This window comes from Castor canadensis, chromosome 1 (assembly GCF_047511655.1).
Source record: "Castor canadensis chromosome 1, mCasCan1.hap1v2, whole genome shotgun sequence".
In the NCBI taxonomy this organism is placed as follows: domain Eukaryota; kingdom Metazoa; phylum Chordata; class Mammalia; order Rodentia; family Castoridae; genus Castor; species Castor canadensis.
Window position 1 is genome coordinate 181,361,486 of NC_133386.1, and position 142,636 is coordinate 181,504,121.

Consider the following 142,636-nt stretch of genomic DNA (forward strand, 5'->3'; position numbering starts at 1 on the left):
GGTTGTGAGTGTGTGTGCATGTGTGTGTGTTGTATGTGTGGTTGTGTGAGTGTGCGTGCATGTGTGTGTGTTGTATGTGTGGTTGAGTGTGTGTGCATGTGTGTGTGTTGTATGTGTGGTTGTGTGTGTGCATGTGTGTGTGTTGTATGTGTGGTTGTGTGCGTGCATGTGTGTGTGTTGTATGTGTGGTTGTGTGAGTGTGTGTGCATGTGTGTGTGTTGTATGTGTGGTTGTGTGTGTGTGCATGTGTGTGTTGTATGTGTGGTTGTGTGAGTGTGCGTGTGTGTGTGTTGTATGTGTGGTTGTGTGTGCGTGCATGTGTGTGCGTTGTATGTGTGGTTGTGTGTGTGTGCATGTGTGTGTTGTATGTGTGGTTGTGTGAGTGTGCGTGCATGTGTGTGTGTTGTATGTGTGGTTGTGTGTGTGCATGTGTGTGTGTTGTATGTGTGGTTGTGTGCGTGCATGTGTGTGTGTTGTATGTGTGGTTGTGTGAGTGTGTGTGCATGTGTGTGTGTTGTATGTGTGGTTGTGTGAGTGTGTGCATGTGTGTGTGCATGTATGTGTGGTTGTGTGTGTGCATGTGTGTGTTGTATGTGTGGTTGTGTGTGTGTGTGCATGTGTGTGTGTTGTATGTGTGGTTGTGTGTGTATGCATGTGTGTGTTGTATGTGTGGTTGTGTGAGTGTGCGTGCATGTGTGTGTGTTGTATGTGTGGTTGTGTGTGTGTGCATGTGTGTGTGTTGTATGTGTGGTTGTGTGAGTGTGTGTGCATATGTGTGTATTGTATGTGTGGTTGTGTGCGTGCATGTGTGTGTGTTGTATGTGTGGTTGTGTGTGTGCATGTGTGTTGTATGTGTGGTTGTGTGTGCGTGCATGTGTGTGTTGTATGTGTGGTTGTGTGAGTGTGCGTGTGTGTGTGTTGTATGTGTGGTTGTGTGTGCGTGCATGTGTGTGTTGTATGTGTGGTTGTGTGTGTGCATGTGTATGTGTTGTATGTGTGGTTGTGTGAGTGTGCGTGCATGTGTGTGTGTTGTATGTGTGGTTGTGTGTGTGCATGTGTGTGTGTTGTATGTGTGGGTGTGTGTGTGTGTGTGCGTGGGTGTGTTGTATGTGTGGTTGTGTGAGTGTGTGTGCATGTGTGTGTTGTATGTGTGGTTGTGTGTGCGTGCATGTGTGTGTGTTGTATGTGTGGTTGTGTGTGTGTGCATGTGTGTGTTGTATGTGTGGTTGTGTGAGTGTGCGTGCATGTGTGTGTGTTGTATGTGTGGTTGTGTGTGTGCATGTGTGTGTTGTATGTGTGGTTGTGTGAGTGTGCGTGCATGTGTGTGTGTTGTATGTGTGGTGTGTGCGTGCATGTGTGTGTGTTGTATGTGTGGTTGTGTGAGTGTGTGTGCATGTGTGTGTGTTGTATGTGTGGTTGTGTGAGTGTGTGCATGTGTGTGTGCATGTATGTGTGGTTGTGTGTGTGCATGTGTGTGTTGTATGTGTGGTTGTGTGTGTGCATGTGTGTGTGTTGTATGTGTGGTTGTGAGTGTGTGTGCATGTGTGTGTGTTGTATGTGTGGTTGTGTGAGTGTGCGTGCATGTGTGTGTGTTGTATGTGTGGTTGTGTGTGTGCATGTGTGTTGTATGTGTGGTTGTGTGTGCGTGCGTGTGTGTGTTGTATGTGTGGTTCTGTGTGTGCATGTGTGTGTGTTGTATGTGTATGTGTGTGTGCATGTGTGTGTGTTGTATGTGTGGTTGTGTGAGTGTGTGTGCAGGGTAATGGGAATATTCTTCCCCTGGCACTCTGCTCCTCTCTCTTCTGCTCACCTTGCCCCTTCCCCACAAAGGACTGTCCCCTACTATAAAGACAACCCCCAGGGAAGCCAGTGTAATGGAAAGTCCTAGGGCTCCCAACAAGCCCACCTTCATGACACCCCCCCGCCCTAGCCCCAGTGGTTGTCCCATTACCTCTCCCCTCCAAGCTTGGCTTCTCCCTCCTGCCCAGCTAATCCTTTCACTGTGAGGTCCTGTTGGCCCCTCTGGACACCCGTAAAGATGTGGCCAGCCAAGGCCAGGAGCAGAAGGGAGAAAGTCCCTCCCCTGTCCCACCACAGTCACTGTTAGAAACTACATCTGGATCATTGTTTTAATAGCTAATATTATTTTGTGCTAAGATTTACCTTAGAGGTCAAATAAAAATGACCGGATCATCTCAGGTGGAGTTCTGCCAAGCCGGCTCCATCCCCTACTCTGATCTCTTTCCTAGAGTCATTGATTTTTGGGATCTGAAAGCACCTGACTTTACATTGATTACTGTTAAATTTCTTCATGTTGATTTTGGCCCAGCAATTCTGCCTGGGAAGAGAGCTTTGGATCATCAATCAACTATATCAAAACAACTTGTGCTTTCGAGGTTTGGATGGACAAGTCTTTTGTGCCTTCATCCAAGTTTCTGGGAAAATTACTAGACAGGCTGGGCTAAGACAATAGTTTGCACTGGAAATTCATCTCCAAATCATTTCTTCCACACAAACTGCCCCATCTCCACCAATCTGAAAATATAGTCCTCCTGTCAAAAGGTGGGGAAGGAAGTTAATTAGAGGAAATGACCTTGGTGAGCCTGGGTGCACCCCCAGACCTTGGCACAATCATTTTCTACACACTTCTGGGATTTCTGTCTATCCAGACTTTCTGGCATGTTCCCTTTCCCGTTCTTTTTGGCAAAGAAAGAAGACTTTGCCCCACTCCCAGTCTCCTTGCATTTTCCTCCTCCATAATCCTTGGAAACCCCACAGGCTTTTAGAACTCCCTTCCATATAGAATAACTGTAATTTTTCAATCATAAAGGATAACTTCAAGAGTATATTGGTTATCAGTTGCTGTGTAACAAATTGTCCTTAAATTGGGCAGCTTTAAACAGCAAATCTTCCCCACCTCACAACTGCTGTGGGTGAGGAGTTGGCAGCGGCTTAGCTGGAAGGCTCTGGATCAGGGTTTCATGTAGTAACAGAGGAGACGCTGACCAGGGCTGTGGTGCCAGAAAGCTTGCCTGGGTCTGAAGGACCCATTTCCAAGATGGCAGACATGGCTGTTGGCAGGACACCTCAGCCTCTCACACAGAGGTTTGGGGCAGCAGGTCCTCCCCAGACGAGCAGGAGGCTGAGAGGACTCGCTGTCACTTCCTCCTCATTCCATTCATTTGAAGCAAGTGACTATATCTTAGCCCACACTCAGGGGACGGCAATAGGCCTCGCGTTTGAAGGAAAGAGTGTCCAGAAAGTGTAAGAATGTATTTTTAAATCACCACAGGGAGTGAAAAGAGATGGTGGTAGAACTCCAAGAGGACCCGTGGGATGTGAGCCAAGTCCGTCCTACCTAGAGAACATTTGGTCACCCAAGTGCTTCACGGCCCATCAGACATTCAGGACCAGCAGCCACGTTTGCAAGCCTGTTGTGACCCTCTGCGTGTCCACATGAGACCAAAACAAAAGCTCACAGTGCTTCGGCTTCACCATATGCAGAGGCATCCCAAATGTTCCATTCCATTCTATTTTCTTCTGTTCTACACAGTATGTTCTTAAAATATTGGTAGAACCAACTAAATTTATTTCACAGCTCACTAATGGTTAGCAACTCAGTTCGCAGAAACACACTGCTTTCCTGGGGTGTGCTTTCTGTGGGCACAGAAGCAACTTCTTTCACCATCTATTTCCAAGCTGTCCTTGGGTCAGGCCCAGGTTTCTTAACCCAGGTTTCTTCTCTCGTCCACCCTGTGCATGGGTACACCCAACCCTGAACTCTGCCAGGCCACTGAGTCATAGAATGTGTAAGAGACTAGGCTGGGAATGACACGTGTCTCCAGTACCGTGCCCTTTAGACTACTCAGTCATGGCTCTGTCCTATTAAGCGCCCTGTGGACCTCAGCATCCTTCTTAACCCAGTGTAAAACTCTAGGTCCCAGAGAGATAAAGTGGCTTTCCTGAGGTCACCCAGCTGGGCGGTTACGGGGAAGATACTGGAAGCCAGCCCCCCTGGCTCTCAGGCCACTGCTGTCTCTGCTAAGCCAGGGTGTTGTCAGCCTTGGGTGTTTCATTCATGGTATCCTAGACCTCGCTCTCCTGGGCAGGATTCCTCCCCAGCCCATTCCTCAATTGGCCTTGCTCCTTATCCACCACCCACATGACCACCAGGGAGTGAATGAGACCCCAGACTCTTTCTGGAGAGAACCTTACCTGGGGGCTGATTGTGGATCCAGCAGAGCTAAAGCCAGGACTGCTTCATGGCCTCCCAGGTGGCAGGGATGGGGGTGGGGAGTGCCAGCTCTTCCAGAAAGCCTGGCACTGTTCCTTGGGCTCCTGTCAGCCCCTCCCACACTGAGTCCTGTCACCCAAACTGGTCTATTTCTGGTCCATTGGGGTCAGTGGGCCTGGGGAGGCCAAGCCAGGTAAGGTTCCATATGGTATCCTGAGTGAGGCCTGCAACAGACCCAGGTCAGCCTCTGAGAGCCAGCTGAACTCAGAGTCCTCTCTCAGGGCACAGCAGCTGCAGGTGGCATCTAAGGTTGATACTTGGCAGGCATATGTCTCCTCTACCGGCAGAGCTCTTTTTTCCCCCTTTTTGTCTTGCCTGCATCTTTTTAAAATATCAGGCAGGGACTGGGCTGCAGTTCAATGGTAGAGTGTTTGTCTAGTGTGTGTGAGGCTCTGGATTTGAGCTCCAGCACTGGAAAATAAAATGCAGACCTGGGGTGAGATTGGACAGTGGTTTAGGGGGACCCAGGATCACCTGCCCTTTGTGTCCCAACAAGCCACATGCAATTCACAAAGGTCACACTGCAAAACCTGAGTTGCAGACAGGAAAGAGGTGCAGAACTCGGGATCTGAGGAAGACAGTTTCATTCCACCCCTTGTTAGCTATGTAGCCCAGGTCAGAAGGCCCCAGCTTTTCTACCTCAAAGGGGGATCCTGAAGCCTCTCTCAGATTCTCAGGCGGTGCCAGTCAAGCCCCCAGCATGGTGCCTGACTCAACATAGCCTGGATGCTGGTTACCTTCTATCCTGATGCTCTGGGCCCTGACTTAGCCAAACGATCTGGGTGAAGATTAAATGTCACCAAGCAGGCCTGACACAGATTCAGAGCAGTTGGGATACACCCTCTCCACATCTTGTTGGCACTTTCTGCCAAGGCCAATCTCATGTCTGCATTCACTAGTCCAAGAAAAGTCTCTCAGTCAAGTCCCAAGGTCCCGGCAAGTTCAGCTCACACCAGGTCCTGTAGCTGTTCTCGGTCCTCTTTGGGGGCCAGAGTCCCATCTCTGTACCGTATTGGGTGTTAATGGCTCCCAGGTGCCCCTTCTCTGAAGAATCTCTTCTTGAAGCTGGTAGAGTGGTTCAAGTGGTAGAGCACCTGCCTAGCAAGTGTAAGGCTCTGAGTTCAAACCCCAGTACCGCCAAAATAAATAAATAAAGTCCAAAGGAGCCAGTGGCTGAGGACGAATGAATGAGGTTTAATTTGTCCTGCTGAATCCCCTGGGGATGAGACTGCACCAAGTAACCTGCCCTGCCCTGTCTATCTCTTAACCCCTTTTCTGCCTTCTCAAAGATTTCCCATTCCCCAATCTTCACCACAGTCCACTCCCCACCCACACCCTCACTCTCTTCTCCTCCAGTGGACCCTGGACTCCTCTCTCTACCTCCTTCACCTCCACTCCATTGACCCTCACCCTCCCCACTCAACTTCCAGCAATGACCGTTACTTCCCACCAGCCAGCTCCCAAGTCCATGTGGCCACCATGTTGGCCTCCCTCCCATCCGGCCCTGTTTACTGTGCCAGCTCCTGCTGGGCATCTGCACATGGCTGTCTGGCACAGGTGACAGACTCTGACTCTAAAATCAAACTCTTTCCCCAAACCCAGCTCCCCTTCCTGGCCGCGGCTGCTGTAGACGACATTCCTGTCGCCAAGCTTGGCTGTGTCCTCCATGCTGCTTCTCTCCTGCTCTGCTGCCAGTCCTCACAGCTGTCCTTCACTCTCTTCTCAGAGCCGCCAGCCTCCTTCCCCTGCCTAGCTCATCTGTTTTGAAGCTATCTTGGCTGACTTTGCTAAGAACATGCGAGACACCGTTCTTCATGTCTACGGGTTCAGTTACTCAGCAGAACAACTTTTTGAGAGAGAATTATTAACATTTTATAGATGAGGAAACCAAGGCACAAACAGATGAAATAATTCACCAAAGCCCATAAAAAGTGGTGATTCCAAGGCCAGAGGTGGTGAGACAGGCATGTAATCCCAGTACTCAGACGCCGAGGAGAGAGAATCTAGAGTTCAAGGCCAGCTCCAGCTACGTAGTGAGACCCTGTGTCCAGAGAGACAGAAAGAAGGAACTCAGAACCACTCTGTCCATCCACAGCTGACACTGTTCCCAGGGCGCTAAGTCCCTGCGTTCCTGGTGCAGGTAGTGGGGCTTCAGGGACCTGAGAAAGTCCAAGCACTGCTGGTGCCATCCAATGCTAGGGTCAAGGGGACAGGTGCCAACAGCGCCCCCTACAGGGCTAGAACTAGAACTGAATCCCAGCAGTGCGTATCCAAGGTCCCCACCTTACCAGTGTGCTTTGCCAGTTCTGCTCACTCTGTCCATCGTGTCCTCTCTTGCCCTCACTTGGAGTCACTCCTCTGCTCCAGCACCCACAAGGGCTCCAGCTGTCGACCGGCTGAAGCTCCAAGGTTTATCCTGCAGTCAAGGATACCCCAGAATGACCTCCATTCTGACAAACACCGTGTCTTACCCTCCCGTCTCTATACTTCACTCCCGCTGCACCCCTGGTTGGGCTGTGTCTGTCCAGAACTGGCTGTTGGCCCTGTCCGGCTTGGTTCCAGTCCTTCCTGGGCTCCGCAGGCAGCAGGGAGCACTTGGAAAGTCACTACAGCTGCCCTAAGAGCACTCGCCTCTGCGGCTTATGCAAGGGTGCTGGCTAAGCCCTGGCCCCAGCCGCTGGTTCTCTGGGCATTGAACCCCCACCCTGCACCTGCTAGGCGACCTTGGGTGACTCTAAACCTCAACTTACTCATCCATGAAATGGAAAAATAACACTATTGCCGCCGAGTGGTTGCGGTGGGAATTACATGAGAAAACTCAGGTGAAGGGCTGAGAAAAGAACAGGATGTGTTCCCACGTTAAATGGTGACCATTTTAGGAGGGCAAGAACTGTCCCCTTGGCCAGGCCATGCACCCCATGACGGGGGGACACTGCCTATTGACTGGTCCTCCTTTAATCCTTGTTATAGCATTTTCATGAAGCTACAGATGAATCATATTAAAATGTCAATTACACCATACAAACTATCCCCTTCTCTTCCCCCTCCCCCAAAAAACCTCCCAGTATGTGTTCACTGCAACTAGGATAAACCCAGAGCTTCATGCTGTCCTGCAAGACCCAGCAAGCACCTCTCCACTTCACTCCTCACCCCTGCCCCATGGCTTCCTGCACAGTAGCCCCAGTCTCCTTACTGCTCCCAATCACCCAGGCTCCTACCACAGGGCCTTTGCATCTGCAGTTCCTTTGGCCTGGAGTGGGCTCCGGATGAACCATGACCTCTTCCCTGTGTATTCAGGTATGTGCCCTCATGTCACTGTGCAGGAAAGCCTCTGAATGCCCTGTCACACCAACTGCTCCCCACTGAGCCTTCTTTTGTTTGCCTAGAAATAGCACCTCCTCCTCTTCCTCCTCTTTCTCCTCCTCTTCCTCCTCTTTCACCTCCTCATCCTCCTCTTCCTCTTCCTCTTCCTCCTCTTTCTCCTCCTCTTCCTCCTCTTTCTCCTCCTCTTCCTCCTCTTTCTCCTCCTCTTCCTTCTCCTCCTTCCTACTACATTTTGCTTCCTGATATTTACCACTTAATGATATTTTATTTATTTCCTTTTTTGATTTGTTGGCTTTCTCTGCTGACAAAATTTAAACTCCCTAATGACAGAGATTCAAGATGGTTTTTCACTACTGCAAAACATGACAGGCCCACAAAAATATTGGCTGAATGAGTGAATGAAAGAATGAATGGATGAGTGAATTGAGCTAATGTTCAATGCACGTTCCTCACTACAAGGGCCTGAGTTCCCTCCTTCCTGGCCCAGGCTTTGGGAAGGCCGGGTGGGGTCATTTCTTCCCTGTGCCAACCTTGGCTTTGCTTCAGGGCCAGAGAGTCCTCCCTCACTGCCTGTCCCCTCCATGTCTACAGCCCACTTTCCAGGCCAGCACAAAGCCGTTCCTCTCTTCAATCCAAACAAGGCCCAGGAGGGCCGGAAGAAGACAGAAAAGTCTATCAAGTGTCTGGGGACTTAGACTGGCCACATCCACAACTGCCACCCCTTCTACATAGGCTGCTCCTCCTCCCCATCCTGCTCCAGTTTCTTCCAGGAAATTGGTAGTGGAGTCAGGATCCCAGGAGACTTGAGCTCCTGAGGGACACTTGTAGCAATAATTCCACCAGCCACAAAATTATTCCGTTAGCCCATTGTCCTCCATCCTTGGGGGGCTGGGAGCCAGGAAAGTGGAGAAAGGAGATGATGGGCAGGAATGACTCAGTGTCAGGGCCCCAGCGGAAATGGCAGCTGTTTGAGTAACTCAGCCAAGGCTGTGGGTTTCTGCTGAGGGCTGGTGTGGGTCAGGCTAGAGCTGATGGAGTGGGAGTTGGGGACCCATGACGCACACATAGGACAGCACCCGAGTGGACTCTGGCTCAGAGGAAAAATATCCAGGGATCAAGGATCAGTGAACTCCATCCACGTCTTTCTGTGTTCCTGGAGCCAGCTCCAAGGCAGTACAGGCAGGCTCAGGTTGGCTGTGTTGAGTTTTTGCAGACTGTGAGGTACAGGACTGTCCCCACTGACCGGGGATGATTGAGGCAGGTGATGTCTGAGCGCCTGCTAGAGGACTGGCTCGGATTTAGCTTGGGCTGGTTGGTTATGAGAAGTACAGAGTCAAGTTGCTTTAGTACCTCCAGGAGCCATCCACCCCGGGAGAGACAGTCTCCCCAGGCTCAGCCAGGCCTGTGTCAAGTGCAGGTCATCATCGGCCCTGACCCCTGGCCCAGAGTCAGTCCATACCGCAGGCCTGGCACCTGGGAGGTGCTTGGCACACACTGAATGGACAAGGATCCGCTGTGGTTCAAGCACTTGGGGACGCAGTGGTGGACTGGAAGGATAAGAGCCACGTTCACAGACACCAAGCCAGCAAACAACTCCTACACAGAGAATTTTAGTTCTGGAAAGTGCTCGGGCAGCAGCAGCATGCGGAGGTTTAATATCGTCAGGGTGGGATGGAGCGGACAGGACTCCAGCAGGAAAAGTGGCCATGGCTGCCTCCCTGAGGAGGTGACATTTGGGCAGAGACCCAAGTATTAAGGAATCAGCCATGCAAAAATTTCAGGGCAGAAAATCCCAGTGTCTCCAGCAGATGAGTGAATGAAGGATTGACCTTCCACTTCACCGAGGCTGGTGCATTTTAAGGCTTGAGTGCTCTGAGTGCCAGAGTCCCACGTATGAAGATCACCTTCTGTCATTCCCAGGAACATTCCAGAAGGTGACCTGGTCCTGTGAGCAGGCACTTCCAGGCGTCAAGGCAGCACATCATCCTCCCATTCACAATGGAACCAGCAATCTTCTTGTCAGTGTCTTGATGGTAATTAAAGGGTTATGGCCCAGGCAGTGGTGCTCTCACTCAGGGGGGGCAAAGGACAGCTCTTGTATGATATGCAAGATGGCAGCCTGGTCACTGAACATCAGGCAAAACCTCGTGGTCAATCCCTGACTGCCCAGCACCTTCCTGCAAGTCTCCTCAGGCAACAAGACTGGGACCTGAGCAGCAGGACAACAGCAGCAAGAGTCCCTTTGGGGTCCCTGTCCACCCCCTGGCTTCTCTGGGACAGCAGGCTGCCTGGACAAACCATCAGGACCCACCTGTGAAGGCGCAGGGATGCAAATGTGGTTGTGAGCGACAGAAGCGATTTTCATGCCCCTCGAGCTTTTGTGTGAGCATGATAACATTTTGAGATGTTCTCCTGCTGTTTGAGGGGTGATTTCAGTGCTGTCTGGGCTCCCCCACAGGTGGCAGGCTCCCCATGCTGTGTCCCCTGCTGGGAAGGCCCTGCAGCTGCCAGATTCCCTGGGGAGTCAAGAGCTGCTGCTTCCAGGGTTAGGGGAAGGACAGGAAGAGCCAAGTCTTTTTTCCTGCCTTCATTACATTCACTCATTCATTGCCCATACAGAGTGGGAAAGCCCAGATTCTGAGCAACCCTGGCTCCAATTTGGCTCCTCCACTCCTAGCCAAATAGACCAAAGGAAATTGTGTACTCATTAGTCAAGGATAATGACTTCTACACCTTGACATCCTCTTCCAGGGAACAGCACACATGCATATGGGTCATCTCAGCATACAGAAATGTACATGGATCACCTGTGCACATGAATGCATGTCGTTCACAACAGGCCCTCTCACCCATATCCAACACCACCTTGAGAACTGCAGAGCCAGGGACCAGGCACAGTGGCTCACACCTATAATCCCAGATACTCAAGAGGCAGAAATGGAGAGGATCAAGGTTTGAGGCCAGTCAGGCAACAAGTTAGTGAGCTCCCATCTCAATCAATAAGTCAGGCACGGTGACACCCCATGATCCCAACTATGCCATAGGTAGAGAATAGAGGTCTGAAGCTGGTCCCGTGCAAAAATGAAAAATAACTAAAGCAAAAACGGATGGGACTGGGGCTTCAGTAGTATAGTGCCTGCCTAACAATCGTGAGGCCCTAAGTTCAAACCACTACCAAAAAAATCACAGAGCCAGACTTGGCAATGCTCCTTCAATGCATTCACACCTGCTACTTCTGGGATGCCAGCAGGGGAAGTGCTATCTAGAAGCACAAGTGCCATGCCAACCAGGACAATTCCATGTGGTGTGAGGGGGGAGTAGGCACCCCCAGTGCCATAGAAAGAGAAGGGACCTCCGGGGAGGAGGACCACACCAACAGAGACTTGGAGACATGAAAGATATTTGAGGTCAGTGAATAAATAGTTCAATGTCACTTGAGCAAGGGGACCAAGGGAAGGATTGACAGGTTCCAGTAAGGGCTAGGGTAAAACTGCACCCTGACTGGCTTAGGTTGTCATGTGAAAGACTTGAGCCTGATTTTCTAGGCACAGAGATGGGGGTGCATAAATGCTTCCTTTTTCCCTGATTGGACTAAAACCCCATTCTCTGGCAAAGGCTTTAATGATAAATTTCCATTCAGTTAGTCAAAAATGAAAAAACACAGAACACAACAGACAACATCTTGGACCCTGGAAGCCAATGTAACATGGCTGGCTTTTTGAGAAAGGCTGACATAAGCAACCCAAGGTGTCACGAAGGACTTTCTGGGTCAGTGTGCAGACCCAGGGGGCTGAGGAGACCAGCTAGAGCAAACAGATCTAGAGACAAATTAGATAAATTTATTCAGCACTTATTATATGTCAAGCACTTCCCACCTCCGAGTTAGGTGCTGTGTCAATCAGTTTTCTGTTACTGTGACAAAATACCTGACCAAAGCAACTTAAAGATTTATTTTGACTGAAGGTTTTAGAGGTTTCATTCATGGTCACTCAGCTCCATTATTTTTGGACCATGGCAGGGAGACATGATGGAGAAAAGCTGCTTACCTCATGGCAGCTGGGACAGAGAGAGAGAGAAGAAGCAGCCAGGGACAACACAGAGCCCCCAAGGGTCTATTAGGTCCCACCTCTTAAGTTTCTGTCACCTCCCAGTAGCCCATCCAATTTCGAACCCATCAGTGGATTCATCTACAAACCTGATCAGCGCTCTCATGATCCAATCCTTCCCCAAGGCCCATCAGCTGGTAACTAAGCCTTTAGCACCTGGCCTTTAGGGGACAGTTTAGATACAAACCCTAGCAGGTGCTCTTGCTCTCATTCCACAGTTGGGGAAACTGAGGCACCAAGAGTTAAGTGGCTTGCTCAAGGGCACAGAGCCAGTGAGATGTGGGGCTGGGGTTCAGATCCTGCTCTGTCTGATACTTGCCACCTGGCCCAGAGGTGGTCTTGGGAGCAAGAGATGGGGTGGGAAGCCTAACAGATTTCCAGGATTCCCACCTTCCCTGGTTCCCCTGAACTAGCAACTTAAGCCTCGTGCCCCCATGCTGGGTCCTGGGAGGCCGACCGTATGAGTTGCTTCTGGAGGTCCCCATGACCTTGCTCTCCTGGCCAGTCTTGCAGGCATCCGCTTATAATGCTGTTCCCTAGCGTCAGGAGGTAGAATAGGCTTGCTTATACTGAAGATGGCACCCTAGAACCAAGCTGGGAGAATGTCTGACAATTAGGCACCAGAGGGCAGGGAGCCAGCGAGGGGCTGAGGCTGGGACTGGAGCCCCTGTTGGTAGTCATTACCCCCTGACTTTGCCCCTTTGTCAGGCTTGCCAGCCTCTGGAAAGAGTGCTCAGCTCTCTGGAGGAGAGCTCCACCAGCGTCTGTGTCAGTCCTCCCAGCCCTTGGGATTTCTCCCATTATGCCTTTGGTAGTCTGGGCTTTGTGCCTTGAGAGGGCACATGCCACCTCCAGGGTATGAGGAGAGCCTCCATCTGGGAACTGGGTGACCTTCATATTGAAAAGCTTCTTCCATCCCCAGAGTCCTGGTTGGCAGAGATCTCTGGAGCCAGCCTCTGGGAGGGGCACTGGTTTGTGAATAGTGACTTTTGGGGAGGCAGAACCCCACCTGCCCTGCATGGCTTGCCTCCAGCCCCTTTTGCTGTGCTGTGGAGAGGAACAATGATTCCAGCGACCGATTTACAGTCAGAGAAGGGACAGGAAGGGACCTGAGAATTTCATATGGACATTGATGCTGCAAAAATTGGTCTTTGAACAAAGGTGGATCCATTTAGATCCATCTGTCACAGATGGAGAAACTGAGGTCAGAGAGGGGAAATCACCTGGTCCATCGCAGACACTCACAGCACTGTCAGCTGCCCTTCCCGGGACCCTAATCTGGGAAAAGAATGGTTATTTCACACGAATCACTGTCCACACACCTGCAGCTGGTCCTGAGCTGGATTTATGAGCACCATTGTCCCCATCAGGGAAGCAGCTGGCTGCCCCTCGGCAGGGCTGCTTGAGTGTGAGACAACCATTTTTCTCAGGGCAGAAATAATCTCTGTTTGTTGAGGAGAGGTGTTTGTGAGAACTGAAATGCCAGCCAGCTAGGCACACCACGGAGCCCTGCCTGTCTGTGCTCCACAGCTCAGCCATACAGATGAGGGTGGGGAGGAAGGGACCCAGGGCTGGCAGAACGCACAGAAAGGGCCTTGGAGCATATGCAGGTGGAGAAACAGATGCCAAGAGGACAGGACAAAGACTTGTCCAAGTTCACGTGGTAAAAATAACACCTCCTCCATTGACTTCTCAGGCTCAGACTGCCTCTTCCCTCAGCATTTAAATTCAGGGCAGCAAAGGTCTGAGACAGCAATGACCAAAATGGGCCTCTCTCTATTTGTGAGCTCACGTTGGGGTCTTCCACCGAGTTTGGTTGCATTACAGTTAGCAAATATTCACTCGCCACTCTGCAGACTCTGGAAAGAAGAGGAAGTTGTGTTTGGTCAAGTGCGTTGCTTTGAACATGAGGTATTAACAAACATGACAGAGCAGAGGTCGATGTGTTTCTGTGGACTGACCTGCTTGTGAGGGTGACAAGAAGAGGTTCCCCTGAGCAGCCACTGGCTGATGGGTAGCTGGAGAGTGAACTGTATAGAGTGAATCTGAGTCAGCCTGCAGTCTGCAGCAGAGCCTCCCAGTTGAGCCCACCCAAACCAGAAGAAGCAGGGCCTGGCTACAGGTATGCAAGCATGAGAACAAGTGCTTGCCACTGTAAGCCCCTGAGTTTGGGGGCAATTTGTTTCACAGCATTATTTTGGCACTAGCTGACTGATGCACAGGCTCAGAGCTAGAGCCAGGGAAAGGGCTTGAGGTCTGAAATTTGGAGATGCAGTCTGCCTGTGTTCTCCCCTACTGTGGCCCTGTGTGGAAAAGGGAAGTCACCCTGTGCTCTGGGCACAGTGCTATGGAAGCCACTCCCAAAGAGTTTCTACCCCACTGAGACAATGTGGGTCACACTAGGAATCTGTAGGACCGGACAGGGCCCCAGGTGCTAACCTGGGATAAAGCTTCCACTCCCTCAGGACAAAAGGCCTGGCTGGGTCAGCCTGGTCCTTCGGGCTGTCTGGGGTCCTTACTCACTGGAGGTCAATAGCAGGAAGCGCCATGTCCAAGGCAGCTGGCAGAGAAGCAGAAGGTCTGTGCCCTGGACACCAGGGCAGTGTTCTGGGGTGCAGGCTCCGACCTGAGAGAACTGCATTCAGTTCCTAACTCTGGCCCTTCCTGGCTGTGTGACCTTGGACAGGGTGCTGCGTGTCTCTGGGCCTCCATTACATCATCTGCACAATGGGGCTCAATGCCCCTGTGTTGTGGGACGTCGTATGAAATCCGCAGAATGCAGGGAAAGACCCGGGCACAGAAGTGGGGACGCTGCTGGTGCTTTTAGGATATGACTCAAAATGGGTTTGAGTGCTCTGGGTCTCAGCTGCCCAGAGGCTGCAGTGGCCAGGTCCCATCTTCACTGGAGACTGCTGGCCCTTCCAGAATCCCCCCGGGAAGGGGGGTAGCCAGAAGAGTTTTTCTATCAGAAGAGACAAAATGCTTACTCTTTGTGCTCCAAGAGAGTCCCAGGAACACGGGGCCCATGACTTCTGCAAAGGTACCACGGTGAGTAGAGTGAAGACAGGACTTTAAGCTGTCCCTAGTGATGGAAACCAGGTCACAAGATTGGGCCACCTCAGGGCTTGTGCGGCCTGAGGAAGTGAGATGGAGCTACTGGGGTGGGTGCCCTGCTAGGGCCAGGGGTAGTTTCCAGCTCTGTCCCCAGCTCTCCACCCCCCCCCCACACACACACACTCCCCTGAGGACCGACCCTCTTGACAATCCAAGAGCATTTTCCTTGGGGGACCTCTGGGAGGACGGGCGCCTCTGTCACTCTCAAACTCACTGGGATGCACTGGGAGTCTGCACACAGGGCTATTCATCCGTCGGCCATTCTGAAGATGTTCAGTGGGCATCTACTACCTGCCAGGCCCTGTGTTGGGCCCTAGGATCCAGCAGAGACACTCAGACTGCCTGTCCTCAGAGAGCTTCCAATCCCAGGAAGGGAGGCAGGGTTTGCGGGAGCCAGCGCTCACACCCCATCCTTTTCACTCTAGTCCAGGTCTGGCCAAAGCAAGTCCTCTGGTCAATGTTAAGGTCATAAGGAGTGACCAGGGGGCCTGAAGTTCTGCTTTCCATCAATTTGCTGTGTCCTTTCATAAGTCACTTTCCTTCTCTGAGCCTGGATTCTTTGCTCTTTAAAGAGAGAGATACAAATGACCCTCACAGCCCTGTTCATTGGTGAGGTCCAGGAGCTGGTTCAGTCCAAGATATGATTGTTCCCGAGTAGGTCTTTGCTAAGCTTGCTCTGGCCACACACTGTGGCAGGGGTCACAATGAACAGGTCTGCTCCTCCTGTCTCCAGGGAGACCCTGATTTAAATGCTTATAAAGTAAACAACAAGAAAAGCCGTTTGGGACACCAGCAAGCTCAGTTCAAACAGTTTTCCTACTTACTGCTCCTTAATTCTCCTTTTTGCATAGTAATTAGAGACACCACTTGGTTTCAACCTGCTTGGCCGTGAGCTCCTGGGAGAAGGGTACCCAGACCTTGGCACAGCTTCCCAAGAGATAAGAAAATAATTGTTAATTACAAGATGAGTAGTTTGGGGAGCTCTGAGGAAAGTGGCTGCGATGAAGAGCAGAGGCTAAGAGCATGGACTCTGAAACCAGGCAGCTAGTTTCTTAACCTCTCTGTGCCTCAGTTTGCTCCTTTGTGAATAGGGGGTGATTAGTCTAGCCCTGGCCTACCTCAAAGAGCATTTGTGAAGATCAAATGAGCTACTGTTTGTGAAGTCCCTGAAAGCATTTGGGGGAGGGGAAGAACAGCCTTTCCCCTTCTTACCTGGCTCCAACCTGCAGAGCCCCCAGGACCTCCGCAGGCTGAAGGATGGAGAGTGGATGGGCCCAAGCCACACTTCCCCTGGCCGTCCCAGGACACTGGCCACTACAGAGGCAGGCGTGGCCAGGCCTTCCTGCTTCCTGCCTCTGCTTTCTTCCCAGCTTGGAGGTGACTGTGACTCTCCCCCACCCCCACCAGTTCCTTCTCCCCAGAGCTTCTTCTTCCTGTTGACAGATCACTGCCTTCCTCTGCCTGCAGTGGGGGACCACAACTCCGCCACAGGAAACTCTTTGACCTTCAAGTGCTTCCCTGTCCACATTGCTGCGGCCCTCCCAGGGAGGTGACCCAGCCTGAGGCCAGCCTTCCTGGTGCACAGGCCAGGGGCAGGCAGCACTGCTGGAATCAGCTTGCTCCCTCTTTCTTCCCCCAGTCCAGGAAGTGGAAGTGCTGACAGGAGCTGGGATCCAGCAAATACACAGAAGCTCAAAGTGGACCCCGAAGAGCGTTCTGACATGCAAAGTGCTATGCTAATTGACCTCCATCTGGTACTCAGTACTCAATACTGCAAGTGTTGTTCCATTTTACAGATGGTGAAACAGAGCCACAGAGAGGTGAAGTTGCTCTCCCAAGCTGACACAGAAAGCTACGCTGTAGGGATTTAAGCCAAGATCTGTCTGGGCTACTAAGCCAATTGTCCTTTCCTCATTGTCATGTCTGTCACTGGCAACTACATAGTAAGTTCATGGGTCCAGGGTCACCTACCAAGATCACTGCATTCCTCTTGCCACTGCTACCACCCAGAATAGCAAGCAATAGGGAGGGTCTCTGTGTATCAGCCATCCGTGCTTCATCTCCAGGCTCCATCTCTCTCCTGGTCTTTTCCAGAAGGGTTCACAGTCATCTTGAGCTGCCAGGGAAACTGAGGAAGCTATCACTCCCCGCCACCACCACCACTACCACCTCCAACACACACAGAGCTGGGCCTCCTTCTTATTCTCCCCCTCTCATAAGCACCCCTCGCCATCCCCACCTGTCAGAATCTGTCCCTTTGCAGGTAGACACTGGTTGGAATCCTTCAGCTGTGTGACCTTGGGCAATTGGCTCATGGATACCGAGCCTCAGTCTCCCCAATGCAAATGGAGTAACAATGCTGGCTTTAGGTGGTAGCTGGAGGATTGGATGAGCTTATGTGTTCGTTTCAGTCCAGTGGTTGTCGGCCCTGGGGACAGTAGCTGCTGCATTATGGTGGCTTTGGTGGCACAGCTAGGAGGGCAGTAACTGCTAATCAGACTGAGACCTTGGCAGAGGACAGGAGACGCTCTCAGTGGTGACCTGGTACATTCCAGCCAGTGGGCAATAGGAGGTGCCTAAGAACAGGCCGCTGAGGGAGAAGTTATTCCCCACTTCACAGATGAGGAAGTGAAGGCACAGCAAGGAAAACTAACTTCCAAGGTGGCCCAGCAGACAAGCAGCCAAGCCTCAGTTAGAACCCAAGTCAGTCTGGCTGTGAATACTGCCCTGCTAACCAAATACCCTTTACTCCAACAGCCATGGGTTTGAAAGGCTACCATGCTAAAATGGGCCCTGTCCTGGTCCCCAGCAGAGCCGGGGTGTGGATGGGCTCCAAGGGAAGCAGGAAGGCCAGGCAGGCAGAATGCCAACCAGGCTTCTTCCATGTCCGCCCCACTCAGCAGCCATGTTTCTCCTCCCCACACCCCTGTCCTGGAGCTGCCAGGAAAAAAAAAAATAACACCTGGCTCCAAAGACAAGTTTAACAATTAAAAATTAAATGAGAGGAAATCATTGTACACAAGCAGGAGGGGCCGCATGCCCTTGAACTTGCAGAGGTGGGGCTGGCTCTACACTCCAGCTCCCTTATTGAAAATAGGCAGTGGTGTGGGGCTTGTAAAGGGACTTGGGATGAAATCACTCAGTCAACCAGCAACACAACACATGGAGTCTAGGGCCCTGTCCAGGACGGTGACTCCAGACACAGTGACTTTCGCCAGCTGTCAGAAGCAGCCCACCATAGGAGGGGAAAGAACAGACTGGCTGCCTTCCCTTCCATTCTTTCCACAACAGGCCAAGGCCTTCCTGTTCCTTCCAGGGGGCTTGGCGACTGCTTACTGGACTGGACCCCAAGAGACCGCCACCCTTCTCCTGAGATGGTCCCAAACCCTTCTGTTTTGAGGCCCCAGCTCCAGGCTACTTTCTGGAGAACAGCCCTCTGCCTCACACGGGGCCTGCAGGCTGTGGTGGGGAAATCCCACAGAGGCAACTGTCCTGCCCTGTGTCCCTGCCTCCCCAGCCAGGCACTGTACTGTGCAAGTCCCCTCCATAGCATGGCGAGGGCCCTGGGGCTGTGCCATGTCACCCTTCTGCCCCTGGAGTTGAGGCCTGAGAGGCAGGGAAGAGGATGATGAGAGAGTTGGGGAGAAAAGGGCCAGGACAGGCAGATGGTTCTGGGTGTCACCCGACACACGTGTGGCAGTCCCTGGCTGAGGGCCTCCCATGCTCTTAAGCTGGGGCAGAGAGACTGAGTCCTCCTTCCCCTGCAGCAATGAAACCAAGCAACTCTACTTCCTTTCCTTCCCTGTGACCTGACATTGCTGCTCGCTGGACTCAGTCCCTCAAGTGGCAAGTGCAGCCCTCAATCTCCACTGAGGCAGCCCCAGGGCTTAAAGGTTTGGGTCTAAGTGCCTCAGTGTGTCTGTCTGTAAAATGGGGTGACCACAGCTATAGGGAAAAGCACAGAGGCTCTTCAAAATGTTAGAACTAGAAAAGCCACACAACCCAGCAGCCTCACTTCTGGGGATACATCTAGAAGATCAAAGTCAGGCTCTCAACAGGACACTTGCACTCCTGTATTCCATGCAGCATTAGTCACTGTAGTAAAGGTATGGAAGCAATCCAAAGACCCATCACAGATGAATGAGTAAAGAAAATGTGGCACAAACACACAGTGGAATAGTATTCAGTCGTGAAAAGGAGGGAATCCTGCCCTGTGAGACAGCACGGGTGGACCCGGCGGACATTGTGCTGAGTGGAAGCCAGTTCCAAGATGGATTCTTCAGGATTCCCCTTGGACGGGAACAAGGTGTTTAGAATGATCATCCTCATAGAAGCAGAGGAACATGGCGGCTGCCAGGAGCTGGCTGGGAGGAGGAACAGGAGGGGTCCATGGCAGAGTTTTTGTTACTCAGATAAATACTTCTTGAAGACCTCTGTCTGCTGCATCATCGTGCCTACAGGCAGCAATGCTGTCCTGTGCCCTCAAGACATCTGTCACGAGGGTAACTTTCACACTGTATTCCCACCACGAAAACAAACAGCAAAGTGGGGGCCACAGGAAGCTTCTGCCAACAACGGGCGTGTGTATCACCCACCCGTGGAAATGTTCAGGGCTTGCCCTATGTGCAGTCAAATCACACACACTGTGTCACTGTGTTTGCATAGCAACTACATCTTGGTAAAGATGTAAAAAGCAGGGAGACCCTAGAGATTATGGATGTGGGTGGGCGCCCTGTGCAGACGGTAAGAACAAAACATTTTCTCAGCCCTGGAGGGGACTATTCTGTTCTCCACTCAGCAAATGGGGAAGCTGAGGCATGAGCAGAGTCAGGATTAAACCCCATCACAAGCTTTACCCCTGGGCTCTTTTGCCTCTCCCAATAATCAAAGCTGGTGGGCACTTGCACCACCCGGCCACTGCACTGGCCAGTGTAGAGAGAGGGTAGAAGTAACCTGGCGTCAGCCTCTCCACCAACCACTACCCAAGAGCTGAGAGTTTCATTCCATGAGACAAACAGAAGCAGGAAGTCATGGCCAGCAGGGTCCTGTCACCCCAGAGAGACTCTTTAGGGGAGGGCGGGACCCATCCATGCCCTTGGCCCCTCCCCCTACTGTGCCTCAACCCTCCTTCCTCCCATTGCAAAGAAGCCCTGCCCAGTCCTCTCTGCTGATCTCCTGCCCTCTCTTTCCCCTCCCGCCAAGGATTTATGGTTTAATAATGCACGCTTCTCTGGTAGCCTTCCTTGCTGTTTAGTCCCCTCTAAAGATCCTTAAAATTAAAACACTAATCAGGAGTTTATTTTTTCATCAATCCTGCCCTTCAGGTTATGAGGCCCCAAGTGTTTTCCCAACCTCCTGGCTGGCTGTGGGGAGACCAGCCAGATGCAGAGCTGGGCACAGGGGACAGAGATCCTGACAAAATGGAGAGGAGACAGAGAGGGACACAGAGACAGTCAGAAAGGAGGGGCAATGTGCAGAGACAATGCCCAGAGAGATCAGCCTGGGGGAGGGGGGTCAGAGATGGAAGCAGAGACAGGTAGAAAGCAGGACAGGAGCCAGGAGACAGAAACCCAGAGAGATAAAGCAGAATGGAGGGACTGAAGAGAAAGCAGAAAGCAAGCAAGCAAGAAGGTGGACAAGCAAGCAAGGAGGAGGGGCAGGGGCATCAGCAGACAAAGCACCAGCCAGGGGAGATGGTTGTGTCGCTCCTGGGAGGGAGCTGCACCCCTGCAAGTTTGCATCTTGTGTGGGATCAAGTGCCATGCAGGTCCTCTGCTCCAGACCTCCATGAGAGCAAGGCCCCCAAATGTCCCTGTGTAGCTGCAGGAATGGATGGGGCTAGCTGATCTATGGGCTATGAGTCTGAAATCCTAGCCTACCAGGCACTCAGGAGAAGCTGGTGGGGTTCCCACCCGTGGTCCCCACCCTCTCCCCTTGCAGTCCAGGCAGCAGCTGACAAGACGGCACCTGGCTGCCCTGCCAAAGGGGCTGTTGTACGGCGTGGATCTCATGCCCAGCATCCCTGTCACCTGTGCATTCATCAAGTCACCCTGAGCACTGAGAACGGTGTCTGCACCCACTTTCCCCCTTACCAGCTGTGAGATCAAGGGCAGGCCTCTGCCCCGGGTTTCTTCACCTGTTTAACATGGAAAGAGGTGATCTCTATGGGCCCTTTCAGCCCCCAGGGTAGTCTTTGATCTGGACCTTTCCCATCCAACCCAAACTAAACGGACATACAGAAAACCCTGTACTCTGTTCATTTACTTGTTTGACTGAGGGCCTGCTAACGAGGGAGAGGCTGGGCCAGGCACTGGGGAATCATCATAGAGGGCTGAGGTCAGACTCTCTGACCTTGGTCTGCGGTGAAATCACCCTCCCAGGCCTCCACTTGCCTGTCTGTACAACGGGAGTGTGACTGTTCAGGACAGGGCTTTGTAAACCCTATAGGCATCAGAAAAGGACAGACTTGTCCTCAGAAAGAAGTGGCCCTACAGTCCTGGGTCTCCCAGGCCCAGCATGGACTTTCAGTCGAGCTCAGGTTTCACAGATGCCACAGGCCTTAAACTCATGGCGTTCCAGGGCTGGAGTCTCTGAAGGAGCAGCGGCCAGGCCTCAGTTCAAGTCCTGCAATGAGGAGGTTGGTGGCCTTGGTAGCCTTGGGTAAGTCACTTCCCCTCCAGTGACCCCAAACTCCTGTTTCTAAGGGGATAAATGGCCCTGTCTCACTGGGAAGGAGAAGTGAGGCTTTAACAGGTAGCTCGGATGTTTGAAAAATTCTACTCAGGGCACAGGCAAGCCAGATGATCCCCCAGGAAGTGGCAGACAAGAATGCAGGATATCATGTCACCCACACAAGAGTGATCTGGGATAGTGGCCACAGCCACCACAGAGAGGCCGGTGTTCCAGCCTCCAGCTACATAAGGTTTTTCCTGACTGGTGTTAGCACTCCCACAATGATTCAGCAGAGCGGGGTTGGGGGTGTCAGCCAGGCCTCCCCTTTGTGCTGAGTGGCTTGTTCAAGCCACAGCCCAGCTTGTCTGCCTGATAGGAAATCAATTTGCTTCTGATTCAGGGCCTCGTGCCCAAAAACAGGAGCGAATGACTGCTCTTCTCAGGTCTGGACGGCAGTGTGCACAGTCTACGGATTTTCTTCACTGGGCTCCTTCCTAGCCCAGAAATCCCCAAGTCCTGGAGAGCTGGTCAGGAGAACCACCGGCCCTTTATCGCCCCATCCGCGGGGGGCCGGTTCCCGGTCTGTGCAATCCTGTAACCTGACTGGCTGGGTCTTTAAGCCCTCTGCGATCCTGAAAAAGAAAAAAGACTATTTCATAAAAATAGAGTCACTTATACTCCTGTGAGAAATGATATATGGCCCGAGGGAAAAGGTAGATTTTGCTGGAGAGACAAGATAACTGTGCTCTAATTACGTCCTGTGTATACTGCAGCCACACACTCAGGACGGCACCTGAGACTGCTAGATGGAGTGACGCAAGATTCACAGGCAAATCTAATCTAATATTGTAAAGCTAATGGGACTTGTAATCATGATGCTTATGACGAGAGTTTTGGGGAGAGTGAATTAAAACCCCTTCGGGTGTTATGCCTCTGCAGCAGAACTGGCCTGGGGGAGACTTGAATTGAGTTCATCGTAAATTGATTACAGGTCTTACTCATTCAACAAATGTGTGCCTTTCAGAGCAGATAGCTGAGACAGGGAGGCCACAGAACTGTTCAGTTAGCACAAAAATATGAGAGTTTGGGAGGGTGTAGCTGTCTGTTTAAATCTGGACAAACCTCTCCCTGGCTACTATAAATTCAAGGGATTTACGTGAATGTTTTCATTACTGTCACACCAAGGATGATTGTTTCACTTCACACAAAGGTCTTTCCCGGGGGGCACTGGGGTGGATGGTGCTGTGAACTGTTTGGCCAAGGTCCCTCTGTGGCTCTGACTCCTAGTCAGGGCATGAAACCTCTTAGATAGCAGCGTGGCACTGCAGTCAGAGGCTAGGGGAGTCTGGGAGCAGCTTGCTACCAGCTCGCTAGCATTGTTTATGGGTAACATAAGAGGGATGTCTTGCGCTCCTGCAGTTGAGGCTGGCGAGGTAGCAGGATGAGCCTATGTAAGCAGCGAGACATGAGCACCCCTAAACTGAAAGTTCTCCCCAGTTCCAGGGTGTTTGTGTGGGGGCAGGAGCCGCACCTGGCTCACCAGACAGGCGAGTCAGCCTCTGTTTCGATGCACAGTCAGACTTACAGCTGTTGCTATGTCATATGCTTTTCCTGAAGAAACTAAGGGCCCATAAGCATTGTTATTTGGGGACCTACACGTCCTCTATAACAGTTGAAACTGACTTAACTACTACTATTAAAGTCTGTCTTCTGGATTTTATGGATGGAGCCACTGCCTATAACACAGAGGGAAAATGACCTGCCCACAGTCACACAGCAGGCTAGCGGTAGATACAGCCCAGGTGAGACTGGGCTCGACCAGACCAAAGTCCAGAGCATTCAGTGGGGTTTCCCCACCTTGTGGACTGACCCTCCTTCTCACAGTCAGATGGTGCAGAAGGGTCCCGAGCCAGCCCACAGCTTTGTGCTTCTCTGACCTCCACCCCCACCCCACGAGTCCTTCTGCCATCTGCACTTCAACACAGTTCCACTCTGATACGAACTGAGCCACAACCAAAAACAGATGGCCAGTTCTAGGACGGCAAGGCCCCTCTCAACTCAAGAGTCTGAACCCCCATCCCATGCCCACCGAGCTGCATCTCAGTAGGCACCAGATCACTTGCCCATCATACCTGTGTCCGTCAGCTTTCTATCACAGTGACAGAAAGAACTTAGAGGAGGGAAGGTAATTCTGGCTCATGGTTTCAGTCCAAATCAGCTGGCTCCACTGTGGCAAGACAGAACGTCTTGGTGGAAGGTCGTGGTCACGAGGTGAGGGGGCTTCAGGGCAGCCAGGAAACAGAGAAACAGAGAGAGAGAGAGAGAGAGAGAGAAACAGAGAGACAGAGAGAGGGGAGACAGAAAGAGGAAAGTGTTAAGGGCAGTGTAGTCTCCAAGGCACACCCCCAAGGACCCACTCTTTTCAACTAGGTCTCACCTTCTGGAGTTTCTGACACCTCCTAATTGGCCATCAAATTGTGCAACCATCAGTGGATTGATCCATGGATAAGGTCAGAGTCCTCATGATCCAATCTCTTCTCCCAAGCCCTGCCCCAGTCATCACTGCATTGCGGACCAAGCCTTTGATACGTGAGATTTTGGGGGACAGTTCCTGTCCAAAGCACACTGCACCTTTTGAACAAATGCCAGCAAGATAAGAACTAAGAGTCTTCTTCCCCAGGTGGGCCATTCTCCCACTTCAAAACACTGTCCTCATGTAAAGGACCTGTTGGAAGTTGGTCCTGTTAGCATCAAGCAGCAAGAAGTGGACATCTAGCCAGGTGCCAGCGGCTCGCACCTGTAATCCTAGCAACTCAGGAGGCAGAGATCAGGAGGATCACAGTTCCAAGCCAGGCCAGCCAAATAGTTGGCTAGACCCTATCTTGAAAAACCCTATCACCAAAAAAAAAAAAAAAAAAAAAAGTGGACATCTGTGTATTACACAAGAGAGACCTTTGCTGGAATTTTCCTCTTCAGCTGCAGTAGGACTCAGCAGGACAGAAGGCGGAGCTGGAGCAGGACCTGGCTGAGGCAGGCAGGCAGTGGCCCTGGACAAGACACCCCTGGACACCGCAGATGTGGGTAGGAGGAGCACACCAAGACAGCCCTGGCTTCTACTCCATGTTACCATGCTGTGTGACCTCGGACGAGTCCGCTCACCTCCACAGGCCAGTTTTCTTTTCTATAGAATGGGTTTAATCATAGTCCCTTGTTCAGAGATGCTGTGAGGTTTAATAACACCATGCCTTAAAGCACTGTGCTTGGCACCCAGGGGACATGAGCAACTCTTCCTCTGCCTGACCTCTCTCTCCTTAACCTCCATGCGTGGTTTGGTTAGCTGATGCGGGCAGAGCGAGGATGGGCAGTTTGGCAGCGTGTTCCTCCACTCCTGAACTATTTTTTCTCACCCGGCCTGGGAGAGCCCAGGCTTATCAAATGCACTTATTAGTCAAAATGATCTCACTCTAATCTAATTCTCCCATAGAAGCCATGTGACGGTGTTTCTCACTGGAGCTCTGATGCTCAACATTTTATAAAATGACCGCAAACGTCTTCGTTAATCACCTTTCAATGGTATACGCCTGTGCTCCGGGCCGCAGCGAGCCGGCGGGAGGGCTTGGAAGGCATTAAACAGGGCGGTGTAGTGAGTCATCAAATACGGCGAAATACGAAACCCAGTACAAAGAGGTCCCCATCAAAGGTCTTGCTCGTTTCCAACCTGTTTCTTTGCAGCGAACACCACGTTTATTGGGGGCTTACAACACGCCAGGCGTCACTCCAAGATCCTTACAGACACCATGTCACTAAGTCCAATCCAACAACCGAATGACGCGGGCCACCTGAGAACTTGAGGACCCTTCCTGCAGTCACACAGGTAAGAAGTGACAAGCAGGTTTGGAAACCAGGTGATGAAATTCCACAAGCAAGGCCAGGCATTGGTGGACCCGCATCAGAAGGAGCAACATTCACAATGCCATCTCCAATTGGATTGGCTGATGACTTGAGGTATTTGGAGTCCAGGCTCCTAATAGGTTGGCTTTGAAGGCTATCAGCCAATCACATCTGTTCAGTGCCTTTCTGTTTCCTGTTCTGTTCAGCGCATCCCAGCTGCCAACACTTGACAACAGGCCTGCTTCCTCCCCAGGAGATAGCCAGGTGAACTCTGCGCCAAAACAGGAGAATGGACACAATTAAAAATACATCGGTGGCCAGGTACCAGTGGCTTATGCCTGTAATCCTAGCTACTCAAGAGAAGGATCAGGAGGATCTTGGTTCAAAGCCAGCCCAAGCAAAAAAAAAAAGGGCTGGTGGAGTGGCTCAAAGTGAAGGCCCTGAGTTCAAGCCCCAGTACCACAAAAAAAAAAAAAAGCACCACATCCACGTTTGAGAAGGTGTAGGGGAGGAATTAAGTCTGAGGGGAAAAAATAATAATTTCCGGGAAGAGTTCTGGAAAATGAAGAAGGATTTTCCAGGCAGACAAAGAGGAAAGTGCTTTGTACACAGAGGTTTGGTGAGGCAGAAGCACGAAGTGTGTATTGTCCAGGTAGAGACAGGATATACATATGGAGTACTTGTGCCAGGTCACAAAGGGCTTTGCAAGTCACTCTAGGAAACTTGAATTCTGTCCTCCAGGTAAGGAAAGTTATCTCAGTCAGCTCTCTCAGACTTGCAAACAATGGAAACCCAATTAAAATGGTCTTTGTCTTTAAAAGTTTTATTTAACTAAAACCATGTTACTGCATTCAGGCATGGCTGGATCCAGGTGCTTAAGAGATATCACCTGAAATCTGTCTCTCGATGTCTCTTAGCTATCTGACTTTGACCTACTCCTTAGGTAGTCTCTTTGCAAGTGGTGACAATGATGAACTCACAAATCGAGGACAGCAGGAACCCGCTTGCCTGACATGGCTTGCACTTGCCATCTGTCTCTGGGACTTAATAGCAGAGGACAGTTAGAGAGCAGCTGGACTCACAGGACAGGGGAAGCGAGTGGCCTCTCTTCAGGACCTAGGGAGATGGGTTTAGAGGTCCAGTGGTGCCACATGTCAGCCTGCTGCGTGCCTTTGACCAGCTGAGGACCTGCAGGTGAGTGAGCTGCTCCAAGACAAGGTGATTTAATGATTGTAGGAGGATGGTTTCACCAGAAGTGAGGCCGATTAATCCTTAAATTGAATTTTATGGGAATTTTCCCTTGATTTCTAGTGCTTAATTCTAGTGCTAATCTCTGACCTTGACTCTTAATTTATGATCTGGGTCACAAGGACATTTTATCAGGCAACCAAGGTGAGGCTACTCACATATGGATTCTGTGGCTATGGGCAGCTGTCCTCTACCCCTCCTGGAGGCCACTGTCCCCTGCTCTCAAGGGCTCCTCTAATCTTTCTTGTCCTGGATGTGGCCTCTGGTCAGATGCTCATTTTCTTTTCTTTCCTTCTTTTTTTTGGTGGTACTGGGATTTGAACTCAGGGCCTCACACTTGCTAGGCAGGCACTCTACCACTTGAGCCACTCCACTAGCCTGACACCCATTGCTGGCCCTTCCTGACATCCAGAATGGCCGTCCCCTCCTGTCGCCCTTGCTCCCAGATGGAGAACACTTGCTAAAGATGGACCTTATCCAGATGCTGCCTGTGGAGGTGAAGAGAGATGTCCATCCCTTCCTGCCCATGTCCCCTCCACACGCACCCTGTGGAAGGGACAAGTCACTTTACCTGTTTTAGAGTGCAGCCTGGCAACACAGTAGGAGCTAGACACCCTGACACACTCTTCTTTTCCCTTCCTTCCTTTCTTCCTTCTTTCCTTTCTCTTGCTCACTTTCCTCCCCAGTCCTTGCATTCACTGAAATATTTATTAAACATCTGTGTGGGCCTTGTGCCATGTGCTGGGGATGCCACAAGTGACAGGGACAGGTGAGGGCTCTGCCTGCCTGAGGCTGGCACACAGGGGACCTCCCCGCTACGCTAATGCACTAGGGAATGTGTCACTCCTGAGCTGAGACCTAACAACAAGGAGCAACAAGTGAGAGAAGGGAAGTGACTCCAGGCAGAGGGGAGAGAGAATGCAAGAGTCCTGGGGCAGAACCAGGGAAGTGTATGTGGGGAACTGAGGGAGCCTGGTATGGCCAAGGCAGAGAGGGCAAATGCTGAGGTGGCCCAAGCTCAACCTCATAAAGCGTTCAGTGAATATTAGCATGGGTAGTCGCGGTGCAGAGGGGTGGTGGAGAAGAGGGTGTCCTTCACTCTGGCCAGGGTTCAAAGAAGCTGCTTGGAGGAAATGAGGTGGCGGTGCCTTAAAGGCTGAGCAGAGCTTCATCTGCACATGGACCCAGGGCCATGTGTGGGTCAGAGAGAGGAAATGGTTCCATGGGATGAGTAAGATAGGCATGAAGATGGAGGCAGGGTGACAAGAGAAGGCAGGACCACCTGGTGGGGCCATCTGGTGCCAGCACCCCTGTCCACTTCCGTAGGTTTTGAACTTGCTTTTCACAGTGATGGAAGCAGCCTGCCTGGAGGAGGCTGGGGAGCAACCTCAGCTCCATCCTCGCCAACAGGGCAAGGCTGGAGAAGGCAGCTGATGAGGGCTCCAAAGGCAGGGTACTTCCACCCTGTGATGGGGTCAAGAGCAAAGACCCGAGGTCATGGTCGCTGCTGGCTGTGTCACACTGAGCAAGCCCCTAGGCCTTCGAGCTCCTGCTCCTTCCATTGAAATGCGGGGCCCTAACTCCCCTGCAGGGCTGGCTGCACAGGCAGGGGTGGGGGGATCAGTGCTGCCCTTCCCCACTTTCCATGAGGGGCTCAGGAGCTTGCCAGGATCAAGACACGGAGTGAAGTCGGAGCTGGGGCTTGAACACAGCTGATCTGGCTCACATCCTCAATGCTACCCAGGGATGAGAGGACAAAGAGAAGGGCCTTGACACCAGGAGCCAAAGCCACCCCTGAGCTCTGGGGACTTACATCCTGGGTGTGGAGTGGAGGTGAGGGGAGAAGTGCAAAGACAGGAAGGGAAAGTGGTGATGTGTTGCCAAACAAAGCAGCAAGTGACCAGGAGCTGAGCCCAGCAGATCAGGGGTCATGGATACAGGAGGATGGTGGGGTGATAGCCACGTAAAGCCCAACTGGAGATCACCCCCTGAAGGGGACAGCAGGACCAAACCCCTCCAGGAGAAAGCCGATGGAATGGTAGGAGCCTGCAAGCCCTTCCAGACCCCTCATCGCCTGCTCTGCAGGCCATGGGGCCGCAGCCAGAGGAAGAAAAATGGTGGCAGCCTGGAGACACCACAAACCAGAGTAGGACTGACTGGCCCTTTAATATTTCCAGGTGGGCACTCGGCTCAATTGCAATGTGAGGATCCCAGCTCACTTAGCACAAGTGGAAAATTACCTTAGCATCTTTGCATTGCCTTTTGATCCTCATTTCATCATTCAGATGTACGCCGGTGGGTTTGCAACGGGTACAATTTAATTATGTTCAATTTGTATAACTAAATTATTAAAGACTTATTTAGAAAGAGCTCCACATCCAAGGTTTGCTGGGCTCCCCTGTTTGCTCAAAAATACATTTGGAATGGCGCCCGATGCTGACCCTGGATTCTGGAGTGTTCCCCTCCTCCATCTCCTGTACACTCTGCCTGGCTTGTCATTTAATTTCTATCTCATTGAACAGAGTGCCTTTGGACCTCTCTGGGGCCTGCAGCCTCTGATGGGTATCTCCTGTAATTGCTCAGAGGTTCCTCATGTGCTCTTTCAGTCAGTCATCAAACATTCATGGGAGTGCTATGGGAAGGAAAGCCTGAGCCAGGAGCTGGGCCAGAGATGAAAAAGTGGCCAGAGCACAAGCTCTGAGTCCACATCTCACACCCTAGGAGGGGAGGAATTCAGGGTTCCCTCTGCATCCTCAACTAATGGTCCTACAGGTGGGCATCCAGGAGTCGTCTGCCTGTTAGCAGATGAGGATGGGGAGGTTCAGAGTCTGTGTGTCAGGGGTAGAGTCAGCACTGGAACCTGGGACTCTGAACCACCTCTGCTTCACCAAGTTCTTCTCTTGTGAGAATACTTGTCTAAGCAGAAAAGAAGAGGCAGGAGCCCTGAGAAGGACTGCTGGGGACAGACTGCTCACAGCCATCAGGCCTGGAGCCCAGGTGCTCTAAGGCATTCCCCCAAGCTCATGAACTGGGGGTGGAAGGGAATTAGTACTCTTCAGGAAAAAATATGGGTATAGACATAGATGTAGCTATATAGCTAGATAAAGATATACCGCTAACTTATCGTGGCTTAACAACACCTTCTGAGAAGTGGGGCACTTGTGTCCCTGTGTGTACATCACAGAGCACACACACCTAGATGGAATGGCCCACACACAGCCAGCCTGTGTGGCACAGCCTGTTGGTCGTGGGCTACAAACCCACACAGCAGGTCACCGCTGAGTCCTGCAGGCAGCGTAACACCATGGTGAGTATTTGTGCATCCAAATGCAGGAAAGGTACAGAAAGATGCCATGCCGTCAGACCTTGCAGCTCCGTTAGCATCTTCTGGGACCACTGAGGCACTCGTGGCCTCTCATCGACCAGAACACGGGTATGTCGTCATGACTCCTCATGGGGAGAGACAGAGAGAGAGAGAGAGTGCAATTTATCATAAGGAACAGGCTCACTCAGTTATATGGGCTGAGAAGCTCCCAGAGCTACAGTCAGCCATCAGGAGACCTGGGGGAGTCAATGCTGTAGACCAAGGGCCAAGAGCCAGGACAGGCAATGGGTGGTAAGCTCCAGTATGAGAGCCAGCAGGTCTGAGACCAAAGGAAGCCAATCTTTCAGTTCAAGTCAAAAGGCAGGAAAAGATGGGAGTCCCAGCTCAAGCAGTCAGGCAGCAGGAGTTCCCCTCTTCCTCAACACTTTTATTCTGCTCAGACCTTCAACTGACTGGACAAGGCCCACCCCCATTGTGGAGGCCATTCAACTGTGAATCTCATCCAGAGTCACCCTGCTATATGCACTGAGAATGATATCTGGACCGATGCTGGGCAGCCTGTAGCCCAGTCATATTGTCCGAATAAGTGTCCCCAAAGGCCATGTGTTACAGGCTTAGTCCCATGCTTGGGGCTATGTGAAGATGGTGGAACCCTGGAGGGGCCCAGTAGGAACCCTCATGTCACTGGGGATGTGCCCTTGAAGGGATTATGGCAACTTCAGCCCCTTCCTCTTTCTCTTTCTCACATCTGGTTGTGAAGTAAATGGTTTCTTCTGCCATGTGTGTCTACCATGCGGTGCTGTGACACCCCAGGTCCAAAGCAACTGAGCCAATCAGTCACAAAAATGGTACGTCAAAACAACCTTTCTTCTTTTCAAGTTGGCCTGTCTCAGGTGTTTATTACAGTGCTGAGGAACTGACAAGCTCACACATACAAGTAACCACCACAGGAAGAGCGGGGGCCACCTCCACCAAGAAGCTTTCCCAGAATACCCAGGCCAGACTAGGTTCTCTCGCAATATCCGCCTCCCACCCCTACTACCTACATTTCTCCTCCCTGGCTCTTATTGTGATTGAAGTTGAGCCGACACCAGAGGGTTGCTTTCATCTCTGCTTCAGAAATCACTGGGACCAGAAACCATGTCTCTGCTATTCACCTCTCTCCCCAGTGCTAGCCCAGGGCTGGGCACGTAGAAGATGACTAATAAGTGTTTGTTGACTGACAAACTGGATGCATGAATGCTTGAGGTGTATGGGACCCTGGAGAAAAAGAAAGAATAAAGAATACAGAAACCACCCATGCTGTCTGTGCATTATAAACAGAGCACATGAAACTGCATCCAATCCCACTACTGAGAAAAGGAGACGAAGAGGGTGGCTGCCCAGGGCTCTGGGGTATCCAGCCTTTCCACTTCCTGCATCACTTTTACCTGGTTTCTGCTGCAAGGGGGAGCTGGGAAAGGCTCGTGGTGCAGAGGGGAGGGAAATTTCCCACCAGAGCCCCCTCCCCCATGCCCTGCCATCCCCTGTGGTTGCTCTGGAAACCACTGCTGTCATTCGTTGACGGACAGGGAGGATTTCAGGTGTGCTCGCAGCCCTGGAATCGGCTTGGAGATGGCAAAGCCTCAGTGTTGTTCCCATGCAAATACTCTCGGTGCAGAGAGCAGAGACGAGACAATTAGCCCAAGCTGTCAGGAGACTCACATCAGCCGTGTGTCTCCCGAAGGGCGCCTCTTTCTTCCCAAGATCCCCCGGCTGCAGCCCTTCTCCCATGCTGTGCGGAGCTGTCAGCTCCACAAAGCGAGTGGAAAAATTAAAAATAAAAATTGACTTTCAGAGACCCAAATCAGCCCTGACATCTGCAGTCATTCAAACCCGGCCGCGGTTAGCAGATTGCAAATGTGTCTGTTAGAAGCAGGCGGTGGGAATGAAGGAGGGTGACCGCCTCAACGGGGAGTTCTGATCTGCTCGCCCAGGTCTTCCTTTGGGCCCAAGACCTGACCTTGGCTCCTTTCATGAGTGGGTTTCTAACAGCAGTCCTGTCTTCCTGTAGATGGCTTCTGTCTTGCAGCTCTTCTGGTCTTAGATCCTGCAATAAACTGCAGACGTTCTGTGAAACAGTCCGTCCTCATCATTAGCGGATTTCACATTGCAAACTCACCTAGTCACTAAAACTTACCTGTAACCCCCAAGTCAGTGCTCCAGACCTTCATGACAGACACAAAAATTTGAGTCATTCTACACACGCATTCTTCATTGAGGTCCAGTGAGGCCAGTGAGGCAACGCTTGGCCACATTTCTCCTGCCCTCCCACTGCAAAGAAGTGTCCTTCCGTAATTTACTTAGGGTCATGATTTTCAGTTTGGTGCGTTTTGTTTGTGATTTTCCTGTTTAAAATGACCCCCAAGCAGAGCGATGAAGTGCTGTCTGGTGTCCCTAAGTGTGAGAAGGCTGTGGTGTGCAAGATAAAGTTCGTTGAGATGCAAGTTACGTGCAGTGCTGCTCGCTGCGGGCTCTGTATTAGTGAGCCAACAGTGTATAGCTGTCAAGCAAGATGTCTTTAAGGAGATGCACATACAAAACAAGGCGAGGCATTAATTGGTTGACAAAAACATGTGATTGGAGCCCACAGGATGTGACCTTGAGTTTCCCCTTCAGTATTTCTAATTTAGCCTTTGCTGTGACTTTACAGACATCACCACCTTAAACAACGCAAATAAACTACATCTGATCCCCTGAGTCACATTGTTCCCATATCCAAGATTCCCCCTGATGAGGTGGGAGGCAGAGATAGTTCTGAGCCACGTGCACATTTCCAGAATCCCCGGGAATACAGTAGGTCCCTGGGACACATTTGCTGAGTGGATTTCTTGCTGTGAGGGGTGATGGGGCATTTGATTTCTTGATGTGAAGGGTGACGAGGCATTTGATGTGCAGGTTCTAGAAGCCAAAGATGCTGCAGCAGCCAGAATCCTTAGCTGCTCGTGAGGAAGGAGAGCTTGCTGTGATTACAGAAGACATGCAATAAGCAAGCCAAATCCATAGAACGTCAAGGATGCAAGGTGGAGGCTGAAGCTCACAGCAGATGCAGGAAAGGGGGCTGGAAGTGGTCAGGAGTGGGAGAGGGCTAGGGATCTTAGGAGCTGCATTGGGCAGGCGGCATCTGGAAAAAGGAAGGAAGGGAGTCAAGTGTATGGGAGAAAGATTCTCCAGCAGAGGAGAGCCAGTGCAGTGGCTCTGAGGAAAGCCCTTGGAAGTGTTTGGAGAGTTGAAGGAGGGCCATGTGGCAGGAGCAGAACAAGCTGGGAGAGAGGCAGGGGCTGGGGTCAGAGAGATGATGGGAAACCTGTAGGCCACACAGAAATCACCCTGCTCTGAGTCTGAGTTTCTTCCAGGAATGCAAGGTTGGTTTAACACCCAGTCTTTACCATTTATAACATTGATAGGAAAAGAAGAAACTACATTGTCATCCATCTTAAATGCATTCCCAGAACAAATCCACGTCATTGTGACATGTTTGTTCACTTTATGTATCACTGGATTCAATTTTCAAAGCTCTTACCAAGCTTTGACATCAAAGCTAGGCTGACATCATAAAACTGGTTCTCTTCTCTTCTCTCCCTCTCTCTCTCTCCCTCCCTCCCTCCCTCCTTCTCTCCCTCTCCCCTATTCAGGTGCCATGTCTTCCTTACATTAAGCTTTGGAAGAATTCACCAGTGAAGCCATCTGGGCCTGTAGCTTTCTTCGTGGAAATAATTTAAATTATGGATTCTATTTTTATAGAATGTATTTTATATGATGTCATTTTATATGATGTCATTCTGATTTTCTACTTCTTGTATTCATTGTTATATTGTGTTTTTCAAGGATATACACTTATTGAGGTAAAATTGTGCAATCTTCCAATTGTTCACTAGTAAGTCTGTAAGCTACGTAATGATGCCTCCTTTCTGTTCAGGCTGTGCCGTTCTGTGCCTCTCTCACTCTTACCCTGTTGCCAGGGTTGACCCATCTTGGTAGCATTTTCAAAGTGTTATTTTGGTTGTACATTGTTCTAGGCACTGGGGATAAAAGCTGAACATCCAGTGTCCCTGCTCTCATGGACCTGACATCTTAGGGGAAGAAGAGAGGCAAAACAACAGACAATCTGACTTTTAAGAAGTAATTTCAGGGGTGGAAGTGTAGTTCAGTGGTAGAGTATCTGCCTAGTGGGCACATTCAATCCCAATGCCAGAAATAAAGATTAATTTTAAAAACAAAGACATAAATAATAGTTTTAGTAAGTGCTATGAAGAAAAGAAAGAGAGTGAGTGAGTGAGAGCTACTTTGAATCTCTGCCTCCTCAAAGGTGGTGACATTTGGGCAGAGACTTGGGAACCCAGAGCTTCCCCTGCAGACATCAGGGAAAGGAGATTTCTAGGCAGAAAGAACAGCATGTGCAAAGGCTCGAGGTGTGGATAGTGTTCAGTTATGTGTTCCTGAGCAAAACAGAATGCCACAGTGCTTGAGTAAGACAGAGTGGCCCAGATGAGATCAAAGATGGGCAGGACAGAGTCACATAGCACAGAGTTTTATGGTCTGTGGTATAGAGCTTGTATTTTATTTGAAATAAAATGGCAGATGTATCAGTCAGCTATTGCTGCAATAATGCCCCATAACAAAAACTCCCAAGGCTCTCACCAGGGTTAGGTCAGCTGGGATGGCATGGGTCACACTAATGGGTGCTCTCAGATCTTCTCAAAAGTTTCTCCTTCTGGAACCAGTGATTGCCAAGGCATGCTCTCCTCTTGGAACATGACAGATGCAGAAAAGGCCAAGCAAACAATACACGTCCACTAGATGAATGTTCCCGTTCACACTCCCTTAGCCAAAGCTAAGCCCACAGCCACGTCCACTCACAGGACAAAGGCATGTGCTGTGTCTAGTCTAACGAGAGGCACCAAAGACTCATATGCCAGGGGCAGAAGTTAGTACATGGAAGAAATGAGAGATTAAGCATGACCCAGCTTACCACAGTAAAAACGCTCTGGCTTTTGTATGGAGGATGGATGGGAAAGCGTGGAGAGAATGGACAGGTAACCGAGGGTGATAACCTGAATTCAGATAATAACAGGTGGTAGAGCAAAACAGACAGGTCTGGGGTGAAATCCAGAGGCACATCCCAGAGCAACTGAGGATGAATGAAGCAGGGGGATCTCACTTCACTCCAGCCACACTGACCTTCCTGCTACCATTCTCGCATCCGGCCTTTTCCCTTTGCCCAGAACACTGTTCCCTGGGGCATTGTCTCAGTCCACTTCTTCAGGCAATTCAGGCCCCACTCCAGTGTCAGCCCCTGGGTGAGACCATCTGATCGCCCTATCAACCTCAATAGCACCCCCAACCCCAATCTATGGTTTCCACGCTCTCTCTGCTAACCTACAACTGCTGGCTTGTTTATCTCCCCTCCTACAATGGGAGCTCCCTGCATGCAGGGTTCTGTGTCTCTGTGAATGACTGTATAACTCAGCGTCTTGAATACTGCCTGCACACAGTAGGCACTCTGGAAACACAGTGAGTGTTAACAGGTGAATTCCCACAGGAGCAGGAATACAACTTCTGGAGACCATTCACCCTACATCTGGCCTTCCGTCCCCCAAAGTGTGATCCAACTGTCATTGAGAAGAAGACCCATAACACATAGGGGTGAGAGCTGTTTGGTGCCCTAAGACTGTGTGCCTGGCATCATGAGTCTCAAGAACGCCCACCTGTGGAAACTCTGGAAAACTGAGTTATGGGGTTCTAATTGGCATTTACCTCAGGCGTGGGGTCCTGTATCACCTCCCACCCTGCAGCTCCAGCAGAGAGGGGGCTGTGGAGGCTGAGCTTCCATTTTTCCCATGCCTCCAGCCAAGGAGCAGAGACAGGGTGAGGATGAGGGTGAGGGGGCTTCCCACAGCTCCAGATTCAGCTCAGAACCAGAGGTTGACATCTGTGGGCAAATCTGGAGAAGGAGGGAGAAAGGGACTCTAGGGACATTTGTTAATAGTGACGAGCCACCCCAGGCACTGGTTGCTTTCTCAAAAGAATAAATAGCTTCTGACTGAAATGGGAACTAATTGATTTTACACACTGGCTTTTCCAGAGCCATGTCTGCCATGAAAGAAGTTTGTGAGAAAACTATAGCATATGTGTGTCCATGGGGACTGGGATGGCGACAGCTACAACACACATCACAGGAGGAAGGCTCTGCTGTATGCCTGGGTGGGGGGTGGTTAGTGTAGCTAGGACTGTTGCCTAGACAGAGGGATGGATGTAGATAAGTGCTCAGTGGCGGAGGATCCTGTAGGGGACACACCCAAGGGAGGAGCTGATGGCGGTCTCAGAATGCTGTGTTTGCATAAATACTCTAACCTACCCTGTGTGCACAGGGGAGGAGGCTTGGGATGGGAACAGCTAGAATGCAAGTATGGAGCTCAGCCAACCCACAGTCCAGGGCACAGACAGCAGCTAGATGACAGCATTGCATGGTGCCCCACCAGGTGACAGCACATGGGCTTCAGGCAGGTGTCCCAAAATTGGCAGAGAGGTTCTGAGTGGGGCCAAATCTTCTCGTCCCACTGAGCACTGTGGCAAGTTTTCATAAAGGAACTCGTTCCTTAACCATTCATTCCAGAAGAGCTGCCTTTTTCCAGACAGCACAAAGGGACCTGGTCTGGTGTTCTAGGCCCTCTCATTCTCCCCCAAGGTGCTGGCCTTGTCTCCCACCCCACAGGTCACTCCCCTGTACCGGAGCCAAACAGGTCCCATTGTCACCCTGTGTACCTGCAGACATCTGGGACATCCTTAACACTCTCCCTACCACACCCATACCCTTTCCTTTGAAGAGAGGGTGTTAGACTAGCTAACCGCCAGGCTCTCTTCCAGAGAGCCTCATAGGATTATTTAAAACCAGATTTGTGGGACTGGCGAAGTGGTTCAATTGGTAAGAGCGCCTGCCTAGAAAGTGTGAGGTTCTGAGTTCAGATCCCAGTGCCGCCCAAAAAAAAGAATTTATATAAAACCAGATTTATTGAAAGAGAGTGGGCAAATGCTAAAATGCACCAATCTTAAGCATCCAAGTCAATCGGTCTTCACAGACGTAGATGGCCCTGTAACTGCTACTGCTGCATTAGACACAGGGCGGTTTCACTGCCTCCCAAGTCTCCTCCTGCTCCTTTGCAGTTCTTCCTGTCTCCACTCTAACCCGAGGCAACCATGGGTCTCTCTCTTTATTCTGCCTTTAATGGAATCTTAGGTCTATGCCCCTGGGCAACTGCATTCTCTCATATCAGGACGCTTTTGAGGGACACCTGTATTGCTGCATGTACCAGAAAATCATTCCTTTTTATTACTCAGAGTACCTCATTTGATGACTATGTCAGAATTTATTTATTCATTTACCTATTGATAGATATTTTAGTTATTCTAGGTTAAAAATAATATAAATAAAGCTACTATTAACATTTGTATACAAGGGTTTCTATGAGCATGTGCTTTCATTTCTCCGTCAGTACCTAAGAGAGCTGGGTCTTCAACTTCCTTGTTTGTGTCAGTCTAGTCTGAAGTCGCTGGGCCCATTTTGTTACCACGGGCAATTAACAAATGCTCTCATTATTCCACGTCCTCACCAACACTGGGTGTGGCCTTTCTTTCTTTTTCACTTTTTTTTTATTTTGTAATAATTATAGATTCTCAGGCAGCTATAAGAAATAATGCAGGAGATCCCATGTTCCCTTTCCTTAGGTTCTCTAGATGATAATATCTTACAAATACGGGGTGATCTCACAACCAGGATGTTAGGATGGACACACTCAAGGAACAGCATGTTCCCATCCCCACCAGAAGCCCCCACATTGTCCTTCTATAGCCACATCCACCTCCCTCCTGTGTCCTCCAGCCTCTTAACCTCTAGAACCCTCTAATGTGATTTCCACATTTATAATTTTGTTATTTCAGGATTTTAGAAAAAAAAAAGGAGAATGTTATATAAATGGAATCATTATGCAATACGTAACTCCTTAGGGATTGGCGTGTGTGTGTGTGTGTGTGTGTGTGTGTGTGTGTGTGTGTGTGTTTTCAGCCTAGTGCCCTAGACATTTATCCAGATCATTCCTTTTTCTAGCTGAAAAGGACCCCACAGTATAGATATGCCATTGTCTGTTTCACCATTCACCAGTTCAGGATACTTGTTTTGTTTCCTGGGATAAATCTGAGGGTAAAACTGGCTTCATAGAATGAGGAGAGGTCTCCGCCCTCCTTCCTTTCCTGGGAGTTGTGTAGAAGTGATATCATTTCTTCCTTGAATGTTTGGTAGGATTTGCCAGTGAAGACATCTAAGCCTGGACTTCCTCGTGAGAAAGTTTTCAACTTCAGATTCGATTACTTGAACAGATGCAGGGACATTCCAGTTTTTATTATTCTTGAATGAGTTCTGATAGTTGGTGTCTTTCAAGGAATTTGTCCCTTTCATTGAAGTGATCAAATATCGCTCCTGATGTGTTAATTGCCGTCTTTTTAATGTCTGTACGTAGGAACGTCACTGTTTTGATTCCTGATACTGGTAACTTTAATTTTTGTTCTTGCCCTGCTAGGCCACAAGTTTCTTGCTTCTATTCATCTTTTAATTTCAGTGGTTTTTCTCTGATGTTTTCTTGGTTCTCATCTTTATTATTTTATAGCACCTACCTGCCTTTAGTTTTCTTACTCTACTTTTTTCAGTTGGAGGCTGAGATTCACACACACACACACCCCCAAGAGCCTCACATGCACTACACATGTGCTGACAGGAAATACCTTCAGCCCTGGAAGCTTAGCTCTTTAAGGCCCTGCTTGCTTCGTAACAGAAGCATATATTGCTGTGAAGTTCACGCTAAGCACTGCTTTAGCTGAATTCTACAAATAGTGATATAATTTGCATTCAGGCTTAAATAACTTTGCTTGTATTTCTTCTTTGGTCCATGAAGTATTTTAGAGGTATGCTTTTTAAATATCTAAACATTAGAGGAATTTTCTGGTATTTCTGTTACTAGTTTCTAATTTAAATCTGCCGTAGTTGTGGCCAGAGAGAATGCTTTGTATGAGGTAAATATTCATATTTTGTTGAGATTTGTTTCACGGCCAAGTTCACGGTCAGTCTTGATGGAAGTTCCAGGTATGCTTGGCAGCGATGTGTACCCTGCTACTGTTGTGGAATGTCCTAAGAATAGCAATGTCAAGTTGGTTAATGGTGTTCAGATCTTCTATATCCTTCCCATTTCCTTATTTGTTTACTGTTTACTTATTCTATGAATTGCTGAGAAAGGATTATTGAAACATCCAGCTACAAGTGATTTTGCTTCCCCTTTCAAATCTGTCAGTTTTTACTTCATATATTTTGAGACTCGCTTATTACATACGTACAATTCTGTAAGTGTTCTTTCCTCTTGGTAAACTGACCATTAATATTTCTTGCTCTGAAGTTTACATAGTCTAACATTGGTGTATGTGCCCCAGCTTTCTTTCGATAAGTGCTCATATGGTAGCCCTATTCCCATTCTTTTATTTTTAATTTGAGTCTTTGTAGCCAAGGTGAGCTCTCCATAGACAGCATATGACTGAGCCTTAATTTTTTTTTAGCCAAAATGACCATCTTTCCTCTTAATTGTGGTTTTTAGCTCATTTATATTTAAGGTAATTGCCAATATGGGTTTTGTTAAGGTTTTTTTCTTTTTTTTTTATTGTTTTATTATTCATATGTGCATACAAGGCTTGGGTCATTTCTCCCCCCTGCCCCCACCCCCTCCCTTACCACCCACTCCAGCCCCTCCCTCTCCCCCCCACCCCCTCAATACCCAGCAGAAACTATTTTGCCCTTATTTCTAATTTTGTTGTAGAGAGAGTATAAGCAATAATAGGAAGGAACAAGGGTTTTTGCTGGTTGAGATAAGGATAGCTATACAGGGCATTGACTCACATTGATTTCCTGTGCGTGGGTGTTACCTTCTAGGTTGACTCTTTTTGATCTAACCTTTTCTCTAGTTCCTGGTCCCCTTTTCCTATTGGCCTCAGTTGCTTTTAAGATATCTGCTTTAGCTTCTTTGCGTTAAGGGCAACAAATGCTAGCTAATTTTTTAGGTGTCTTACCTATCCTCACCCCTCCCTTGTGTGCTCTCGCTTTTATCATGTGCTCATAGTTCAATCCCCTTGTTGTGTTTGCCCTTGATCTAATGTCCACATATGAGGGAGAACATACGATTTTTGGTCTTTTGGGCCAGGCTAACCTCACTCAGAATGATGTTCTCCAATTCCATCCATTTACCAGCGAATGATAACATTTCATTCTTCTTCATGGCTGCATAAAATTCCATTGTGTATAGATACCACATTTTCTTAATCCATTTGTCGGTGGTGGGGCATCTTGGCTGTTTCCATAACTTGGCTATTGTGAATAGTGCTGCAATAAACATGGGTGTGCAGGTGCCTCTGGAGTAAACTGTGTCACAGTCTTTTGGGTTTATCCCCAAGAGTGGTATTGCTGGATCAAATGGTAGATCAATGTCTAGATTTTTAAGTAGCCTCCAAATTTTTTTCCAGAGTGGTTGTACTAGTTTACATTCCCACCAACAGTGTAAGAGAGTTCCTTTTTCCCCGCATCCTCGCCAACACCTGTTGTTGGTGGCGTTGCTGATGATGGCTATTCTAACGGGGTGAGGTGGAATCTTAGCGTGGTTTTAATTTGCATTTCCTTTATTGCTAGAGATGGTGAGCATTTTTTCATGTGTTTCTTGGCCATTTGAATTTCTTCTTTTGAGAAAGTTCTGTTTAGTTCACTTGCCCATTTCTTTATTGGTTCATTAGTTTTGGGAGAATTTAGTTTTTTAAATTCCCTATATATTCTGGTTATCAGTCCTTTGTCTGATGTGTAGCTGGCAAATATTTTCTCCCACTCTGTGGGTGTTCTTTTCAGTTTAGAGACCATTTCTTTTGATTAACAGAAGCTTTTTAGTTTTATGAGGTCTGTTAGGGTTTTTTTTGATGGGACCAGGGTTTGAACTCAGGGCTTCATGCTTGCAAAGCAGGTACTCTACCACTTTAACCACACCTCCAGTCCTTTTTTGCTCTGGTTATTTTTGGAGATGAAGGTCTCTCAAACTATTTGCCTGGACTGGCCTTGAACTGATATCCTCCCAATCTCAGCCTCCTAAATTGCTGGGATTATAAGTGTGAGCTACTGGCACCTAGCCAATGTGTTTGGTTTTAAATCTACCATCATGCTATTTTTTTCTATTTCTATATCTCTCCTTCTGACTCTTTAATTGCACAAAAGTTATCCTATTTGATATTATCTAGTAGGTCACTGATTCTCTCTTACTCTCTCTCTCTCTCCCCACTCTCTCTCTTCTTCCCTCCCTCCCTCCCTCTCCCCTCTCCATCTGTTTGTAGCTGTGCTGTACTTTCAATAGTTTGTATTGCTTTGGCTTCGAGTTCACGAATCTTTTCTTCTACAGTTTCTAGTCTCTCTTAATCCCATCCAGTCATTCATATTCAATTCATGTACTGCATTTTTCATCTTTGAAAGTTTCCTTTGGGTCTTTTCAGATTTTCCCTTTCTCTCTCTATTATATTCATGTTTTCTTCTACTTTATTGAACACGTGGAGCATAGTTGTGATTACCTGTTTTAACACCATCATCTGCTAGTTCCATTGCACCTGTCATTTTGGAGTCTGTTTCAATGGTTGGATTTTTCTCTTAGGCCATAGATCATCTTGGAAGTTAAACATAGTCAACTTTATGTTCAATGAGTCATTGAGGTTATTTCAACCCTCTCAATCTTGACTTGTAAACTTTGTTGGAGTATATCCAAAACAGTCTTTCCTCTAAGGCTAATTTTTCTCCATTAGTAAGGACTTGCAATGGCTCTATCTGACATTCCACGTCTTCTGAGGTCTACCAACTCTCGATAGGGGAACCTAAGTTATTCTCTGCCCTCAATGCACTCTGGGAATTGCTTGGCTTATTGGCTTCCAGTGGTAGTTAGATATTTCTTCCATTCTCATGAAATTTTATCCCACACTTTTTTGTTGTAATTGTTGTTTGTTGTTGCTGTTCTAGGGATCAAATCCAGAGCCTTTTTGCATTCTAGGCAAGAACTCTCCACAGAGCTACACCGATCCCACCCTACACATTCTTAAACCGTATTCATATTTGAAAGCATACCCTGCAGAGCGCTGGATTAATCTATCTATCTATCTATTCATCCATCCATCCATCTATCACTGTTCTGTCCTGCAAGTTCCAGCTGCCTCAGTTTCCACCAACTCTACTCTATCTCAGGCCAGCTGGTTGTTGGGCTGTGTGAGATTTCTCAACCTGCTGTGCTGGCAGGAACTCTCTCAGGCACTTGCCAGGACAATCACCAGGCTCCCTTCATTTATTTCCCTTCTCTCAAAGTTCACATTCCTGCATTGCTGCTTATCCAAAGTTTGAAAGCCAGTTGTTTTGTCTATTTTTAATTTTTTTTGTTTTTTGTTTTGTTTTTAATGTTTTCAATCTGAGTGCAGTCCTGGACTCTCTTACTGTCCCTTGACTAGAAGCACAAGAACCCCACCATCTTAAAATTACAAAATAAGAAAACAAGTTAACCTAGTTAGCCATCAGGACAAGGTCACAGTTCTTGAGAATAAGAGAGAACACTGTCCTCTGCCTCCTTCTAGCCCCATCCAGGCTTGCCATATCAAAAGCAAAAATGGGGCTGCTTAGAAATGCGTAACTAGGGGTGCCCAGTAGCTCTCGGGGACCCTACACAAGAAGATGCTGGAAGGAGAGATCATTTGAGCAGGATCAGGACTACAGGGCTGACAGTGCATGCAGCAGCACCCCAGACTGTGGTTTGCTAGGATTCGTGTCCGAGAAAAAAAGCCATTACCTGGACAAGAAAAAACAAGAAGAAAAGAAAAAATATAAATACAGCAACAAAACACTTTTCCAACCGGGACTTGTGGATATTTTGATTTTTTTTTTCCCTAAAAAAGCGGCAGTAGAATCTTCACTGCACCCCACAGCCTCCTAGGACTCTTTTATGCTACATAATGTGTTTGCAAGGGTCTCCGTTCATTGCAGAGTCTCCCTGTGCTTTGTCCTGTGCAAAACCACTGGTTTCCACGGCAACCTGCCTGCAGGATCGAGGAGCCAAATGGAGGGGCAGAGGTTCTTCACAAGCACATCCAGGATAAGCAAAGGCCTGGACCAGAGGGAGGAAGATTATAAGGGTCTCTCCTCTACCCATGGCCTCCCCATCCAGCCTCCATCCCCGGAGGGCTTGCCAACTGTTGGGTTTCCATGCTTCTGAGCATGTGGGGTATACACTGTGCCAGGTGCCAGGGCACAGAGTTGAATAAGACCCAGTCCCTATCCCCAAATGATAAGCACTCTGTCTAGAGAGAGAAGCAGTGATAATCATGGGATATTTATTGTGCTGACTATGCCAGGCACTGTTCTAGAAATTACATACCTTAAGTTGTGTTCTCATAGTAGCCTATGATTTCATTATTTTCATTCTTTGCATCTTGGAACTATAACCTGGCTTATCTAAGATCAGACAACTAGTAAAAGGTAAAACCAAAAGTCACACCCAGGTATACACCTGCCTCAGCCTCTATCTGCATGTGTACACTCACCCATGTTCACCTTTCTTCTGGAAGTCTCTTTTGGCCCTGTTCCTCAGAGTTTAGAGAACTTTCTTAGCCTGTCTTTGTCTATCTGTTTGTCTGTCTGTCTGTCTCTCCTCCCCTATCTGCCACAACTCTCTCCTCCACACTCTCCTCCACTCTGTCCCTATAGACATCTCTGCCTCATACCTCTCCTCTCATTCTAGAGTTAAACCCTTGGAACGTGGCTTAAACAGAGGAACAAATCCCAGTGTGGCCTCTGAGCCCGCACCGTGTGGCAGTGGCATTAATGAAGAATCACACATCCACGACCCCACTTAAGTCCATGAAGTCCCCCCACTTTGTCCAGACAGCAGAAAGAAACAACCAACATCAGAAAGCTGAGAGACCCACATGGACAGGGAGGCTCTTTAAAAACAGCTCTTGTAGTGGTCACAGTGCCACAAGAGTCTGGCCAGGGCCCACCATGCCTGGGCTGAAAGAGGGAGCTGGCATGAGTCAATCCCTTCAGTCAGCCCCCACGCTGCCCAGAGGCCTTCAGAAGTGACTCCTAAAGTGGTTTAGTGAAAGGGGACTCAAAGTTCAAAAACCAAACACTGCACCGTCACCAAGGCGAGGGTGAACAAGGCCAGCCGTGCACTGCCCTGGCAGACTTGCCCTCCAGATGGGCTGGGAGCATGGAGTCCCCTGCATGGTTCCCAGGCATGCCCTCCCCTCCCTGAGTCCCTTCCCCTGGCTGATTGGGCTCTGGGACCACAGGGCACCAGGAGTCACAAGGATCTTCCATCAGGCAGCCCCACCTCCCACTTCCTAAACAGGAATCCAAGGCTGAGAGGGGGATGGTAATGACCAATGGCCACACATTATCCCAGAAACAGGGGTGTGACTAAGTTCCCACTAGGGAACCACCGCTCCAGGCTAAGACACTGGCCTTCTTGCTGAGAGCAGCACCTAGCTTCTGCGTGACCTGGGGACTGCAGGGAAGGGTCCCAGGGGCTGAGCTGGGGAGGAGAGGCACTTTGGCCAGGTCTGGAGAGGGGTCCCTGGGAGCAGAGAGAGCCTGGGGGACACGAGGCCTCTGGGCACAGGGCACACATGGCCTCCAGGCTCTGGCCATGGCACGATGGACTGGCAGAAGAGCTACTGACCTTGAACAGGTCACCCGTGTTACCGCTGTTATGCTATGGAGAGCAGAGGCAGTCACCTCTTGTGGCTGCAAGTGTAGTGTCAGGGAGGAAGCCATGAACATCGCAGGCCCCTGGTGTGTGACTGGCCCTCACTGAGCTGTGTAAATACACAGCCCCCTACAAGCCCCTCCCCCCGACGGGGGGCCGTGGTCCACACGGGAGCTCCCCAGGCTCATGGAGTCCCCAGCAGTACCCACCCGGCTCTTCACACTGGTGATGGCCAAGCGAGTCCTTAGCCTCCCAACCTGATCTGTTGTCTAATGATGAGAGGTTGGTATTTTTTCTAGTAAGCCTTCAACTGATTAGATGAAGCCCACCCACACTCTGGAGGGAATCTGCTTTACTCAAAATTTACTGACCTAAACTTTACTGACCTTCTGCTGTATTTTGGGTCTTGAGTGTTCCGCGTGTGTTAAAGACTTGGTCTCCAGGATGGTGAGATTGGGAGGCAGTGGAACTCTGTCTCCTGCAGTTTGCATCCCCAGGGCTGGCCTTTTTGTGCTTGTCCTTGCCCTGTCATGGGTCTGGCATGAAAGAGAAGGGTGACATAGCCCAATGTCCCCTACCGTCCATCCCTTAACTTTTCGACTCCCTGGGGCATGGAGCTTGGCCTCTTCTCTGCTCAGCTCAGGCCCACCAGGCCTGCTTTTCTGAATGTTCCTGACAGCACCGACCTTGGTTTCTGAGCTATGGTGCCTCACCCCACCCGCCTTGCAGGTGACCAGCACTCCTGCCCAGACTTGGATGAGCTGTCTCTCTTTATTTCCTTCCCAGCAGGGAGCTTCTCAGCCCTTCATCCCTGCTGGCCTCCTGCCTGGCTGCCATCCCTCTGCCCTTTTTATAACTCTGCTGAAAACCAAAGCCTCTACATTGTTTTTTCTTCAAGCTCAAAGACCTGGGAAGGGACAAGTGAACTGGAGCTACTCACTGACACTTTTTTCTTTTTTCTTTTTTTTCTTTTTCAGATCAAGCCTGAAAAGGAAGTGTCTGGAAACTTCCAAAAGCATCTAGAAAAAATGAGTATTGTCAAGCCCTGCAGGAGACTCCAAATAAGTAAAGGAAACAGATTCCCATTCCTCATTTAGTAAAAAAATCACACTACAAGACAGCCCCCATCTTCCCATCTCATTTTCCACACACTCCCCCCCCCATCTTAGTTCAGGCACCAGACTTTGAGGGATTCCAATTTCATGCAATCTGGCTGAAGCAAACTTGTGTCCCTCTACCCCAAGGGTCAACTGTCCCAGTGTTAGGAAAGACTGAGATGTCCGATCCTGGGTTTCCCCAAAGCAGACACCAGACAAGGCTTGTGCAGGTCAGTTACTGTGGGGACACCACAATCAGGACAGGACGGTGAAGTGGAGGAGAGGCGGGAAATCCAGTACCAGGATGCAGCAGAGTTGAGCCTCCCAGGGGCCTTGCCTGGGGAGCATTGACCCATTAGCCCCTGTCCCCCAGCGCTCCCAGGGGTGCCCCCCACTTGCAGTTGGCCTGAGTCTGGGCTCGCAGGGCATCTCTGAGAGGAACACCAAGGTCTCAGGCAGGAAGCCACAGGTGTGCGCCCTGCTGTCTGGTTATACCTGCAGAGCGCTCAAGCCCGGAGGCAGGGAGGACAACAGATCTGGCTGCCACAGAATTGCGGAGGTGAGAGGCGAGGCTGCTCACCTGCAAAGGACCAGGCCACGAGAGGAGAGAGGGTGGATTGTAGCAGGCAACACTCCAAAGAGTGCCCCCAAACAAGGAGGGTACTGAACTGTCTGGGCAATCCAGTCAGAGGTATTTGTTGGAAAAATTCTGGGTTCCTCAATCAGAGATCTGTGTTCAAGTCTCGGCTCAGCTGGGTGACTTTCCTCTCTAATCTGTTTCCTTATCTACAAATGACAATGACAGCAGCAATGATAGCCATGCCCTTGTCAGGTGAGTATTGTGAGGATGACTGAGATATTTCTCTTTTTTTGGTAGTACTGGGGTTTGAACTCAGGGCCTCACACTTGCTAGGCAGGCCCTCTGCCGCTTGAGCCATGCCGCCAGCCAGAGACATTTCATGGGATTCACTTGAAGCACAAAAGAAGCACACAGATGGGGCTCTGCCACGCCATTCTCGCGTAGGAAGCCCGGTCAGAGACTGCTCCATCTGGCAGGACCCATGGTTACGATTGGAGCTGCCCTACGGTCTGGCCCAGCCTCTCCCAGCCCAGCCATGCCCCCTCTCCCCACTAGCCAGACAGCTATTCCTCTGTGGTGAGACTCTGGGTCTCTACCGACCTGGTAACAGAGACTGGATAAGCTGGGACTCACAACGGACCCTAGAAGTCCTTGTCACGTTAGATAGAACTAGCTCATGGAAACAGCTTCTGACCTCCCTGGAGGGTCTTGGGTGTTCATGGGTCCCCAGGTTTGGCTTCCACAGGCCCTGCCTGTCCTTTCCTCTCTGCCCTCTCTCCAACATTGGCTCTAACTGCCCCTCCCAGAGCTGCAGACTGCACTCCTGACTCGCTATAGGCAGAACCAGTCAGCTCCAGCCACATACAAATATATACCCCTCCTTCATTCATTTAACAAACATTTATAGAGTGCCAGCTGTATACCCAGTTCTGTGCTGGGTCCCAGAGCCTCCCCAGTAAAAGTGAGCAGAGCAGATGTGGTCCTTCCCCACACTTGTGATGAAGACCTTAGCATCACAAGCAACCCAACTTAAAGAATAAAAATAACAGGCAAAGCATTTGAACTGGCAAAAGAAGACCAGGCACACCTGCTCTACCAGCTACAATTAAAAACCAGCGGTCTCCAGTGTTGTCAGGGAAGTGGCCAGAGTGGGTGCCCACAGCTGCTGATGGGAGCGTGAAATGATAGTCACGTGGGAAAAGAGTTCTCCGGCTTCTTAAAACATCAATCAATACACACTGACCACAGGTGACCCAGCCACCCCACTCAAAAGAGAAAAGCTCCCACGGAGACCTGCCACTGCCGCGCGTGCCACAGCGCTATCTGGAAAGCCCAAACCAGAAACCCGCCCAGACAGCGCCACAGCGAGAGACTGCGCAAATCGTGATCTGTAGGTGCACGACACGGGACCGAGCTCACAATGGCGGAGGAGAATCTCGAGATAACTGCGCCCGGGAAAAAGCCCAGGAGCAGCTGCACTGTGGGATATTTCACGATATACTGAATTCTAGAAAATGCAAACCAAAATTGGACCAATTGTTAACTGATGGCAGCGGGAGAGCGTGGAGGAGAGCAGAGGGAGGGCAGTCATAGGACAACATTTAGGAAAGATGGGTTTGTTCACAATCCTGATGGGGTTGATGGTTTCATGAGGAAATGTGTGTTTCTCAACTTAACACATTTTCAAAAATGAGCCGGGTGCTGGTGCCTCTCCCTGTAATCCCAGCTACTCAGGAGGATCATGGTTCAAAGCCAACCCAGGCAAATAGTCTGCAAGACCCCCTATCTTGAAAAAACCCATCACTAAAAAAAAAAAAAAAAGCGCTAGTGGAGTGGCTCAAGGTGTAGGTCCTGAGTTCAAACCCCAGTACCACACACACACAAAATTATAACAGCACTCAGGAGGCTGAGGCAGGACGATGAAGAGGAAGAGGGAGGGAAGGGAGGGAGGGAGGGAAAGGAGAAAATTAGAACAGCACAACAAACCATTTCACTCTCATTGAAATTGAAGAGTTACAGGTGAGATGTGACAGACACTGAGAACTTCCAGCAGGAGAGGTGGACTCCATGCAAGGACCAAGGGTGGCCAGGGCAGGGGAGGGTGAGTGGGAGGGGCCTGGAGGAGCCTGAGGGGACTGACACATGGACCCTCTGCCTGGTCTCCCCCAGATGCTGGGGTGCAGGCTTCCCCCAGGTTCCTCCATCGCTCTGACTCCTTTGGGAACCGTTTGCTTCCCTGTCTTGGGAAGAGCACCATGGGAGCTCCCTTAGGGTCAGAGCGCAGAGGTCACAGGGGGGCTGAGGAAGCTTCCCACAGAGGTGACACCTGAGCTGAGGTTCGAGGGGTCAGGTAAGGAAAGGAGGGCAAACGCACAACTAAGAGACCAGGCTGGGCTAAGCCCAGGTGAGGGTCTGCGGTGTACAAGCCTGGGTGGCGGCTTCTTACAGAAACGCTCCTTGAACACAAGTCTGCAGGAGCAGGTGAGCTGCAGTGCAAGGAAACAGCCCTCTAGAGAGTGTGAGTCGGGGGGGGGGAGGGGTTATGTGGCGGTGGAGGCGGTGATGATGGCCACAGAGCTCAGTGGTCACAGTCTGGCCTGTCAATCAGACGACCTGGGTTCAAATCCTGCCTCCATTCCTTTTAGCCATTGGACCTTGTGAACATCACTAAATGTCCCCGTGCCTCCATCTGTAAGTGCAGATGAGGACAGTGCCTGTGGCATGGCACCACTGTGAGGATTGCAACCCAACCGACCATCTGCTAAAAGCTCCTGCCTTATCATTTAGCCAAGGTGGAACTTGGAGCCCCCAACCCATTCCGTTCCTCAAATGGCTGTCTGAGAGCCTGAGCAACGCTCACTGGGCTCCAGGTACTGCTGATCCTGTTTGCTCCATAAGGAAACCAGAGTGACCTTGAAAGCAAAGGGCACAAGGAAGAGCCACTCAAGCACTCCGGAAGCAGCAAAAGGGAAGTGCTGGTACATGAAAGGGGGACGTTTGGCCAGGTCCCACAGGCTACGTTTTGGGTGGCAGCAACGCGAAGGGTTGTCTTCAAGGTAAGGGAGCTCCCCACCACTTGTGCTTCTCATCACTGCAGGGAAGAGGGAAGCTGGAAGGCCCGCACTGAGTGGCTGGAATTGCCATGGAAGTTCCAATGAACCACTGCACTGGACTGTGTGGTAAAAATGCCCCAGAGGGTAAGATGGAAAAAGAAAACAAGAATACCAGGAGATGAGTCCAAAAAAGGAACCATGAAATTGCCATTAAGTCTCCTCCCTTTGAATTAGGAATTGGTCATTATAGAAATGCAAGGAATGACAGATAGCCCTATCAGTCATTTTCACTTTAGTATAAATTAGATACACTGATCATTTTCTCCATGACAGCTGACCGATGATGGGAGAGTATAGAAGATACCAAATAAGGAGAGAGAAGGACATAGAAAATAAAATGGGAAGAGCTGTGAGATAACCTCCATTAATTTCAATTTTGCCAAGAAATAGCCCCGACAGTAACCTGAGAAGAGAAAAATAGTTATTGGAAAATTTTGCCATCCCTTATTCATTCAGCAAGCAACTACAGAGTGCCAGCTATGTACTGCATTGTGTGCAGGACACTGGAGACTCTACATGAATCAGACATAGATCTGGCCAGTGAACAAGACAGGGGAACCACGGGCATAAACCCACATGCTCAGAACCATGGTCAATTACCTGTGCCCCAGCTCACTGCTCCCCCTCTGCAGGAGGCCTAGCCACTGACCTCCTCTCCTTCCCTCTGCTCCCTTCCCAGGGCAAAAGATGGATGGAGACTGTCATGGTGAGCGCCTGTCTGGAGCTCTGGACCAGTGGATAATTATACTGTGAAAGAAACCATCTGCTTCAAGTCCCTTGAGTCTCGGGCAGGCCAGGACAGCAGGACTCCAGGCCATGCAGGCGGCTCTCACCCGGGAGCCCTACGTGGCCCGGATTTGAAGTCTCCAGCCCTGGAGGACAGGGGAGGTGGCAGACCTGGGAGAGATGAGAGCAAGGAGAACACAAGCCTTCCTTTCTCCAGAAGGACAAACTGAAGCCCAGAGGAAGGCGGGGATGGGGCTAAGGCCCCCAGTAAGACACTGTCTTACTGGAGCCAGTTCATGAGGAAAAGCTGCTGTGTGTTGAGTCCTTCCTCTGCTCACGAGCAGACCTGGTCTTACCTAGGTGAGCGCTAAGGTCAGTATCGTCTCCAGGGCACAGATGAGCCAGAGGTTATGTCGCCTTCCCACGGCCACACAGCTATGAAGTGGAGGCAGCTTTGCACTCGGGTCTGTCTGAATTCACAGCCCTGTTCTTCCTCTCCCATGAGGCAGCCCCAAGGACATGGGTTCCAGGGCCGGTCTGCTGGCTGGGTTCACATGCCAGCTCTGTCTCTTACAGGGTAGGTAATCATTGCCTTTCTGATTCTCAGCTACCCTCCCTTTAAAATGGGAATAACAGAACCCAGCTCATGGACTTGTTGTGAAGACAAAGTGAGGTGAAGCGTGTAAATGGCTTGCGCCTGTGCCCAGTGCAGGCACAGCCTTGATAAATGTTAGCTATTCTTGTTACAGCCCACTCCAGCCGTCCCCTCTCCACCCAGAACAAAGGCTCTGTCCTAATCACCACCACTAACTCAGCCTGTCACCCCCCTGCCTCACCTCCCCGACTGACCGCCCTTCCCACTCAGACTCCTGCCCCAGGGCCTTTGCTGTGTTGCTCCCTCTACCTGAAACACGGTCCCCAGACGCTAGCATGTCCCCTCCTTCAGGCACCTGCTCCAACGTCATCTCAGAGGCAAGCCTGCCCTGGCATCTCTTCCCCACTTGGCTTTCTCTCTGGCACTCATTGCCAGCAGACACACAGAGTTTGCTCATCTTGTTAGTTATTACTGCTATTGTCTGTCACCTTTCTCCTCACACTGGAAAATGGCCTGATGGCAGGGATTAGTCCTGTTCTCAGCTGTGTCTCCAGCCCTGAAACATTGCCTGACACAAAATCAGGAAATGAGAGTTGAATGAATGAATGAGCGAATGACAACTGTTGGCCTCGGCCAGCAGAGTCTCCTGTCCTACACCTGCACCTGTGGAGCGGGGTTGGGGGCTTCCGCTGGAGAGGGGCAGGCAGCTGGGAGTCCATGACCCCATCCTCACCAATATCGTGCTTGTAAGCAAGAGAGTCATGAACCAGCTCTGTGAGCTGTATATTAACCACTCCCATTTCACACACGGGGAAACTGAGGCTCGGGTGTTTGATGTCTCCGCTCCTAAGCCCCACCCCCTCCTACATGAGTGTCACAGGCCTCTGGGTCTGACGAGAGGATGCAGCCACCAGCACCAGGCATCTGGAAGGCAGTTTGAGCAGGGAAGGAGACAGGGGAAGGTGTGGAGGTGGAGCAGGACAGTCTGTTCTGGGGTCAGGAGGACAGACCTTTTAAGATGGAGCAGAAGAAAGTGAAATCAGGGAAATGCAGTGATGGGTGCAGAGCCAGGCTTTGACTTTTCCTCCAGGCACTGGTTAGCCAGCGAGGGTGTGTGAGCCCCACAAGTAGCCGCCTGGGACTTGCCCGGGACAAACCAGCAAGGGGCTGAACCAGAGCTCCACAAGGGTCTGGGATGGAGGCAGTAAGAGCCAAAAAGAGGTCACAGGGAGAGGCAGAGGCCCGGCCTTCGAGGATTGACAAGGACAGGGATGGGGGGGATAATGGGGGTGAGACCTCGGGCTTCAAATGCCTCAGACAAAAACCAGAAATCAGTTTTGCCACCTATTGAAACTGTCCCCAGCAAAGATGACTGGGACCAGGGTGACACAGGCCTCCCATTTAGGAAGCAGTTAGCATCAGCCAGGCTGAAGGGAGCACCGGGCACATGACACAGGTCTCGTTCAAGGCTCACCGCCACCCCGTGCAGAGGGGACAGGTTTGTGAAGAGTGTGCGACATTTTGTTAAGTCTTCCTGGGCAAGTTTACAGGCAATGACTTTCAGTAAATGTACCCAGTCATACAAGCGTCACCACCAATCAGTCTTAGAACCTTCTCACCGCCCTGCTCCCAGCCCTGCCTGACCTTCATAACTATGGAGTCCCAGAGCACCTGGTGTCTGGGACTCGCTTCCCTCATGCAGCATGTGACTGTCAGTAGTTTATTCCTTTTTGTAGCTGAATAGAATTTCACTGGATGGGGGCCTTGCATGATGGGTCATGCCTGTAATCTCAGTCACTTGGGAGGGAGGGAGGAGGATCTCAACCTTAGACCAATCCCAGGCAAAACTGCAAGACCCCACCTAAACACAACTAAAAGCAAAAAGGCTGGGGACATGGCTCAAGTGGTAGAGCGTCTGCAGGTACCGGGCCCCAAGTTCAAACCCCAGTACTGCCAGAGAGAGAGGTGGGGGAGGGAGAGAGAGAGAGAGAATTCCATTGTATGTATCTACCATATTTTGTTTATCCATTTGCAAGTCAAATGTACATTTATGCTGTGTTCAACTTGGAGCTATTATGAATATGTTCCTGTGAACATATGTGTCCATATCTCCTGTAATGGGGAAAGTTTAATGTTTACCTTTTTAAGAAAATTGCAGGGCCAGGTGTGGTGGTGCATACCTGTAATTCCAGCACTTCAGAGGAGAGGAGAGGGGGAAGGGATGGAAGGGGGGGGAAGGAAGGAAGGAAGGAAGAAGGAAGGAAGGAAGAGTGCAAAGGTATTGTACCATTTTTCGAGACAACACTGGTGCTCAGACAGGTCAGTGGAGTGGCAGTGTGCCGGGTCAGTCCAGTGAGGAAACAGATCACCTGAACACAAGTCATGGGCTGTGTACACCCGTGAATGGCCCGGGAGTCCCTTGGTAGGCCTCATTTTCACAAATGATCCTCCCACGGACCTGTCTGTGGGGGCGTGGGAGGACGCCACCATTAGCATGTCTTCCTGTCTGTTAAGTGCTGCTTCTCTCGCTCCACTACACCGTGAATTCCCTGGCCTTGGCGATGGCTCAATTCCCAAATCCCTTTCTCTAAATGATCTCCAGCCTCCAGCCTGGAAGGGGAGGAAGGTGGAGACAGAAGAGGTGCAGAGGGCCTGGGAGAGGGCCCAGGATGGGCTGGTTCACTCCTCCCTGCTGGCCCAGCCTGGCCCTGCCCCGGCCTGTGCTCAGCTCAGTTCCCTTCAGCTGGAGTTCTCTGGTTCTACTCTGGCCCAGGCACTGTGCCGAGCACTTCCAGAGAGCTGGTCCCTGGTCTCCGGGGAGCTCGAAGCCTGCTTGGCAAGTGTGTTTGCCATGGCACACCAGAGAGGTGCTGTGTGGCAGACACCAAGTGACCCAGAAGCCAGAGCAGGGGAAGACCAATTCCTGCCATGGTTGTGGGAAAGGCTTCCTGGAGGAGGTGAATCCATAGAAAGGAGGGCTTCCGGGCAGAAGGCCCAGCACGAGCAAAGGTGTGAGGGTGGGGGGTGTCGGAGGGAACCCCAGGTACCTCCCTTCACCTGGAAGTCGAAGACCTAGATCATAGCAACTCAAACGCGGACGGGGCTGCTTAGTGCCCAACAGATGAAACTTCATCGCCAGTTGGAGGGGCGATGAGGTGGGGCCCTGCATCTTGTCCAAATCTGAGAAAACTGCTGCTGTCTGAGAATACAGGCCCAGTATTGCTAGGGCTTTGAATTTTACAATGCAACCGGAAAATCCAAATATTGATGTGAAATGCTCAGGTTTGGCAATGGCATAAATGCACTTCAATATCTGTCACCTCATCTGTGACCCAGACCTTGCTCAGGGGCGTCCAGTTTGCCAGGGCCGGATGTGCGCGCCCAGCCTCTCTTGGCCTTTGCTCCAGGACAAACTCGGGGCTCGAGCTATCCTCTTGCTCAAAGGGGATTGGCTGGCGGCGAGAGCCAATCAGGACACAGAAGCCGGGAGGGGGCGGAGCCCGTGAGGAAAGGGGAGGAGAGCTGAGCGAGCTGCAGTCATCAAACCCCATCAGCAGCCAGTGTATGGGATTGACGGATTTTAATTACATCTCATTCTAATCTTTAACATTTATCTGAAAAGTGACGGGGGCGGGCAGGAGGGCGGGTCACGCGCGTGCTCAGCCCCAAGATTGCCATACGTCTAATTAGAAGTTTTCTCCCTCTTGATCACCTAAAGTCAAATTCATTTACTCTGCTCGAATTGAGGGTTTAATTGGATTCTTGTTTTCCTCCTCCTGTCTTCTCTCCTTCTCTGTAGACTTCCAAAGGGCCTCTCCCCGTGCAGGAGGCAGGCCACAGCGTCTCATTAGCACAGCCAGCTTCCCTTTGAGGACTCCCCTTAGGGATGTGCATACTGGCCTGCCCAGCTCACACGGATTATGGAAGCCACCATGATTTAGGGCCAAGCTGTGATGTCTGATGGGCACCGAGGCTGGCCCCAGACGAAGGAGGGCTTCTGGGCACCACTCACAGGCCTGCAGAGTCCCTCCACCCCTCCCAGCTAGGCCAGGAGGTACCCCATCCTTCAATCCAGGGTTCAGCAGAATGGGTTTAATATTCCGGTTCTGAGCACAGCAGTTAGAGGCCAAGCCACCTACATCTGAGGATATTGTGGAGTTACTAAAGCCACTAATCCTTTTGCCAGGTAATGAGATTTCTCCCCTTTTTTGTCACCCCCCTCTCTGCCTATCAATAAATGGCAAATGCAGCAGCCAGAGATGGTAAGAGAAAGGTAGACAGCAGGGAGGCCATAATCACCCATGGGAAAGGTTTCTCTTCCTGTCAGACACTTTGAGGATTAAGGGAGAGGAGGAAGCACAGACACAGGTCACAAGTCCTGGCTCCCTGGCAGGGGCCAGAGAAAGGGTATTGTAAGGCAGAGACAGAGCCAGCTTGGAACTCAGTGCCCCTGTGACCTTGGAGATGCCACTCAGGCACGTGGGGTGAGCCTCGGTTTCCCTATCTGTACCATAAGGTTGGTATAACAGTCAATATCTGATATGTTGGAAGGCCCTGCATGCAGTAAACAACCCGATGCATTTGTTGTTTTAAGCCCCTCAAGCAAGGCACACTGTATACAGTAAGTGCTTAATAAATACAGGTCAAGCATCCCTAATCCAAAAATCTAAAATCCAAAACTTTTTGAGAGCTGACCCATACCTGGATGACCCACACACCATGAAATGTCACTGTGTGCACAAAATAATTTAAACTATTGCATACGCCAAGCTATGCAAGGCGTATAGGAAACATAAGCTCAAAATCTATTCTTGGGCCCCATCCCCCAAGATATCTCATTATGTATCTGCAATATACCAGAATTTGAAAAAAAAAATCTGAAATCTAAAACACCCTGGTTCCACACTTTTCTGATGAGGGAAACTCAGCGTGGAGTAATCATTACTCTGAGACCTTGAGTGAGTGAGCGAACTCCTCTGGGCCTCAGGCCTCCTTCTCTGTATAATGGGGACAATGACTGATCCTGCTCCTCCTTTAGAGCTATTGGGGAAAAAGGAACCCTCTTACACTGCTGGTGGGAATGTAGACTAGTACAACCACTCTGGAAAAAAATTTGGAGGCTACTTAAAAAGCTAGATATCGATCTACCATTTGATCCAGCAATACCACTCTTGGGGATATACCCAAAAGACTGTGACACAGGTTACTCCAGAGGCACCTGCACACCCATGTTTATTGCGGCACTATTCACAATAGCCAAGTTATGGAAACAGCCAAGATGCCCCACCGCTGACGAATGGATTAAGAAAATGTGGTATCTATACACAATGGAATTCTATGCAGCTATGAAGAAGAACGAAATGTTATTCGCTGGTAAATGGATGGAATTGGAGAACATCATTCTGAGTGAGGTTAGCCTGGCCCAAAAGACCAAAAATCGTATGTTCTCCCTCATATGTGGACATTAGATCAAGGGCAAACACAACAATGGGATTGGACTATGAGCACATGATAAAAGCGAGAGCACACAAGGAAGGGGTGAGGATAGGTAAAACACCTAAAAAACTAGCTAGCATTTGTTGCCCTTAACGCAGAGAAACTAAAGCAGATACCTTAAAAGCAACTGAGGCCAATAGGAAAAGGGGAACAGGTACTAGAGAAAAGGTGAGATCAAAAAGAATTAACCTAGAAGGTAACACCCACGCACAGGAAATCAATGTGAGTCAATGCCCTGTATAGCTATCCTTATCTCAACCAGCAAAAACCCTTGTTCCTTCCTATTATTGCTTATACTCTCTCTACAACAAAATTAGAAATAAGGGCAAAATAGTTTCTGCTGGGTATTGAGGGAGGGGGAGAGGGAGGGGCGGAGTGGGTGGTAAGGGAGGGGGTGGGGGCAGGGGGGAGAAATGACCCAAGCTTTGTATGCACATATGAATAATAAAAGAAAAAGGGGAAAAAAAAGGACATGAGTTAATTCTAGCAGCCCTCTGAGTCTGGGCAAGTTGCTTACCTTCTCTGGGTCTCAGCTCTCTCTTCTGAAAATTATAAATAAAAGATGAAAAACTCACACCATCTGTCAAAGCTACCTCTCAAGGCTGTTGTGATAATTAAATGAGATAGTGTTGATAAAAGCAGGTGATCTGTAAGTACTCTGCAAGTGTTTACTGTTACTATCACTCCACTAGAAGGCAATTAGTTGGTAAATAAAGGAAAAACTCGAGTGTTTATCTGCCTTCCTATACAAACTGTACCACAGGGTATACTCAAATTGGAGATGAGGGGACGTTCCTCTATTTAGAAGTATTCCAGCTAACAAATGAGGAAGAGCTGATAGCGTTAGAACCTCACTATTTTGCAAACCCGAATGGATTAATGGATGTTGGTACTGAACCACTGACACCCCACCCTGGACACACAGGCACGCGGGCCCTCCTGATGGAAACACGCACCCCTATTAGCTTGTCTTACTACAAAAGCCCAAACTGGATCTGATCAAGCCCCCAAAATGAACTGTCAGTTTACAAGAAATACAGAGGACAGCGGAGTGAATTAGAAGTCACCAAGGAGATCTAATCAGCTAATCTATTCTGTGGTAAAACATGGCTCTAGCATCGGATTTCTTCAAGAAAGGAAATTTTTTAAGAGAGATAGAGATTACAGATTGAAAGAGACTTAGACATATCACCAGTCTCATCGGGATCCCTGTTCAAACAGAGTAAAACATGAGTACAATTGGGACACGTAGGAAACAACTGGTCAGTAGATAGCTGGTGAGACTCGGGACTTACTCATTTTTAGTGGGCACCAGTATTGGCGTCTTGGACAAATGATAGGAAAGGGTGCTGGATAAGTACAGATGAAACTGATGGTGAGGCAGGCTAGGGTAGGGACAGTCTGGGATGGGACTGCTCTCCCTCTTGACTCAAGAGCTCCTCCCCCTAGCCCACAGGTGAGAGGAGCCAGGTGATGATGTATTCTCTCCCCAGCTCCAAGTTCAAGATGATATAAAAATGTACCAAAAGACTCCAGCCCTTCTTTTTCTCGTGCCTCACGTGGTAGAACAGGTGACTCAATCAATAAAGGTAAATAAAGCTGTTCTGCCACACCCCATCCACACGTTCTGCTCGTATTCTTCCACCCAGAACACAGGACCAAGATCTTCTGGAAATATGGTTTGCCAATAACAACGGCAGCTGGGGTTTAAATCGGAATGATACTGGAGGTGGGAATGAAACAAGGTTGATGCCTGCTGAAGTTGTGGTAACTGTGTGGGCGAGAGTTACTATCCTCTCTACTTTGTGTGCATTTGTGTAACAGGTTCTTAGAAACTGCTTTTGCTGAAAAGCACTGACTCCTTACTTGACCCATGAGTTAACTAAAAACCAGAGAAAAGCTTGCAAGTGGTAGAGCGCCTGCCTAGCAAGTGTGAAGCCCTGAGTCCAAACCCCAGAACCACCAAAATGAGAGAGAGATTGGAGCTTGGCATCCCTGCCTCCATTTGTATCTGTCTTTGTCTGAGCCATTCTCTCTGCAGCCACCGTGGAATCCAGGAAGGACAGGATTGACAAATAACATCTTCACCACATGAGCTGAAACCAACTATTCCCCAGGACAGGATCAGCAGACCCTCACGGGACAGACCACCCTCAAATGAGGACAGTCACCTGTGATGATGGGGCTGCCGTCCCCTCTGAAGTCTTGGTAAGTGACTCCCTTAGGGTGCCCATGGTTACAGTCTCCAGGATCACGTAAGGGTCAGAATCACCTCATGGTCATTTTATGTCAATCTTTAGGGCCTTTCTTTTCTGTCTCTTTCAGATCCCACCCCCGGGGCTTCTTAGTGGAAGAAGGGATGGTCAGGGAAAGCTTCCTGGAAGAGGTGTCTAGAGAGGAGGAAGAGGGGCACTCCACTAGCTCTCAGCCATCACAGATCAGTGACAAGGGCCTAGCTGATACCAGGAATATTTGGTGTCTAGGGAGCCCCAGGGGCTACATTTGAAGCCAAGCTAAAACCTTGAGTAAAGGTGAAGTTTGATTTCCTCGTGACAATGCCAAGTTCAGTGGCTCCCCAGTGCCCGCAAGAGAAAGTCAAGTGCTTGCCTGCGGTTTAGAGGGATGTCAGCCTTATACCAGCTGGATTAACAAGATAGGGAGGAGGAGGGTCAGGAAGGGAGGGAAGCCCCTTAGCCAGCTGTTGACGCAGACCTGCATTTCTCCAAGGGTGCTCAGAGGAACCCCAATCCTTCAAGACCCTCCATAAAAAAAGTGGCACCATGGACCAAAGCGTGGAGCAAGCTGCATTGGCTCTTCTTGGAGTCACAATTTTCATCAGCATATAAAGCTCCTGAGAAGTCCCAGCAGATGGGCCACTTACATTGTGTGCACCCTAGCACTTAGTCTTAAAACGCTTCTCTGTTTTGGGCAGGAGTCCTGCCGTTTTCCAGGCCTTTCTGCCCCAGGCCTAACTTCTGATCTCTTGCCCTAACTCCCATCTTATTTACCCCTCAGTCCCCTAGGCCACAGTCCTGCTTTGAGCCATCACCTCTCCTAGGTGAGGCCCAGCTAGACAGCCCCAAGCCCCTGCACACCCACTCACCTTTAGCTGCCCAAGCTGGGATCCCTGCTACTCGGAGGCTCAGGAGTGAGGCCCCAGCCAGCACCAGCACCACAAGCTTCTGCATGGTGGACTTTAATGTGGATGAAGCACGGATGTCAGATGGAACACCAGGGCCAGAGGCCTCCCTGCCCCCTTCCAAGACTGCTGGAGCATCTGGGACTGAAATGCTAGCACAGACTTTGTGCCACATCAGATGCTCCATGGTTGATCCCTGGTGAGGGCTCTGTCCCCCAGCTTGGGCACTGCAGCTAGGTTCCCTGGTCCACCTGAGCAGGAAAATCCACCACTTGCCAACACCAACCTGGGTTACTAGAGAAGGGGAAGGGGACCCTCCCTAGCCCCCTTGCTAGCCAGGAGCTGCTCGTATCGAGGTAGGAGGCTCCAGGTGGAATCCCCCCACTCCGCCCCTCCCTACACAGCACTCATTTGAAAGTTTTGCCTTGAGCAACTGCCCTGTGTCACTCTGGGGAGACACAGCAAGCCCACACCTGGCACACATGATTTTTTTCTTTTTTTACAAAATTGAGATCAGGTAACACATCTTATGTTATTCTTAGAACACTTAATCTGTTTTTTTTTTCCTGGTTCTAGGATTTGAACTCAGGGCCTAGCACTTCCTAGGTAAGTGCTTTACCACTTAGGCCTCACTCCCATATTCTTAATTAGGAACATATTCCAACACCATAGACACTTTTTCTACAATTTTTCTGTTTGCTGATTGTCCTCTCTTCCAAAATCAAAGAAACCCACAGTTGTGCATTTCAGCAGTCCCCTCTCGCTGGATATCTAGGTGACTCCACCTATTTCCCTGAGCATCCTGCACTAAACCCTAGTGCTCACCTCCGATGCTTTCCTCAGGGCCAGCTCCTCAGGTCAAAGCTGGGGTTCCAACCCAGGCAGGAAAAGGAGGGGGTGGCTCCACTCCCTGTTTTGATTCTTTGGTGCTGGGCAACACTAAGCGGGTCCCAGAGACCCCAGCACACTCCCTCCTCCTCTCCACAGGCTTCCTTGAGACCTGCACATTTCAGAGTTAGTGGATTGTTGTGGCAGCTTTGACATACTCACCAAGTCCTTCTTGTGGATTCAGGCACACCCACGCAAAAGCTGCGGGTGGTTTGATGGTCCACACCTCAAGCTGATTGAGATCTGTAGCAAATTGCTCCTCTCTCTGAGCTCTAGGTTTCCCTCAGAGCAGTGAATGAGATGGAGGGTCCCAAGGTCCCTTTCTCCCCCATCCACGGTATGGCGGGTGGGCTGTAAGTGCTGGACCATTGCAAAGTGCTGGGCTCTGAAGTCCAGCAGCCTCTGCTTGATTTGCCATATACTAACCATGTGGTTAGTGTCACAGCTTTCTTGAGCTCTCTGGGCCTCAGTCTCCTCTTCTTTATAATGGGATAACAATGACCCTGCAAGTGTATGGCCTTATAAATGAGGTTATCTAAGCCTGGCTCAGATCACAGGATTCTCAATAAATCTGTTTCCATTATGATGACAAGACATCATTGTTTTGGATTCGCCAGCTTATCGACCCACACTTACACTGTTCCTGTTTTTATCAACGAGGTACTAGGCTCAGAGAGTGTGGGACTTGTCACTTGGGGGCATGGCCAGGTAGGAGGTGTGGCCAGCTTGTCCATGCCTCTGATTCCCAGCCCAGCACTGTCTAGAAGACTGACCCCCAGAGGGTGGCCACAGCAGCTTGGGGACGGCGTGGGGAGGAAGGGGGGATCCCTATGGTTCTCCAACCTTGGTCTCCTGATGCCCCACAGAGAAGCCTCATTCACAGGGTGAGCAGGACAGGGCAAAGGAGAGGGAAGCACCCTCCCGTGCTCACCAGGTGGCCAGAAAACCATGCGGGTGCTACAGAGCTAAAAAGCCAGTGATGAGTATCCTGTGTTGGAGGAGGAGGAGGAGGAGAAGGAGAAGAAGGAAATTTACCTCCCTGAGCAGAGGGGTGGAGCCCACCTGGTGTCCAGGAATGGCTTAGGAGCAGAGGTGGTAGGACAAGTGGCTCAATGCCCAGGTGGTGTGGGTGGCCTTCACTTGGGGCAAAACAGCAGGTCTGGCCCCCCAGAGACTCAAGCCTGCCTGAAACCTCTAGGCTCTTGGAAGCTCTACTCTGGGGTCCCCACATTCTGGGGTCAGGGAATTGCTGGGGTCCCTTCCCAGCTGGCCTGCTCTGGGATCCTCCAGATCTGCTTGAGAGGAACAGTATTACAAGGACAGCCCTCTCCAGTACCTAACAGGCAACCACCCTCCCCATCCCCTTGCCTCCCCCAGCCCACAACACTTCATCTGGTAGGGGACTTGGACCATCCTACAGTTTCTAAATCTTGAGCTTTTCACATACATCTTACCACCACCGCCACCACACACACACACACACACAAATAGAGGTTTCAGTTTTGATACCCAAAAGGCAACAGCAGACATCTGACTTCTACTGGGTCACCTCCCCCCACCACCACCACCAGCAGTGAATGTCAGAGCACAAGTGTCCTATAAAAGAAGAGGAAATGCCAGGAAAGGAAGAATGATTCATAGTGCAAAATGAAAACCATCTGGCCATATAATTTTACATTTATTCTTATGATCAATTAATCTGTCTCCCCAGACCATAAATTCCATTAGGGCAGGACCCATCTGACTTAGCGTACTGTCCTGCCTCCTGTGTCTAAGGTACTACCCGACACAGGGGGAATGAAGATGAGCTGGAGGAGGAAGTCACAGCCATTCACCTTCCCCAGGCCTTCTGGGGGTGGTCAGAAAGGACCCTCGCTCAAGCCAGAGAAACGAGGTGGAACCAAGTCAGTTGTGGCCAAGCTGGGCTCTTTGAAGTCACATAGGTGAATCTTGTTTTCATGATTTTAAAAAGTCTAATAAAGTCAACCCATCCGTCCCAAGGGGTTGAATGCCCAAGCTCACAAAGATGGCAGCCTCTCTGATTATGCTCAAGGTCATAACAACTGTCCAGGGACCCTGCTTGCCAACAGGGAACCCCACAGACCCCAGCTTAATTCCAGATCGCATTCCCAGGATGGCCACGTGAAGGCCATTGGCCGCCCTGCACGCGTGGACTGTGGCAGACAGCACGCTGTGTGGGGTCACCTAGTGAGCCAAGTGAGCTGAGATGGCTTGGGATAAGGTTTGGGGACTCCAACTTCACACATGCTTAGAGTTCCTCCCAGAAGCCAGCTCCACAAGGTACACATGTCCTTACCACTTTCTTCCAGATCAAGAAGTTTTCCAAGCCCAGGCAGGACCCCAGGTACTGCAACTGGGGAGGCTCCAGAGAAGTCTCCAAAAGGCGCAAGATCTCTTCCTAACCCTTGGGTCCTGAGTTTGTGAAGTTGCAAAAAAATAATTTTAGGACACATCAAAGTAGAGATCAAAAAAGTTTATGAATAAAACAAAGCAAAGGAAAGATGGCTAGTACACCCCCAGACATGGGTGTGGACACATCTGGTAACAGGTACACTGAGTGTGCTAATGTCAGAGGTACTTGCGGTGGAAAGTGGATTCGGGTTGACTTAAATTTGCCTTGGGATAAGTGCTCCCTTTTGTTCTGAACTCCTGGTATAGTTAATCATTCTTGCTGCTACACTTCAGCAATTGGGCCCAGAGATATCAAAGTTGGTCTGTTTATTAAATTGGGGTCATCATGACATCAATGTCTGGGCATCTTTAAACAAAGGATGGCTTCTGCGAAATGCTCTCTCCAAGACAGATGTCCTACCTTAAAATGATTTCTTCCTTTGCAAATTCCTTTGTGCTCAAAGGACTCATTTTACCAAATGTTTTCTCTCCCCAGGATAAGTGTCTTTCTTTAACATATATCTGCTCCATTTCCAGAGTGCACTAATTATCTGGACAGCGAGAAAGGTCAGAGGGAGAGAGCTTTTACTCCTTTTTCCTTTTTTTTTTTTTAAAAAAGAAAAACTCTGTGTTGCAGCTTAGTGAAGGGTTATGAAGTTCAAAGCAAAGAAAATTGTGTCTGTGTGCTTTTCATCACGCCATTCATCAATAGCGTTTCTCTCTGCATTCCTGGCTGCTGTCTCCCATGCCTCGTTTTTCCTGATCTACCCTGCCTCATGAGGACACCCCATCCCTTTGCTCCTTTCTTCCTTTCTCTCTCTCTCTCTCTCTCTCTCTCTCTCTCTCTCTCTCTCGCTTTTCGGTGCTCTAGAAATTGAATTCAGGGCGTCAGGCTTACCAAGCAAGCAGCTACACCACTTGAACCATTCTCCCAGTCTTTTTGCTGTTAGTTTGTTTTTCTGTTAGGGTCTTACCCTTTTGTCCCAGCTGGCCTTAGACCTTGATCCTCCTACCTCAGTCTCCTGAGCAGCTGGGATTACAGGCCTGCATCGCCACACGTGTCCCCTGCTCATTTCATTTCAATCTTCAAAGCAATCCTTTGAGGGAAGCATAACATAATGCTCTTTTTACAGATGAGGAAACTGAGGCTCGGAGAGGTTGCAATAGACTGTTGTGGTGATGGCCCTACCCCATCGCTCATGCCACAACTTGGGTGGAGCCCTCCAGGCTGGCTCAACCTTGGTCATGGACTAGACTTCTGCCAATGAGAAAGGACCCAGCCCACCGTCTGCAGAGATTTGTGAAGTGGTTGTGCACTGCATCTGCTCTCTGGCTCCCTCTGCAATCCTTCCCCGGGTGTGAACAGGCCCACCCTCACTGCTGGAGGCCCACACACCACACGGAGGTCTCCTGCTTCCAGCCATCCTGGGCCAGGCCAGATTAGCCAGCCGGGCCCAAGAGAATCCACCCACTATGGCAGACCAATGAGCGAGGCCAAGATCACCCGAGCCTTGCTCAGACTTGGACAGCTCAGCTGAGCCCCCTGAAGCTACAGACTCCCCCAGATTGTTGGCAGCGTAAATGCTTGCAGTTTCAAACCACTGGGTTGTGAGTGTCTGCTACACAGCAAAGGTGCCCAACATAGAGGTGAAGTCCCTTGGCCAAGTTTGCACAACAAGGCTAAGATTCACATGCAAACTTTCTGGCCAAGAAACACGCTTCTTTTCACTGCAGGCCCTCACGAGCCCATGAATCGACCAAGACCAAAGCTCAGAGATGTCAAGGGAGCATCTAAGGTCATACAGCTACTCAGAGCTAGCTCAAATTCTCTAATTCCACATTCCTGCTGTTCCCCCCCCCCCCCCCCGTGCTGCACGAAGGCTGGAAGGGCCAGAGCCAGGGCACTGGTTGATGAAGCAGCCTGTTGTTTTGTGCCTCTGAGGTCCCCAACACACCTCTTGGTCTCTCACAAAAGACTTGACCTTGTCCCTCCTGCCGTGAGGTTCTCAGACAGACCAGGTGGCTTCCTCCACCAGGGAGCCAGGGCTGCTGACCTGACCCTGCCTGCCTCCCTCCTCCTCCCTTCCCTGCCCAGCAAGAGCTGTCAGTTGTCTTGAATGCAAGATGTGATGGGGAAGGAAGGTAGCTGAGGTCCCAGCATGAACCAAGCAGACTGTGGACCTGGAGAAATGGCTGCCCAGACAGACTAGAGCCCTTTCACCTGACGCCCAGGGTGAGAGAGGAGCCAGCGCAGACCTGAGGCCACCATGAGACACCAGGGAGGCAAGTCACCCGTTGAAGGGCTGCAGGTAGAATTGTAAGGCCGTGGGGAGGAGCGGCATATGCAGGTGCTCCTCGGGAGTTACTGCCCGAGAAACACTGTCAGCTGAAAGTAGTGTAAGTTGAGAACATGTTAGACCCTTACCCCATCAAACACCACAGCTTAGCCCAGCCCTCCCTAACCAAGCTCAGACTTACATTAGACTACCATTAGGTAAGATCAGCTATCACAAAGTCTATTTTACGATAAAGTGCTGGTTTTCATGTGTAAGTGGTTGAATTCTGCTCTGAGAGAGGGAAACAGTGGTCGTCCAGTATGCTTTTGTGCACAGTGAGAAAACGCCACCAGGGCTTCTTGTCAGCCATAAACACCCTGTCCTTAGATGTGACAAGTGAACGCTGAGAGTCAGCTGTCCAGCACCCATGATGCTCCATCTCTGAATGAAATCCCATGAATCCCACTCCTCAGAGATCAAAGGGCTCCTAAGAGGGCCCCTGGCCCAAATGGCCTGATTTTACAAGGAAGGAAATTAGGACCCAGAGAGAAGGGCTGCACCCAGATACTGATGGCCAGAGCTTGACTAGGTCTCCTCCCTTGGGGTCTTTCTACTCCATCATCCAATCACAGCTCATCCTGCATGCACCCCATTCACCTGCATTGGGGGAGGTGGATCAGACAGTCTGCCCCCTGCTTCCTTCTGGGCCAGTGGGCTCCCCTTGTGAGTAATGTCATGCTGCAGGCCACGGGAGAAGACCAAGCCTTCCAAGAGGCTCCTATGAAGTATCCGTGTGCAACAGAATGTAAAGTCCTACCAGTGATCCATGAAGGAGACCCCAAAGATTCAGGAGCCCTATGAGGTCCCTCCAGTCACAACAGCTGCCCCTGTCCTGACTGGGGTCACCCCAGGCTTTGCCCCAGCCCCAGCCATCAGAGGAGGGCTAAACTTCTCCATGTTCCAAAGTTCATCTCAGAAGGTTCAAAGGCGTGCTTTCCCCTGTGGGTGTCCCAGGTGTCTCTGGCCCTGTCAGTCTTAGCACTCCATCTTTCCAGAGGCTGCTGGGTCATCTGCTCCCTAGGGGAGGAGAGCCCAGGGATTAGTTTGGGCCTTTCTTTGGAACTGTCTTCAGAGACATCTGCCACCCTCTCGCCAAAGGCAGAACCCAGCTCCTCGCTCACCTCACCTTTCCCAGGTACACTGACAGCCCAGGCCAGCCCAAAAGATGCCCCCCTCAACACCCACACTCCAAGCTCTGCCAGTGGGGCAGGGTGGCAGCCAGGCCCAGGGAAGACAAAGCAGACCACGTTCTATGGGCCAGCAAGTGAGGATAACCAGCTTGCTGGCCAGCTGGAATGACCTCAGGGCAGGGCATTCCAGCCTCAGTTCCTCCCCTGTACAGCAAGGATCAATATGCCTTCATCTCAGATCTGGACAGAGCCTTTCTCTCTAGGTCCTAATTTCCCTACTTGTAAAATCAGGCCATTTGGGTCAAGGCCCTCGTAGGAGCCCTTTGAGCTCTGAGCGGGATTTATGGAGTTTCATTCAGAGATGGAGAGTCACCTTGCTTAAGAAGTGTCCCAAAGAGGCATGGTCCTCACTTTTACACAGAGGCCTGGAGGGAACACCTGCCACTTCCCTTGGGCCTGAAAATCACCTTGGCCCTGACCTCTCCCTGCACCTCTGACCCAGGCTTTGTCACGTCACTATGTGCTGGTGCCTGCCTGGTTTGGTTTTTTAGCTGTCATTTTGTCTATTTTGTTTTATTTCTTACTTTGATTTTATTTATAAACACATGCCTTCCCACTGAGCAACACCCCCAGCTTGTCTATTCTTTGAATAAGAAATCTATATTCTTGGGACAAAACTCAAAAGGCACAGGGAAAAGTAAGCCCCCTCTTTCCTCTCTCCTGGTCACCTGTTTGCCTCTCTAGAGGTAGCCATTGCTCCCAGACTCTGGTGATGTAGTGATCAGGGATTGTCTCCACTTTCATAAGCAAAATACCTGTGTATTTACATAGTTGTTTAATTTTACATCACTAACAGTATCTTATACACAATTTTCTGCCCTCTGCTCTTTTCTCATCCTATAGTCTTTCTTGGTGATGTTCCAGAAAATAAGGACAGCTGCGCTTTTCTTCTTCCTGCCTGTGTAATATTCCACCTCCTGGCACACTACTTACTTACCAGTTTCCTATTCACGGGCTCTTGTGCTGTCTCCCATCAAGTTACGACAAATAGTGCCAAAATAAATCATCCTACCACCTATCCATAAATTCCAAGTTGCTAAATCTCAAAGAATTCAAGTGTTTGTCATCTCAGCAGATAATATTCAACTGCTCCCCCACCACCAAGGCAGCGACAGCATAGTTGAGAGTGCCTCAATCCCATGGATAAAAACGGTGTCTTCTGCTTATTTCTAATTTGCATTTTCTTCATTATGAGAGAGAATGAGTAACTTTGCATATGCTTAAAAAACATTTATAGTTTCTTTCCTACAAACTGCCCATTCCTAGCTTTTCCCCACCTATCTTGCTGGATGGCTTTGCTTTTCTTAGTGATTTGGGGGGGCTCTTTAAATATTAAGTAGTTTAGCCTTTGTGATATGAGCTTTGAGTATTTTCCCTGGATTTTTATTTGTCTTTTGACTATTTATGGGTATTTACTTCTATGCAGGTTTTTTTAATTTCATCAAGTTTGCTGATCTGAATTTTGTGCAGTTTCAAGGTTTAGATCATAGCCAGTGTTTTAAACCTTGATCCACAGTGACTCCCATGTTGAGGTCTGGCTGGGCTTTCTTCCATTGTTTGACTCACGGCTGATGCTGGCACTTGCCATCAGCCTTCAGCCTCCTCTGCAGAGCTCCGTCTGGCTATGATCAGACACTTGCTCCCTCCTCTCCAACCTCCATCTGCCCTGCCCTGCAGTTTGGTCCTTGGCTTCCTGCCCTGTCTCCCAATGCCCAGCTTCTTCCTGGCCTGCCACAAAGCCCTTGTCCCCAACTGCCCCTCCAGGTGCAGCAGGGCCCTGCTCCTTCCTTCTCTATCTCCTCCTCCCCACTTCTGCTGGTCACATGGCTCCAGCTCAGCCTCCTCACTCCTTCTAGAACACATCTACATACAGCACCTTCAGGATCTGACTTCTGAGCCGCTGTGGGAATTTGGGGGGCCCAGATTTGATGCCATGGGTACACGGGGAAGGGAGGGGGAGCAGGCCAAAGGGGAGGCAGAAATGAAATGAGTTTTCTTAAACCCTCCACTCATCCTTCACAGCAACTTAGCTGAATTTCTATCTTTATTAATCAAATAACAAGTTCAATTAATTACCTTAAATTGCTTTAATTGAATCTAGAATGAGAGCATGGGCAAAAATCCCAGGAAGTAATGAACCCAATCATCTTCAGCATCTGGAGTAAAAATGATCTTTAATTTTGATTTGGGTGCAAAAGTCATGTGACAACAGTCAGCCTCTGTCCTCCCTGAGGGCCGTGTCACCACCACGTGGGTGCAAACCCTCCCCCACCCCCACAAGTGTTCTCTCAGCAGAAGCTCACCTGCCACTTGGACGACCCTGCAGTGGCCCCAGAAGAGGGCCACTTGGTATCTGCCAGGCTTTTGGTATCTGGGCACATGCTCGCTCTGTGCCATTAGTTCTGCTGTTCCCTGGGAAGGGCCTTTCCCAGCCTTTCCAGTTGCTGTATACATGCCTGTAATCTCAGCTACTGGGAGGCAGATTAAGGAGCGTCATAGCCTGAGTCCAGCTGGGCTACAAATGTGAAACCCTATCTGAAAAACTAAAGAAAAAAGGACTAGAGGTGTGGCTCAGGTGGTACAGTGCTTGCCTAGCAAGCTCAAGGCCCTGAGTTTCAAACTCCCGTACTGCCAAAGGAAAGCTGACCCACCATGGTTGGTATTATCTTTCAGTAGCCAGGGAAATGTGGAACTGGCTGGTGTGGTGTGTGTGTGTGTGTGTGTGTGGTGTTAGGAGCTAGGCATTTATTCTCTGGATATTAGAGATGAGGAAACAGAGTTCAGAGAAGTGAAGCGCCTTGCCCAAGATCACACAGTTGGCAGCTAGAAGGCCACTTCGGACCCTAGGCCTGTCCCAGATCCCTTCCTGGCCCTAACTGGGTATTGATGATCTAACATTTCTCTTAAAACCCATCTTCCAGTGTTTCTTCATTCCTGAGCCACCAGTCCCATGGGCCCACATACCTGCTCCCTCCACACCCTCTACCTTCTCTGACTCCACACACCCCAGCCCCAGCCTGTCTCCATCCTGGGTGTGACCATCCATCCTGATCTGCAGATTCATGTCTTCCCAAGAAAAAAGGATGCTAAGACAGCCAAGATCACCTGGGTCTTCAATTCTTATGATGATTATTAATTTAAATTGCTATTTGTTTATTTGTCTTCCCCTCCACTGCCAGATCTTGGTGGTATTCCTCTCATTGTGCATTCATACTCAGACACCTACAATGGCTCCCTATTGCCTATGGACTCAAGTTCAAACACAGCTTCTTAACTTCTGAGAGCCTCCAAAACTTGAGTTAGGAAACTTGCCCAACACACACTGTGCCCTTAAAAAATGTACTTAAGTTTTTCAAATCTTTACTTTCTCCACTGTAAAGCGGACATAGCAACCCTAACTTGCAAGACTGTGCTGAGGATACAAGAAGAAGAATCTTGGGAAGGTTGGCCTCATAGAAGCCCATAGGAGGTGTGGACGACTCCACCCAGCCCACAGCCCTCCAGCAGCCCTCCAGGGTTGCCTCCTACCAGGGTGCGGCACACACACTCCACTCTAGGAGTGTCTGGAGCTACATCTCTCTAGGTGTTCTCTGTGTCCTACCTGCACACCTGCGTTCATGCTGGTCTTCCTGCCACCAACCTTCAAGGCCCAGCTCCAGCTGCCTCACCCCCACTTCTCGGTTCATTCAAGAACTGAGAACAATGCAGAGTCCTGTGTCCTGTGCCTTAGTAGGATCTGGCATAAATTTGTCCCCAGAGGTAGAACACATCTTACCACCCAGGAATGGGGAGAAGGAATTCCCCATCTGCCAGGATTTCGGGGCACCAGGTAGAGGAATGTTCTACCCAACGACTCTGTGGCTTCTGCCAGCGTCCCTGCCACCCACATCCTGGAAGCCTCTTCTCTTTCCATCCTCTCTGAGGGAGGAAGTCATCTGTAGCCACTGATGTGTCTCTTTAAGCATGATTCTTCTGAAATCTTGGGAGCATGTTTCTTCTGCCAAGAACATTCCACCTTGCCTAATCCCCGGATCCACAGCCAGGCCCAGACACATCCAGAAACATCTGTCCCCTCTCCCTTCCACTCAGTACCTGCAAATAGGCATCACCTCCCATTAACTGATGGGGAAAGTGGGTACCAAAAGGAAAAGCCTGCTTACTCAAGGTCACGGACAGGATTGGTGTCCCAGAAAATATACAGAAGACTTTGGCAATTCACCTCCCAAAAGGGAGACCTGGGATGTGGCTGACATTGAAGGAAGGAGGGGTGATTAATGACAAGATTCAATGACAGGAGCCCAGCCAAACATCTGGCACCTCCTCCTCTTCCACCAGAGCCACGGCTGACCCCACAACCCCTGAATCTCCAGGCAGGACAGACAGCACCTGCCCTCCACTGGGCTCTTGCCTTCCTCCTTGATGCCTGGGCCAGGCCCTACCAGCTCTATCAAGTCCTGGCTGATCCCCACCCATAAGGCACAGTTTACCATAATGAGTGCTGCCAGCTGAGAGGCTTAAATCTCCCCTGTTACACTGTTCAGGATGCAGGAAGTCCCCAATCAAAGCATGGTCACACCCCCTCTGAAGTTTCCAGTCTCTCTCTCACCTTCTCCAGCAGTTGGGGGCTCCTGGCAGTCCCTGGCTCATGGCTGCACCTCTCCAATCTCTGTCTTGTATTCATGTGGACCTTTCCTTTGGTCTGTGTGTCTCAAACATCTCTCTCTCTCTCTCTCTCTCTCTCTCTCTCTCTCTCTCTCTCTCTCTCTCTCACTTTCTCTCTCTTGCTCTCTCTCTCTCTCTCACACACACACATGTTCTTACTGTGAAACCCAGGCTGGCTTCAAACTCTCTATCCTCCTGCCTCAGCTTCCCAAGTGCTGGGATTACAGGTGTGTGCCACCACCTGGCTTCCTTTCTCTCTTTCTTAAAGGACACCGGTCACTGGGCTTATGGCCCACGCTGAATTGGGATACTCTCATCTTGAGATCCTTGACTTAACTACTTGGTCATGTTCACAGCTTAGTACTTGAACTCATCTTTTTTGGGAACACAGTTCAACCCATTATTCTATACAACCCTGGCCAACAATAGCTGCTGAGACATGCCACTTTGGGATTTGCCCAGCTGAGGGTGCTGTCCATTCATCCCAGCCCACTGACCCTCTGGAAAATGGCCTGGCCTCCCTCCTTGGAGGTGTTTCTTAAGAGGCCCTGAGGATTTTCTGGGAATGAAGCAGGTGCCAGGGAGGTGGATTCAATCCTGGCTCTGCCTTTTGCCAAACTTGTGATTTGTATCTCAGTTTCCTCATCTGTCAAATGCAGTAGTTAACATCCTCCGAGTTGGACTGAGGTGTTAGAAATAATACAGTAAATGCCTCAGCAGAGCACATAGGAGGTACTTTACAACCAGTAGCTCTTAGTGTATCATCAGGCTTTATTCTAAGGGAAGCCCCTCCCAATCACCCCCAGAGAGTGTCCCCAACCTTCCCCTCAGTCTCAGGGTGACTTCCTCACAGTATCTCAGATAAGGGCCTCAAAACACTCAGATGGGAGCCTGGGCTGTTCCACAGGGGGCATCCACCATCGGTGGGGATCAGATCCAAAATCGCCATGAGTTTTTTCAGGTCTGTTTATTGTGACTCTCCACTCTGGCACCATTTCCTCAGGAATGTCACCTCCCTTGTCACACACTAATACAGCCATCATTAGAACAAATACTGAAAGAAAGCACATTACAGTTTCTTCTTCCCCTCCATCCCCCATCCTGAGGGAGGTTGGACAGGAGTCATTGTCACAAAATACCATCACACAAGTGGCGAAACTGAGACCTATTGAGGAGGACTCCAGTGACTAAGGTCACGCCACTTTGTACTGACAGTGGCAGAACCCAGGTCTTCTGACTCAACTCATTCCATGCTCTAGCTACTTGGCTACACAGCCCAGAGCTCGGTCACTCACTACATACTGCAAGTTCCACAACAGATGACATGCAATAACATTTCAGCCCTGCCAGCAGATCTGCTTTCCATCCCCATTAGACAAGCAAGAAGGCTGGGCTCAGAGAAGATGGTGGGTGAGGAGGGAGCCCCCATCTCTGCCTGCTCCAGAATGCCCCCCAGTCAGCTGCACGCGTGCCTTGCCTCCCTCCTAGCCCCATGGATCTGCTCTGGTTGGATCCTCAGAGCCATGCATGATCCTGGCTCCAAGATTCTGCCAGTCCCAGAGGGGAAGTAGGTACAGGTGGCCAGGGACCAGCTCTGGAAGACACGAGCAGACACCAGACAGTTCAGCAGGGCAGTTCAGCTTCATGCCCCTGCGAGAAGCTGCCTTCACTCCCCAGAAGCCAAGTTCAGAAGGCAGCAGGCAGGCCAAAGGAGCTTCTTCCGGTATAAAACATCATCCTCTGCCGCGGCCCCATCCCTGAGATGGACCATTTGGGAAGGCAGAAAGGTGGCACCAATGGGACTCCCTGGAGCCAGTGGGCCGAGATAGGCCCTTGGGGGCTCCTCCAACCAGGGAGTTGAGGCTGAAGCCTGTGGTGAGCACAGCCATCCTGACAGCGGGAGCAGATGTCTCAGCCTCCTTGTTCCCTGGCAAACCGCCTCTTTTATAAATAGTTGTACTTGCTGGGAGCCAGAGCAGCTCTGAGTGACAGGCAGAGCCAGGCCCATCTGCTGGGGCTGGGAGTGCTCCCACAACACCACCTCCCCACAGAGCAGCCCAGCGCCACCAGGTGTCACTGCTCCCAGGACGGATGTGACATCCTGGCATGCCCCAGATCCACATGGTTGGTGGCACATGGCTTGGGTGGGCTCCTGGGCAACATAGCCAAGTAAGGAGAAAGGGCATGGGAACAGACCCACCCTCTTTTCCTTTCTCAGCCCTTGACTTGGTTTGCCAGTGGGGTGCTAAGTGTGACACAGGCTTAGGTGTGCAATTCACTCGCGTACCGGAGCTGGCTTTCCTCGCAGCTGGGGACACTTCTGCCACCATGTGAACAAGCCTCCACTAGCCTCCAGGAAAAAGAGAGAAGGGTCTCAACTGTGTCCCATCTCCAACCCCAGACATGCGAGTGAAATCACCCTAAACAATTTAGCCTCCACTAAACTGGCCCAAACCAAGAGTAACCACCCAGCCAACCCACGGAAGTGTTCAATGGTTGTTGTTTTGAGCCACTAAGTTTCAAGTACTTTGCACTCATCAAAGCATAACTGATACACCTTAGCAGGAATGAGAAATAAACCTTACAGTACTGAGCCATGGATGTTAGGGGATGTTTGTTACTGTAGCTGAACTTAGACCGTGCTGACTGATAACAATATTTCCATCTCCTTTCTCTCTGGGAAAGAAATTACGTTCCAATCGTGAGTTGTTTTTTGTTTTGGTGTTGCTCACCCATCTGTTTTTCTTTAATTTGTTAGCATATAATAGTTATGCAGGGGGACACATTGTGACCTTTACATATGCACTTGCAATATATCCTAGTAGGATTCCCCCCCTCCATCTTTCTCTTCCCCCTCTCCCTCATCCTAGAGTAATTTCAACAGGTTTCATTCCTCAGTTTTCATATGTGAGTAGCTGTGTCCTCTAAGGTTTCCCTCATGTCCCACCATTCCCTCCCACGGCGCCACTCTCTTGACTCTTGGTCCAGTAGTATCTGCCGCCATTGTCCCTGTCCCTGGGATGGGTGTTCCTGGGCCCATCATGAGCCTTCCCCTCAATCCCCACTTAGAGCCAAACTCTCCAGGGTTGATTGAGCCTCTGAGAGAGCATATGAAAGGTGGCTGTGTTGTGACTCGGGTGTTCACTACACATCCTGAAGGTAAGGCAGGCTGGCTTCAGCCCACACTCACCACTCCCCTCACTCTTTCCTCTCTCATGTCTCGGCTACCTGACTCCAAGGTCTGGGAAAAAATACACCAGCTTCAGGATCAGACAGCTAGGTTCAAATCCCAGCTCTTTCCATCACCTTTTAATCCTGGCTCTCGATTCAGCTTGACCTAACCACAACAGTCTTGAGTCATGACTGCCAGGATCGCTTGGTTTTCCTGCAGTTCCCAGGGCACCGCACCGTCAGCACCAGGAATGTGCCTGAAGTCTTTGATAGTTCCTTGAGATAGACTAGGAACTTTCTGGCCGGATGAAGTCAGTTGTCCTGACCATCCAGAACTCCCAGAATCCACCTGGTACCACTGCCATCCAAGCCCCCAATGAATTGCACTCAGTGCAGACCTACTTCTCTCTGCCCCTTGTCTTCAGTCTCGTAATACCTGGGCCAGGTCTCACACAATGGCACCATGCTATTCCAGAACATCCTACTGCCTCTTAGCGACCTTGGAAAAATTCTTTAACCTCTCGGTTTCCCTCTTCTGAGAAATGGGGGTTCAGTTGTCTTTTTGACAGGGTCAATGCCATGCTTTAAAAAGGAAATGAATATAAATTGTATAGGAAGTTCTAAAGGTGTTTCTGTTCTTTCTCCTTTAGCTGGAAAGTTCCTTGAAGGGCAAAGGTCATGTTTTGTATCTGAACCCTGCCCCCCTTGCTGTCACACACATTCTGGTCAGAGCTGGGGCAGGAGATTGTCATGGGACAAGAACAGATCCCAGTGACCTCAGATCCCTCTGGTGCAGGGATGGCCTCTGCCTGCTCACCTGGGAAGGAGGTAGCCTGCTCCTGTTGGGAATCCTAAAGATCCAGAAGGCTCCAGAAGAGTAAAGGTGGCTCTGCTATGAGAGGGCTCTGTGAGCACCAACATCACCCTCCCATCCTCCTTTCCCCTTCCATCCTCCCCTCCGCCCCCCAGCATGCTCCACGGCTGCTCCAAGCAGTTTCCATGGTGATAGCATTTTAAAGTTTTCTAGGAGCAGAACAGGAATAATTTTCCACCTTCTCCTCCTCTGTGGCAATCTTGGAAAAAGGAGTTTATTTCAAATCAAGGGTGGGGTGTTGGGCAAGAAGGCCAGAGCAGTTTCTTTCATCCCTGCTTCCTCCCCAGCCCCTACCCCACCCAGGGCCCAGCTCTGCTTGGATGAAGGATTAGAGAAGAGAGAGAAAAGCAAAAGATAAAGGAAAGAGAAAGGGGAACTAATGTGTGCCCCATGACGTGTGTGCACCCCAGCACCGAGGCTGCAGGAAATTTCCACTGAGCCCTTGTGAGGAAGTAATGCCCATTAATGAAGGAGAAAAGCTGGATCTGAGGGTCCTGCCTGGGGCCCATAACTAAGAATCAATCTGCATGTTTAAAACACTGAATTAATCTATTTCTGCTGCTTGTAACACAGTGCCATAGACTAGGTAAGTTATAAATGAAAGAGGCTTATTTTGGCTCAAGGTTTTGGCCCAAGGTCAAGGGGCCATATCTGGTGATGGCCTTCTTGCTAGCAGAGTCCCAACATGACACAAAACATGGAGACAGACAGGGGGCATGTGTGTGTATCTTCTGGTCTCTCTCCCCCTTCTTATGAAGCCACCAGTTATCCTGGTGACCTTATCTAATACTAATCACCTCCCAAGGGCCCCGCCTCAGACACCATAGTTTCAAGTGTCTACTCTCACAATGGGGATTAAATTTCAACACATGAACCCATTAGGAAACACTTAGACTATATCCAAACTCCAACGACCACCACACAGATACCACACAACCCGACAGAAAACACAGCTCAGCTCATGAAGGACCGTGACACAGCTTGTCTGATGACAGTGACACTGTCCTGTAACAAAGGGCTGCTGGGTGCTCCTTTCATTCTGATTCCTACTCCTTCTCTCAGCCCCTCACTGAGTTTCCTCCTGCCCCTTCTCCAGTCTTCAAAGGGTCCTTGGCTCCAGGCTGTGTGCCCTGAATCCATGAAGCTGACATCATCCAGAATAAGTAGGGATGGGGTTGGCTGTGACTGTCCCCCCCTCCCCCTCCTGGCATGTGCCCCAGGCCAGGTAGGCCAGGACCCCAGCAGGTGCTGAGACGGGAGGCAGTACATGCTCTAGTGGAAGATAGCCATTGAGAAATCTGAACCCAATCAGATTTCTTCCAGGGCCAAGACTGACCAAACAAGTCACAAGGGAATCCAGCAGGGGACATCAGGATAAGGAGATAGTACCAACTCAGTTCTGATTCTGCCACTCACTAGCTGGGTGGCTTTAAGAAATCACTCACCTGGCAAATCAGGTTAGTGACCAGTCAGTAACCTCTCTGGGTGACCTTAGACCACTCACTTGTCCTGTAAGGGCTTGGTCTTGGAGGTTCTTAAGCACCCTGTAGGACAGGAACCCAAGCCAGAAAAGAGGTCATGTAAAGCTACAGAAGGTGGCTCTGAGACCAGCACCAAGGAGCCAAGGATGCAGGCAGAGTTACCAGAGACCTGGGTTCAAGTTCTTACTCTACCCCAAACAGAAAGTATTACACAGGACACTCAACATTCCCTGCTGTGCCAGCCCCTCCTGTACCCCGTCTAGCCCTCACCTGGGCTCATTCTAAACTCTGTCTCGCTGTCGTTTGCAGGCACCCAGGCTGCCCCCAAAGCCCTCTCATGGAAGTGCTGCGAGTCCTGGAGACTTTCCAGGAGAAAGGATTAGCAATTCCTCCCAGTCCTTGAGGGCCACTGTTCCATTTCCTGCCTGTTCCCCAGGACACAGGAGAGCAATGCTGCTCATAGGGAGTTTGGGGGTGGGGAGGTCACACATGACAGGGAGAATCTACTTGGCTCTTCCACCCAAAGTGCTCCCCAGAAGTGCCCCACCCTCCTTCACAGGGCAGGAGTGGACAGGGGGGTCCACAAGCCACTCAAGGGTCCAGCACCTTCTTTGCAATTGGGGTGCCTTTAAAGGGCTGAGCCCCTCTAGCTTGAAGTTCAGAAGCCCCCCCCATACACCCCTTTTTTGGATTATCATTACAAAAATTCACAATCTTCCTGCAAGCAGCATGGGCAGTAGTCCAGGACACAGAGCTAGGAGCCAGCTTGCAGGCCTACATTCTCAGGCAAGCGGCCCAACCTGTTTGTACCTCTGTTTCCTTGACTGTAAAATGGGGATAATGACACAGCCTGCCGCACAACGAGCCTCTGCGAACACCGGTCTCCAGTGTCCCTCTGTCTCATGGTGCATGATGCCACACTGCTCACAGGGAGAGTGCTGCAGAAAGCACGACTGTCCCCAGTGCACAGATGAGGAAATGGGTATCCCCAAATCAGAAATCATTAGCCCAAGATCAGGCAGTGTGGCAGCGACTGAGCTAGTCCCAAAACCAGGCCTCTGGAGGCCAAGTCCTCTGTCTTTCCACAGTGTCGCCTGGAGAACCACATTCACAGATTCGGGGGACATCTGTTCCTAAACCGTCTCAGTGAATTCTCATAACAGACCCCAGCTGGGGCAGGATCAGCCCTGCTTTACAACTAAGAAATCTGAGTGTGAGGAAGGAGCCCTCTGTCCTAAATAAGATAGCTCCAGCCCTGCCTAAGACTTCAGGCAAGTGGCTTGCCTGGAGTTGGACCAGAGCACCAAGCTTCAAGCAACTTCATTTCCATCTTCACAGTGGGACCTTGACCTTGGAGATCCATCTTGGAGCAGTGACCCCCCAGATCTCCAGCCTACCCCAGTCCCAGATCTTCAGGTGCCAATAGACATATGTCCTTGCTCCAAGCTTGTCCCGAGCCCATCCGAGAATCCTACATGACATGGTTCCACTGCCATGACTAGAACCTTTTTTTCTGTAATGAAAAACTTATTTTGACAAGTCATTCTTAAAAGAAATGAATGTCAGCCTGACTCCATAGAATTATCAGCATGGAATTGCTGTAAGACTCAGTATGTTAAATATAGCAGCTCATTTCCATTCTGTCCCCAGCCCTGGCATCACCCACTGGCCCCTGTGGTTGGGGCTAGGGAGAGGTCTGTGTGTCCCAGAGCTGCTTCCCAGAGATCCAGGCCAGTCTTTGGTCAACAGATGAGCTGAGTCCTAGCTGGTCTCCAAATTTCTAAGGTCAAGTTACCACAGTTGCAGTAGGCATAGCAGTCACAAAAGTCAGAGGTGGCAAGCAAGGCAGATGTCACCCTACTTAACCCATTCATTTAGAGAAGGAAAAGTCAGGATGCTCTAATTATTATGCATATGTCAAGTCTGTTATATGTTACTCTACAACCAACCCTGCAGAGAAGGGGCAAGAGTGACAGTCACCTTGCCCAAGCATGATAGAAAGACCTAAAGACACAGACTGAGAGAGAAAGAACAGAGAGGAAAGAATACATACTAAGCACCTACTGTGTGCCAGGAATTGTGCTAAACACCTTTAAAGGTTTTATCACCCCCCTTTTACAGATGTGAAAACTGAGGCGCAAGAGAGATTAAGTGACTTACCCAAAGTCACACAGCCAAGACATGGATCCAACTCTGCAGACCTCAAAGCTTGAGCTATTCCTGTTGAAGAGGACTACAGTGGGCTCCGTTCCTGAGCAGTGACCATCTAACAGCACTTTCTTCTCTGTTCACCTTGACTTGTCACCAGATTAAACACTCAGTTCCCCTGTATTGTCTTACAGAGCAAAGAAGACCATCAGGTTGTAACCTGCTCTCCACTGCCCTGATGGTCTCACCTTTCCCAGAGGAAACAAGCACACCTACTGTTTTGTTTTTCTCAATGATCTACAGATAGAAAATGATTCAAGCAGTATCCATAATTTCATAATGTCAGATCAACCTCAAACAGGCCAGAAATGTCTTGAGACACCTGAGCCAGTTGCTAGAGAAAGCTTCTTTATTGGGTGAGATTTAAAAGGACATGTATCTTCAAAATAGGGGTGGTGATGGCTCTCAAGGGGTGGCTCCTACTGCCCCTCTCACAGCTCCTGCCACTTGTCAGGGTCTTCTGACTCACAGAAGCTTCCATCTAAATTTCCATTCTTAAGAAATTCCTTTGCATTCTATTTGAAACATCCCTGGCTGGATCCCAAGATCCCCGCAGCAGCTTCCTGTCAATCAAATTTCCAGATTTCATGAGCCGAATCTGACTCTGTCTCCACTTCACTGCTCGGGGAGCTCAAAGAATCAGCCTCAAAGGGCCGGGGAACAGCAGGTTGGCATTAACCTTGCATTGTGTGGGTGTGATATGTGGGCAACCTCACCTCTAGCTAGAGCAACCCAACCACTCACAGGGATGGCTGAAACTACAAATGGGTAGCTACTGTTAGGAGCTCCCAGCCCCTCAACTCACATACAGAATGTAACTGTATTTGAAAACCATCTTTAAAGGGGTAATTAAATTAAGAGGTCATTAGGATGGTCCTTAATCCCATGTGACTGCTGTCCTTATAAGATGACACTTAGACATGGATATACATGGAGAGAAGACAGGAGCAGACAGACATCTACAAACCAAGGACAGAAGCTCAGAAGAAACTAACCCTAGCAACACCTTGACCTTGGACTTGCAGCCTCCGGAAGTGTAAGAAAATGAATGCCCACTGTTGAGGCCTCTCATCTGTGATACTTTTTCATCCTGGCGGCCCGAGCAGTTCCAAATATCCGTCTGTCTCCTTCCTCCCTCCCAACCCCCACCCCGGATGATTCACTGGTATCAGAAGGTGCATCTGGATGAAGAGGTTGGGGTAGGCCTTTGAATGTGTTTGGAGCTGGTCGAGCAACACTGAGAACAAGAAGGGCCTTTTCTTCCCCCAAATCTCCCAGCTCTCTGATGCCAGCAGGAGTTTGAGATTACAAGAAGCTAAGTTTATAAGCCATGTGCACTAGTCTGGGTGCAAGACAGGGTCATAGCACCCACAATGCATTTGCCATAGGAACATTGATAAAGGAAATCGGGTTCCCAGGCTAGCCCAGGAAAGCCTGTGTGGGGCGATCACGGAGCTCTGATTCTCTCTCTCTCTCTCTCTCTCTCTCTCTCTCTCTGTCTCTGCCCTGGAGAATAATACTGTGTGCTCCAGTCTCAAAATGAACTCTTTGGAAACCACGCTGATCACCAGGAAGCGAGGGGGAGGTGCCCTGTAAGCTGGATGGCACGGTGGCAAGTATGGAGGGGACTTCTGGGATTCTTCAAGGGCTTTTGAACTGAGCACTCTTTCCCTTCATTATGTCTAATTCCACTTCAGAACGCACGAGCCCTTGGTTTCTTCATGCACTGGCTGTGCTGTTCAGACATGATTGGGGTCATTATAGGGAAGAGACCAGGAGAGAGAGGGCAAGAGAGAGGGGATGTGACTGTGCAAAGAGATGGCCACAAGAAGTGGGCCAAGAGCTGTAATTATGGGGGCAAACAAGCTACTGATGGATTGAGACCTGAATCTTTCCTGAGATCCTAGCTTGAGCCCAGGGCACAGTGAAGGGTTTGAATCCTGGTTCTACCACATCCTAGCTATGTGGCTTTGATTGAGTGACTTAACCTCTCTGTGCCTCTGTTGCCTCCTCTTTAAAATGGAATTATGGTAGCACCCTGCAATGTAAAGTTCTTTGGGGATGCCTGGTGCTCTGGAACAGAGCAAGGGTTAGTCAATGGTCTAACCCATGTGCCAGTTATACCATCCCCTAGCTCTGAAGAACTGAAGCAGACAAAAGAAAAGAAGGATGGTGGGCGGGGGGGGGGGGGGGGGGGGACAGATTGGACCAAGAAAGAGGCCCCTGTCTCTGTTGGAAAGAATCACCGAGTGCCTGCAACCCATGGAGTGCACCAGGCCAGCTGGCCCCTCCCCACTCCCTGGTCAAGATCAGCACCTTCTCTTGACCTTGACCTGGCTGTGACACCCAGTAAGAAGTCCTCAATGCCATGGCCTATCACAGGTGCCCCCAGGACTGTCACCCAAAGTGGGAGAGGACAGCCGGAGGGAGAGGCACAGAGGAAGGGAATTGTGAATTCTCCAGAAGGAACTAGAATAGCATTTTCATTACAATTAATTATCCTTAGAGCAGTTTGGCTCTGGAGAGCCAGAAGACAGACTCATTTAGATTAAAATCAGCCCAGCCTCTCTCCCTGGATTCTGGCCTGCTGAGTACAGAGTGGGCATACGGTGCAAAGGAGCAGGGGATGAAGCAACCTTACTGCCCAGGAGCCCCAAAAAGGAGAGTGTGGCACCCCTCTCTGAGATGTCCCTGCCCTGCCCAAGTGGCTCCATTAGGTGCTGGCAGCTGAGACTTGATCCCTTGCTCAGTGGCCTTTGCAAAAATGGCTCCTCCATGCAGTAGCTGCTGGGAGAGGCTATGACTGGTCCCCTGTGGTCTCCCATGGCTGCTTCAGAGAGCCCAGGTCCATCCTGAGCCTCCTCCCGCTGCATCCTGCCTGCCTCCTTCCACATGTTGTTCCTTGCCCCACTCAGGCAGGGAAGACTTCCAAGAGGAAGTGGGAGGCTGTGTCTTCCATAGGATCATAGCGATGAGTGAGGAGGCCTCTCCACCACCCAAGCAGTCAGACCAGGTGGCTCCCCTAGCAGAGGGGGCTATGGTGGGGATGGCCAAGAGCTTGGCTGCTACAGATCCATGGAAACCTTGCCTCTGAGCTCAGGAGCCACCTCTGCCATGCTGTCTTTGTTTCCAGACCTCCAGTGTGCCAGACAGCCAGGCCTTTCCCAGCAGAGGCTGATTTGTGACCCCTAGTATAGGGCTGCCTCTTCTTTCCATCTTGCTTTTCCAAAGATCCAGGTGTAGGTGTGAGGTGGGGGTCAGGGGTCTTCAGTGTTGTCCTACTTTAATATTTTAATAGTGTTTTTTCTTTTATCTCAAATTCAAATTTAACTGAATGTTCTGTATTTTTATTTACTGAATCTGGGCTAATAGCTCTGGAGGAGTGTCTTCCCAGCCAGGCTAAATATCCCAGTCTATCAGGATGAACCCAGCTCCCCAAACCTCCAAGTCCCCAGAGAATAAAGGAGCTAAGGTGTCCCTGACCGCTCTCCCCCAGCTTCTCTCAGCCATAGCACCTACCTCCCAGCAGCCTGCAAAGCCCCAGGATGACCAGGACCTCCATGGCAGGACATTCTAATCGAGTCTCCCAGAGCCCTCAGTAAGGTGCGGAACCCTGCTGAGCAGGGAGCCATGTGGCCCAAAGCACCAGGTTAAGCATTTGCAGCCGGAAGTCCCAAGCAGCTCATACATCACAGCAGCTGGAAATCGAAGCCTGTTTCTTAAGTCAATGAGCTGGCGGGGACAGTTCCCCGATGCAGGCAAAGTGGCATCATGCCCTGGGTATTTCTCAGCTGTGTACCTGTGCCCAGACAAGGACCAGGCAGGTGCTGCAGCAGAACCTGGCCTAAATGCACTGCTCACAGTCAGAGAGCCACATTCCCTGCTGTGTCCTTAAGTACTTACTGTAGGTGAGGCTGGGTCTGGCAGCAGGGCATCCAGACCTCGTCACTGTTGCTTTAGCCAAAATATTAAGTGCTGCCATCTTTGGAGTGGACACTTACTGCATGCCTGAAATAGTTAAGAATTTCCCATGCATTTGGTCATTTCTCCCACAACCCAGGGCCTGAGGGTAACAGAGCATCATCCCAACTTTACAGAGAGGAATCTGAAGTCCAGAAAGGTTAGATGTTCATTAGAACATCTCACTGCTTCTGCATACAATGCCACAGCTTGAAGGGCTGGGCAGGCAGAGAGGCACAGAAGCAGCCCCTTTGAGGAGAGGGGAGCTTTGAGTTCTGTCTGAGGAGGGAAGATGGTGAGCAGAGGACCACAGGCTCCCCTGAGACGCACAGGGCTATAGCCACTGTGGGGGCCCAGAGGTCTGGGGTCTGATCCCAGATTTACAGAGGCCTTTCTCTGTAACCCTAGAAATGTCCCTTCCCTTCTGAGCTCTGGTTCTTCCTGTGCAACAGATCTTGGACTTGCTTGATTAGGTCAGGCATTCATGGGTGGCCCCCTTGCCATCCTCTTCTCTGGGCCTCCCCATCCTAGTCTTCTTCAGTCCAGAAGGGAAACCTGGGGTGGTTAAAGAGACAAGGACAAGAGCCACCCTGCCTGAGTGAGCACTCTCCTTTGGGCTGCAAATTGCCAGCCATTTCTAAGACTCAGCCAGGTTTCAAACCTATCCCTGCCTCTGGATACACCCCACATCCAACCTACTCTAAATGACCTTCAGCTCAGGAGGGGTAAGAGGCAGCTGCAGACCTTGTCAGAACCTGTCAGGAGCACTGCAGGGGTGTTCCGTGCACCTGGGGTCACGTGCTTCCGTGTGAAGCACACACACAGGTGGAGAAGTATATAAGCCATGGGTGGGTTTTAAAACAAACCAGCTGCAGCTCTGTTCTGGGCCCCCAGTCAGTTAGTGCAATGCTGCAGACCGCCCAGAGGGAGGATTTGGAAGTCACCTACAGATAAACCTGGCACCCCAATACTTTGTCGTGATGGTGCTAAGATGTCTTGCAGTGACACACACACACACACACACACACACACACACACACACGGCTTCTTCACCCTCTTGTATTATTGTGTGTTTAAGTAGTGTCTCTTGTCCTCCGTGGCTTAGAGGCATTGAAAGACAGACCCCCAGTTCAGACCGTCTTCAAATTCTCCACCCCTGAGTCTGCCCCAGCCCTTAGCACAGAATGTGGATAAGGGTCATGGTCAATTTTGCTAAATGTCTTTCGGTTTTGCCAAGGCAACTTTGCGTGTGCACATGAGCACTCGGAGTGTGGCTATGCACGGGTGAGTCTCTGAGCCCCGTGGCATGGCCAGTGCATCCACACACCCAATGCACAGGTGCACACAGACGTGCACATCCACACGCATGACTGGCACGCCGTTGCGTGCACGTCTTACGTGCATGTGCTGGTGGCTCTGCATATACGTGTAAGCCTCACTGCTTGGGAATGGATGTAAGTGAGGCCTTTCACATAGTCATTTAGTTGCCGTTTGCTAATGTTTCATTAGCACCTTCTATGCAACTGTTCTAACAATGAGTACACAAAATTAAGTCCCTGCCTCTGTGCACTGCCCATGCTGATGGCCTCCTGGGCACAGGTGGGGTGTGCTCGTGCGGCTCAGGTGCTTGCATAAGTGCACATAGCTCTGTGTGTGTGTGTGTGTGTGTGTGTGTGTGTGCACGCGAACATCATCCAGAGTGGGGCTGGCACCTTCTCCTGTGCTGGTGAGGAAGACAGAGGACTATGTCTCTCTTCACACGACACCTCACATGGCTTGGGCCTTGTCCCATCTGGCGGCCAAGGTGACTCCTCTGTACCAAGGGATCTGGATGATTTTTAAGTCTGGCCAAGGGGGACTGGAGGGAAAGCAGCCCTCCTGGAGGCCTTCTGATGCCCTCCTGGGGTGAAGAGGAAAAGGATGCAAGGGCAGAGACAGCGTCCTCTTGTGCTTTCTCTGGGATCACCATGGCACCAAGTAGCAACAGTGGGGTCTATGTGCAAAGATGTCACTTCTTCAGCAAGCTTGATCATGTAGGGGAAGAGATAGGAGGGGTCAGGGGACAGCCAGCATCCCCCAGCTGGCCAGGTGGAACCCGTCTCCAAACTCTGCTAGCTTAGGATGTGCCTGAGCAGCAGCAGAAAGAAAACTTAGGCAATAGAGGGCCTGGCCCTGTCTGCTGTGCAGCCTCAGCAGAGCTCATACTTTCTCTGTGCTAGGTGGGGCAAGTCTCTGTGACTTGGAAAGCTGCCTCCTCCCCTGGATGACTCAGACTATCCCAGATTTGGATCATGGAGGAAGAAGCAAGACCAAGTCCAGGAACTGATGGTCATAAACACCCAAAGGACTGTGAAACCAGGTCAGAGGGATCCTAAGTGGGGACCAGACACATGTCCCAGGCCTGGCCTGAGGTGAACGGTTGCTGGCCCCTCTGCCTGGTGCACCCTGTCCACTCACAGATACATTTCTTTAATTCCTCACTGAAAGCACTCACATGGTGGAGACGCAGAACACAAGATCTTATCATCAGTAAGGTCCTGACTGTGCACACCTCCATCTCCCCCAGGGTCCATTCCTGTCCTTGTAGACTACATCCCTAATTCTGCCCTCCCCTTGCAGTGCTGCTAAGTGTGGGGTCCCAGAGGGCAGGGAGTGTGGCTGCCTGGGCTCATACTGTTAGCAGTGTCTGCACCAAGCCTGGCTGATGGACAGCGCTCAGTGAACACTGTTGATCCAATAAAGTAAGTGCATGGTCCTGCTGACAGTGAGTGTGCAGTGTAGAGAAATGTCAGGTCACTTTCTTTTATTTCTTTATACTTTAAAGTCATTTCCACGTTTTCCAAAAGGAGCATGTGTTGATTTCATAACCATAAGCACCCCCCCCACCAAAACAGAAAGAAAAAAAAAAACTTTTAAAAGCAGAACAACACAGAGCTTTCTCTTGCCTAAAGGCTCTGCTCTCCTGACCCCCTCCGGGACAGTCCGCCTCCTCTGGGCTTTCTCAGTACTGTCTCTGTGGGTACCAAGGTTGCTAAGCAAGTTAGAGACCCAGCACCAGGTTTCCAGACTGTCCTTCAAATCTCATGCCTGTCCCCAGGGACTTCCTTGTCTTGTTTTATTGCCACTCACCAGCTCCATGCTCTAGGATTGAAGAACTCAGCCTCTCAGTGCTGGTCTCACAAACCATTTGCCTGGGCTGGCTTCGAACCTCGATCCTCCTGATCTCTGCCTCCTGAGTAGCTAGGATTACAGGCTTGAGCAAGATTTTTCTCATCTTTGAGGTGAGAACATTGCTAGTACCTCCCCCATGAGCAGGTGTGAGAACAGAGCACTGTGGCTGTGCCTGGCTGCTGGTGAGGACTTGGTACCTCGCTTGCTTGCTTGGTTGTTTTTTTAATTCAGCCCCACTCACAAGCAGGCTAAACGTTCTGTGTGTTGTCACTCTTTGTCCCTACAACCTTGTCATCAGGTCAGACAAGATTGGACCCATATGGCAGATAATGAACCAGAGGCTCAAAGAGCCAGGTCACTTTACCCAAAGTCATACATAAGGGAGGCTATGGTGGTCAGATTTGAATCTGGGTCTGTCTGGGTCCTAACCTGGTGTTACTGGTGTTTATGAGGACAGGACAGGATAGGCCATCTTTGAGCCATAGGGCAAAGTTCAGTACCCAGGCAGGACAGGGCTCCAGGAGAGGAGACTGGCAGAACAGGTGGAGCCTAGAGCTCCTTCTCCACCAGAGTGGCCACCAGTTTACCTGTGATGGCAGCAGTAGGGCCACGAAGGCTCCTTGGACTCCACTGCCCTCTTCCCTCCTCAAAACCAGAGTTCAAATCCCAGCAGAGTGCTTCCGTCTTCCCAGTACTCACTCATTCATTCACTCACTCACTTAACCAGCCATCACTTGCTGAGTACCTACTGTGTGCCAGCTAGAGCTAAAGCAGGGAACAAAACAACGTCACTTACATTGTAATGGGGGAGACAACAGGCACAGAAACCAGGCATCATAGGGTGGTCAGAGTTCTCTGTCTGACGAGTGGGTAAGGTAAGGGGGAAGGAAGGACCAGGTCCCCTGTGGCCAGAGAAGACCTCCCTGAGGAGAGACGGAGGAAGCAGAAGAGGGAGCCATGAACTCAACTGGGAAAAAGTGTCCCCAGTCAGGAAGTAGTCTACTGCCCCCCGCGCCCATCCCCCATCACCCAGGCCCAAGCCTCATCATTACTAACAGAAACAAGGGCTTTTGATGAAGGTCCCATTGTGATTCCTCTTCGCACATGGGACAGAGGAGTCCTGTGACCTTCCCAAGGCCCTGGAAGAGAGGCAGCATGGGTGGCCATCCCCACCCCAACCCCTGTTGCTGTCATGCTGTGCCATGGATGGAGCCAGGAGATGGCAGGGAAGTCCTGGCTCTCCTAAGGTCTGGCCACCGTCCAGTTCTCTGGGTCTCCATTCCCTCCCCTGATGAACGAGGATGCCCCCCTGGGGTCCTAAGAAGTAAGGAACTCACGGAACAGTTTAGGTCAGAGCCTGCAAGTGTGCTGTGAGTGTGAGCAGGCTGGGCTGGGACAGAAGCTCTGAGATCAGCCACTGGGGATTTGGGGCAGGACAGTGATGAGGTCCTGCGTCACTGTCACAGAGTCCAGGGCTCGCTCTCTCGCTCCATACTGGCCTTCTGTCTCAGGAGAACGCTCATCATTGCCTGTCCTTGGCTGACCAGCAGCGAGGCGCCTGGGTGTGGAGTTGAGAAAATGTTCCTGAAAGCTGAGGCCCAGAGTAGAAAAGGGAGGGGCGGGGAATGCTGAGAAGGACAGAGGGGCGTTTGCTTGTGACAATAGCCCAGTGTGTTCTGAGGTCAAGGGAGGCTGAGCCCCTCCCTGCCCCAAGGAGTGAATCATGACTGGTCCAAGGCATTCCCAGGAAGTTGGGGACACAGGGTATGGGGTCCAATTCTGGCCAACCAAACAAGAGAATAGTTCTACTGGGAGACTTTTGGGGAAGGTTTGCTTGCTTTTAAAAAGAAATGAGCAACATCAAACCGGCTGTTTTATTCCTCTGCTTATAGCTATACAAGGCTGTGATACTTGGAGCCATGGTAGCCACTTCATGACCAGGAGGGAATGGTCCATTCCACAGATGTCCTAGAAAGTCTCAGAGAGAAAAGGAGAAGCCAGGGCCTCAAAGGATGTCACAGAACTAGACAACTCCATGGAAGTCTTACCCATGAGACAACACGTTTTCTTTATTGCCTAAATAAAGGATGCTTCTGTCACTTGCTGTCTAACACATCCTAGCTGGCTCCACCTCTTAGCCTGCCCCTCCTCTCACTGCCTTGAACAGCTGTGGGTATGCAAGCGAGGAATTAGGCTGGGCCAGATGTACAAGTGGCTCAGGCAGGTGGGAAGACCCTGTCCACACCAAGATCCTGGATCCCAGGAATGTATGACAAAAAAAGTGTAGAATCCAGTAATGTTACTGCCCCCAAGCCAGGAAGGGACATGGAGGCCACTTCTGTCCAGTGGCCTCGAAGGCACTGATTCTCCCCTTGAACTCTGGGGGACTTGAGGCTTGGGATTCAGTCCGCTCCTGCCTTTCTGACCATGTAAGGGCTTGAACTCACAGCCCCTGTTTGGGAAAAAACAGGCAGTGGAGGGAGTACAAGCTGCTGGGCCAGGGAGGCGACAAAGTGGTAAAGAAGCCAGCTAGCCTCAGGCAGAGGGTGGGTCTTGAGGATCCTCTTCCAAAGGTGCCAGACTAAATAACCTACAAGGGAGTCCTTTGTAAACTGTAGAGCGCTGTAAAAAGGGCGCTGAGGGGTGGACAGAGGCCAGGTAAGGGACTGGAAAATGTAGTGGCCAGACTGGGAGAGGTGGGGCCCCTTCTGCAGCTAAGCCTGGGGTCAGGTGCCCCTGCAGGCCCACGAGGGCTGTTCAACAGAGATGCCAGGGCCTTGGGCAGCAATGAGGGTGCAGTTGCCCTACAGATGCACAGGACCACACTCCAGTGTCCTAAGAAGCTGGAAGTCAAGGGTCTGAACCGTCCACCCCTCTGCAGCATGGCAACAGCCTTCTGGCCAAGGCTGGCATGGATTTGAGGACAGGAACATGCCTGCTGTGAGTGGCTGCAGCACCCAGGGCCAAGAAGAGGACTTGTCACGCTCTTCACACTTCTACCCCACCCACTGGAGGCAGCAGGAAGGCCACAGCCACTTCAGGGCCCCCATCTCCTCTCAGAGAGGCTCCCAGGAAGCCCAGGCTCGGACTGGTTATCTCAAAGTGGCAAGGACCTCTGCTCTCAGGTACACATGAAGAATGAGCAGTAACGAAGATGACAGGAAAAACTTCTGATTGGAGTAGGGAGCCCTGGACTCCCCCGCTATCCAGTATACTCACACACCCTCTCTGAAAAGAGCCTTGTTTATAAAGCAGAGCCAGTTCAGTCCTCTGGCCCTTGCCTATGAGTTCTCCGTAAGTTCTCCAAGACCTGGGAACCAGAGGTCACTGAACCCAGCCTCTCCCACAAGGCAGGGGTCCTTGACTACCACTGAAGCACAGACCCTCAGCCTGGCTGCTGCTGGGGTCTCCAGACTCTATGCCATCTTTGTAGGTGCTCAGAGGGGGGTTGGGAAGCCCTCTTGCTCCCCCAAGTACCATCTGACTGGTCAAGGGACATTAAGTGTGACCATCATGAGTCCTTTTTGGTGACAAGGCTCAGTCTTGAAGCTGATTGGTTTCCAGGCATTTTAGCAGGTGTCCAGAACAGGCCACCTACCTCAGTCCCACCACGGAAGGGCCAGGGGCTCAAGTCACCCAAAGACATCCTGGTCCTGCCCAGTTCAGAGGCAGGCCTGGGGTAGACAAAGATGAGCTCTTTTAAGGAGCAGTAGGGACCAAGGATGGTCCTGTGTGTCGCCTGCCCCGTCATGCTCCCCAAACTTCCCCTAAGCCTCTCTACCTCTTGCCAGCTCAAGAACCCACAGCTGAGGCCCGCTGAGGCCTCTCTGGGCCCAGGCTCAGTTTGGTGCTCTGATGTCACTCCCCGTTTACTTCCCACAGGGCCCTGCAATTATGCAGCTGGTCCTGTGTCCAGCCATCACCTCCTGTCTCCTCACAGCCATTCTTTAAGGCCAGAAGAGCAGGGGCTACAGATGAGGAAACTGAGGCCTGAGATGGAGGACCAGAGAGAGCCAGGTTCATCCCCCAGATACAAGATATGACCTTGAACACCCCTAGTGTTGAGTATCCCTGTCTGTAGATTAGGAGCAATAGGACCTGGCTCTGGATTTGAAAGCACCTGGTGAGCTGCTCCCAAGTTCAAGGGATGGTTCCAAACCTCTCCTGCACACGCTGGCCAGGCTGCCCTTCATGGTGCCCCAGAACCAGGGCACAGCTCCATCCCAGTCCCAAGCAGCATACTGATGCCGCTGGCGCCTCTCAGTCTGAGGACAGCTGCAGGGCAGGAAGGGGACCATCCCTACAGGCCCCATGGTCTGCCAGGCCAGCCTTCGAGTGGGCAGTGCATGGTTAAGATGCTGTCCCCAAGTGAGCATAGCAGCTTAGCTACTTGTCACCTTCAGGATGGTCTTCACAAGGTACTTCACCTCACTGAGCCTCGCTTTCCACATCTGGAAGGGGACACGCCCCCCACTTGCTCCCAGGCCAGTGAAGAAGGTGAGAGGAGATGGACCAGCATGCCATGTGACTGAGCATGTGCTCGGATGCTCACCTAGGAGCCAAATCAGCACCCGCTAAGGAAGTGCCCTGAACCACCTGGTCCCAGGTTTGAAAAGCACGCATCCTGGTCCTCACAATGGCCACCCTCCTGGGCCTGCTGTCCTCCCAGCCCCTTTCCTGATGGCATGGTGACTTGCCTCTCCCAGCCTAAGCTCCATCCTCACCAACAGCTGCTCCTTTCTCCCAAGGGCTCTGCTCTCCCCACTGACCATCTGGAACATTCTGCCAAAATTGCTGCGGGGTGGGGGAGGGAGTTCAGCAGACTCCTTGAAGATTGTGCAGAATTCCCTGTTTCTGGGGAAATCTTCCCAGCCTCCTGCCATCCCTCGGGGACAGCCACTCCAGCTGTGCGGAAGCGGGCCTTCTGCTCCGGCTGCTGCCCCTCACCTCACCTCTTCCCATCCTGGTCCCCTTGCTTCACCTCCGCCCTCCCACTGCCCCTTTGGTCCCCCCTCCCCGTCCTCCCACCCCTTTCACTTTCCTCTTTGTTCACTCATCTGTAAATCTGCAATTTACCTGGCACTCTACAAGTGGGGAAACTGAGGCTTAGGGAAAGAATTACTAGTGTTCAGGTCATAGGAGACACAGTCAGCCCTGACCCGGCACCCAGCAGGTGTCAACAGTGAGACTTTCTCTCCTCTGTTTGTCTCTCAACTGTCTATCTGCCTCACTCCCATCCCTCCACCCAGCTGAGCCCCAGGGAAGCCTTCCCTTAAATACCCACCCCACTTCCTATCTGACTGCTGCCCCCTTCTGAGGTCTTTCCCCCAAAGTGCCTGGTCACACCAAAGAGCCCCGGGGACCAACACTGCCCAGCTCCATGTCTCAGGCCAGGGAGTGGTGGGCAGTCAATGACGCTGGTGGTGGGCAGAGAAGTACCCCGTGGGGAGCCCCTCCCAGACCTCTAACCTCTACTTCCCAGTCCTGGGACACTGATGACACCAGCCTGTTCCTGGGCTCATGGTGCCTCCCACATGATCAGTGGCCCCCGTAATTAGGCCATTATAGGAAGTGGGGCCTATGTGGCCTCCTGCTAGAAATGCCAGCAGCAATTCCTGAACCCATAAAGACAGGTCCACACTGTGTGCCCGCTCCTGGAGCACAGAGCACCTCCAAATGAGATTTCTTACTCCCTGAAGAAAACAATTTGGTCTCACAATTTGCACTTCTTTGTCTAACCCTTCCTGATTGTCAGGACTGAAACCACTTACCGGGATGGGTTCATTGTTTTCACATTCAATTGAGGCCAGGGAGATGGGGGTGGGTGGCCTTCGGAGAGCTTGATTGGGCTTCCTAAGCCTAGCAGGGCTCTGCTCTGGGACCACTTGCTGTCATGATGCTGATGGTGACAGTGGCTTGGTGGCTTCAGCATTTATATATATTAGCTCCTCTGATCCCTCACACAACCCTGTTATCATCTTGAAATGCTGAGTGTGTTTATAACAACAGGCCCATTTTCATTTTGGACTGGGCTCCTGTCTTCTTCCTTTAGGCTGCTATAATAAAATAGCAACGACTGGGTGGCTTCTAAACAACAGAAATCTATTCCTCACGGTTCTAGAGGCTGGAAAGTTTAAGTTCATGGTGCTGGCAGATACTGTCTGGTGAGGGTCGGCTTCCTGGTTTGCACATAGCCGTCTTTTCATTGGTCTTCACATGGCAAAGGTGGGAGGGATATCTCTGGGTTCTTAATAAGGACACTAATTGCATAGTAGGGGGTGGTGCCTAATCTAATCTAATTGCAATCTAATCACCTCCTAACACCTTCATCTTGGGGGTGAGGATTTCAACATACCGATGCAGATTTCAGTCCACAGCAGTTCTGCCTGTTGTCTGGCAGGGGAGAGATGTGTCAGAAAAGGTGATGCACACACGGGGATCACCAGCATAAAGGTGGTGTTTAATGAGATTACCTGGAGAGAACTATGGCCATTCCCATTTCACAGACTCTGCAGGCTGTGGCAGCTCTTCCCAAGTTGCACAGCTTGGACCTGGCAATGCCAGAACCAAGAACCCAGACCACTTATTCCAAACTCCCTCACATCTAGGTAGCCAGCAGGATGACACGGAGGTCCAGCCTCTTTTCTGGGGGGGGGGATGCTCCCTGGACACCCAACCCAGAGAACCCAACTTTCCCCTGGTCACAGGGCTGCTCCTGCAATGTCCAGCCCCAAGCCTTTACAGGGCCAGATGGGGACAGGAGCACCCTGCCTGTTGCAAATACCCCCAGGAACGTGAACTTGAGGTAAGGAATGTGGTCAACAGAAAAAGAGAGAAAGATACAACCTAAAGGTAGGAGGAAGAGCCTCCCTAGTCTCCTCCCACACACTCCAGACACCACCCTGAACTCCCCACCCAGAACAGGAAAGGAGGGGAGATGATCTCACATACTCCGCCCCACCAAGACCCCTCCCCACAGGGACTCTACTACCAGCCCAGGAACTGATTAGCATTTGGTGACACTTCCTCTCCCTTGGCTGCCTCTACATCTTTTTTCCTTGCTCTGTGGTCTCCCTCACTTCTGCTTCCTCCACTCTGTGCCCCACCTGAGCCTCTTCCTCCTGGCTTCCTGCAAGCACCTGCTCATTGCTACCTCCACGTGCTAATTTGAGCTGGTCATTCGACCCAGTGTTCCCTCCCCAAGGACACCCAATTTCTCATCCCACAGGGTCCCTGGTTGGAGTCCACCTCCTTCCTTCCCAATAGGGAGATACTATGATGGGGGTTGGGGGGCACCACTACTCCCCTAGACCTCTATTTTCTCATCTGTAAATCAGAGCCTGTGTGATGGAGCATATCCTAAGAGCCTGGTCTCAGGTTGCAAACAGATCCTTAGAGGCTGGAAATGGAGATTCTAGTCCCCTTTGTGGGATGAGGACGTCCCTGAGGCCCTCAGGGAACACAATACAAGTGGTCATGGTGCATTCCAATCCTGGCTCTGCCTTTCACTTGCTGTGTGACCTTGGGCAAATCTCTCACCCATTCTGGGTGTCAGGCCTCCTGATGTCACATGAAGGATCTCTATGGTCCCCTCCTGCTGTAAAACTCTAAGGTTCTGCGTTTCTGGCTCCAAAATCCTGCCTTCCTGGTGTCAGGGGGTGGGAGGCTGAGGGGAGACATGGAAATCCCAGAGGAACGGTCCTGAATCCCTGCCCCATATCCCCTGCAGACCCTGACCCAAAACATCCAAAGGGAGACACTGGCTAGTCCCACAGCAGGACTACTGGGCTTGGGGGACCCAACACCTCCTTCTGTCTTCCACACTGCAGCAGAGCCCCAGAGTCAGATAGCACACAGGCTCCTTATCCTCAGGCTGCAAGGCACAGACCTGGGCTTTGCAATCTACATGAAAGAAACACAGAAGAGACCCAGACAGGCTCACCTTGACCAGGATTTGCCACTCTTGTTTTAATAGGTTAATTACTGAGCCAGGCAGGCGTTGGGAGGCCCCCCTCCAGCACAGGGATGCAGGGTGTTAGAAGCCCCAGGGAGAGCACCTGCAGTCAGCCAGTGGGAGGCAGAGCCAGGCCGCTGTCATCACCTGGAGGACAGCGAGGGGCACTGATAACCCAGTGGTGTCCCTGGGGCAGGACGCTTTGTTGGGACTGTGAAACAGATGGTCTCCTGGGAAGGCGACTGCATTTATAGCAAGGGCACTGAACCTCATCTCTCCTACTGCCTTGGCCTCTGCGATCCGCATAGGCAGGGGCTCCCGGAGACAGGGCTATGCTAATACGTGGGTCCCTCCCATCCATTCACTCCACCAATCCAGGTCCTGGAGGCGGGGCTATGCTAATGCGTGGGTCCCTCCCATCCATTCACTCCACCAATCCAGGTCCTGGAGGCGGGGCTATGCTAATGCATGGGTCCCTCCCATCCATTCACTCCACCAATCCAGGTCCTGGGGGCGGGGCTATGCTAATGCGTTGGTCCCTCCCATCCATTCACTCCACTAATCCGGGCAAGCCTCCGCTCATCTGGCACGGTCCTAGACACCCAGCACCAGGCAGCAAACCAATCTGGTAAAATGGCCCGTCCACCTGCGGAGTGCCTGGTACCTGGAGAGAAGGCTGATAAGCAAAGAAATAGGTGGCTTTCTGGATTCGCTCTCTGCGCTGTGGAACCAACGCCCCACAAAACCGAATGGCTTTAAGCCACACCACTGACTATCCCACGGTTCTGTAGGTCAAGTCCTGGGCCCTCGGCTCCCAGTTCCAGGGACTGGAACCAAGATCCCGTTCGCGCTGCACTCCTATGGGGAGTTCAGGACCCTCTTTCAGGTTCACATGACTGGTGGCAGATTCAAGTCCCTCCTTGGCTCTCAGTAGGGCTACTCTTAGCTCTTACAAGTGACTCTGGGGTCCCAGCCACGTAGCCCCCTCCGTCTTCAAAGCCAGGCACAGAACACTTTTCCTACCTGGAGCTTCGAGCTTTGAGTCTCTTCCCAGAAGCCATAACCCTTTTGAGGGTTGATCTAATGAGGTTGGGCCCCTGGAGGGCAACCTTCCTTTTTTAAAGTCATCTAATGATTTGGACCTTAATTATACCTGCAAAATCCCGTTGCAGAAGCATCTAAATTCCTGCTTGATTGTGTCACTGAGAGGAGGTGTGTGCTGTGTTCTAGGAGGGGTGAGGTGACACAGAGGAATTCACCAGGAAAAGGGGACACGTGGGGATGGGGGCTACAGTTTGTACTGTGAAATCAGAGAAGATGCTGTGAGACAAGGTACTGAGATGAAGAGGGTGCTTGCCATGTGGCTGTGTGGGAACTGGGAGCCAGGCGAGAGGACAGCAAGTGCAAAAGCCCTGAGGCAGCATGGGAGAAACAGCAAGGATCAGAAAGTCAAGGGACTAGCCCAGATGGTATAGGGCCTTGCTGGGCATGGTGAGGACAGTGGCTTTTCAAGAGCCGGAAGCAACAGGGATCATCGCAGCATCTTGAGCGAAAAGTGATATGACTTGACTTACATTTGTAAAAGCAAAATGGGACTGAAACTAGACTGCAGACGGTAAGGGCAGAGCAGGGAAATCAATTAGGAGGCCTTCAAAGTCATACGGGGAGGAGTCTCAGAACAGGAAGGTGGCAGTGGAAGTGGCAGAGGTGGCCAGTACCCAGTGGGTTTTAGGGTGGGGCTGACAGTTTTCTGATGGTTAACTGTGCACTAGGAGAAAGAGAGGCACAAAGGACAACACCCCCAAAGGCATCTCTGGACAGCTGCACGGAAGGCTAGGTTTCCTCCTGATTGTCTCTTCCTATTGGAAGACAGGAGGCCACCAAGGGGAGAATCAATAGGACCTTTCCACAGCACCCCAGCACCCTCATTACACCCTCCTGTTGGCAGGCACGTAGTCAGGGCCTGGCTGGGCACCACGCCAGCTCCTCAGTCGGAGCAGCAGGTCAGGATGGATCCGGCTTCCAGCCCACACCTGCTCAGCCACCCAGCCACTCACACCACTCCAGGAACAGCCACCTCCATACCAAAGTCACAGCCTGCCACCCTCTTCCTCAAGAACCAGTTCCACAGATCACAACCTCTGCCACATGAGGCCATGTGACCTCAATTCCATGTCACTGTCGATTGAAAGAGTGCCTCAGAGTGAAACAGCCACCCCTCCAGGAGTTGAAAGAAGTCCTACATTTCAGTGTCTGTCGATCATAGAACACGCCTCTATATCATAAATATGGAAACACCCATCTTAGTGTCATGGCTGTTGTGGGGATGGGAAGGAGAGGGGCTGTGGTCAGCACATGTTTATTTGGCAGGGGGATGGAGTGGTACTGGGGTTTGAGTTCAGGGCTTTGCGCTTGCCAGGCAGGCACCCTACCACTTGAGCCACGCCTCCCGCCCTTTTTTGTTTGGTTATTTTGAAGCCGGGGGTCTTGCTTTTGGCTCATACTGGCCTGAACTGACATTCTCCTATTTTATGTTTCCCACCTTAGCTGGGATGACACACTGCGTGCTGCAGAGCCTGGCTATCTTTTGAGATGGGATCTTATGAACTACTTTGAGGAGCAGGCCTCAAACCACAATCCTCCCAATCTCAACCTCCCAAGTAGCTAAGATTACAGACGTGAGCCACTGACACCTTGGTCAAAACATTCAATAAACCCAAGATTTACCCCTGTGGGACTTTGTCAGATCCTTGGAGTGATGGCATGAAGTGTGCTTCTGTCTGAGTGGCTTACAGGATTCATCTGTTTTCAAATTTAGTTAATCTGACAACCTGGAGCTTTTCCTTTGGCAGAGCATGTTGCAGGACTGGTGTTCCCCAGAGAACATTTCGAAAGTGCTGGATTTTAGATCTAATATTACATCCCCCAGCCAAGCCCATAATGTCCATAGGGTCAGGTGCCAGCCCAGCTTTCCTAACCTGGCCTCTGCACCAAGGGCCCAACGCCTGGTCAGCTGGAACTTCTGCTCCTGGTGTCATTTCAGAAGATTGCTCTTCCCAGTCCTCACCCACTCTTCTATCCGCCAGTCAAAGCATGCTTTTCCTGAACCTCTAGACCGTGCTAGGAACTCTTTCAGGCCTAAGTGACAGCACAGTGAACAAGACAGGCCCGGCTGCAGCCTCACAGGTGTGCAGTCCACAGGGAGAGACAAACACTCACCTGCGCACACTCCCTTGTGCACGTGATTGCAAACTGTTCTGTGCTCTGAGTAAAGCAAGTGTGAGCAGGAGTAGAACCATCCGATGGAGAGCAAGGACGCAGGGAATGGTGCACGGGAGGACAGAGCTGGAAGAGATCCTGAGAGAAAACCTGCATGGGTGGATCATGGTGAGTGAGAGAGATGGCAGCTCCAGATAATGGAGGCTGTGTGGGTCCTGTGAAGGGTTTGAGGACTTTATTCTTAGAGCCGTGGGCAATCACTAAAATGTTTTGCACGGTCTGTGGTAAAATATTTAAGCAGAGGCAGGAGACACTATGGGGAGAGTTTTAGGCACCATTTTATTGATGACAAATACCCAAAAAAAGCCAAATTGGTTCAAATAAAAATAGAATTTGCTGATGACAGTAGCTGAAAGTTCAAGGATAGGGAAGAGATTCAGGTAAAGCTTAATCAGTTTCAAACAGTGTTCCTGTTTCAGTTTCTTTCCCTCCATCTCTTATCTCTCTTTACTCTCCATCTCCATCCCATTCCTAGGATCATGCTGCATGGGGGCAAGACGGCTGCCATAGCTCCCACCTCACATCCATTCACATTCAGGCACAGGAAAAAAGCTGATTCTGCTTCCCTGCTGATGTGATCAAAACCTGGAATCAACTCTTGTTGCCTCCAGGTGGTCTCAATCATGTGCTCATCCCTAAACCAATCACTGAGGGCAGAGGAAAGGAAGCGACAATTGCCCTGGCCTGTGTCCATATACAGGGGTGTGGGGTGGGGGGACTGGACTCAGCTTCCTTGGAAGCACATGTCTTGGAGGGGGAAGAGGTGTGTCCTCCAGGTGAGAACCAGCAGCCTCTATGGGAAACAGTGAGAGGAGGCTGCATGGCCCTGGACCACCATAAATATCTATCAGAAAATACTGCAGCTTAGGGACAGGAGTTGCTGGTGGCTTGGGCTGGGGCAGTGGCTGGGGCTGTGGAGAGAAGGGGACAGATTTAATGTGTATTTTGGTGTCAGATCAGTAGAACACAGCAACAGGCAGAATATGGATAATGACTGAGGATTCTGGCTTAGACTCCTGGCGAGGGAGGGTGGGGCACAGGGCCACCAGCCTAGGATGAAGAAGATGGAAAGTGAGCAAGGTCACAACCAGCAAAGGAGATTAGTTAAACCCTTTCATCCATCAGGGGCTCGTTCATGGCCTCTGCAGAGCCACCTGGATCCCCCTGGCAGAATCCATCCCGCTTCTCTTTACGCAGACACCCCAGCCCCCTCTCTGCACTGGGCTTGTGGCTAACATTTCATCCTTCCCCAGCTTGTCTCCCCTCCAGGGACAGGGAGAGCGCCTTATTCATCTCCATCCCCTCCACACATAGTAGGTGCTCAGGAAATTTAAATAAACCCTAAAAGGAAGGGAGCTTCCCAAACCCACAAGGTCCCAAATCCTGAAGAACTTCTCAGAAATCCTCGATCACCTGCTCAGGTGCGTCCCCACACAGATTACCCAGGCACAGTGTTCTCCCCAGCTCCCCTGTTCATATACAATCTGGCAGCTGCATGTGGTTTTCTGGGCTTTCCCAGGCTGGGCCATTGGAAGGAGGACATGACAGTCACCTGCACAATCTGTGTTGTGTCTCCAAACTACAAGGCAGTGAGAGCCTGTCGGGCCTCCCGATATCTCTAGGAGAGGAAATCACTCCTGCTTTGCATTACATCTCAACGCTCTAATTATAACTCCAAAACAGAGGCCTCCTTCCAGCCTCCCCTCCCAAACACCTCTAGAAGCCTTGGGCCCTGAGGACCCTCAGGAGAGGGGCAGCTCCTATGCGGACCCCACCCTGGGCCTGGCTTGATCTCCAGCGGGACCTGCAGGATGCTCTGGGCTATTTGGCCTCTGTTCTCCTGGCTCCACCTCCGGGAAGGCCAAGGCTTATTCTGTTTGTTTCAGTTTTTCATGCCTGGCTTCTCTTGTTCTGGAGTTCAAAAAGGCATGACTGGCCTGGAGTAAACTTCATGAGGAATCCAGCGAGGGGGCAGGGATCTCCACCCTTCCCTTCGAAGGATGGCAAATGTCAGATGAATGTTGAGTGAGATTTTTTCAGAGACTGAAAATGTCATCGAGAAAATAGCGGCTCCACCAGCCTGTTTCCTGCCCCCGTTCTGTGGAGCCAGGGCTCACACCCAGTGAGTGAAGGTGAGGAAGAGGAACGTGTTGAGTCCTCAAGTAGTTGGTGACCCAGCAAGGAAGAATAGGTGGGGCCAGGCTGAGCAGGAAGAAGAGTGGTGTGATGGCAAGGGCGATGGCAGCCTCCACTGGAGCAAGATTCCCCTTGGTGGGCCACAGGGTTGGGCTCTCCACTACCTGGGCTGGCAGATCCCAATAACCCAATGGAGTGCAATCCAGGAATGGAGCTGGAGTGGGCAGAAAATGTGGCTCAGTAACAAGGGACATCAACCCCCCCCAGGCTTTTATTCAACAGTAAGTGTAAACTGAGTCAACAGGATTGTGTAGCTATTAAAAAGCCTATGTGACTTTGGGGTGGCATTAATAGAGGTATGGGGTTCCAAAGAAAGAGGAGATTGCTCCACCTGCTCCCATCAGAATAACCTGGCAGCACATGTCTAGGTCTGACCCCCTACCATTTGTAGAGACTGGGTCTCTACAAGCTGTCAATCAAAAACAGCAACACGCAGATGTGCACTCACACATCCTTTCCTGCGCTTAATCCCCACCACCCCCTTCCCACTCTCCACCTCTTCCTTGAGGCTCCTGTGGTTAGTCAGCCGTTCAACGACACTGCTGGGGGTGAGGGTGGCCCCAAGTTCTGGGAAGGAGGGGGAGAAACCGTCCGTGTGTGGGCAGACTCCACCACCCAGGCAGCCTTCTACCAACTTCCCCACTGTCACTTTCCCTCCTCTCAAGGGGTCAAGAGATCACCAGCCCACAGCAAATCCAACAAGGGACCCGGGGGCGAGTGCTGTCTGCAGTAGCTGTGGGGACATCAGGTGCATATACTCTTCCAGACCCCATGGGAGAAACGGGTTGGCTGTGGCCCAGGGTCAAGGAAGGGGGAGTTTCATGAGAGCCCCAGCTACTCCAAGAAGGGGTGACCCAGGAAGATTCTGCCATGGGTGGAATTCAAGGGACAGAGAGGACAGCCCTTGAAGGGGTTGAAAGTGAGGATGAGGCTGGACTTGACCTTCTCTTGCTTCCAATAAGTTCATTAAGCATCTGCTCGCCCTGAGCCTTTGGGACAGTCCACCTGCAGCCCTGTCTGTGTCCACTGGTTTCCCGGAATAGCATAGTGAGGGGTTGCCACCTGAGCTCACGCTGCCCAAGCACGAGGATTTGCCTGTGTTGGCTCTGGAGGCTCTGAGCTCAGCCCAGTGACCCAGTAGGCATGCAGGGTGCACGCACGTGTGTACATGGCAGAGGTGCACGTGTTTGTGGATGCCTGCCTGCTTGCACAGGTGTATGGGGAGGTGAGTAAGAGCACAAACTCAGACTGCCTAAGCATGCCCCAGCTGTGTGACCTGAAGGCGGTCACTCTGGACCTGTTTCCACCACCTGCAAAACAGAGCTACCAACACCACCTACCTGATGCAGGTGTCTGAAGGCTAAGTGAAGGGTGCTAAGGACGGGGCCTGGCACTCAGGATGTGCTCAATTCACTTGTGCCATGTGATAAATGTGTTATTTCCAGTCTGGTCCCCCTTGAGGGACTACCACACCGCCCCCATGCTGTCCCTTGAATCCCTCTGAGAACCCCAGGACCCAGGCTAGGTCCTGCTGCACCAAGGGGGAAAACTGAGGCTCAGAAAGGTGGAGCACTCAGTGGGGAAGGTTCATGGAGTCAGTCAACAAACAATTCCCAGGTCCCAGCCTCCCCAGGGGCCTGAAGCAAGCCAGCCTCCTCTCCTGAGCAGGGCATCTCAGGTGCAAGGACCACCTCAAAGAGTCTGCCAGGGAGCACTGGGTTACAGGGGAGGAATGGTTCCTGTACTACAGGGCCGGGAGGGAAGGGCCCAGGCTCTCCATGGGCCTCTGGCACACACACACCCCACTAGAGGGTCTGCTGACTGCAGCAAGACCAAGGCCTCCAGGTCTGCATCAACCTCAGTATCCCCGCAGCTCACTTCATCTGGCCCAGACTCTGATCAATACAAGCCCCTGGCACCATTTCTCCAGTGCTACTTTTTCCTTCTTCTTGGAAGCTCTTCTCTCACCCCACACAGCCACACGGAGCTGTGTGACCTCAAGTAGGGTGCTTAACCCCTCTGGGCCTCTATCTCCTTAGCTGTAATATGGGGGAGTTGGCCTTGCTGAGCCCCTGGCAGAAGGGGCCACCCCATGTCTGTAAGACCCCACAGTGTTCAGTGTGGACCTTCCATGGCATAAGTCACTCACCACCCAGACTTGCAGGCCCCGGGTTTGCATTTGATGAGTTCTGGATAATAAGCTTCTGGGGAGTGGGGGACAGCTGTGGGATTCATTTGTTTCCCTTTGGTGGGTAGTGGACAGACAGATAGATGGACTGATGGACAAGCAGAAATGCACTGGGGGCATTTGCGTCATAAAAGACTCTGGATACAGAAGATGATACGTATACTGCCAAAGAGTGCAGTGCTGATGGCTGGACTGCAGCATCCCTGGGCAGATGTGAGATACTGGGCAAAGAAGAAAGACAGGATTCCAGGTCCAACTGCCTCCCCAGTGTCCACCCACTTCCCGCCCCCAGTTCAGCACCCTCCCAGGCCCCACGGCCACCTCACCCTAGCAAGGCCCTTCTGTGCTGGCCCCATTTCCAAGACCCCTGCAGGTAAGGAAGCTGAATTACCTGTCCACAGTCGCACTGCCCAAAGAGGACTTCTGGCCCCCTCCTGGGCTCTCCCCACTGCCATTGCCACCCCTCCCCAACCCCGCCAGGCCAGTCTGGTCTTCACATCACCAAGACCTGCTGATTGGGAGGGGAGGGCGTCTGTGCTGGACCAGGAGCCTTCACCACACTGCCGATCTGCACCTCCGCCTGCCTCCCTGGGCTCGCTTTGCGTGACTTTCTGCGTCGACTCTGCCCTGCCCTGAGTCTGCAGCTCACCTCCCCCAGGCAAAGGCACTAAATCACTTTTATAGGATTGGGGCTCTTTCTACCAGCCAGGTTCTTGCCAATACTAGATGTCTTCCAGAATCCAGGGAAGATAGGTTGGTTCAAATAGCTGTTCATTAGAAGAAGATTAATTGGGGGGGGCCTCTGAGCCCATTAATGTGCTATCGACCCTTTCCTCGACATTGCCAGCCACGCACCTCAACCTGGGGCTCCCGGGGTTTACTCAGAGCTCAGGTCCCGTTTGTGGGGAGAACAAGCCAGCCCCAGCCCAGAATCAGGGGGCTGGGGAGAGTAGGGGTCACAGACAAGCCCTTCTCCCATTGATGAGATTCGGGGACCCCACCTCTCACCTCAGCTGACATTGACCGAGAGCTCTGTCTATGCCAGAAGCTGTGACAAGCACTCTACAGGTGCAATTCCATTTAATCCCATTAGTCCCATTTTACATGGGGGGAAACTGAGGCTTATAGGAAGTTGCAAACTCTGAACGTCAAGTTCAGTGATTAACAATAACAGTAGATATGTCAGGTATGGTGGGGCAGTCCTGTAGTCCCAGCTACTTGGGAGGCTGAGACCAGGAGGATCATGGTACAAGGCCAACCTGGGCAAATAGTTCACAAGACCTCATCTCCAAAAATAACCAAAGCGAAAAGTGGACTGGCCTTGTGGCTCAAGTGGTAGAGCACCTGCCTAGGAAGTTCAAGGGTCTGAGTTCAAATCCCAGTACTGCCAAAAATAAAAAATACTAGCAAACATTACATTATGCCTACTAAATGCATATTCTAAATCAGCACTGAGCAACAGAAACAAGGCAAGCTACCAACGTAATTCTACATTTTCTAGTAGTCACATTAAAGAAAGTGGAAAGAAAACGGGCACATTTAATTTTAATAATGTATTTTATTTGCCCCAATATATCCAAAATATCGCATCAACATGTAATCTATATTAACTACTAGAGAGATTCTTTACTATTTTTTTTTCATACTAAGCCTTCAAATACTAGTGGGTATTTTAGTCTCACAACACAACTCGGTTAAGACCAGCCACATTTCAGGTGCTCAGAGGCCATGGTGGCCATGACCACATGGTGGCCTGTTCAGCAAGGCAGGTTTAGATGTCTTGTGTATATTAATTTTTTTAACCACCCCAGGAGGGGACTGTTATTGTCCTAATCCCCGCTTCTGGGAGGGAACACCTGACACTCAGACACGAGATGAGAGCCTGAGGTCCCCAGCATAAGTGATGGCCTGGGATTAGAACCCCACAGGCTGGCAGCAGCACTGTAGACTACCCTAGCACACAGGTGGGCAGCTGTCCTCACTGTAACCATAGGGGGGCTCCCGGAGAGTCTCTGGCCCCCAAACATCTTCTGGCTTTAAGGCACCAGGTCTTGGGGAGTATTTAAGGCACCAGGGAGCTGCTGCCCGTGTAGAGCCCCACAATGAAGAGGCCATCCCCACAATGAGGCTGGACCTCACTTGGTAGAGTTACAAGAACAATAGCTGCCACCACTGATGGCAGCTTATCACACACACTGTTTCACTCACTTCCATGTGACAATCCCACGGGGGCAACCCACTGTACACTGGGGCTCAGAGGGGGTAAACCTGTAACTTGTCCAGAGTCTGGGCTGAGAGTAGAACCCATGGCTGAGACTCTAGAGCAGGCTCTGCCCCTTGATAGCTAAAGGTCACTGCCTCCAAGAACCCAGCCCCATTCTGACTGTGATGTCCAGCACCTCCTGCAGGTACCTGGCTCTCCTCCATCCTCTGTGCCACCGTCCATGTCCCTCACCCATGGCTGTCAACGGGCCTCACCATTTTGACCTTGCCTGCATGGCTCTGCCTCCCCTCCCTCATACAGGCCTGAAATTCTCCAATTTAGCCCCTATCTAAAGTCCCACTACGGTCCCTTAGGTTAAGAATTCCCCTTTCTGAGCCAGATGTGGTGGCACACACCTGTAATCCCAGCTACTCTGGAGGCTGAGGCAGGAGGATCTCTAGTTAGAGGCCAGCCTGGTCTACATATTAAACAACTGTCCCTGAAGGAAGCTATCCTTCAAGCCTCACTGGTGGGAATCACGCCACTATCTCCGTCCCTCCCAGAGGCCACTTGTGGGAACTCGGGGTTTCATATGACAGAAACTACAGAATTAACTTCAACCAGAGTCGCATGGGACACTAGATATCCTGCTCCAAACCTCTCATGTCACACCCAAAGAAACCAAGACACAGAAACATGGGTGACCCAAGGTACACAGAGGTTGGAGGGCTCGAACTCAGGACTAAGACTCCTACCCCAGGGCTTTTGACCTCAGAATGCTGGCAAAGGGGGTGAGGGGGGACACGGGCCCATCGTCCTACCCTCAATCCTTGCCCCTGCCCAGGGCTCAAAGGACTTGACAAGAACGTGCTCTCAGCTTCAGCTGGTAGCAGCTGTCCCTGCCCACCTTCCCTCCTAGGAGTGGCAGCCTCGCCCTTCACCCATGTGGCAGCAGAAGGGATAGAGTGGTGGCCAAAGAAAGTGGTAACCTTCCCTCCCAATAACCCAGGGTGGTGGACATGACACCTGTCCCCATTTCAGAGATGATGCAGCTGGGCCCCTCACCCTAAACCTGGTTCCTGCCACCGCTCCAGATTCAAGGTTGAGGGCTCCCAGCCCAGTGCTCCCTCCCTCACTTTGAAGAGGGCCCCTGACACACCTTTTTTATTCATATCCTCTGCTGCTTCAGCCCCCAGCAGGCAGCCCAGCATCCCACATGATATGGTGCCATGTAGGAGCAACTGGGAACCATCAGTGCTCAGGAACAGTCTGTGGGAAGCCAGGCTGGGATGCTCCCCCATATAGCCCCAGCCACCCCTTTCTCCCCACTAAACCCCTCCACTGGCAGGGATCATCTGTCACTCACCTGCAGAGTCCCTGCTGGGGTCTGAGGGTCCCCTGGGAATGAGCCAGCTGTGGCCTAAGCCCTTGAATGGCTCCCAAGAACAGGCTTAGAAACAATGCACAGGGGTAGATACCAAATGCCTTGTTGCCTCAGTTTCCCCTGTATGCAATGGGGATAACAATGGTGTACACATCAGAGGGCTATTGCAAAGAGATCATTTCTTTGCTGATTTCACAAACTCCTTCAGCCTCAGTGCCAGCCATGACCCTGGATACTGAGGACACAGGAAGGCCACTGCCCTCATGAAGTGCTTGCTCTCATGGGAGAGATGACATCTGCTCATGAAGCCATATATTTAAAATACTATCTCAAACACCGTGAAATAGTGTAATGGGCTTGAGAGGGGCTGGTGGGGGCAGCCAGTAAATGGTTGTCATCATTCTCATTGCTACCGTGTGTTCATGTGGTTCTGCAGACCGTGTGGGAGGTCAGAGGGCGCAGAGGAGAGAATTCCAAGTACAGGAAATGGCTCCCACAAAAGCAGGGAGGTGGGAAGGGTTTGTTGGGTTCCTGCAACTGGTGGCTAGAGCCTGAGGGGACAGAAGAGAGCAAGGGTCCCACAGGCTGGGGAGGCTGTGCTGTGGCCACGAAGGGCTTTGGATCCGACGCTCAAGAGCCAGAGTCTCCCTTGGGCATCTGGAGCTGTTGGCAGAATCTCAACAGGAATGAGATGCCAAGGCAGGCGCTCCTGAGTGTCCATTCCGGCGACCCAAGGCAGGCAGGCTGGGAGGGAGCCCCACTCAGAGGCTATGGTACATCCCACAGAGACGCTGAGCCCTGGGCGGGAGTGAGGAGGAAGGTGGGGAGAGGTGTCTGGGAGGCAGATGAGACAGGGCTGGGTGACTGATGGGCCGTGGGAGGTGAACTATGAATAACAGCGTCTTTTGGCAGACCGTGGGGTGCGGCCCCCCACACAGGCAATCCAGTCCTCTGTCGGAAAGTAATGCCATTAGCAAGACACCTGCTCCCTGTGGTGCTCTGTGGTTCCAAATCCCAATTCTCCACCAAACCAGGCTTCTTCAACTCCTAGCCTTTGCCTACAACTGTCCCCTCTACCTTTGTGGATTAGGCCCAGGTTCAAGTAATGACTTCGTCCCTGATTCCCTTCTCTGGGTTTCTTTTATTATTATCATCATTATAATTATCATTATTTTAGATTTTTGATACAGTGTCTCGCTGTGTAGCCCAGGTTGGCCCTAAACTTGCAATCCTCCTGCCTCAGTCTCCTGAGTACTGGGATTACAAGTGTGTGCCACCTCGCCTGGCTTTCTTCAGGACCTGATTCTCAAATATATTAGTTCTTCACCCATAGCAAGGTCCTTGTCCCTTTTTTTATTGTCTCCCCAAATAGTCTATAAAATACCAGAGAAAGAGTCCCCGTCGTTGTTATCTTGGGGCCTAATAGCACTCAGTGCTCATTTGGTGAAAGAATGAGAATAGGGGGTCACTCACTGACATGAAATCCGGGGGTACAGATGGGATGTCCATCTGGACACTGGTGGGCTGGAGGAGATTGAAGTACAACCACAGGGATGAAAGGGGTAGCTGACCAGAAGGGCGGGAGCTTGGGGAGGTGGTCTGCCAGGTCATCTGGACCTCCTTTCTCCCCACTCCTCCCCTGACCCCTCTCCCTCCATGCTAGCCCCAAGATCCTACAGGAGAACTCTGGAATTTTGCACTGACCACCTCTCCCTTTGGAGGAGATATTCTGGGGTCCATTTGGGATTCAATTTCCATAAACAAATAAGGTGCAGCATTAACTGGGCCTTCATTTGCATGTGGGGGCGACTTAGAGCAGCCCTACCTCCCTGCTCATCCTCCAAAGGAAAATGAGAAGAGAGCTGTTACCAGCAGCCCACCCTCCACAACTCTTGGGGGAAAAAGAAATGACATTTTCTCTTTACATTGGAAATACTTTAAAGTCCCAAGAATAGATTTATAGGAATATTTTAACCTTTTCTTTGATCCTTGAAATGTCATTGTTCTGTGGGCTGAATCGCCAACTGTGACCTTTTCCAGTAACTACAGGGCGGGGAGCCCCTGCTGGCTCTTTGAAAGGAGCTTCCCTTGTTCTCCTGCAGCTCCCTAGCACTCTGCCTCCCCCCCCCCCCCCCCCCCCGCCCCAGCTCTGAGCCAGAGGAAGGACCAGAGAGTGGAGAAGCAAAGGCTGGCTCTCCAACCTTATGCCCGGCTGCCCGTGTGCCCCCCCAAGGATGTGCCCTCAGACCCAGTGGAGCCCAGCAGCAACCCCCACCCTTTACCCTTCGGACAAGGATGCACTGTGGTGCCAGCACTACTCTGTGGCCTTGAGTTGGGAATCTCCTCACCTGAGGCCAGTTCCCTGCAAAACGGGGAAAAGTGTGGTACCCACTTCAAAGAGTCACTGCAGGGATTAAAGGGGACAGTGCATGCTGGCCCAAATGCCCCCAAACAGTGGCTGTGACGCCAAGCATTTGTTTGTGAACCCTCAGGTCTGCAGGTAACAAAGGTTCAGAGATTGAGCCTGGGTTCCCCAGATGGCCTTGTTTCAGGCTGCAAGTCAGGTTGAGGTCCGATCACTGTGTGTTCATGTTAAGGCCACGCTGAAGGGGTCTGCTCCCCTTACGCTGGAGCCCCTGGAACACCGGGGGACGCATGGCTCTTCAAGCCTGGTCTTCAAGCCTGGCCTTGGAGCTGGGTGGGGTCACTTCCACCCACTTTCTACTGATCAAACCAGATCACATGACTGAGGCAGAAGCAAATGGGACAGAGTGAAGGTGCTGCCTCCATACAGAAGCAGGTAGATTTTTGCTGCACAGTAATCTAATTTATCACAACATGTAGAGCCCCTGGCATGATGCCTGGTGTGTGGTAGAAACTCGGTATATAAATTCCCTTTCCCACACATTGCATCATTATTGCATTTTACAGCTCAGATTAATTCATTATAATTCATTACAGTAGCATGAGCCCTTCTGGCTGAGCGTACACACCTTCCTGTCCAGTTCACGTGGGCTGCGAGGTATTACACGAGTCAATTCTCCAGATTCAGAAGCATGACGCCTTTCAGCTTTCGTACTTTAATTATCTTGATGGAAATGCTTCTGGAGGATGGTTCAAACCTTCCCACTACTAAATGCCATGCAATCCATAACACTGATGCATTGGGACCATCATGAGATGTGTAATGGCCATCGCTCTCTGCTGCTTTCAAGGGCCATGGAGACAGTCAGCTTGTTTGCCCTGCAGGGCAGCTCTTTCCATTCTGCCTTTAAAGATTGGCTCTAAGACGTCTGTCCCCCAGTGTCAGTTTTGCATTATCAGAAATGAAGGATTACAGACTCAGACTAACCCACTTCCTGTGCTGGGACGGTCCAACCACACTTGGTGGCAGTACCAGGAAAGACATCACACTAACAGACTGCTGCCATAGTTCTAATCAAAGTAGAATTTCTAGAACTTTAAGCATAAAAACAGCTGAAGAACTTGGAAAAGTAGTTGTTAAAAGGATGGTTATAAGGAAATCCTACCAAGCAGCCTGGGGTCCGGATGAATGTCAGGAAATGGATGAGAAGTATAACAAACTCTAGAACCAAAGAAACGCCCCCTCCTTTCCCTGCATCCTGAACACTCATTCTACTTCCTCTCCATCGTTCAGTCGCTCTCTTCTTACGCACTTCTACCTCCTCTTCTCTGGGTCCTCTCTGTTCTTTTGCCCCCTCTGATTCTCATCCTGCCTCCTTCTGTCCTCTCCCTCTCCTTCCCCTACTGGATCTAATGTGGAGGGGAGGGACATGACGGATCATTGCTCAAGCATATTCCAAAATAGTCACATCATCTCTTCCAGTGCTATTACGCTTCTTCATCTTAAAGCTTTTCTAAAAATCCAAGCGGAAGCAAAACTGTAAAAAAAATAATAATAAAATCACAGCTTGCTTATGCGAACAACTTGATTCTTTTGTTAATCAGACAATCGGAGCCCCATTGAAGAACCACTGAGAGGCCAGGCTTGGAATATAAAGTTCTCTGGATCCCCAGTTCTCTGGGAGTAGCGCCAGCCTTTGTGGAGCTGTCCCAGGTGCTGAAATGGTGTCTGGTTGCCACTGGTGGTCTAGGGTTTCCCTGGTCCTTCCCTGAGTGCTCTGCCCAGCACCAGGCACATTTGTTTTTCCTGCCTGGGTGTTCTGGGCTGTTCTAAGTGGAGTCCCTGATCAGTGAGTCCCACAGGCTTCGTGTTATGCCAGTGACAGATGCCCGTCTGCTCTGCTGGCCAGGATTTTTTGGAAAGTGTTTGGGCCAAGAGTGTGTCTAACAGTTGTCTGTGAAAATAACCTTCAGGCTGTGACAATTAACCCTTTTCTGCTATGGCCTGGATTGGTGGCACAGAGGGCTGCTGACTGGGGAGGAGCTCACCTCCTCCAGGACCTTGCTGAACAATACCAGGATTCTACTTTGTAGACACAGGGTACTGAACAGCTATCTTTCCCATTCTGGGCCTCAGTGCCCACAGGGCAATATAATCTGTAAGCTTGCCACCAACTCATACAGACTAGGATTTTATGATTATGTAGCCCACGAGGTGGTAAAGTAGCATAGAAGGGAAAACGGCTCCACAAAACCAGGAGTCAGGAGTCCTGGTTCCAACTATGCCACTACAAGCTGTGTCATCCCAGGCCAGCCCTTGACCTCCCTGAGCCTCCATTTCCTCATCTATGAACTAGAAGGGTAATTCTGTCCTCCTACTTCCTGGTGTCATGGAGAGGCTCAAGTGAGATAGAGAAGCACCTGATAAGGTCTGGAGAACAATGGGGTGCTGAGGATTGGTATATGACAAGAGGACCTCAAACAGCTCACCTCTTAGAAGGAACATGGGTTTTGATGCCCCCGTGGACAAAGGACATACAGAGTCCCTTCCCCTCCTCACCAGTTTCCCAGCTTAAAGGAACTAGTGAGCTGTGGTGATATCAGCCCATGGCAGACCAAACCCCAGCAAGCCAGGTCTGTCCCTCAGTTCAGTAGGTCATTACTGAGAGCCACTATGGGCTGAGTGGGGAATTAGAAATAAGATAAACCTGGCCCCCACCCTCATGGATCTTACAGTCAACAAACAAGTTTCCAAACACCTGGACTGTGCCACTTTCCAAGGTGTTCACCACTCAGAAGAAGAGAAAGTGGATCGAGACAATAGAGGAGACCAAAGAGGCTGGGTAGCATGCGCAACTCTTATCCCAGTGCTGGGCACATGGCGAGTGCTCATAGTACCATGTGAGAGGACAGGATGCTAGAGGATGTCCCAGTTACAGGGAAGCACACAGGAAGGAGATATAGGGACCAGGCGGTGATAGCAGAGATAATTAGGAGAGAGCCAGAAAACTGCCAGGAGAGTATTCTAGACAAAGAGAAAGATATGAGCTAATGGCCAGGGCAGTGGCAGGTGGGTGCTGGGCTTCAGGAAGATTTCCCTGGCTAGAGGGCATGAGTGAGAGAGGGACCCTGGGGCAGAGAAGTCAATTATGGTGAGGCGACCACACCTGAGCAGTGACCATGAGCATAGGGACAAGCGGGAATATATTAATGAAGAGATCAAATCTACAGGATTTAGTGACCTCTTGAGACAGAGAGAGAATGGGTGGGTTGAGGGCAGTAGTGGGTCGATGGAAATCCTAACCAAGAGCTCCTTGAACTTGAAGCTCACTGCTTCTGGACAAGGTTCTGTGCAATCTGGGCAATGCTCCCTGGGCAATTTTGATAGCAATCAAGGTCAACCACTGGCCCCAGAAGTATCTGGTGCCCATGTGGGCTCCCATCAAAGACCAGAGCTGAGGGAGACACTTCAACCCAGGTGATTCCCAGCTTCTGCCATCCCAGTCCCTGAAAACCATGATCTGGGCTGAGCCCTGGGTCTCAGCTGCAGCTGCCACCCTGCAAGGAGGCTCAGACTCCAGAGCAGGAATGATAACCGGTGGGGGAGAGTCCTAGTCTATCTCTGCTACTCTAACAAAATACCCAAGAGTGAGTAAGTTATAAAGGATAGAAGTTTATTTGGCTCACAGTTCTAAAGGCTGGGAGGTCCGAGATCCAGGAGCTGGTAGATGTAGTGCTGTGCTGAGGCTGCTCAGCTCTTCCAAGAGGTGCCTTATCACTGCGTGCCCTGGAGCAGAGGAGCTCTGTGTCACCACATGGCAAAAGGTGGCAAAGCAAAGGAGCCAAATGCTGCATGAAGCCTCCTTTACAAGGGCCTTAATCCCATTCATGATGAAGGAAGAATCCTTGTGGCCTATTTACCGCTTAAAGGGCCCTAATCACAGTGGTCATTAAATATCAGTTCCTTACTTTTTAAGGGGACACATTCAAGCCATAGTAGAGGTAGGATAGCTTCCTACTGCCATCTCCAACCTCTCCACCCCCACCCCACCCAATTTTACATGGCTTCTGGGATAGGGCCCGTCCGTTGTAATGAGTGGTTCAGGTGCAAGAGACTAGAAAAGGAAGGAGGGACAGAGAGATTGCCTTTCCAAAGCTGGCCACACAAGCAAATATCCTCTCCTATGCTTTTCTCACAACAGGACATTGGTATGGTTCCATCAAGGAGCGGGTCCATATTTCCTCCCCTTGAACTTGGAGAGACCTTTCTCAGTCAATAGGATGTGGCAGAAAGGATCCCATATGACTTCTGAGTCTAAGTCATAAAAAGCAATATGGCATCTCTCTGGCTCTCTCCCTGTCTCAAGAAACTCATTTTAGAGCCTAGACACCACGTTGTGAGGAAGCCCAGGTTATACAGAGTGGCCAAAGCCTCAACTAGGCACTCCGCAGAAGCCAGCATTAACTGCCAGAAATGGGGATTCAGACTCAAGCCCCTAGTCTACAAGTGTTTCAGCTGAAACTGAGTTTTGAAGTGATTTGTTATGCAGCAATCGATAACTCATACGAAGAATCACCAAGGTGGGCCAGGGACCAGGGGGAAGGTTCACTAAGGTCTTACCCTGGAAGGGGCTGAACCTCATATTGTTACCGTCAACCTCCAACTTCAGTCATCCCCATCACCACTCCCAGCACTGTAATTCGTCAAGCACTTAAGTATGTCCTGAACCTTGCACTGAACTCCTCCAGTCCTCACATACGCTATTCCTATTCGAATAGGACAAGAAAACAGCCTCCCAGGAGTTATGCCTTGCTCAAGGACACACAGTAGCTCTAGAGTCACAATATTGCCATGTCCTAATGATGACTGACCTTCACTGAGCACATACTCCACGCCAGGCACCCTGCAAAGAACTAAGTCTGTCCACTTAGTCATCCCCACAACTCTATGAGAGAGGAGCTATCATTAGCCATGCTATGGTTGAAGAAACTGAGGCCAAAGCAGGTAGGTCACCTGCCCAAGGTCATGCAGCTGGAAACTCCACTGCCAAGATTCTCATCCAGGTCTGCCTGCCCCTCCACATGCCGGCAACTGCTATGAAATCTTGCCCCTTTCCTTTCCAGTATGGTGGTTCACATCTGTAATCCCAGCTACTCAGAAGGCAGAGGAAAAAGGATCAAGGTCCAAGATCAGCCTGGGCAGATCCTACCTAAAAAATAAGATCCTATTTAAAAAACAAGATCCTATCTAAAAAAATAATAATAATAACTGAAATCAAAAGGACTGGGACTATGGTCCAAGTGGTACAGTGCTTGCCTAGCAAGCTCGAGGCCCCAGTACTGCCACAAATAAGTAAATAAAACCAAGGAGGCAGGGGTAATCCTCCTCATCTCCTGCACAGTTCTGGCCTTGGGTCATTCCAGCCATGCACAGAACAGTAAGCAGCCCAGTGTATCAAGATGGCACCAAGGAGCCATGGGCAGGCTCCACCCAGCAGTAAAAATCTCAAGCTAAGTGTCCACGCTCTTCCAGAAGCAGCGTCCAAGCGGCTTCCGTGTCTCAAGCTGGAAACCCCACCAGCAGATTTACCCTCCATCGGGTCAGACAGCCGCTGTATTTCACCAGCCAGCCAGCAAGGGCCCTCATCCTTGGGAATTATATTTCCATCAGATATGCATTTGTCTCCTTTATGGGCTACTCACGACCTGGATCCCTGGATCTGGCCAGCCACAGGCTCGCTTGGCAGGGCCATTCTTCCACTCTGCTGGCAGTGCACCTCTATTGTCTCTCCCCTCCCTACAGGGAAAGAATGAGGTCCTGTGAGCCTTCATTTTAGGTCTGTTCCTTTTCCAGGCCAACCCAGCACATAAGATTGGAAGCCACAGTAGTGGGAGAAAATTGTAACTAGCCAGACCTTCTGGCACTCAGAAGGTGGTGGCAAGAGTTCAAGGCCAGCCTGGGCTGCATAGCAAGACGATGTCTCACACACACACAAGGGAGGAAGAGAGAAAAAAGGAGAGAGAGAGGGACAGAGGGACAGAGGGAGAAGGAGAAGGAAGAGAGAAGAAGGAAAGAGGGAGGGAGGGAAGGAAGAAAAGGAAGGAGGAGGGAAAGAAAGAGAAAAGCCTGGAGCCAATGCTGTCAGTGCCCCATCAAGAGGTGCCAGCTGCTCATGCTGCACCCCTTCTCTGAAAGATGGTGCCTTGGTGGGCAGACTTGCCCACACACTCTCCCCAGGGGCAGTCCTTGGCCAGGTGTGCAGGTATAACAGGAAGGCTGTCCTGCCGCTGGTGGGCGGACTCTGTGATGCAATCCCTATTGCAGGGCTCTGAAGACCAGTCCACTCTTTGCCCAGCTGCCACTGGCCTGTCCTGCTTCTCCCTTCCCTGAGCACCCTCCCTCAGTAAGCTCCCCCCAGGGAACCGAACCAGGACAGCACCTGCAGTCCCAGGACTCCTCCTCTGCTGCTTGGAACAGTTCTCCTGAGACTTCTCGTTCACTGCAGGAACATGGAGAGGGTGGTTGTCACAGGTGACCCAGGGGAGCAAGGCAGATCTGCTCTGCCTCACTGCCCATGTTATGGGAATGGGAACCAGGGAGAGTGACTTATCCGTGGTTCAACAGCCACCACATCGGGTAGCCTTCCCTGCCTGCCTGTCTGCGCTCGTTTTGCTTCCTTCTGGCCACACCATGTGTGTTTTTGTCTCGTTCTAGTTCATCCCACCCACAATGAGACTTAAAGTTTTCTTCATTTTCTCCCTGACCACCATGGAAATCCCCACAAGTTCAAAGTCACAAATACTTAATTCAGGCCATAGAAGTGGCAGGAAACCACAGTCAATGTAAGGGAATGATGTTTTCCTAAATAGAGACACACCAGAGCTCCTGGAGGAAACTCCCTGGAAAAAGAGACCCACATTGGCCCTGCCTGTGCCCCGTGTTGAAGCCTCGCTCTGATTACTGTTGCCCTCACCCCCACTGGCCTCCAAGGACACCCATGTGTCCTACCACTTTGGCCCATCATAGGAAGGGCAAGAGCCTTCCCACTCCAAGGCACCAAAGAGCTGACTGAGGCTTTCCCATGTGAGGTCAGGAATGGAACCTGGGAAATAAGCCCAAAAGCAATGAGCAAATGATGCTGGCAGTGCTTACACGGTCCTAGGCCCTGGAGCAGGTGCTCTGTCTCCGAACTCTGCTGTGTCTTCACCACCACCCACACGGTTATTTACTTACTGTGTCCCTTTACATTGGCTTTTTTTTTTTCTTTTTTAACACAGATCAGTTGGGGATTTTTGGTTTTTCAGATGGGGTCTCACTATGATGCCCAGGCTGCCCCTCAACTCCTGGGTTCAAGTGATGCTTCAGCCTCAGCCTCCCTAGTTGCTGGGACTACAGTGCAAAAGAAAGTACTTTTAATTCTTCCCCTCACCCCCGGGGTGCTGGGGATGGAACCCAGGGCCTTGTGCACGCTAAGCAAATGCTCTACTGAGCTACCCCTCCAGCCCTAGATCAGTGTATCTGAAAGGGAACCATTTCTGTCTCCTGCATTAGAAAGTTAAAGTCACTTCCCACAGAAGCCACCATGGCCTGGGAAGGTTGCGTACATGGGCTCTGCTCTCTTTTAAACAGGGGGAGTCAACAAGAGCTGAAACAGCATTAAAGACATGTTGGTCCCCACCAAAGACTGTCTCCCACTAGGACCGGGACTGGAAACACTTTCAAAAGGACACAACCTTCTCACTCTCATTGAGTCTCTTGTGGAGCCTGTGGTCACCTAGGGACCCCCATGCTTTAGGAAACAATAATCCTGATCATCTGGCCATAGGGTCTGGGTCCCGCTCATCTTTAACCTTGACCCACTGAATAGATCACTTCTCCCTCCTGAGGGATAGGTCGGGGAACAGTTTGGTTTTCAAGTTGGATCTGTGAGTTTCTAGCACAGCAAAGGCCCATTCGTATTTCTTTTTTTGGAAAGTAAAGAGAGCTTTCTTCGTGCTTGAATGCAAAACACATACCCTCAGCACCCCATTTTGAAAAAAAATCAGGCTTCATTGTAAAAACAATTGTGCCAAATTTAAAGCAAGGATTAAAGTCAAGAGTCATGTTAAGTGTGACTGTTAATACATTAGACTCCTTCTGCCCATCCAGAAAAGAAGCTATTCCCATCTGCTGACCTTCCTGGAGCAGAGTGGGAGTGTACTCAGAGAGTTGGGGGGGGGTCTCTGAACCCCAGGACCCAAAGGCCCCTGGGCATAGCAACAGAGAAACACAGGAGCCCTACTGGCAAACAAAAAAGAGGACATATGTTCTGATGGAGGATCTCTTTATTCTTATCTGTAAATGTGTTTGTGGGCAAAGCTCACAAATGCGTGCATTTTAAATCACCTCTGGTTATACATTCAATAAATCCTCTCTACTCACAATTAATGCATTAAGGCTAGCTTTTCCCACCAACAGGACTAACCAGCATGGACCCACCTCCTCCTACCACACCAACTATAGAGGCTGCCTCAGTCACCACGTGCTTATCAGGGAGTGAACTCCATTCTCTGCACACAGCACCTCCCACAATCCTCACACCAGCTCTCCAAGGTTGACTACATCATCCCTGTTTTACAGGGAGGGTAGGTCAGCTGCCCAAGGTCACAGAGTGAAGAAACAGAAAAAGCAGAACATGAACCTAGCTGTGATTCCAAAAGTTTGCATTGCTGACATGACAGTCCCCGCCTCCTAAGAAGTTGCTCTGGTGACTTAAGAGTGGGGACAGGAGACTAAGGGAAGAAGAAAAACCAGGATAATTTCTGCCTTTGAGTATGACTTAGAGCTTGGCCAGGACTAAGTGCTGGAAATGTTGGAGTAAGATATTGTGGTCCACCAAAACCCTTCAGGCCACCTTCAGAAAGGCTGGGGCTGATTTCTAAGCCCATGTGAGACCAGATGTTACATTCTCAGAGGGGGAGACCCAGCCTCCTTGGGGAGTAAAAGGGAGAACACAGAAAGAAAGAGGGGCATGTATATTGAAAGTGGCTGGGGGTGGAGCTGAAAGGTCTCCCAATGGCCCAAGTTGGACTGACTGGAGCAACTAGATAAATAGCAAAGGTTTGGATAGTGGCCCAAAGAGCCCCTTAGTCCATGCTGAAACAAAAACTAAGTGAATCGGCAAACCGGTGGAGGTGACATCACTTCCCTACAGAAGACGTGTGAGTGACAGATGGAGAACAGCACAGTTGTAATTGCCACAGACAAGGTTCCTCCATAAGGCTAAAATCAGGTGGTGAAAGTTTAAACAGGAGATGGGCATAGACTTCCCCCAAGAACAGAGTAATTATAGAGAAAGTCAAGTTTATAGTGAAAAATCCCAGCAGACACCACCACGTGGCCGGATGCATATCACTACTTCACTCCACTCTCCTGTCCCCCCAAGATGAGGCACACCCTTCTCTGCTTATCCATCCCAATAATATATAACCTCAGCAGTCATAAAAACACTAATCAAATCCCAACTGAAGAAAATTCTAGGCCAAGTGTGGTTGCTCTCAGGGTCACACAGCCACCCAGATGTCTGTGACTCAGAAAACCCACATCTCCAGCAATGCCAGGCTGCCCCTCCACCCCAGCAGCGTGCTCTCCCTGGCCACCCACCTCCACAAGGAAATCACGCTGCCTTGCCCCCTGACTGCAGAGCCTCAGATTTCAGCAACTGTGAGAACCCTGGGAGACTGTAGGTGATAGGGCTCCTCAGCCTTAAAACCAAACTGGGCAGATGAGAGGACTTTCTACCTCCCACGGGTGTTTTCTAGCCTCCATTCTTTGTTCCCAGGTATTTGGAGATGGCTGGCAGTTTCTAGCGATATTATGCAGCCTACAAAAAGGGGGTGAGAGTCCAGGGCAGACTAGGGGATCCAGAGCAAACAGACAGTGGCTGCAGGTCATTTGAGACTGCAGAGGTCAAAAGTCAGCCACTCATCAGCCAGTTAGTCTCTGTCCACAAGGAAGGACACTGGGCATTTTGACAATGTATATCAGGGTAATTAAGACATAGAGCTCCATCCATATTGGGTGTGTGCCAAGAAAAAAAGCGTATGTGTCCCTTAATGTCTTCTTATTTTTAACTTTAAACATGGAGCCAACATACATCTCAGACCACTGGTCTGTAGCCCCCTAAGGGCTGTGGGTCTTGCCTGTGCTCATGCCATCCACTTATTCTCTCTTCAGCCTTTGGCCTTTGTCTGTGCTGTGGCCCCTATTGTGGTCACCACCTGGGCCACCTTTCCTTTTCCCTCACCACATGAAACTACTTTTAGAAGAATGGGTTTAAGTACAGGCCCACCTCCTCCAGGGAGCCCTCTGACAGCTCAAGTCTGAGGGTCTTTCCTCTCGTGCCTTCTGCCATCCCATTCCCAGGGGACCCCACACTTGGCCCAGATTACAGGGCATGTTACAGGGCATGTGACCTTGGAGACTTGTCCTCCCCGACTCATTCATCTCAGGCACTTGAGGTGGAGGCTGGGCTTATACCTTAGGTCATCAAATTTCAGACCTAGGAAGACCCTTCAGGTCACCCACCACAAACCCCTAGTTTCACAGACTTTGGTCACTTTTCAGTCAGGATCTGAACTTGCCCAGCCACTCTTGTGAACCTCATCCACACCAAGGTGGCCCTAGTGGCCAACGAGTCAGAACTAGAGCCCCACAGTCCTCTTCTGAGTATCTGAAAATGTCCTGACTTTACAACAAACAATCACAGAGCTCCATGAGAGGCTAGGGGTGCCCACATGGAGCCAAGTCACCGGCGCCTCAGGCTTCTTCTGCACAACACAGAGACCAGGACTTAGATGAAGGACATAAAGGTAGTTGGGGACCTGGAGCTCCCAAATAAGTAAGAATGACAACTACGGGGACACACTGCTTCCTAAGCACAAGGCACCCTCTGACGTCACATCCACTCCAGGAGGCAGATGCCATGTCATTCTGAGTTTACCACTGCGGAGAGCTGCAGCACAGACAGGGGAAGAGGCTTGGCCTAGGCCTTGCATCTGGCAAGCACCAGAAAGTCAGTCCTTCAAGTTCAGGGTGGACCTGGAGATGATTACCAGTACTGCCGCCCATCCACACATGTTGTATATTCTGCTCGACTGTTCCCAGGGGTTCTCTGCACTGCTTGATTTAGCTGCCTATCCTGGGGACCCAAGCACCTTGGCATTGCCCCTCCAACAGTACCTGCCACAGGACATTCGTCCTTAGGCGCAGCTGCTGCCCACTTCCCCACTTCCCTGAAGAACTCTGAAAGGAGGAAGCACACCCACATCCCAACATCCAGCCCCGGCCTGGCTCAGGGGAAGCATTGGGCAATTTTTTTCTGGAATTAAGGACAGGGTAAGTGATTGAAGGGAGGAATGGAGGAGGTGCTCCTTTCTGGGGAGAGAGACAGCATACACAGGTGGCCTCTTTGCACTGGCCACCCCAGGGTCTCCATTATACCTCTTAATAGGATGCCCAGCTCAGCCTGATCCATGCCTGCCCAGGCTCCTGCTCGGGTTTGTCTCTGTGGTGGGGATTGGAAGTCATGTTGGATTAAGACCTGGTCTGGCTGTCACCCGTGGTGGGAAGTGTGCCTATCAGGCAGCCCAGAAGGGCCCAGTATCTAATGGAGATTTGCTAATAAGATTTGAGCTGGTGAGCTTTGCATCCTATTAGCACCGGAGAGTGCAGGCCTGTCTGTCTGCTGGAAAATTGCAAACACAATAGAAAAGTCGCTTATGAATATTAATGGAACTGGAAACAATGTCGAGAGAAATTGTTGATGTGGTTGAAACGCTGGAAGGGGGCTACAGGGGAGGGGCTGCCTCCCTTCTTTCCCACCCTCGCCTGTCACTCCAGAAGCTGCCTGGAAGGGAGAGATGAGCGGGGCTGTCACAGCTGAATGGAAAGCGATGGCCATGATGACCCAAGAAGAGAGCTGTGGGCCTGACTTCAGGGCTAGGGTCCTTCCATAAATACATGAAGACCAGTCCAGTGGTGACTTGGGAGAGGCCATGGTCAGGTGTCTGAGAAGGAGTTCAGGCCCTTTTCAACTCCAGGCGAGTTAAGCATCTCTCTTAGACTCTCCTAAAGTCAATCCATGCCTAGGGCAGCTCCCAACATGAAAGGCCATGGACCCTGGTATCCCCAGGTAGACCAGCACCACCAGCCAGCCACGGGGAAACTCTCAACCTAGCCCCAAAATGTTCAAGTCCAAAAGACCCTCAGTGAGCACCCCTCACTCCTACCAGGATGATGGGGGCTACATCCTGGGGACCTCTAGAGGGTCTGGGACAGGGTCTCAGGGTTCTTAGGGGTCAGCCGGGAAACCAAGGAGACTGGCCATTGGGTTGCAGGTTCAAGACTGGAGTGCAGATCTTCTGCCCCCAACCAAAGCTGAGGCAGAATCCAGAGCTGAAAGAGACTAGTCCCTGCCCTGCTAGGGTTTTACAGACACAGTCCCAGGGACTTGTCCTTACAGACCCCATGAGAAGGGCTAGAAGTGATCAGGACAATGTAGTTTTTATCCTGGTAACTAATGAAGAAAAGGCAGAGACCCCAGTAGGAAAATGGTAATGGCCCGAGCAGTCTCCTGAGCAGGAGAAGAGCAAGCAATGAGGGCCCAGCAGTCTGGGGCTGGCACTTTTTTGGTCAAGGCCAGCTGTTCTCACCAGCTAGTAGGTGAGTAGCTGACTTCTCAGAGTCCCAAGTCCTCATCTGGAATGTGAGCTGGAAAGCCTACCTCACAGGGCTAGAAAATAAGATAATACATGTGCCATGTGCAAACTATTCTGGCACACAGGAGGCATAACATATATTTCTCTTTCCTTCCTTTCTTCTTTCTTCTTAGGGGGTGCAGTTTACACACCCCTTGAGGGCGGGCCTGTGAGCCAGGCCTAGCCAATCAGAGTGTGGTATTGCCCCACCACCATGATTGGTTCAAGGATGGGCATTTGTCCTGATCAGTCCAATCAAAGTGAAGAGACTCAATTTCAGGACCTTTGTTTAGAAGGGTCTTGCTCTTTCTGCTAAGGTTGTTGTGAAGCAAGTATGAGTTGCTGACAGCCATTTTGTCCCTAAGAGGCTGGTGTCTTCTGAGAAAGAAACCCTCACAGAGGAAAGCCAAATCTCAAGATGGGGAAAAATAAGATTCCTGAAGGCGTCATTTGGCCTTTGAATACAGCTGCCCTTGAACCCAGAACTACTCCTCTGGATTCTTTTTTCCATTCCACAAACCAACATGTTAGCCTTTTCTTTAACTAAGCTAGGTCTAAGCCGGGCACTGATAGCTCACACCTGTAATCCTAGCTACTTGGGAGGCTGAGATCAGGAGGATCACTATTCAAGACAATCTGGGCAAACAGTTCACAAGACCCCATCTCCAAAATATCCAGAGCAAAATGGACTTAGAGGTGAGGCTCAAGTGATAGAGCGCCACCAAAAAAAAAAAAAAAAAAAAAATCTGGTCTAAACCCCTTGCAACCAAATGAGGTTATTTTGGTTTTGTTTTTGGAATTACTGGGGGATTTTAACTCGGGGCCTCACGCGTGCCAGGCAGGTGCTCTACCACTTGAACCACCTCACCAGTCCTTTTTGCCTTAGTTGTATTTTGAGATAGGATCTCGCTTTATACCCAGGCAGGCCTGGATCTCATTCCTCCTACTTACACTTTCCCAGGTAGCTGGGGATGACAAGTGAATGCTGCCATTCCCAGCAATTTGTTGAGATAGGGTCTGGAGAACTTTTTCCATGTCTAGCCTTGAACTGAGATCCTCCCAATCTCTGCCTCTCGAGTAGCTAGGATTACAGGCTACAGCCACTGGGCTCAGTTATCTAAAGACATTGGGTATCACTGTCCAACCTGAACCTGAAAGGAATAGACACCCTTTCCCTTTCCTGCTCACTTCTATCCTCTGCTCAACTCCAAGATCCAATTGCCCCAAACGCTCAGGATTTGGGACACCACAGCCTCTGTGCCCGGGAGGCGGTCTTGTCTCCGTCAATGACCTGGTGTCAGCTCCATCTGCTTCCCAATCCACAGCTGCAATGCAGAGGTGCCCCGCCCGGCCAGGCTCTGGGACATGAGGCCCCTGGTGGGGCTACTTGCATGTCTGTCTCACCTCTACATCCAGCCCAAGAGAGTGCAGAAACAACCCAGAACTCCCCTGGTTACAGCGTAGCATTGATTTGGAGAAGGAAGCATTTGTGGCTTATACCAGGTTTCAAAATGATGGTCCCCAGCCCAATCCAACCTTCAACATTCTTAATTTGCTCAGTCTGTGTCGGAATTTTGGCTTTATTCAAAGGTTGTTAGGTGAAAAATTCATCTTCCAGCTTGGCAAAAATCTTCAATTCTGTTATTTTTCTAGACCCCAACTCTCCAGACCTCCCACCCACCCCCCACCGAGGTAGAATTTGCAGCTCCAGGCTGGTCCCTCTAGCTGCTTTTCCTGCAAAGCCTGCGGGGGACCTGATAGATGTGGTCAGAAGTTTCACATCCACTGATTACAAGGCAGGAGCTGGGGGAAGGGCAGTGGTTCACATCAGTGTGGTCAAACCCTAATGGCACACCTTGCCTCATATGACCCTACAGTTTGGACTTTTCCACCCCAGGCCCAAACTCCTGAGAGTCCATATGTCAAGTCTGGCCACCCGATCCTAAATGCCAAATAAAATACTCTGGTTTTTCTTCAGATCGCATAAATCTTTCGCCTTTTACTAAATGCCAAATAAAGAGGCATGGTGAAAGCAGAGAAAGGAGGTTTATTACACATGCCATGGGAAGAGTCAGAGTAAGCACTCCGCTCATCTTCAGCCATCTTCAGGATACAGACATGAGCTATAGGTTTAAGTAGACAAAAGAACTGGGGACAGGGGGCAAAGATATGTGTAAACAATCCCAGTCACAGTGTGTTCTGGTTGACCATTATCTCAGTCCAAAGGCACCTGGAGAGGTTCCAGAGCTGTCGTCTGGATTTATTGTCAACTGGTAGGTGGTCCATCCTGAGGCAGGTCTACTCCTTGTCATGAAGATGTTATCAGTTCTGTCCTTTCTGGAATCTAAGTGACTGCAAAGAGAATGGCTTAGAGCAAAGACAGATACAAAATGGAGGCAGGGATGTCAAGCTTCTCCTGTTTTTAGTTAACTCATGGGCCCAAGAACGAGTCAGTGCTTTTCAGCAAAAGCAATTGAAGCACCTCTTATACTACCAACTCTAACTCACGGACTGGGGTTTCAGGTCCTGCCAGGCCCTCCACCTGGCCCTGGTCTCTGTGAATTCTGGGCTCTGCCCTCCTCAGACCCACCTGTTCTCACACAGATGCTGGGCCACCCGGCTCTGTCCTGGATGAGGAGAACCCACTCCAGCAAGCAGCCCTCCAGACCTCTCTGCTAGTTTGCATTGTATTTGTAGGATAATTACTAATGGCACAGATCATTTTTATTAGCTGAGCTATCTGCATTAAAATGATGGATTTTTTTTTATTAAAAATATCCGAGGGAGCTGCTATCACAGCAGGAAAAGGATAATTTTCCATTTAGTTTAAGAGCAGATGGTTGCCAAAATGTTCAATGGAAATAAACCGAGGCCATACCTAGGCCCAAGTAAACACACCAGAAATGTCTTGGCCCACTTCAAGCTTCCTGCCGCCTCTGCCTCTCCCAGCCCCTTCTTTGGGGCTGACTCCAGACCCACTTAGACTAACAAAGGGAATTTGCTCCCAGGTCACTTGGGATCCAGATCCCAGGAGTGGTGGACTGGAAGGTATGCAATGATGTACCGGTGTCCATCCCTGAACTCAGGTGCTCCCTTGACAGAGAAGTGGTCCTGCTGGGTGTCTACCTACTTGGTGCTCAGGACCTCAGTCATCCAGCTGGACAGCACAAGGGTGTTGGAGCAGCCATAGCTCAAAAAAAAAAAAAAAAAATGGGGAGGGAGGCCTAAGTAAAGGAGAAGGAGGAGTTTTTTTGTTTTCTTGTTTTTTAAGTTTTAGCAACCAAATTGGGAAGCATTGAGATAAATAGGTTTCTTTATTGGAAGATTTTTCAGAACATTTAATGTGCTAACACGGGTTCTATTTCTCCAAAGGGGGCAATTGTAAACAATAGGTTTCAAACTTGCTATCCACAGAGTCCTTCTATCTAAGGTGAGCTGGGAGTTTGGAGATGATGAGTTAACTCTGCCGGCTTCTCCACTGGCCGCTCATTCGGTCAATCTACAAGGGTCTCTAAGTGCAGACCCTGCCCTTGGCTTTGGACAGTGGAGAGAAAGAAGCAACTCCCACTGAGATTGCCATCGTTAATGACCTCTAATGGAATTATCTATGCATGTATCAGTTGACTAATTTCTTTGTGATTTTTTTTCATTCACTGGGCACATTTTAATGTTCTTTCTAGTTGGGTTTTTTTTTGTTTTGTTTTTTGTTTTTTTTTGGCAGCACTGAGGTTTGAATTCAGGGTCTCACACTTGCTAGGCAGGTGCTCCACCAATTGAGCCACTCCTCCTGCCCTCAATGTTCTTTCTAAACAAATGTACCAGCTTGGAAAGGCCGCGTCGGCCTAGCACAGTGGGGGCTCAACGGAAGGGTGTTGGGAAAGGGGGCTTATGCCAATCCAAAGACACCCCCTGCAGAACCATGGGTTTTGAAATGTTCAGGGAGGGGAAGGAGGGGGGAGCCTGTGAGGCGGCCAGTCCCTAGGGCTACCAGACACTTCAAGATGGAAAGCCCTTTCACCCAACCAAACTTTCTTCAGAAACTCAGGTGGGAAGAACAGGTCTGGGTAAGAGGTATGCTGAGGAGCTAGGGGAGACCCCACCTTGAAATCCCTGGGGTCCCATCTACTTTGGTCATAATCTCGCCACCACACTTACCTGCTCAGGTGCACACACACACACACACACACACTTCTCAAGCTTGAATACAAGAGGCTCAGAGAGAAGTCACAGGGAGTGGTGACCAAACAGATCCCTGCCAAAACATGCCCTGGGATGGCATCTCCGTGGTCTTGATTGATCTAACTAGCCACCATGGACTAACCCCTGTGGCCATGAGGAAGAGAATCCACCACTTGTCTGAAGTCTAACAGGGCCCACCCTCGAAGATGCAGGATCATTGAGCCCCCCCAAAGCACATCTGAGCACAAGAAGGTACTTTTGGTTATAAGATGTTCGTGCTAAGACTACAAGCCAAGACTGAAATCCCAGAAGCCCCTCCTGTTTCTATCAGGCCAGCGGCCTCTTCTGTATTGTGAGAGGACACATTTCTCCCCAGAAGCAGACAATCTCTCATGGCCTCTCCCACTCTGGAGTCAAAAAGAAACAAAGGAAAACCAAAAGACCAGGCTCAGCTATTTATTAGCTGTGTGTCCCTGGGCAAGTCACTTCCCTTTTCTGATCCTCAGTGTGCTCTATCTGAAAAAGTAAGGCTAGATCAGGGATGGCAAAGAGGTTTAGTCACCTGTCAGCTGCAGTCACTTGGAAGAGAAAACCTGGATGGGTGGCTCTGAAAGACACCAAGGCCACATCTGAGCTCAGTGGGAAGAGACATGACCCCCCGGACCCAGAGGCCAACCCAGAAGCAGTGCTCTACAGCACTGTGCAGATGCACAGTACTCAGCCTGAGGATTCCCGTGAACACCCCGAAATCCAGGTCCTCCTGAGATTTCCTCTCCCCTTCAGGTTCTCTCCCTCTCTGCTCTGCCTGGCCCGGCATAGGTCCTCCAGGCAGAGCAGGAGGTTAGGAGCAGGGGACACCTCGAACACCATCAGCCCCTGGCCTGAGAGGCAGGAGAGAGTCTGCAAGGGAGCGCGTTACTCGCAGGTTGACCTCACTCTGCACGGTAAGTGTGTGTTCCTGAGAAAATTGCACTCAAATTGAATTTTTATAAATGGAATCCTATTTCAGCAATGATTTACAACACAATTTCCGAGGCACTTTATCTTCATACTGGAGTAATGTCCCTACAGTTTTTGCTTTAGAAAAACTTCCTAAAGTTTTCCTTTCCTTCCTCTCTGAGGTTAGATGAATGTTAGATGGAACCACCTTGTCCTTCCGTTTTGCTTATCAGTGGGGGGAAGTTGAGGCACTTCCCCACTTTTGGTGAGCACCTGCTAGACCTCAGGTACTGTTTTAGTTCTGTTTATCATGTTGCCAATTTCCAACAATGCCACAAGATAGGGTTGGTGTCGTCTCATTTTACAGATGAAGAAACTGAGGTTCGACGTAGACTGACACAAGGACACCCACCCAGACAGTAAGTGCCTGCTTCAAATTCTTCCATAACTTTCCACTGCCTACCCCTCATGCCTCTGAGGGCCTATGTGGCCACAGCCTCTGCAACTTTCATCTCATCTTCCACTGATCCACTCACACCCCTCTAATTTCACTGGCTTTCCTTTCAGTCCTCAAACCAGATACCCCACGGCCTTTGCACTTGCTGTTCCCTCTGCCCAGAGTGCTTTTCTCTCTTGTTTTCTCCTGGCTGGATTCTCCTTCAGTCAGGTCCCAGAATTCATCACTCATACCTCAGGAGTTCTCACCCTCCCAACTACCCACACGTTTTCCATCCCATAGCTTTCTTCATGACACTATGACTCCATTGAATTCTGTTGTTATAATAAAGTACCTGAGACCAGGCGAATTTACAAAGAATACAAGTTGACTTAGTTCATGGTTCTGTAGGCTGGGAAGTCCGAGAGACTGATGCCAGCATCTGGTGATGGAGTCTGTTGAAGGAATCACTTGGCGAGACAGAACAAGTGTGCTAGACAGAGCTCACTTTTATAACAAAGCCACCGTCAAAATAACATGAATCCACGAACAAGCCCTCACCATCCAGTCCCCTCCCAACCCTGCTGCACTGGGGACCAAGTTTCTAACATCTGAAGGACAAATTCAAACTTAAACAGTGTGTTCACTAGTTTACAGCCTCCCATGCTGGACTATAAACTCCATGAAGGCAGAGATATAGCTGCTACTTCTCAGTGTGTCTCCATCCCATAGAACTTGGAATATAAGCTCTGAGAAATACAGAATAAAGGAATGCATTTATGTAGACGGGGTTCACCTCACAGGCCTGAGATCTCGCCATGGCACCAAAAATATCCTTCTTCCAACACCTTTATCATTATTGGCAAGTAATTCTTCCATGGAATGGTACTTTGGAATTTGAAGCATGTCTGGCCCTTAACAGAGGGGATGGTGACTCATGCCTGTAATCCTGGCTACTTGAGAGGTGGAGATAGGGAGGATGGAAATTCAAGACCAGCCTGGGGAAAAAGTTCACAAGACCCTTTCTCAACCAATAAAAAATAATTTAAAATTTTTTTTTCAAGCTGAGCATGGTGGCATGTGCCTGTCATCCCAGCTGTGTGGGAAGCACAACTAGGATTGTAGTCCAGCCTAGCGTGGGCGTTAAAAAAAAAGCAAGACCCAATTCAAAAAATAACAAAAGCAAAAAGGGCTAAGGGAGTGACTCAAGTGGTAGAGCACTGGCCCGGCAAATGTAAGGCCCCGAGTTCAAAGCCCAGCACCGTCAAAGAAAAACAAAACTGTGAATCTTTAACTTGTTGAAGAAACTTGAAGCAGTTACTTCCATGTCTTCCTCCCATGCATCCCACCAGGTTACCATCCCTTTACTTCTATCTGCATGACAAGCCTCAAATCCAAATTATCTTTTAAAGAGTTGTTAGTTTTGTTTTGATAGACAGGGACTCACTGTTTGAGGCTAGCCTCAAACTCGTGATCCTCCTGCCTCAGCCTCTGAGTGCTGGGATTACAAGCAAGCACCAGCCCTGCTGGCTTGGAGAAACGAGTAAATGAGAAAACCATCCCTTCCGTTTACACCTGCAGTTACCAGCGCTGACACGCTCTGTTCTGTGTGCACGCCCAGTTTCACAGCCCGTATCATTTTGGCTTTGCCTGAGGACTTCCTTCAATGTTTTAACATTTCCTATTATGCAGGTGTTCTGAACATCAGAAAAAGATTTCCTTTTGCTTTAATTTTTGAAGGATATTTTCAATGGATCTAGAATTCTTCATTGATAGACTTTCCACGATCTTCTGACTTGCACAGTTTCTGACAAGAAGTCTGTGCTCACTTTAACCTCGTTCCTCTGTTTTTATTCTCTGGTTGATTTGATGATTTCCTCTTTATCACTGGCACTTACAAATGCAAGTATGATGTGTTCTGGTGGTGTGTGTGTGTGTGTGTGTGTGTGTGTGTGTGTGTGTGTGTGTGTGTGTGTGTGACCTGCTCAGGGTTTGTCGTATTGTTTTAATGTGTGAGTATATAATTTTCACCAGACCTGGAAAACATCTTGTTCCTTCCATTGTTTGGAATTCAAATTCCACATGGATGTTTCTGTCCCCTTCTCATCTCCCCTCCTCCCAACACTTCCTGCCTGTGGAGGCATAAGTCCTATTGGCTGGGTGGGATGCTGAGCTTCTGCAGAATTGTGCAATGACCCAAACACCCTCCATGCACCCGCAGCACCAGCCATCACACCATGCATCTGCAGGTCCCAGCAGAGAACAGTGGCCTGCAACAATAGCGGGTGCTCACCCTTTGAGTCAAGTTCAAGGTTCAGTACACATCTGAATGGAGGCTTTCCTGGAGAGCTTTATGAGGTTGTTTTCACAAAACAACCCTGTCTTTCTTTATGAATACAGAACACCATTTATGGGAAGTTTACCATATGCTAGAGACTACGCTGAACACGGAAAACAAATTAACACATTTTATTTTCGCAGGAACCCCAAACATAGGTATTATAAACTGCACGTGACATACAGGGGAACTGGGGCTCAGAGAGGTTAAAGTACTCCTCTGTGGTCACACAGCAGGTCAACAGAGCCTGGACTACTATTGCCTGACTCCACAGCCCATGTGTTTATGACTTGGCTCTTGGAAGGAGGGTTGAGGGAAAGCTCTGAGCGCCAGTCTCCTGTCTATGCTGGCCCCTTGCCTGACCTAGTAGGCAAAATAGAATCTAGCCAAAGTGGTGGGAATGGGGATCTTTTAATAGATTTTTTTTTGAAAGAAAACATGTTTATTTTAGGCATTGGGAAAGATCAGGATAATACAAAGAAGTAAAACTCACCCCACATCTCCTTTTGTGGGTGGTTCTGGAAGTACAAAGCTGGCCCTGTGTCCTCAAACACCTTCTACCACCTGTCACAGAGGCACAGTTGTCCCTGAGTGATGTCTCCTCTTCCACTGACCTTTCGTGGTCCTTGGAAATCACAAGTGATCTCACCCAAGGCCAAGAACTGCTCATTGGATCTGCAAGAAGGGCTCCGCACTCTGACAAAAGGGGAAATACCAAAACTGTGGGCCAGCAAAAAGGACGGGAAGCAAGGCCCTTCCCGGTGACAGGAGTGCATTCCTGGGGACAGAGGGGAAGGATGTGTGGTGAAGGTATTAGGACAATAAGGCCTCCCAGGCCTGTGCCCAATGCCTTCTTCCCCAGAGTGGCCAGGAGAGATGGGTGCCCTTCCAGCAGGGCAGAGGCAGGAGCAATGAGAAGCCAAGGATCCCTGTCTCATGGCCCCTATGGGGTGAAAAGTCAGGATGCAAAATTATGCGCACCCAGGGTTATAATAAAGAACTCATCATCAATTACCCCAAATATTTGGCCATTTTTATTTGAGGTTCCTGTTTTCTCTCCCAGGAGGCCTCTGTAATCATTACCTAGCTCTCCATGGAACAGACCAACCCAGTGCACTGTGCCAATTCCTGGAACCAGCATTTCTAGTTCTTCACTGGCGCAGGGACCCAGTTGCCAAGTGGCTTTGGTTTGGTTTGGTTTTCTGAAGCTTGATGCACTAAGCTCTCAAGCAGTCACTTATCTGCCACCCCTTCTCACTCCCAAGGGGAGCCAGATCTGCCCTCCAGCAGGACAGCTGTCCTCAAACAGGGGTCCTTCCTTTCTTCTTTCTTTCCTTCCTTCCTTCCTGCCCTCCCTCCCTCCTTTTCTTCCTTTCTTCCTTCTTTCTTTCCTTCCTTCCTTCCTGCCCTCCCTCCCTCCCTCCCTCCTTTTCTTCCTTTCTTCCTTCTTTCTTTGCACAACCATTGCTCAGTGGTGCTCTGTGCTAGAATACCACACCCCAGAGGCAGAAGCAGCAGGTATCAAGTCAGCTCTGACCTAGAGGTTCCCTGTTCTGATCAGAGAAGGGCAGCACCCTGGGAACATAGACATGTGCCTCATTCCAGCATGAGCTTCCCCAGGGGACATACCTTCTAGACTAAGGGAGGGACAATGATTGGAAGACAACCAGGTAAGCAGGCGGCAGTGTCCAGAATGAGACAGAGAACAGAGGCCAGGCCCAGAGACTCCCACTATGGATGGAGAGGGGGCACGACACAGCAGGAAAGAAGAGGAGGGGTGGCAGGAAGCAGGCACAAGAGCCTGTGTGAGCCACGATAAAGGATTTGGCTTTTATCCTGAGGGCACTAGGGAGCCATTGAAGGTTTTTAAATAGAAACAACCTGATCAAATCAGAATTTTATTAGGCTTATTCTGCAGCTAGTTCCTTCATTAGCAGTGTCTTAGGCAGAAGAGTGTCAGGTACGTCCTGAGCCAGAGTTGATGGGAGACGCAGGGAGTCATTGTAGGATTGAAAAGCAAGGTGGACAGGGACAAGGAACAGGTCACAGCTAGGATGCTAACAGACTCAGCGAAGGCTAAGGGCCAGGCAGCTGGAGGACCCGCAACAGCAGCAGTTCACATCCTGAGGGCAGAGATACGGTTCTCAGGAATGCCGGACACCTAGTGCACCCACCCTACCCCACCCCCTCAGGATCTCAACTGTGCAGCAAACCTGAGGATGAGGCTGCTGTGGAAACTCGGGCTTCCCATCTTCAAGTCAGGGATCTCGCTGCTCCTCCCCGTGCGCAGTTGCCATGGTAACCAAAGATTCTCGCTGAGGCTGCAGAATGGTATTAATCCTGCCTGAGCGAGGTGAGGGTAGGTGGGGAGAGCAGTGCTTTCTGGTGTTTCCCAGGGATGAAAAGTCCCTGTGCCTCTCAGGGACACCTGCCAGGCTTAAGTCCAAGGAGCCATAGGGCTGTGTGAACTCAGAGGTGAAGCGAGTCCTGTGGGATACCCAGCTGCCCCAGTGCTAGGGCTGGGCTTTTACTATATCTGCTAAGAGAGACAGGATTCATTGTGACCCTTCTTACACACCCTCCTGCTGCAGACAGTCATAAAACAAGGTAGTGAGCACTCACTGAGACCAGTGCCCACAAGCTCACTGAGGTTCTCTCTACAGAGCCAAGATGTGCACACTCCCTTATTCTCATGGTACAGATGCAGAAACCAAGGCTCCAAGAAAGCAGGTCACTCATCAGCAAACAGTGTATCCAATAAAGGCCCCATCTGTGCAATCCTCCTCTTTTAAAAGCCACAGGGGGATGAATGCCCAATAGCTACCGCCTAGGCACTTTCTCTTCTGGGGAGCTCACTACCTCAGAGAACAGTGCTGTCACTGTGGCATAGGTGACAGACAGAAAGTCCCACTTCACAGTGATCAGAGCCAGCATCCCTGAGCACACCTCCCCCAGCCCCAGGTGTGCCACGTGGGACTCTGCAGAGCCTGGCAACTGTGCCTGCAAGGCCACAGCCCATGGGGCAACACCTTCCTCCCTCAGCATCCTAGAACAGCATTTAGCAGTTCTAGAAACTCTTCTATATACTGCTGTCAGACCACTGATTAATTGATTGATTGCTGTTTGGGGCTCACTCTGCAGCTAGCTGGTCACCGACTCAGTCTGTGAACAGGGTTAGAGATTAGTAAATGGCAGAGGCCAGGGGCTGTGTACCTCATCAAGGTCAAAGTTGCCATCTGTGCCTGGGTCAGAGATCTGTGAACAGAATTTCCATATGTAAAGCTTCCAGGTCCTTCCAGGGCTCATGCTGCAACCTTGGCCTCATTAGCACACGATTCTCACCAACCAGCTGGGCCCATCTGGTTTCTTATTAGTACAAAAGTGAGATGGAGGAAGCAGCCTCCTGAGGAGCAAGCTGCCCTAGGCAAAAGAAATTGCCAGGCATGCAGCCACCTCCTCTTTTCTGCAGCCAGGAAAGTCTCCTGCCCTCCCCTGTACTGTGGCCTTCCGTCTCTCGCCTCGATGGCTACACCACAAGGCTTTGGCTGGTAACCAAGCCTTGTTTCCTGTAGGGACAGGGAAGGCAGGTGGGAGGAAGAGCTAGGAGCAAAGGAAGGGCTCTGTGGGAGAGAGGCATGGTGGGGAGGAGAGGAAGTGGGCATCATAAGGTCATCCAAGGTCCAGCTGTGCCTGGCTGTCACACCTGCCTCTTCCTTTCCAGTACATGATTCTCATTCTACACTCTGTATGGAAGGCTATCCACACTGCATAAAAAGTCACTTCTAGCCCATTTCCACACATCCAAGTGCTACTTCTCATCCCCCATCCAATGTGACCCATCTCAGGCGCTACCTCCTCCATAAAGACTTCCCAGTCCCCTCAGTCTGAACTGACCACTCCCTGTCCGCCTTCCTTCCTAGAGCCGGGGGGGAAGGGGGGTGGAAAGGCCCTGTCACCCCTATTAGACTGTGAGCTCTACTGAGAGCAGGACCCATGACTAAAGGTCATGTTGATGTCCCCAGGAATGGCCCACTCATACATTCAGCAGTGACATGATTACTTATGTGTGGCAGGCTATCTGGATGGAGGAATGCATTTATGCATTTATGGATGAAAGGGTGTTGTCAGTCATAGGTTGAGTCCCCAGGAAGCCGACTGTGATTCACAGTTCAGTGTGCAGGATGTATATGAAGAGTGGCCTTGGGCTCCACACCTGAGGAAGGAAACAGAGGTAAGCAGAGGGGCAGTCAACTGCAATACAGGCCCAAAAATAGCCTTGGATGATACCATGAGAGTCTACAGCAAGATCAGCCCTCAGAGTTGTCCTAATAGGCTGAGGTGACTAGACTCCCATAACCGTCCGTCATTGGAAGGGGCCACCTTGGGGAGGGGAGTAACCCTGGGCAAGGCAGCTCACTGCAGGTGACATAACAGCTGATGTATTTTAACATCATCACCCTTAATCATAGGGGCAACAAGTCCTTCATCACAAGGGGATCTGGACAGTGCATCACAGTGGAGAAGATGGATGAGGTATGATGAATAAAGACATGGTTGGCTAGATGGACGGTTGGATGGAGAGTGAATTCCAAGACACGTGAACTGATGATTGAATGATTGGTTACCTAGATGGATGAATGGATTGGATGGATGGAAAGATGGTTGGGTGAATGGGCATCTGGATGATGAATGGGTGGATAAATGGATGGGTGGATGCACAGATGCATGAATGATGGATGGAATTCATTGATACATTAATTCATTGATGATGAATGATTGGGTGGATGATTGGCAGTGGATGCATGAAAAGATGATATTTTTCCAACATCTCATGTCATTTGTGGGGCTACTCACCTACTTCTTCCTTCTTCCTTGAGCAGACTCAAGGAGGGAGCCCATCGTCACCAAGTGAAATGATCAAAGTGTGAGAGCCTAGCTCCACAGCATCACCACCCAACACATGGGGAGCTCTTGGGGACTGTTACCTGGACTACAGACAGCAAAGGCTTCTAACTTACTAAGACAAAGATATCCACAGGCCCAGAAAAGCTTGAGGGTGGTGAGAGACGGAGAGTAACCAGTGAGCAGCAAGATGGACACCATGGCAGCTTGTCCCTGGGCTGCCAAGGGAAGATGGAAGGGGAAGGAGAGACAAGGCAAGATGGAGACTGTGGGAGAGTCTTCCTTCTCCCACTGAAGACCACATACCAGAACCCCTCATGCAGTGTGGCCCTTTCACCCACAGAGCAGGACTGGCTTCTACACTGGCGACAGAGCCCCTTCATACTACAGTTTCATAACTGAGTCTGCAGCCTGCTTCCTTCTTCTTGTGACCCAGAAGAGGGGAACATTTTTGAGTTAGTCTCAGGCCTCAGAACAGCTTCTGGGAGACCACAATGACCAGCATCCATCAAGGGCTAGCAACAAGACATTCACCAAGATAACTTGCTGCAACTTGCCTTTGAGGACAGATTTCCCTTATGTCAGGATAGAGCCCACAGGACAATTTGGACAGAGGAAAAGGCCCATGTATGGACATGAAGAGCCCCAAGAAGAGCTGAAGAGCTTCCTTTCCCTCTGCGCCTAGCATGTGGGCTTCCTAAAGCTTAAGTTTCAAATACACACACACACACACACACACACACACACACACACACAGGTGTATACACACACCTCGATACTCTTCCAAAGCCAGGTCCTACCTGCCTGAGTCTCCTCTCAGTTGTTCTGACCTCAGGAGGAGCCTTGCAGTGGTGAAATATGAGGGCCAGAGAATAAGCATAGAAGCTACCTTGCCAATGTCCCAAACAAGATGCAAAACTTCTGAGAACCTCCCAGCCTTGGCTCACACACACTTCCCTCCTGGCCTCTTCTTTTCCTCCTCTTCTTCCTCGTCCCTTCCCTTTTCTTCCCCTCCCCTCCCTCTCTCCTTCTTCCTTCTTCCTTCGCTCTGGAGAAGAAACCCATGTGATAAGTAGCTCCACAGAGAGGCCCACAGGAGAAGGAACTTGGAAGTGAATCTGGCTGCAGTCCCAATGGACATCTTTTTTTCCCTTTTTTTTTTTTTTTGCGGTACTGGGCTTTGAATTCAGGGCCTTCACCTTGAGCCACTCCACTCAGCCCTTTGTTCTGATGGGTGTTTTGGAGATAGGGTCTGAACTATTTGCCAGGCTGGCTTCAATCTGCAATCCTCCTGATCTCTGCCTCCTGTGTAGCTAGGATTACAGGCGTGAGCCGCCAATGCCAGGAGTCTTTAAACTGCTTGTGCACCCAGCGCAGTGGACACCTTGATCACAGTCTCATGAGAGGCCCTAAGCTGGAACTGCCCAGCCAACCTATTCCTGGATTCCTGACCTGCAGAAGCCATCTGAAATAAGCATTATAAATGTTTGCTGCTTAAAGCCACCAAGTTCAGGGTATTTGTTACACAGCACTAGAAAGCTAATACACTCCTCTAGAGAGGAGGAGCTGGTGATCAGCTTGCAGATTTCAAGACATCAGAGGGTCACCTTGTTGTAGGCAGGGCCATTGTGCACTGGGAAACTCCCCCACAGAGTGGCTCTTTCCTCTTCCTTTTCAATACAGGGCATCTCGTCCCCTCAACAGCCTAGGACCCTCTCTTCCTCCCTGCCCCACCCTCTCCCTGCCTCCTGCTCTGTCATTGGGGTTATCTCACTTACCTGCGCTATGGAAGCAAGACAAGGCTGTAACACCCTCCCTGCAGGGAGGGACTTCGTCTCCAGGTACACCTTAGAATTCTGATGTATTTTATCTCTGGTTTCGGAAACTGCTTGAATACAGCCTTAGAGGAGCGAAAGCCCCCTCCCTACTCCTCACAGCTCCAGCTTAATCCACACGGTCCTGGAGTTCAGACGCAACACAGCAAAGAATAAAGTAGCTCAACTTCCTGTTGACTCTTCCTTGGAAATTTCACGTGGAGAAGTGGCTGTGACATGTGACAGAGGCCTCGCCTACCTCTGGACCAGAGCCTCCCAGCTGGTGAATGGGTTTTCGGGTGTCTAGATATGATTCCCTTGAGCCTTGAGGAACTGATGGAGGGGTCCTGGTGGCCAGATTCCAGTTGCATACACACAGACTGCACCTGGTCTGTTGGGATTTCCCCCAGGGGACCGCACAAAAATTAAGTTTCTACCAGTGCCAATGTGTGAATAAAAAGTCAACACTGCCCTGGACAACTATCTTTGAATGACTCCTCTTTATTTTCATTCAAGTCACTGATAAAAATGTTAAAGCCCTGCAATCAAACCCAAGAAGCCTCCTTCTGGGGGAACCCCGAGCCACGCATCGCTGCTGTGTAAATACTCCTCTACTGGGCTAACTTTCCACCATTCTGTACTTCTCCATCTTATCCTCGTGGAGATCAGGATATATCTTGTCAAATACTTTGCTGATTTTGCAGTCTCAAGTGAATCAGTGGATTAAGGTAGTCAATGTGCATGGCTGATAACAACACATGAAAAGAGAATTGTTCAAGTATGATGTCCTCTGATGGATGCATAACATTCCCTGTGAAGCACTAGAGAGGTGGAGGCAGGAGGACCATGAGTTCAAGGCCAGCTGGGCTACATAGAGAGATCCATCAAAAAGAAAGGAAGGAAGGAAGGAGGGAAGGAAGGAAGGAAGGAAGGAAGGAAAGACGGAAGGAAGGGAAACCACCACTCCCTATGAAGAGGCGTGCTGGTTACTTACCTGTGGTCTCTCAGTGTTGAGCTCCCCCTTCCTTATTCTGCTTTGAGGAGCTAGAGGTGGTCTTGTAAATCACCAGTCTGTCTCAGTCCATTTTCTCTGCTGTAACAGAATACCTGAGACTGGGTAATTTATAATAAGCAGTACATTATTTGGCTTATGGTTCTGGAGATGGGAGCATGGCACCCACATCTGGCAAGGGCCTTTGTGCTGTATCAGCTCATGGAAAGGCAGAAGGGCAATGAGGTCCAAGCAGTGGTGGCTCACACCTATAACCCTAGCTACTGAGACCAGGAGGATTGCAGTTCAAGGCCATCTCAACCAATATCTGGGTACAGTGGGGCATGCCTGTCATCCCAATCTACTTGGGAGGCTGAAAGCAGGAAGATCCTGGTTTCAAGCCAGTGAGACCCCATCTCAACTGAAAAAAGCTGGGTATGGTGGTGCACATATGACATCTCGGCTACGGTAGGAAGCATAAAATAGGAGGATCAAGGTCCAGGCTGACCTGGGCAAAAAGAAAGACCCTATCTCCGAAACAACCAGAGCAAAAGGGGCTGCAGGTATGGCTCAAGCAGTAGAGTGCCCACCTCGCAAGTGTGAAGCGCTGAGTTCAAACCTACCAAAAAATGGGGGGGAGGGGTGGAGCAGTGCTCTGTTCGCAAGGCTGAGTCCACTAGATCTGATCACTCTTAAAATCTACCAACACTTATATTGAGGTGAGGCTTCCAACACAGGGACTTTAGTGGCATATTCAAACCACAGCAGCTTCTTTATCCTTTGCTGATTGGTTCTGTGCTTGGCTCTGCCAGTAAGTCTGAGCGGATAGCAGAAGGCAGGAGAAGAGAGAAGGGACTTATCACTTCTTGCTAGCTTGCTGGACACTGTCATCACTCCTCCAGCACAGACCCTTCATCATGTCCCCTCAAGACACCTAGCAGCTGCTGGCTGGTGTCCCCTGGGAAGTCTGAGCCCCGGCCCTACAATGCTAGATTCTGTCTTCCCAAACTCTTTCCCCTTACTCCTGTATCCCAGAGATGGAGACAGCAGCCTGCAGTTAATTGTCCTGCTGAGATGCCCAGTGGCCTTCTCTTTTCCACAGGACCCCCAAATGGCACAGGACTTTGCCAAAAGTAAAAGAAAAGAATTAAACTTTAATCAGATCAAATCTCTAGACCCAACCATCAATGGAAGCCCCTGAGTTTTCTGGTAATTTCTTACACACAATAGACACTGATACAGGCATACTCATAGTATGTGTTGTGGTTCTGGGGGGTTGATTCTCAACGAAATATTAATACAGTACCTAGAATTTGCTTCAAAATAATGCAGAGAGGGTGGAGGGAGAGTGGGGTAGGAGCGAAGCAAGACCAGCCATGAGTTGAAAGTTGTTGCAGATGAGGATGAGTACATTATGGTAGTCTCTCTCCTCTCTCTCTCTCTCTCTCTCTCTCTCTCTCTCTCGTTTTTTGGGGTGTGATGTTTGTTTGCAGTGCTGGGGATGGAGTCACATGCTAGGCAAGAGCTCTACCACTAAGTCACACACTCCCAACCCCTTTTTATTCATTTTTTAAATTAAAAACATGCTAACTCTTGCTCAAGTCCTGCAAGACTGTCAAAGGGAGAAGCTACGCTACTTGAAAAGACCTGTTCTCAGTGAGTCCACGCTGGACCCTGGTCATCCTGCTTCCTTTTCGAGGCACACACCATATACGTGATAATCCGTCTTCATGTCTTGCATAGAGAAACGTGTGCTGGTCTGACACTTCAGAGTCCGTACTGTTCCCCCTCTGAGAAGCAGAATGGTGTCCATGCCTCACCTGTCTTCAGGAACACTTCCTACCTACCCTGCCACTTCTCAAGGACAATCACTGGCTGGCGGAGTGGCTCAAGTGGTAGAGTGCCTGCTTAGCAAGCACGAGGCCCTAAGTTCAAACCCCAGTGTCGCCAAAAAAAAAAAAAAATGCCCATCAAGGACAAACACTGGAGCTTGACCATCTCCCTGTAAGGTGATCTCAGAGCCATGAGTTCTGTGCTGGGCCTGGAGCCCAAAACTTCACAGCCATTGTCGCAAGAAAGGGGAGGCCAGAAAAGAAACAGACAGGCTGGTGTTTTGACAACCAGACAGGGGGAGGGGATGGCAAAGCAGAGAGATAAAACTTAAAGAATTGAAACATGAAGGTCACATAGCACTGGGAAAATGAAATAGCCAATGGAGTCACATGCAGCCATATGTGAGTTGAGCTTTGCTTTTTGCTTCTGTAACCTGCTTGCAAGGGTGTATGAGGTGAGACCCCTTTGTTCTCGGGGCTCAGCCTTTGGACAGAGTCCTCTGGGTCTGTGCTGGCACAGTAAACATTGCTTCCTGCTGATCTCAGAGACGCCTATCTCAGCTCATGATTTCCCGAGACACCAGTACCCAGCTTTTCCTGCTGCCATCCGTGTCGATGCTTCACATATCAGTCCAGAGAAAAGGAACAATGGTGGGACAGGAGAGGGAGAATTCTGTTGTGTCCACACTGGAAGGAGTTACTCCATCTTCCTCCAGCTTGATTGGACCTAAAACATCAATATACCAGGAAAATGGGAACCAGAAGCAAGAAACGGGCACTGTAACAGACAGGGTCAAATTCAGCAAAATGCATTAAATAGGGCAGAGAGAGACGTTTGATGCTGATAAAAGTTACGATCAATAATGAAGTCATAGTCTGGCCCATGAACTCTAATGTTCCAGAGACCATGGCATGGAAATACATCAAGCATAAGCTCTTAGACGTGTGAGGAGAAATGACAGAAACTCAATTATGGCGGAAGATTTTAGTATACTCTCTTTATTCGTGTAAGATCAAAACAGCAAACTTCAAGCAAGAGGTTCAATCACTAGCAGCAAACTGGGCAGCTTTTGAACTTGTAGCCTACAAACAGACTCTGTATCTTTTTTTTTTTTTTTTTTTTTTTTGCAGTACTGGTGTTTGAACTCAGGTCCTACACCTTGAGCCACTCCACCCAGTCCTTTGTTGTGATGGTGTTTCTTGAGATAGAGTCTCAAGAACTATTTGCCTGGGGCTGGCTTCCAACCTCGATCCTCCTGATCTCTGCCTCCTTGAGTAGCTAGGATTACAGGCGTGAGCCACCAGCACCCCGAGTCTTTTCATCAACTGCTTATGCAATACTTCTAGTCCTGATCATATACCAACCACAAACAAAACCATACGCAAAATTATTAAATTCCAAATGGCAGGAAGGCAGGCTCCCTTCTCTAACCAAACTAGAAAGAAGCTTTTTGTTTTTGTTTTGTGTGGGACTGGGGTTTGAACTCAGGGCTTCGTGCTGGCAAAGCAGATGTTCTACTGCTTGAGTCACACTACCAGCCTGTTTTGCTCTGTTTACTTTGGAGATGGAGTCTCTCCAACTATTTGCCTGAGCTGGCCTGGAACCTTGATCCTGCCTATCTCAGCCTCCCAAGTAGCTAGGATTACAGCTGTGAGCCACTGGCACCCAGCGAAATATTAAAGTGCATAAACGTTTCAAGGTTGTCACTTGGAGAAATTTGAAAACATGCTATTTAACCCAAGAAGTGGGTCTTTTATTCCCAATAATTCTTTTTTGTTATAAAAGTCATTAAAAGCAGGCTAGAGGCATGGCCTCAAGTGGTAGGACACCTGCCTAGCAAGTGTGAAGCCCTGAGTTCAAACCCCAGTACTGTCAGAAAAAAAAAAAAGAAGCTATAAAACACTCATTAAAATCCTTTTGCACTATCCTTGATGTTTTAGCAAAACTTGGCTCATTTGACACTGTCCACTCATGCTCACCAGGGTGGACATTGGCTTTTTGGACCACTTGGTTACTAATTTGTGGGGTACAGAGTGGCAATTCTAAACTTGTATATAATGTGTTTGGTAGCTGTTTTGTCTTATTAATTTCCTTCTGAGGAGCCACCCCTTCCCCACTCTCAATCCATGAAAGGGGCAGGTGCTGACTCTGCCCAGTTCCCCTCCCCCTAATGGACATGTAATATTCATCAATCAAAGCATCCCATTCCCTACCCACAGCCATTGGTTCAAGAATGATCACATGACCCAGCTCAGCCAATGAGATGTTTCCTAGGATTCCTGGGCTGGACAATCCTAGAATCCCTGGGCTTGAACTCATATACATCTGAAACTACAGCTGCCATCTACCTGGCTATCACAGGGCTACTCTCACATGAGAATGGGGGCAGCAGAGAGTCCTGGGCTATGTCCCATGACACCACTTGAGCTTCTGAATCAAACCATATCTGAAACAAGACCTACCCCCAGACTTCAATAAAGTCCTTTTGGTTTAATCCAGTTTGATGCAGATTTCCTTTGACTTATTACAGAGGAACTCCAAGCCAACTTGTGTCTCTCCTTTTCTCTTTGAACCTGCCCTTTTAAGCCAGACGCCCTTAGACGCTATTCTCTTTTTAATACTCAATCATTTATTTGGCATTCAATGTTCAAAATTTCTGGGATATTTTTTCTTTTTCTAGAACTTTCCAGCCCTTTCATTGGCAGCCATCTTCCCTTCTAAAGAACTGTACCGCGGAGCACTTGCATCCATCATTTAATCCATCAATCCCAACTTTTTTTCAGAATGTTTAAAATCTATTCTTCTAAATCAATGTTTCCATCTGTAGATTGACTCATGAAGATTTACACAGCTGCTGTTTCTCTGAGACAGACAGACAGACACAGACAGAAAGGTTGGCACAAAAGTGCTTGACAGTCTACCCTGAGGCAGAAAGTCTGCTGGGTACATATCTTACCTTGTTTTATCCTCAAGACCCCATGAGGTAAGTGTGAAAACGCCACTCCCACAAATGGCCCCTCTGAGCTGTTGTTGCTGTGGGAGCTGACTCTGGAGGACCCCTCTAGCACAAGATCTGAGAAACAGCCTGTGTGGATAAGTGGGAGCTGGGAGAAAAGTTTGACTCAGTTTCTCCAGATGAGGCCCCAGTTACAGGCCTCTGGGGACATTCCCAGGTTGTCCTGCCCTGGCCTCCAGAGAGGCCTCTGGACACTTGTTACAGTTAGACAAGCTGAGAGGGCACTGAGCCTTTTGGCTAGTGCCTCATAGGCACACACAGGAGGCCAGAGAGGAGAGGCCACGCCTGGCCTCGGTCAGCTCTACCCTGCGCTCATGTGCTTCCACGATCCAAAAGACTCTCCCAGGACCTGACCATACAACACACTGCCCACTCCTTACCTTCTGCTTCCACCTAGGAGTCTGGGCCCTCAGCAGGGCATCTCCATCTGCAGAATGGAACTACCCTTCTGGCCAGAGGCCCAAAACCGAACCCATCACTGTTCTGTTAGAATAGAGACTGTGGAAGACAGGCCCCTGTTGTTCGGAGGGGATGTTCCCTGTTGTGAAGAGAAGATTGTCTCAGTATAGTTTATATGATGACAACTGCAATCAGAGTTTGACAAATGAGAGGTTGTTCTGTTAATCCCAAGAATGCATTGTCAGCAGAAAGTACCACTTCTCACAATCTCCAAGGTGGGGCCTAGCTCCTCCCCCACCTCTCCAAACAGGACATCTGGTCCCAACCAAAAGAACCCTCTTTCATCGTGCTTACACCAACCACTAGAAAATAACTGCTTTCCATTGGTCTATTCTACCAGGCAGTTCACACACATTATATGTCTTTAATATGAACACTAGCCCCTGCACAGTGGGTGTTTGATTCCTGTAGCTCATATGAGGAAACTGAGGTTCAGAAGAGTCAAGAAATTCATAGTCAGTGGAAGATCTGGGACTCAGTCCCAGGTGAGCTGACCCTGCCCTCTCCATGGCTCCACATCACAACTGGAAAGAAGGTCCCAGCATACCTGTCACTCACCAGTTGGCCATGAGAACTGGATGTGCACTTGCAGTGGGCAGGGAATAACCAGGTCACAATATGGTCCAGGCTGTTCTCAAACTCTAGAACCTCTTACCTCAGTCGTCTGAGTGCTGGGATTATAGGAGTGTACCACCACACCCAGCTCAGGAAATGACATCCCCCCTCCCACCAAGTAAAGTTCCAGAATGCAATTCCCTGGTCCTCTTGCATCTAGGACATGGGCACATGAGCTGGCGCTGCCAAACACTGCCCTGAGAGTCCCTAAGGCAGAACTAAAGCCCATGAGGATGCAGACACAGGACAACTACTTTTAGGGGATGCCCATAGTTACAAGGTCAACTTCCAAAGATAGAAGCCATCGTGCTTGCAGCACCCAGCATCAGAGCAGCTGCCACCATAGCAATAACTTCCCTGTGGAGCCAATCCTCCAGTGTGGCTATTCTCCTTTCTCCTGCAATCTCCACCTCAGGCCTGTTTCTCCTGTCCTCCCACGGAATCTCTGTATTGTCTCACAGAGTTTAATAAATTCCTCAAAAACCTAGGGACATAACTGCCATATGACCCAGTGATACCGCTCCTGGGCATCTACCCAAAAGAACGTAAGACAGGATACAGTGGAGACACCTGTACACTAATATTCATTGCAGCATGGTTCACAGTAGCCAAGCTCTAAAAACAACCCAGATGCCCTACAACTGATGAAGGGATCAAGAAATTATAGTGTATATACACAGGGAGCATTACTCAGCCACAAGGAATAATGATATGGGGTTTGAAGGTAAATGGATGCAACCGGAAGACATCATGTTAAGTGAAGTAATCCAAGATCAGAAACACAAAAGCCACATTTTCTCTCATATGTGGAAGATAGATCCAAAGATAAATACATGCACAAAACAAGCATGATTGTATACAAACTCAGATGTAGAAATATTTGTAGCAGTGG

General features: G+C 50.3%; 3 long non-coding RNA genes across 5 annotated transcripts; all 3 read right to left on the minus strand.

Annotated features, from left to right (window-relative positions):
• Positions 1-5,428: 5,428 nt before the first annotated feature.
• LOC141412451 (uncharacterized) lies at positions 5,429-7,763 on the minus strand. Its single transcript, XR_012437296.1, has 3 exons — positions 7,513-7,763; positions 6,583-6,710; positions 5,429-6,335 (listed from the first exon to the last, which is right to left on the minus strand). It is a non-coding gene; the product is annotated as an uncharacterized lncRNA (long non-coding RNA).
• A 3,674-nt stretch (positions 7,764-11,437) lies between these two features.
• On the minus strand, positions 11,438-16,039 carry LOC141412462 (uncharacterized). Its single transcript, XR_012437307.1, has 3 exons — positions 14,712-16,039; positions 13,686-13,754; positions 11,438-13,583 (listed from the first exon to the last, which is right to left on the minus strand). It is a non-coding gene; the product is annotated as an uncharacterized lncRNA (long non-coding RNA).
• Positions 16,040-18,465: 2,426 nt separating this feature from the next.
• Positions 18,466-75,128, minus strand: LOC141412473 (uncharacterized). Of its 3 annotated transcripts, none has more exons than XR_012437330.1 (5): positions 75,040-75,128; positions 30,015-30,099; positions 23,948-25,672; positions 23,643-23,790; positions 18,466-22,142 (listed from the first exon to the last, which is right to left on the minus strand). It is a non-coding gene; the product is annotated as an uncharacterized lncRNA (long non-coding RNA). The 3 variants fall into 3 exon arrangements; XR_012437324.1 differs by having other exon boundaries at positions 29,845-30,099; XR_012437318.1 differs by lacking the exon at positions 75,040-75,128 and adding an exon at positions 70,996-71,068 and having other exon boundaries at positions 29,845-30,099.
• Positions 75,129-142,636: the final 67,508 nt, after the last annotated feature.